The sequence below is a fragment of the Gymnogyps californianus genome, chromosome 5 (assembly GCF_018139145.2).
Source record: "Gymnogyps californianus isolate 813 chromosome 5, ASM1813914v2, whole genome shotgun sequence".
Taxonomy (NCBI): domain Eukaryota; kingdom Metazoa; phylum Chordata; class Aves; order Accipitriformes; family Cathartidae; genus Gymnogyps; species Gymnogyps californianus.
The window spans coordinates 59,911,224-60,054,310 of NC_059475.1; the positions used below are offsets into that span (position 1 = coordinate 59,911,224).

Here is a 143,087-nt window from a genome sequence, read left to right on the forward strand (position 1 = left end):
CTTGGCTATTGACCATCATATTCAATCATGGTCAAGCGCAGTGAAGACAGGCCAGAGGCACTCCTTGGTTTTTCACAGGCAATGCAGCAGGTAAATATGAGTAATTACTGAAGTTCTAATATTATGCAATGTATGCTCATGCTTGGCTTTTTGTGGTCGGGTTTCACACAACTATTTGACTTTTCCTGTTACCACTGGACCCCGCGAGACGTGAAAGCCTGACTTAGTGATGCATAATGGGACTTCCCAAAAGTGCCCAGTGGCTGCCAGCTCTGCTCCCACTGAGGCTGGTGGGCGTGAGATAAATCCACACTGACTTCACACCACCTGCTCCCCCCCAGATATAAGAAATATTTTAGAAGTATCAAGCTTAAGCAGAAGCAATCCTTAGACTTTAGAGAGGTTGCTCACAGGAATGAGGACTATCCCCACGTATCAGTGCTGCTGAAGGGATGGAGAGATTGGAGGCTGCGATTCGAGAAATTACACCAGTGCAATTACTGGTTTGCACATAATGACCTGAATCATGGCTTGTGGGGGGTTTATTTTCATCTCGGCGCAGTGCCGTAGCATGGTGGGTTGTACAATGTGATGCAGTGTGTAGTAAATCTGAAACTGAACTGCACTTGCACTGAATAACTCAGAGCCCACAATCACAGCTTAAGCAGAGAGTGAATTGCATTTCAGAATATGATGTTGAAAAAAAGACAACAAAAGCCCAGAGAAGTTTAATAGGGAAAATTGAAACGGCTTGTTGGTTATATTCTTTCAATCTGATAAAAGTCAATAATATATTAGAAAGAAGTGTTTAATAGGTCAAAGAAAAGGGGATGACTGACATTCTTCTGTAATGTGGTACAAAGATAATCACCACGAGGCCAACCATTTTTCAACATCAGTTTAGCAGATGAAGCCACAGAGAAAATTAAAATGCGGGAGACAAAATGTGCGATAGCCACAGAAGCAATACAAATTTGGCTTCATTGTTTATCCTTTGATTTTTTAGCAGGCTGAGGAAGACATTTGTGTTTGGATTTAAAATGTGATTTATCAGTCCCATTGCTATTTTGCAATCATAGAGAGGGAGGATTTATACACCTTAGTGTCATCTTCTCTTATCCTCATTCTCCCCTTCCAAGAAAAGGTGTCTCAAATGGCTGATTAGAAGACAAAGAATGCGGAAAACTGGAGGAATGTCCTTGGAGTTTTGTTAATTCAAACACATCTATGTTTGCTCTTCTGGGGAATTGCTAGAAATGGCCTAAAATCCAAATTCCTGCATAAGAGAGGGCTGAAGCCTGACTCAGATCAGAGCTGCATGGTTCCAGCATGCCTGCCAGGCACTGCCCCAGGAGGAAGGTGCCAGTCTCCCTTTCGGAGCCTGCTCTGCTTTGCACCAGCAACAAAGCAGTCCCTGGTGCAAGGCTGGGCAGCTGCCTCTGGCTGGGCGACCTTGTATGTATCTAGGTGAGGGTCTGGCTGGCCAAGGTGTGCTTGCATGACAGGGGACACCAAAGAGGACGCCAAGCATCACCTGCCACCTGCTGCCATCCAGTTCTACCCACAGATAGCTGAAAGCAAAATGGGGAGAGGGGCAGGAAAGATCAGGCTGCTGGCCTGGGAAGTCAGGCAAGAGGGAAGCCCCACGGCGTGGCACCAGCCTGCCGTCGGTGCTGCGGCTCCTTCCAGGACTGCCCAGCTACAAGTTGTCCATCCGCGTGGCTGTGGCAGAGCTCTGCAGCGCTGCTCAGCGTGTGGGATGCAGGTTTGAAGTGGCTGGGTGCCAAGGAGGGAGCTGCTGCTTCCCTGCGGGGAGAAAGGAAAAAGTCTCCATCTGGGAAGGGACGGTGCCGACAGCCACCAGGAGCCAGGGCCTCGCGTGGAGCTCCATAGAAACAGGCAGAAAGCTCAGCTCGCTCCCATCTGCTGGCTTCAAAATTGTTTTTTTTTTTTATTATTTCTTTCCTGCAGCAGCAGTGGGAAACCCATCCGGCACCGGTGGCATCGAGAAGCAGCAAGGGTCCTGGGCTGATGTGGGTGCTGTGCCCACAGTGACACGCTCGGCAGGGGCACGGGCACTGCTGCAAACCGAGGGGCTGGCTGCAGGACACAGCTCCCAGATGGAGGGAGCAATGCTTCCTGGAGAGCCCAGGTCCGTGGTGGCACAGCTGAAGAGGGCTGCATAGCCATGGCACTGAGAGCTTCGTCCATCTTCCAGCTTTCCAACTAATGCCAGGCTTTCCAGCACATCCTTAGCTCTACAGAGACAAGTTTGGCTCAGTCCTAGGAGGGATGTGAACTAGAGTTTTCTGCATACCAAGGCTATTCTGTGGCTTGTAGGGCATGTTGTGTCCTCAGATCTGTGTCAATAGTGTTAGGTCAAATTAAACCACATCTGCTGGCGAGAAAGAAGAAAGGTTGGCAAGGTTTGCCCAGCTAGGAGGTCGTGCAGACTGATGTAGGTTGCTCAACCTCAGCCGTGCCGTGGCATGTTTGGTGCTGCACAAACCACACAGATATCGCTCGGAGGAGTTTTCTGTGGGCTCAGGGATGGAGTCATGGCTGTGCTGCCATGACACTTGGCCCCATCTAGGCAGAGAGGGGGACAAAGTGATCCAAGGTGGGCTGCTGGGCTTTGCTCTTGGCAGTCATGTGAGGACCAGGACAGCAGTAGGGTCTGGGCTGGCAGGACACAGGGACCCTGGGGAACATAGCCCTCACATCTCCACTCTGCCCTCTTCTGCCTCTGCAAGTGCTGGATTTCATCCCCTTCCAGCGAGGCAGAGAGAAAATCTGGGTCTTAAGTCTGGTACCATGATTTACTTCCATTCCTGCAAGATTTGCTGGGCAGAGACAGACTGACTTTCAGACCCAGAAGTAGAAGATTTCTCACCAACATGATTCAGAGAGTAAAATAAAAATGATTTTGTGCTTTAATCCTCACCCTGCCAGCACTAGAGCATCGCAGAAGGAAGGAAGCAGACAGAAACACTACCGGAGGGTGAAATGCTCACTGCAAGAGTTCATGTGAAGGGAGATGTGATGGCCTGTGGTCCTTTGCTGTCCCGTACATACATGCACGTGTGTGAATACAACCATCTGCCTATGTAAGCACATGCAGACAGGTTACAACCACAGCATGCATTGGGGTGACGTAGTGGCACGTGGAGGTAAGTAAACACTCAGTAAATCTGAAGCTTTTGTTTCCCAAGTTGGAAGAAAGTCGGTTTTGTCTCCCCAGATCCAACGCTGGAGCAGATTTTTGATGCTGGAGCAGATAGAGGCGATTAAGCAGATCTTTTACTTTCTGGTTTTGGCTCTGGTGCAGCAAGGCTTTTGCTAGAGTGCCTGGGGAGCCTGGGACACCCACGCACCCCAAGAGCAGCTCTGCCCCCCCAGTGGCACAAACCCCACGGCGGAGGGGAGCGCACCGCCAGGCAGCCTCTCCTTGTTTCACCTCCGATAAATCACAGCTTCCCGCTAACACACACACAGAGTCAGCCCCGGCACTGCAGAATTACATCTGCTCCACTTGCCTCCTTTTTTTTTTTTTTCCTTCCCTGCGGAAATGTGATATATAGGCTTTCTTAAAGGGCCACACAGCACATGCAAATATCACCCGTTGGGGTGTGCACCGGAGCCCGATTTTGTGCGACAGCCCCGAAACGCCTGTGGTGTGCATCAGCAGGGGACATCGCTGCCGCTGCACCGTGCCGGCTCCCTGTGCCGGTGGCAGCCCTGACTTGCTGGAGGAAGGACGGGGATGCAGAGGCAGCGGACGGCCGAGCGGTTTGCGGAGCGTTTGCCAATGGAGCGATGCTGGAGGAACTGGGCTGCTGCCGCCCAGTGGGAGGAGATGCGTGGGAGCCCGTGGGCGAAGGGTGGCCAGGGAGGGTGGCCAGGGAGGGCAATGAAAGCAGCTGCGCTCCCCCCAAGCAGCTGGCTCCTGTTTTGCAGCAGGGTGGCCCATGGCCCCAAAAAGCCGGTCCCCATGGGGGTGCCTATACAGGAGTGGGCTTCGCCTGTGCCCCTGCAATTGGGGCTCGGTGGGGCCACAGCGGCCGGCTGGCACTGCCAGCCTCTCCGGCAGGCACATGTGCTGCCATACGCTGCTTTTGCACCCATTTCTGCAAGAGCCACGAGGAGGAGGGGCAACATCCACCAGCGCGTGCGAGCGATTCATTGTGTCCCTGTCAGCACTTTAAATCAAATTACACTCTACAAAAAAGAAAACGGCATTTTTACAGCAGCACCTGTTATGCTACTGCAATTAGGGCTCCATTATAGCACCACACACTAAAAGGTTTCAAAACATGGCTATATAAATCCCCTTGGACTGAAAAAGAAAAAAATTGCCAGTGAACTGGTCTGTTTGGAAGGGGCTGCAGACAAACAGGACTGACAGGCGGCTCTTGGGGCTGAGTGCTTTGGGGATACTCAAATTATACACCCAAGCCGCTCGACTGCACGGGTGATGTTCAGCAGGGGTGTGAGCAAGAGCCGTTCCCACCGACCTCCTCAGCAGCTGCCTGCGCTCCCACTGCTCCGGGGGGGGTTCTGGCACCATTTTCTACTGGTCTCCAGTTTTCCATAGGGATTACGCATTTAATAAAATAAAGGACAAACTCCTAGGACTGGTTTACAATAGCATCATTAAACGGACTCAGGTCAGCCAGAAGAGGTGCCTGGTGTTTTGCAGCAGCAGCAAGGGTTTGCAAACGCTCTGATAACTGGTTAGGAGCGACTGCCTTCAGCAGCTTAATAACCAGCTACGGCTTCACCAGTTCACTCTGAACAAAGCGACATCATGATTTCCATACCGGCCAGATGTGGAGACACCAGAAAGGTCCGACCACCCCACCATCGCTGCACAGAAATGATGCACGACTCGCTGCAAATGACGGGAAAGACTGTGAGGGTCAGATTGATGGATTGCACATGAAATAGTTTGGGGCAAATTAACCGAAGAGAGTGACCGGGCTCTGACGCTTGCCCTGAGCATGGCTCGGTTATAAAATCTTCGGCTGCCTCACGCAGATGAGGCCCCTCTGCCTTTGCCGACCACCCGCCCTTGCAGCGGCGGCTCGTTAAGCGAATTATCTCCACACCGATGAGCCCCTGCAGGCATTCATTGGCACAATAGATTAGAGCAGTTTCAGCAGATTTATAGATTTAGGGTTTATGGAGTCATTGATATGTGAATTAAGCACTGACTGACTGAGACTAACTCTTCAAAAGGAGTCATTATAATCTCTATAGAAATATAATGATTCCAGTGACAACATCTTCAATGAAACTTCAAAAACACCCATTTAAAAAAAAAGTAGTACAGAAATATATATTTAAATAAAGCGCTACTTCTCAGTTTTTCCCAGCCACCAAAGGTAAGGAAAATTCAGCTTTCCAGAGGTTGGACATTCAGGCTTCATCTGGGGAGATGTTCAGTAAAAGCCGCTTCCCCCTTCCCTGGGGCATTGCTGTGGGCACCACAGGTCACACTGGTGTGGGCAATGCAAAGGTGTGATACACGCACCCTCCGGCACTGGGAGAAAGCCATGGACTCTAGTGTTATACAGATAAGAAGAACCAGCCTGCACCTTTCCCCCCTCCATCAAACCAAGCCTGGGATTAAGTTGGAAAAAATTCAGCCAGGAAGAAGAAGAGGCCAAAGAGGTTTCTTACAAGGCTCCACTGGTTTTTCTCAAGGTCCTTGTGCCTAGTATATCCTGCAGCAATGTGGCAAACAACTATTAACCTGGCTTTAGTAAAGTTTTTGTGCACCGTAGACTGGAAATTTTGGTGCAGTAAAGCAAACCCCTGCAATGGAGAAGGACAAGCTCCTGCCGACTGTGACCTCCCCATCCTCTGCAGCAAAGGCAGTGCTGAGCTCCCAGCTCAGTCCTTGGCCTCAATGACACATTTTCAACAGCAGACATCTAGCTGTGGTGACATGCACAGCAGGCAGGTGCCTTTGCTCCAAACCTGGTTTGCTCTTAGCCACCTAATTTAAATGACAGAGTAGTCTAACTTTGCTTGAATTGCTCAGTGGGGCTTGATCCTCACTCACAGGCTGCTGGCCACAGGGGAGCAATCAGCCCTCGGCCACCTCCAAGGAAAAACTCTCCCCGCTAACTGTGATGCCCCATCTCCAGGTGATGGGGCTGGTTATCCCCCCCATGCTGATGGACCTCATCCCACTGAAGCCCGTGGAGTTGCACCTGGTGAAAAGCCATGGCATCAGGCTGGTGTTTTGGCAAAGCATAGGGTGAATTAAGAGCGGAAGCACGATCGTGTAGATAATCTGCGGTCACTGTCATGCACAAAGTACTTCTGCTCTTCGAGGTCTGGTTTGGCAGCTGCTGTGATGAATGGAATGAGAGCACCCTGCTCGGTAGGACAGCATCTTCTTTCTGAAGTCAATGAGCTGTGACATTTCAATCTCGAGGCTGCTCCAAGGGCTGGGGTGACGGACTCCACCCTGGCCTTGCTGATGTTCGCTGCAAACTAATGGGCTACTGAGTGCACAACCTGGACAGCTAGTTTTTTGCATGAAGAGCAAAATCCATCTACTCATCGGCTCACCACTAATGAAAAACAAGCAGCAGGAAACGCTCGGCAGACGGCACCGCAGCATTCCCTGATGCACCAGCTGAGCATCCCCGAGAGCAGAGCTGCTGCCAGGGTGGGGGGGAGCGCACGGGCACTGCGCCCCAGCCCCGGCTGCACCACGCAGCACTGGGGCTTGCGGGGGCCGGTCCGTGCTGTGCTGGCGAAACGTGCTTGTGGAGCTGTTGCAGCGAGCGGTGAGCACAGGATTTGTAGCTCAAAAGGCCAGAACCAGGTGAACGGGGAAGCCTGTCTCCCAGCTACACCATCCCCGTTGGCCTCACGCGAGGTCCGGCACACTTCAGCATAGCTCCTGGCATAGTCCACAGGGCTGGAGGCTTGCTGAAAGTGTTAAACATTTTCATTATACCGAAAAAGAAGAAAACCAGTGTGAGAGATCCTGCTCACATGGGCCTATTTCAGACCTTTTCTGAGAGGAGGGGAGGGAAAACTTTGATGCTTATCCTTCAAAAGCAGCTAGGATGGGCTTCTGCGGCAGCTCTCATGGAAAATCCTCCTGGCCCACCTTTCTGCAATGAAATGAGCACTCGTGTGTTTGTTTCCCAGTGTAATATTTACTAATCCCAGTGGTCTCCTTCCATGGCTGCGCAGAAACAGTGTTGGACCCCGTCACACACCCACCCCTGGGTCTGGAGCACCATTCTCTCCCAGGCAACACTCTTGTGCTTTGCAGAAATGCATCTTCCAAATGCTTCCACTCAGGCCCGGAGGCCAGCATCCCCTCTGCAAAAGCCAGTCTCCAAATCACAACCTGCTTCTTCCCTGCAAATGGACTTTTCAGCTTAAGGCTCAACCCTCCCTCACCTCCCCCTGCACCCTAAAAACAGGAAGAAAAATATTGCAGGTGAAGCAATATATCTCATTTCACTGCAAACCACCCCCCGGGAGGCAATGGCTGCATAGGCACATACAGCCTCTGAGCATGCCTTTGCCTCATCCATCATTGATGATGCTGTTAAAAATATCAGGCCAGCTTCTCTGCTGCAATAAATCACTGCAGCTCCAGGGTCTCCTCCACCCGCATGGGCTGAGATTTTGGCCCCAGCACGGGGTGAGTGAAACCTGCAGAAAGGGAGTGGGTCACAGCACACCCCGCCGAGGCTGTGCCAGTTGGGCTGACGAGGCTGGGAGTGGGGATCTGGCACAGCTTTCTGCAAGTGCTTTGGAGCAGTAGTTCCCCACAGCCTCAGCAATGTGTTTTTCGCCTGGCACTTGGAGCTGATGAAAACCTCGGGGCTGCAGAGCGGTTTGCAGGACCACCCCATGCCACTGTCCCTGCCCCTCACCCCCACCAAGGAGCACAGCACCTCTGGAGCCTTTCACCGTGCTCCATGGGTGTTAGATGCAAGAAAAGAAATAAGCAGGAAGACAATAAATATGAGTAATAACTGCAGAGAAGGAAAGAGGGAGAAAATAGGCCTCAAACCAAGTATTCAGAAGGGTCAGGAGGCAAAGCAGCAGTGTGAAAGCCTCACAGAGGTTAGTGGGTGAAGGGCGTTAGGGAGCTGTTGGCCAGCAACACCCCCACAGATTTGGGCTGTGCATGCCCTTCACACCACGGCCGAGGAAATCAGAAACCCCTTGAAATATTCTCATAGCAAGAGATCAACCAACACATCTCATCTATATGACCCTCTCAAGGAAGGTAACTGGATACCTGCATTTCACAGATGGGGAAACTGAGGCAGAGAGCACAGCAATGTGCTCCAGAGGTTGTCCTGCTTCAGCTGTGTCTGTTAAACCCAGATTAAGCCAAAGCAAGGACAAGACAAGCAAACACAGGGGCCAGGAATGTCTGCGAGCTGCACAAATACCCAGTGGGAAGAGGCCCCCGAGCCCCAGAGGGAGGGAGGGAGGAAGGGAGGGAACAGGGGACTCCATGCCTTCTCTTTGGCCATGGCCAGAGGGGTATCTCCCCATGCACAAGGCAGACAGGACAGGAACCCTGCACCTAAACCGCTGCTCACAGATGCTTGTCCAAATCCATCCTGAAAATCTCAGGTGGTGCCGCTTCAACAGGCAGAAAACCACTGTCCTCTCCCCATTGCAGATAGAAGGCAAGTTATTCTCTTCCTTTTTTCAGCAGTCCTCTCCATAGCTGAAACCTGTTGTGTGGCCTCTCTTAACTTAAACAACCCCAATGCGTTCAATTCCTCTTCACAGCCCTTATCTTCTAGATCTCTGAAAAGCTGATCTGACCCCCTGCATGACTGTGAAATTTTCTGCACTCCCTCCACCTCACCTCTCTCCAGCCCTATTTATACTCACCTACAACTCAACAAAACTCTTTGCAAAAGCCACATGGAGAAGTGTGCGTGAGCATGGGGAGACTCCACTGCTGCAAGACTCAAAGCTCATCAAGGGTAAAAAGAATCACATTAATCCCCCTTTCATAGGGAACACCAACACATGGGAGATTCCTGCGGCTTCAATCAGTCCTTGCTTTCAGCTCGGCAGGTTGCACGGAGATGACCCGACTTCTTGCACTGACCAGACCCTTCTCTTCTAATAAACACCAATGGAAAAACTTTGTTTTGAGGAGCATCAGTTGCATTGTCATTGACGTTTCACCCCAGCTATACCCCTGAGTTCCGATATGAGCTGTGCTGGAAGAAGGGGTAAACCAGCATGTGAGGAGGAGCTGGCTTTGCACCTCAGGATGATTTTAGTGGTTTTTGTTCCTCTGAGTGCTGCTGAGGCAGGGCATGTACTAAGGGCTTTGCTTGCAAGCTGGCGTGCATCGACATGGCGAAGGCTGGTGGGGGTCCTGCCCCATGCAGGCCATGGTGAGCGGTTCTGCAGCAGGATGCAGCGGGGACATCTCCAGATATCTCCTCTGCTGTGGACCAGGCCCGGACCATCCTGTCCCAGGAGGGGGTGGCAATGGTGCGAGAGCATGTGCCATGACCATGGGAACCAGGGAGAAATGTGCTGGACTTGAGGAAGAATTTGCTGCAAGAAGGAAAAAAGAAGAATCCCTTTCCTTGCAAACTGAGCATAATGGATGGGGAATGGGGCTGGGTTGTCGTGGAAAACCACGAGGCCCCGAGGTTGTCACTTTTTGCCACGGTGCAGGGAAAGCCACACGTGTTTGAAAGCCTGTGGGGCAGAAGCCTCCACTCTGCCCCAGTCCTGGCCTGGCTCTCACCCTCTGACAACATTTCCAGAATAATCCAGGTATTTAGAGACACGAAGCTTGTACATCGTTCTCTAATCCTTACCTCATGCCTAGATCTCTCCCAGCACCTCTGCATCCCCATCAGCCTGGCATCTGGACATCAGCAACTCCTTGCCATCAGCATCTATCAGTAATTGGGCTAACCCTAAAAAGATAGAGTGAAAACACTTTGACACAGCTGCATGGTGAAGTATAGTCAGAAAAAGGAGCCAAGGTCACACAGCCAAGCAGCTGAGAACAAGCCTGGTTTTCCATTAAAGCCAGGCTGCAAATTTCTCATTGAATGTAGCCTGCAAAAATTGGCTACTGGATTGCAGCAGCAACTTGCCATGAGATCCCTGACCACAGCTCTGAGGCACTGGTGCTTTCACCTGGATTTGCTAGGTTCTCTCTTACTTGTGATTTCTTAACCGATTTTTGCCTCCTTTTCTGTTTTCTTCTCCCTGGTTGAGTTGTCCTGGTGGGAAGGTCCAAGCTTAGCCTGGTCCGCCAGCCTGCTGCTAGCTCAGGCTGAGAGCATCGATATTCAAACCCCCAGACGGTGATTAATCTGTTCTCACGACTGTGCCCAGAGACCCAAAAGGCAATTAAGCTGGTGCTGCTGGGTGGAAGGTAATTTCACGATGCTTCCTCCAGATGGCCAGATCCTTTCAGGAACATGTGTTCCCGGTGACAGCAGGGCTGAACAACCACACGGAGCACTGCGTGAACAACCGTACGGTGCAGCCAGGATGCTGCGTGGCCGTTGCTGCGTCAGTGGGTGGATTAGCAAAGGCTGAGCAGGAGAAAATCCAAAGCATTGCTGGGGAACAACAGTTGGAGGCCACCTACTGCAAGGATTGGCTTTTCTCTCCAGTTCGCTCGTCCACTTCAAACTAAGACCATGGTTGTAAGTTTAGCATCAGAGGGCTGCGCCTTCCCGGTGGCTGGGAGGGATGGAGGAGCATCGCGGGCCTGCGATGCCTGGCAAGGCTGGCTTGGGTGCCCCACGGCTCGCTGGGGACAGGGTGGCGTCCACATGATGCCCACGGCGCTAAGGACCGTGAGCTTTTTAGTGCAAAGCTCTCTGAACACTCACCAGCTCCACCATGATACTGCTGAGAAAACATACACCTAATACTGCAGGGCTGTTAATGGTGGCACATGAGGGACCAAGACTTCTTGAAGACTTTTCTGTCCAGGGGCTACGGAGAGTAGGAAGGGATAGATGTGTTATAGCATCACCCAGCTTCACCGTTTTATTGAACTTCACCACAATCAGTGTTTTTTTTTCCTTTGAAGCCCCCTCCTGGAGTAAGGAGACCCTTAGGTTTCCTTTTTAAAGAAAATTAACCCTCACAGCTAGCTTGAGGGTTATGACCTTCTAGCAAAATTGAAGGAAAATGGTAAACAACCGCACAACATAGTAGATTTTTAAATTATCATGACCTTCTGGGGCCAGACTCCTGGAATCAGCATTGCCTTGATGGCATTTCCAGGAGCAGGCATGCTCCTTGAGAGCTGGTGCTGGGAGAGAGCACTGGAAAGAGCTGCGGGGAGAGAGGTGACCTAAACTGTGGGGTGCAGAGCTCCCCTGGGGTTGTGTTTATTAGCATCCCAGCAGGCCCTGGTGCTAGCTGTGTTTTGGGGTAGTTGACAGCTCCCAGGGAGGTCCAGATGAGACCCCATCCATGTTGGACCTGCCACCTGCTCTGGCTGCACCCCAGCTGTAGCAAGCCTGTCTGTACAAATCAACACCCATAAATGCCTGGCAGAGGAAGCAATTACTGACTGGGATGGAAAGAGGTTTAGCTGGACTTTGTTTCCGAAGGGGCTTTCCACACCTCAGCATGTGCCTGAGTAAATAGCTCCCTCCCTTTGTCCCTGCTGTCACCCTGCCAGGGTGGCAGAAGCGTTACCCGTTGTGGTTTTTCCCAGCACGGCAGGGCGGTCTCTGGCTTAAACATGGCTTCGAAGAGCCCAAGGACAAAAAGCTCAGCACTGGGCCGCCTGGCTGGGGGAGGCTTCAGGCAGGACTCCCCCTGCACCACGGGGCAGCCCCAAACGATGCTCTGTCCAATCCCATCTCGCCATCAGGGCATCTTCCCACCAGCCCTTGCTGCTGCTCTTCCCTGTTTAGTTGATCATAATTATTCCCACCCCATACACTTCCCATCACCTGGACACACAGCCTCTCCCAGCTGGAGGGAAGTTATGAACCCCTCTGTTCTCCTTTGCACGGCACAAAGTCCAAATGCCGCAGGACTTTATTGCATCAATCCCTCACTAAACCCTCTGATCTCCCCTATCACAGTGACAGCTGACATGCTGGCAGGCTCCTAAAGCAAAGAACTGCATGTTGCCCATGGCACGGTGGGACCTCCCGGTTTACCCCTCTTGCTTTACACTGGGGCCTTGGCCACCTGGGACTGCCTGGTGTGCCCAGCCGGACAGCCTGGTTCCCCTCTTCCAGGCACCACAGGCTCCCCAGGGTTAAATCACTTACACCACGCAGTGACAAGCCATGTGACTGTGTTTAATGTCATTTAAACCTTCCAGACTCCTTTTTTGCTTCTTTGCTTTGAGTTCCCTCCAAGGTGCCTAAATGCTCCGGGAGTGGAGGGATCCAGGGCCAGCATCCCCATGGAAATAAGTGCCCCTGGGGCAAAGTCAGGAGCAGGGAGATGAATATATAAATGTATAACCACGGGACACAGCGCTCCCCGTCCCTCACCCACGCCTGGCAATCATTACTGGGACCAAGCCACCCATGACCTCCGGAAACGGGGCAGAAGGGGGTGAAATGCAGCCATTCTCACGCAGCAGCTCTGGGGCTGCTTTTGAACCCCCACACCCAGACACCGCGGGGCTTCACCCTGCTGGGGCAGGACCGGGTGCCAAAATCCTTCTCCCCCCAGCTGCCCCGGGCAAGCTCAGCCCAGCAGCTCACCCCATTGTGGAGCCTCTGGTCTCACCTCCATCTCCATCTGTAGGGTAAATAATTAACCTTGAATGCTTGGAGTTCATTCGGCATTTCTCCCCCGCCTCTTCCCTTCTTTTAAACACCCAGACATAATGAAAGTGAAACAGTGCCAGAGTCTCTCCCGGGGAACAAACAGGCGAAGGTGCTGGAGGTCTTGGGCAGGTGAAGACAGGCCTTTTTTTCCACTTCCAACAGCCCTTTTCCAGAGGGCAAAGGAAGATGGAGAGAGGCGCCGTGCCCAGAGGGAGCCCCTTGGCCAGCGCGGGTGTGCGGGATGGTGCTCCAGTCAGCTGAGGTGGGCAAGCTCACCCGGACCTCTGCCCCGCAGAGCTGCCCACCCACCACTGCATCTCCCTGGGATTTCCTGCGACACGGAGCTGCTCTCGGTTTCTGTGGATCATGCCTGCGTTATCCCAGCTCGCTGCGGAGAGGATCAGTTCGGTTAGTACCGGGTTCTGTATCCCTTCTCTTTCCTCGCCCATGGGCTCACATCTTATGGTCCTCCTTCCCTGGCTCCCTCCAGCGTACAGCTCATCTTTGATCATTGCTGCTGCTCCGCTCCGGCCACAGAGCCCCCATGCAGGGTTTGAGCTAGGGACTCAGCCCCCGTCCTGTTGAAAGGGCATGATGCAGGGTCTGAGCCCCACCGTGCGAGCAGCTCAGCAAACCCATGGGAAGATGCAGTCCCTGCAGTTTATAGGCTGTGAAATAACCGTGCACAAGGAAGCGAAACTTTGGTCAAACTCGGATCAAGGGAGGATGAGATCTATTTCCAGAGTCCCAACACGTCTGTTCACTGCAATCATATTTCAATCTCTGGCTCCTGTGAGCTGGACAGACCTGAGACAGGCAGTTCCTGGGTGACCTCAAGCAATAGCTGTTTCTAATGATTTAAACTGATTGCTGAGCTGCCTTGAGCCTGCTGTGGGGAAACGTGGCATTTCCCATCCTCAGAGCTCTGCAATGTACAACGTCCCCATGAGCGGGCCCTGTTAGCTGGTGACCTGGTGAGAGCCCTTTGCAAGGGAGAGAAGGCAAAACCTCTCTCTCTTCCCCCTTCCCAAGCACCCGGGCCAGCCCTCAGGGTGGGCAGAGGGGAGCTAGTCTGTCTGCAGCAGGGCAGGAGCTGAGCAAGTGCAGGGGATGTGATTACAGCCCAGTAGCACTGACAGGACCACTTCTGTTGAAATCTGAAATCTCCTGCAGCATGCCCTGCAGCTCACGCAGGGGCTTGCTTGGCCCTCAATATACCCATTCTCGGCATGCCAGGATGCAGTGCTCTGAGGCAGGATGAGTGATGTGAACCGTTACTGCATCGTACAGCCTCCTGCGCTGTAACCATGACGATTCGGAGTGCGGAGATTGCTGTGGGTTTGATGGAAGGGGCTAGAGCAGAGCTCAGCCACCCGCCGGGGACCTCACACCCCCGGGCCGCCTTCCAGCAGTGGCAGGTCAGGGCTTGAGCAGGGCAGAAGCAGCAGCACGACCCAATGTTGCTGTATCCACATAAAAAATTGGCAACACCTCAGTGAGACTCAGGAAGGGTTATCATTCCTACATGACTGGAAATCCACCTAGAAGAATGGAAAGTAAAAACATACCCTGTTACCAACTGAAATGGTATGTTTACACAGATTGCAGCATCTCTGATGTTTAGCGATTCCTTGGCGCTGGAGAAATAGCTGTGACTTACCTGATTTATGGAGTTAAGTAGAGCTTTCCAGAGCTAAAAGCAGGCCAGCACCTGGTGTCTGTGGGTAGAGAGATTGTTTCAGTAGCTACAGGCTAGAACAACTTGCTCTGTCCTTATATTAGGCACAGGAAAGGCATGGGCCAGATTTTCAGTCCAGGACTGACTTTGGAGACACAGTAATACCCTGTTATGAATGTCTCATCTAATTCTGCTGGTTTATGCATTTCAGTGATTACCGTCAACCTGTTTGGAAAACCCCTTGTTGAAAGACAAGATTAATAGAAATATGGAATTAGACCCAAGGAGCATGACCTCAGAACCAGCCTCTGCAATGAACAGTGCAGGGGAGGAAAAGGTGGAGGTTGCTTCCGAACTGAGCAGCCCAACTTTGCAGAGCAGGGACAGCGGGTTCTTTGAAAGAAGTATTAAAACAATGTTAAGCATCCGGAAATCAAAACGAAGTGTGAACAAAGAGAAAGGAAAGGAAGGTACTGGCACTTGGAAAGGAAAACGACTTTCTTTGCGATTCTCCAAGAGCTATGAGGAGAACAAAACCACAATCTGTAATGGCATGGAGGAGATTGGTGAGAAGATAGAAGCAGAGCCCATTCAAGGAAAACCTCTTTCAGGTAAGAAGCAAAACCACCAGTGTAATTTGCTTGGCAGGGTATATGTAACCTTCAAGTAATTTACACTTTGCAAGTCTTGGGCCCAACAGTGGTGCTAAAGAACTAGGCATCCCATTATGGGGCAGAGACAACTGTCACCCCTTGAACAAACTTGTTGGGGTGTTACCTGGCTGTCGTGGTTTAGCCCCAGCCGGCAGCTAAGCACCATACAGTCGCTCCCTCACTGCCCCCCACCCCTGGGATGGGGGAGAGAATCAGGAAAAAAAACCTCCTGAGTTGAGATAAAGACCGTTTAATAGGACAGAAAGGAATGAAAAACAATGATAATGATAATAATAATATGACAATAGTAATACTAAAAGAATTAAACTATACAAAGCAAGTGGTGCACAATGCAATTGCTCACCACTCGTTGACCGATGCCCAGTTAGTTCCCGAGCCGCGATCCCCCCTCCCAGTTAACTCCCCCCAGTTTATATACTGGGCATGATGTCATATGGTATGGAATATCCCTTTGGCCAGTTTGGGTCAGCTGTCCTGATGGTGTCCCCTCCCAGCTTCTTGTGCCCCTCCAGCCTTCTTGCTGGCTGGGCACGAGAAGCTGAAAAATCCTTGACTTAGTATAAACACTACTTAGCAACAACTAAAAACATCAGTGTGTTATCAACATTCTTTTCCTACTAAATCCAAAACACAGCACTACACCAGCTACTAGGAAGAAAATTAACTCTGTCCTAGCTGAAACCAGGACACTGGCCCAGCATGGGCAGGTCGCCTGTCACTGAACAGGCTGCTCTGTGGCCTCCACTGCGTTAGTTTAACCATATCAACAACCTACCTATCAACCTGCCAGCACACGTATCAGCGGACATATCACCCATCATAAATATCAGTCACCAATCTGCTGAGCACAGTTTGGTAACTGCTGGTCTGACAACATCTAGAAGTGCAGTGTGGGCTATTCCTACACTGTTGCCTGCATTGCACTTCTGGACAATTTCTACTCTTCAGCTCTCAGACCGATGGTCCCCAGACTGTACTCTGTAGGTTGCTGCAAAGCCTTGATGGGGAAAAAAGATGGTTTGGATGTGGTCTGGCGTGGCATCTCCACCTTGGTTCCTAATCTTAGAGACTGCCTTGCAAAGAGACATCCACAGATGTCTCCACTTTGCTCTCTTACACTGACTTTCCATCTATTCTGCTCACAACAGTGGTGCTGCAAGTATTTGTTCGGTTTGTTTTCCTCAGGCTGGCTACTCTCATACATTTTGTCAGCATTATATAGATAGGTCTTAGTCAAATTATAATAACTACCTTCAGCATAGCTCTCACCTTTCCCCAAGTGTGGGCAGACTACAATGACTTTGATGTTGGTTTGAGCACCGTTCTCCACCTTCTCAAGGCAGAGGCACTACAATGCATGCACCAGGAGATAGACTGAAGTGGGCCAACATGGCTTGACCTTTCCTCAGCCTAAATTTCTAGAAAGAAATTCTTGGTCTACTGTATAGGATGTCATGGGGATCAGATAGAAGGACTGACAATGTCTCACTGCTATAATGTGCTCTACTGTGCCATGAAGTATTTACTGCTTTGCACTGATACATTGTGAGGTTGGGAAGCTGGATCTGAGCCCATCTCGTAAACTTTGCTAGTCTGTTCTCAAAGGATCATAGATGAGGAGCGACAGGAAATTTTACTATAAGCCCTTTTCATCTCCTGCGATAAACAAGCTGAGGAATTGCACGAATAAGGCCCATCCTGTGCCCAATAACTCGTGATTGGCCTAGACTAGAGCAGCTCTGTCAGAAACACATCCCATCCTGAGATAAATATGGCAAGCGATGGAGACTCCACCATGTGCACCATTAAGCTGCATAATGGTTAATTGCCTTTCAGTTGTCTTCCTTCAACTACCAGCTGGCTGATCTTGTAATGCTAAATTAAAGATCCATTTAGCACCCAATATCACCTCCCTGAATAATTATCCTAGATGGTGATTAAATGGTGTTTTCTCACTTTGATAAACAGAACAGAATGTATTCCTTTAGTCTCTCACTGCAAGCACTTGTGCAAACATAGGTTTTATATTAATTTATCTAGAAGACACTAAGTTAATTGGCACAATCTCCCTCCCCTCTGAGTGCAGAAGCAACTGTAGCTCCGTATAGGCACTCAAAACTCTATGCATTGTATGCTTCATCAATAGTTGGGTTATTTGGTGTATTTCTGTCTTTATACAGATACTTTTACTCTGCACAGATTATTCGGTGCATATGGTATAAAATCTGTGTGCAGACAAGCCCAAGGGCATAAATTATGGGCTATGAACCAGTCCTTCATATCTTCTTTGAGTGCTCCCCAATTTTTCCATATCATTTTATATGTGTATGTCCCAGAAGCAGTGGCCACACATGCCTAAATAATACCCTTTCCCTTCTCCTCTTTAATATTTGCCTTATGCCCAGTATCACAGTGGGATCTCCTGTTCAGATCATCTGTTATGACGCTGGAGACGGCGAGAGCTTCCCAGGGCCTCTCAAAAGCTAACAGTGCTCTTGGATCTCCTCAACACATGGCAAATACTTCTTATATTACTGGCAAATAGGCAGTGGTTCTTGGACCAGCAAGGTTTTGAAAAAGAAATGGGAAACTCAGTAGACCTCAGCCACTTTGGGGGTAACAGTATTTGGTGACTTTCCCCCAGCCTCAGCCAACACCAGCTAGTACTGGTAGTGTGTGCCAAAGGCAAAGGAGGTAGGGAAAACCCACGTGAGACCTGAGCACCAGGAGAAAGCACCCACAGGTTTGGATCCCCCTCCAATGCACACACTTCCCCAAACCATCCAGGGACAGCAGCACTCACCACTTGGAAAACAAATGTCACTGGTGAGAGGCAGTGCTTGGCATCTAACTGTAGGTTTATATACAGGCGGTGAACAGCCAGGTCACCCAACTCTGAACCACCCCAAGCAGGTGAACTTCACATACCTGGCATACTTTGGTGTTTCTCCATTTCCTCCTGCTGGGACCCCGGGACCACCATACCAGAGACTCTCCTCACTCCCCAGCCAAAGGGTTATTGCAGATTGCAATAACCACAGAGCTGAGAAGCTGTGGCTTCTGGTCCTCCAGAAGTCCCTCTTTTTGGTTGAGAGGAGGCTGAGGACCACAAGCATTCACAGAACATCTCCTAAATGTCTGGAACAGGTAAGAGGCATCTTTCAGAGGCCATTTGCTGTGGTAGGCACAGGCTGGAAAGGGTGGCCAGCCACGGATGGGCCAGTCTCTGGCTTGCTACTTCGGTCCCTACATCTCAAGGAGTCCTCATAATGCAAATCACCAGTGACAACCTCTGCAGTTTGCACTAGCATTTTGCTCAGCCCTCAGAAATGCAGGAGCCAGTTTAGCTGTGACATTAATTGGGGATGTGTTTAGGAAAACTTGATAATGCACAAAATCAAGACAGGAGGGGAGTCCGGGGTTTGCCCAAGGTTACACGTGAACTGAGAATGTTCCCCAAAATATATCATCAGGAGCATCCCCAAGCCAGTATCCCGCTCCCTCAGGGCCTTGGTATATCTGAAGGACATGCTGGTGGGTAGGCTGGGGGCAGACATGACCATCTAGTGAGATGTCTGACCCGGGAGCTCAGAAGGCCTGACGGGGTCTGTCCTGCTGTGCTCCCTCCCACCCCTCCAACCAGACCCCTGGGCACTCTCCCTGCCTTCTTGGACAACATGCTGAAACGCCCTTTCAGCCAGAGATGCCAGAGCTGGGCTGCACCGCCATGGCCAATTCAGCAGCAGAGCTGTGCTGAGCACACTGGTATGCTGGGAAACAAGGGTATCTGTGCTAAAGGAAATCCTGCTCGTACGGTACATCCCGAACTGTCCCCGCTGCCAGTCCCACTTCAGCTCCACAGTAACAGAGTGGCAGAGCCAGAGGCAGTTTTATGCAGCGTGAGACCCCAGTGTCCCTCTGTGCAGCCTCATTAGCCGTTGCTTGAGGTTTTCCTGCAGGGCTATAATCAGGTTTTTTGATATTTCCTACCTCTGAAACCAGCAGTTTAGAGATGTGGCTCAATTTGCAGTGATTGCATTTCCACTGCTTTCCTCTCCTATGTTAAACAAGAGCTGGAGAGATTGGGGGGGTCAGTCTCAGGGGCACTGCTGGGACCTGGCTACTCAGAGCAGCCCTGCAAGCCTCTCTGTGGGGCATCTTCCCCTGTTACTAACCTGTCAATCACCTGCTTTGTCCCAACCCCTTCCCCCCTTCTTTCTGCAGTAATGGAAATCAATGAACTCATTCAGAAAAGGCAACTTTTGGAAGCATTTGCAAGCACCAAGTACTTGGAAGATGAGACTATCGCTGAACGGGATGCTGAGAAATACAAAGATAAACCCCAGGAGTTTGTACGGAAATCCAAGGACGTGGATTTGCTTTATAACTCCATCACAAATGCGATCCAATCCATCGTGGTGGGAACACTGGAGCATCCCACCGTAGAGGATACCATGCTGACCTCCCTGGTGACTTTAATTGCCCGTGAAGAAGCAGCTCATCCTAGCACAGGCAACGCTGCTGGTCCTGGGTCGGACTTGCTTGGCACGCCCAGAAAGTGGAGGGAGGAGTGGAGGGAAGCTATCAACGAGAGCGCTAGAAAAAGAGTCCTGAGGGTACCCATGGCATCGAAGGAAGAAGAGAGTTCTTGGCTTGATCTCCACTTAGGTTTCCTCCAGAAATACCTGAGCGAAGACTTACTGAAAATCAAGTTATCAGTAAAAAAGTGCTATCCAGAGGAGTATCAGGTGTGTGAAAAGTATGTGGAGGCTTTTCACAAGGCCATTGCCTCACACTTGCAAGATCTCTCCCAGAGACCACTGGAATTCAACGAGCTCTACACCTTGCTCAACTGGGTGGCCAACACCTACCACAGGTAAGATGCTGTGCTTGCCACACTGCTTCAGCCTCCTCTGGAGAGCCGCAGGGTGCTTCGAAAACACTGAGTTATTTTCAGTTTCCTGAGCAAGCAAGAGACGCAGTCACTTCTACAGTAGAGCCAGATTGCTTATCTGTTAATAGGTGGGGACAAAGGTTTGTGGATAAAACACTTGCTGCTTTTCACAGATCTAAATTACCTCGTTTTCCCCTCCGTCTCCCACTTGCTGTTCTCACATGCCAGGAAGCGCCTCCTTGCAGCTCTGATAAACCTGCTCCCTTTCTGCCAATATTTTGCAAGGTCCAGCAGCTGCTCAGTGACTTTTCCAGGCACAGGGAGGGACCTGTGGGGGAGCCCTGCCTTCTTCCTGTTTAATTAAAACAGTGATGCATTTGGAAACAGGCCACGTTACCCCGCCATGTCCAGGGGTCAGAGTCATCTTGAGGAGGTGCCAAGACGTCACCGTGTGGAATTAGCCACATTAAAACAAAGGCTCTGGCTCAGATGTGTCCACTAGATGAATGGGAGGTCCATGTTTTTTAGGACCTCTTAAAGCTCCCTGTAATTCAGGGGTGACTAAAATATTCTAGGAGCTCCATAGACATATCAAATACCATCCTCAGGGCACTCTCTGTGTGTGGAAATAAAGGCAGGAATTCTTCACAACAACAGTAAAAACTGTGCTGCTGGACATTACCTCCTTTTACAGCCAAAGGAGACATCTAAGATAGGCACCTGTAGAAGGTCCAGGCATTGTGTGTCCTCAGTTGTTCACTGGGCTAGACCACAGCCCATCATCCCAGCCCCAAAGAGCTCCCAGACTAAAACCCAACAGAAATACACAGTGGGGTGGGAAGGAGAAGAGAGGCAACATGCACAGGAGATGGGTCTGGTAGTAAGCATGTAAAAACAGCCATGTCAAAGCAAAATGGTGTTTGCCCCAGTAGCTGGTCTCCAGGAATGGCCTGAACCAGATTCCCAAGGATGGGACAAATGCAAACCAATTGGCATCCCTCAAACAAACAAAAGAGGGAGTGAAGGCAGGAGTATCAACACTGAGTCAAACAGTGGGCAAAAATGGACAGGGAAGGGGCAGTGGTGAAGCAGGGCAAGCAGCAGCAACACTTGCCCAGGGCACTCCTAGCCTGGGGTAGCTTTTGGGTAAGGAACAATTGCACCGCAGATGGTCTTTGTTTTGAACAACCCTCAACAGATTTCTTCTGTGAACTTGTCCAGTTGCTCCTTAAAACCCCATTTACAGTGTGGTGACTGTAATGACATGTGTGTAACCCCCTCAGCATCATGGCACTGGCTGACCGGCGTTATGGCAGGATCACTATGGGAATGACACTTCCACCCATTGCCCTTCTCCCTCACGTGTCCCTGCCGATCTCGTCTGGAGGGAAATTCCTGCATGTCCCCAGCCCCTGGGAACTGTACTGCACCCCAACATTGCAGGAGAGGGGGGAAGAAACAAGCTTCAGCAGCCAGGTTCTGCACCAAAGAAAAGTGCCCCCATCGTATTTCTCTAACTTGCTGTGAAAGAGCTTATTGAGAGCTTGCAGCCGTTTTGGGTGCTGCTTGTGATCAGCTTGCTGGGTTGGGCTGTTTCCATTTGATTTTCCCATTCTAAAAGAACTTCATCCCCTCTTGGGACCCAACCCCAAAAAGAAGAAATTGTCTGACTCAAACTCATTATCGATGCTACAATTCAAACAAATGGAAAAAAAGAAAGAGAGGGGAATAAGCTCCTCGAGTATACATTTGAGCCACTCCTTTCAGTCTTGGCGGAGAGTTTGTATTTAAATCTGTGGTGTCCTTTTAAATGAGCAGCAGACTCCTGCAGCAGCTGGGCTGTGCAATGCTCCACATATGCAGATGTACCTCTCCGGGAAATCTGAACCATGACTGCGGGTACATTGACTCCAGGACACTATCAGCAGGCTGAGCTTTTTTTCTGCTGAGCAGTCACTCTGCACCAGCCTGACCTTGTACAGTATAATGTACACTTGGATCCAAACCTAACTGTGGGCTCGGCGCTGGTTTGGCAATGGGAACCCTTTTCAGTGGTTGGGCAGAGCAGGCTGTGTGTAGGACATTGCAGCTGTGTTCCCTGCTAACCAGGTGACTGCTTGCAACTTACGTCCCACATTCATCAAGTGCATGAATATTTTCTTCTTTTTCCTCTCCACCTTCATCACCCTGAAAAATGCAATGCCTCCACGGTCCACAGCAGATTGCAAGGGTAGCACATTCAATTGCACAGGCTAATAACGGGTTTCTCGCCCCAGAGGGAGAAACACAAGCACTCCCTCCCTTTCCCTGCTGCCCCGCTAATCAGCTGGCCTGATTACACAGCAATCCAGAGGAAAGTGAGTGGTAAAGTCGTGTGTCAGCTGAACACACTTTGGAGTCAGACTCTGTAGCTGCACGTCCACCCACTGCTTCCATCTGCGGAGGAACCGCGGTGCTGCCATGGCCTGTGTCCTGGGCATGGGAGTGCCTTCCAGGGGCTGCCCTGCGCAGAGCAGGACCTGCTCTGCCACCTCCCCTTGCTAGGGATAACGCACAGGGGAAAATAACAGGATGACATAAGCCGTGATGTGACACCGGAGAGGAGCCAGGGAGATCAGCTAACTCCAAAGCAGCACGCTGCTACAGGAATTACCCTGAAAGGCATTTCGCAAGCTCGTAGTCAAATGAATCAGCTTCAGGTTGTTTATTTTAAAAAGTAAATTCTCATAGCTCTTTTCATGTCCAAACAACTCAGAAGTCTCATGATTTCTAAGGTGGGCTGGAACCTTAGATCATTTTGATTTTGAATAATTAGGATTTTGAATAACGAGGAAAGATTTTCTTGTTAAAGCGTGAAAACAAGCATCGCAATTTAAGCTTTAAGTATATTTCTCACGGCTTAATAATTATGTAGCTCATGCCACATGAATATTCCATCAGTTTACTCACACTCTGAGGCAACATAATTTGTTCTTTTGAATCTTTCCAGTGAACTCTTTCTGGGTCACCCCGATCTCAAACCAGAAGTTAAGACAGAAAACCTGTCCCTGCTGTTAACATCAGCTGACTGGGATAAACTGAAAAACGACTACGTTGCTTCTGCAAAGGTGAGAGTTTTGACCTTGTCCCCACATGCCCCCCAGGGAAGGTCTGGGAGCCCCAGCCTCCTGGGCAGAGGTCTTGGATGGCTGTGTCGTGGTTTCTAGCCCCACCAGGTGCTAAGTCCTGCCAGCACCATGCAGAATGGCCTTTAACCAAAAGCAAAAAAGTCCTAAACACCAGTTCAGGGACCGAAGCAGGCCATGGGCCTGAACCTGGATGATCACAGAGCCAAAGGGACTGTACCAGACCCATACAGTATGGCAGAGGCTTACCAAAAGGTGATAGCTGGGCTTCATCAGACTGAACGCATTGCTAGATGTAAAGGCATTTTAGCTGCTACTTTCACAGTGTGTGATCTCCTCCAGCACATCTGAAGTTTGCTATAGGCAAACAACTTTGGGCATGTCCCTGCCAGAGGACCTCCCCATGGTTCAGCTCCTCCTAGGAAGCCCCTTTTGCAGCTCTCTTTCTGCTGTCCTTGGCTGGGACCCTGTGTAAGACTACATGTTTTCCTGGCTCTTTGCTGGGCTCTGACATTTTCTTGCAAACCATTTCTGAAACGGGGCACTGCTCAAGGTGAGCTCAAGGTACCCAGCTGAATAAAATCAGTATTGCTCCATTGTGCTGGTGAAGGATTATTTTGTTTCACTGGCAACAAGACTGATTTATCAGCCAGGACTGAACAGTGCTGCCACTTACTCGAGTGGCTGTACCGCCAGAAAGGACCAGTTTGATCTTTAATCCTGACCTTGTGCATTACACGTGCTGGAGGACTTTGCAATCAAGCAGTCAAACGGCTGACACAGTATTTCCCTGCCAGGACAATGATTCTCCTTTGATTTGGGAGTACCTTGCCCACACACAGCACAGCTCCTGATTTTTCCCGAGATCCTGTGTAGACCGACGGGATGTGGAGCAAGACCTTTGACTCTGCTTACCTTTCCGCGCTGCACGCGTGAGCCTTACACACGTGCCGACAGAGCAAAACACAGCGAGCCACTTTACTCATGCTTGCTTCATTATCCTGAGCTACATGTTTCCTTCCTACGTTTAACATTTAGGGGAAAATCAAAAGCTATTTTGGAAACATCCTGAGACTGGAAGTCACGGAGAAGTGGGAGAAGGAAGTTCATCCAGAAGTGAAGGAAAACCTCTACCACTCCTCGCTCTCCTTTGATATTCAAACGGTATTTAATTAGCTGGGGCAAAGTGTGGGGGGCTGTGTGGCTCCAGGGAAACTGGATCGTTACCTTCTGGGCTGGAGGTACTGCCTCCTGTGATAATTTATGTTAGTCACGCACTGGCAGAATACATTAGAGCAGAAAATACTGTTTATTACAACTTTTAGCTCTCCCGCTTGCCTTCTAGCTGCAAATTAAACCTGCTGTCAATTGTGTCAGCAACATAATAGGCAACTGATTTTAAAGTCCTTAAATCGCTTTGATTAGAAAGAAGAAAGAGAAAGGAAAAAAAAAGTGTAAAGAAAAGGTTTGTTAGAAAAAACCCTTGACTGAAAGAGCGACTTTGTCCCGGGGCTGTGGCAGCCACGGAAAGGCCGTAGGCAGTGACAGCCACTCCAATTTAAACAGTACAAAAAACAAAAGCTCCTACTAGCTTTAGGGACTACAGGGTAATAAATCCAGGAGGGGTTTGGATTCATTCTCCTCACTCAAAGGGTTGAGTCATTTCAATTAAATAATACCAAAAAAAAGAGGAGAGAGAACGGAAGAAAATAAAAGAGTTTTGCCTGCTGCCGTGACTCTTTTTCCATAGAGGAATATTACACATTGTGTGATCACCGGGAAGGCAGGTCTGAGTTGGATTAGCAGATGGGTAGGATGCCTTGGGAAGCACCAGAGCGGGACAGCAGCCTGCCTCACTCCAGAGAGGCAGCCGGGGTTTTGGGAATGGGAATTAGGGAGGAACCCCAGTGCAAGCAAGATTTCAGGCTGATGCCCAACCCTCCGTGTGGCCCCAGTATCACTCCTGAGGAGGGGGCTTGTGTGGGCCCCCAGGGATGGTGCTTATAGCCACCCTCAGCATGGGGACATGGGGACATGGGGACAGCTCAGCTCCCCTTGGGCATTGGGTTGGGGATTGATCCCTCCCGCAAATGCCCCCAAAAGAGGAGGACGGCACCAGGGCAGCTCGGGCCTCCAGTCAACACCGCGTCTAACTCATGCTCAGACAGCAGAAGGACACGGCGCCATTAGGGATGAATGATTATGCTACAGATCAGTTTGTGCCTCTTGGCCCCTCCTGAATTGTTATTTTTAAAACTGCCAGAGAATAATGAAAACCGCCTGGCAACAAGTCGGTTGTTTGCCCCTTTGCTAGGCGAGTCATTTTTATTAACCAAAGCTGCATGAGATCCTTGTGAAGGATGTTTCGCCTGTGCTTGTCCCATTCACTGGAGTTTTTTCATGCCCTTTTCTAGATCATTGGGGAGCACATGAAGATATCTGGAGCGATCAGCAGAAGCCTGGAAACGAAAATGCTTGATCTGTGCCTGGCAGAGCTGCACGAATTCATACCAAGGTCATCGCCGCTCCGGGCAGCACATTCCTTCCAAATGAGTCCCACATTTGTAAAAAAGCAGGGAAAAGGTCCGTGCACTGGGCCAGATGCTGGCACCGAGCAGGCATGGGCCTGCTCCTGGGAGAATTAGAGATCACAATGAGCCCAATAATGAGCAAGCTGCAAAACAACTTGGAGGGAGTCATAAACAGACCCAGATGGGACTCTTGCGAGTCCCAAAATCTGAGGTCAGAGCTCCAGGAAGGAGCTGCTGGCTGGAAAGGGATGGGACCACTGCGGTCCCATCCATCCGGGACCTTTATGGCATTGGATGCTGGTTGCTTGCAGCTGCAGCCACGAGCAAGCAGCAGTTGTGGACCCCTAGACCCAGAGCCTGCTTGCTCAAAACATCATCTAGGTGCTCTGGGGTGAGTCCTGCTGAGAGGGTTTTCTCCTGCATCCCATGGCTATGGGCATAGAAATAGCTGATGGGACCCTCTCTGTTACACCTGGGCAAAACATATAGCTGGGCTGCCTTCTGAGTCTTCTGAGTCTGGGCTAAAATTTAGCCAGTGTCCAAAGGACACAGGACCCTGTATCTTTGCTGAAATAATGTTTTTCTGCTTGGTAGTCCCCAAGTTATGGCCTCAGATCTTACCCCCTGTGACGTGCCTTGGGGATGCTCCAGGGAAGGTTTTGGCTCGCAGAGAGTCCCAGCACAGCGACACGCTGTCCGACCCCTCCGGCAGGGCTGTGTTTTGGGGGGTTCGCGGCCGCTTGCTGGAGCAGCGATCTGCGGAGCAGAAAGGCTGTTTGGCATGAATCAACTCCGAGCGAGACTAAAAATAATTTCGTGTTAACCTTTGAAGTTTCCCACCTCCAGCAGGCGCTGAGTGGGGAGTTTGCTAATAGACGTGTAGCAGGAGTGAGGGTGGGGAGCCCGAGCGCTGCTTTCTCAGATCGTGAACCCAGGGCATGGCAGGTGTCCAAAGTGCACTAAAGGCAACGCTTTCCCTTCTAAACCCTCATCTCTAATAGCCCAGCGACCTACACTTGTCTCCCCTACCCTGAGTGAGCAGGGTAGTTGAAACCAGCTATTTGGCTTTGAAGTCTGCCTGGGTTTTTGAGGAGAAACGCAGTACTGATGTTCCGTTCTTTCTTTTTTCCCCTTTTTTTCCTTTTTTCTTTTTTTTCTCTTTTTTCTTTTTTTCTTTGTTCTTTTTTCCTTATTTTTTGTTCTCTTTTAAAAATCTTTTTCTTTTTTTCCTTTTCTTTTTTTTTCTTCTTTTTTTAAACAAAATTGGTGTAAAATGCAAGCCAGGGCAGCAAGGGCTCCCAGATGAAAGTGTCACTGAAACTTAAGCTTTTTCTTAAACCTGAGATGCAAGCGGCTGAGGCTGGCCTGAGCAGGTTCCTTTACCCTGACAAAGAATGGGACCACCAGGCAAAGCCTGCCTGAGCATGCAGCCTCCTGCCAGCAGTGCGGACCTGGCTGTAAAACAGCTGTCAAAACCATAAAAGCTGTGCTACACAGAAAACAGCTACCTAACACACCATGTTGAGGTTACGGGGGGGAAATGTAGGTGTGCTGCCCCATTCCTATTCACCTTTTATTGTAAAATCAGCCCCGAGGTAAATCCTTTCCTTGTGTGCTTAAGAGGGCACATATTATATTGCCCCAAAAGCCAGAGAAATGAAGGACCAGACTGATGAGCCTGAGTACCATGGCCGCAATTAATCCCTCAGTGTGAGGAAAAGTCAGAGATTTGGCGTGCCGAGATCCCTGGCATCTCTCCAAAAGTGCTGCGTACCCGCTTAGGCAAGCACACCCTAAACCCATAATTATCTGCCATCTATTCCCCTCCACTGCACATGCATGTTGTGACAGCTGGAAAAAACATGTCCGCATACAGAGGGGGCAGGTTGGCCCAGCCATCGGTGTCTCCTGACATCGCCATGTACACAGAAGATGAACCATCCTCGGTCCCCCACCATTAGCGTTACCTGCGTGTCTTCTCCTGCAGGTTCGGGGAGGAGTTCGTGGCGTGGAGCACTGCCCAGGACAGCCCCATCTTTGCACCCTATTTCGCTGCTTACATCAACAGCTTCCACGACCTGGCGTAAGTCTGCTCCCCTCGAGCCAAGCCACCGCGTTGCTGGGGTCCGGGAGGGTGGCAGTGTCTGGAAAGGAAAGACGGAGGTCTCCTTGGGGTGCCCCACTGGGTGCTCAGCCTCCAGCCCTTCCTCATCTCATGGGGTGATGTTCCCCAAGAGATGCAGATAAAAGTCACAAGGGTGAAGAGAAGAAGCGGGGATGGATCCAGTGCTTGCGTGAAAGTTTTAAACTCATTTTCAGCTCATCTTTTTCAGCCTCAGAGGAGGGTTTTTTTTCATTTTTTGTTCTGGAGGTTAGCAGTATAAACCCAGCAACACAGTCTGAAAGCTGCTTTTGGCACTGGGCTGGAGGAAACCCTGTGAAAGCACTCAACCTGCAAATAAACCCTTGCCACTGCTGCTGGCAGCAGGAACTTCTAGGGCTTTGCATGTGTTATGAATTAGTTATTTAAAGCCATGCGTTGAAAAGGCCTCTGATGAACAGGTATGCCCACCAGCTCTGACTATCAAAGAGTGCTTCCAGGAGAGGGGCACTCTCCCCATAAGTAGGACGGTGCCAGTCATTGTGTGTCCTAGGGTCTGGTCCGTCAGCCCAGTGCTGTGGCATGTGATGACCTTGCACATCCCACGCCGCAGCTGCCCACACAGCCTCCGGCGTCAGTGCCACGGGGAACCAGGGCTGTTCGTACAGCACCCACCCCATGGGCACGGTCTGCAGCCACGCGGGGACATGGCCCACCAAGGCCCAGGGGCTCTTCAGCATCTGGGGTCGTCCCCGCCATGCAGATGTGGTGCTTCAGAGGCCAACCCAGCCAACCGACATGGAGCTAACACCTGGGGTCTGGCCACTCAAAAGCTTGGGTTGTTATCTCCAGCCCATGCTGCTGCATTCGCTGCCTGGCACCGCCTGCGGCAGGGATGCTATATGCCAAATATTATTCAGGGGCCGCAGAGGATTTCGCGTTGTGGTGTCTCACAGGAGCCGACAGCTCCAGCCGCAGTGAGCACTACCATCGGGAAGTCTCTAGATGGCATGGTCTCTCCAGCAATGCTAACCTCGCCGAGGAGCTAGCTTTCTCTGCCTCCTCCTGCCCCTGCAGAAAATTGCTCTCCCCTTCCCTGATGGGGACTGGAGAGGTGGTGAAGGGAGAAGCCAGCCCCAGGCAGGGAGCTGGCAGGCGTTTGGGTGGTGGATTGGCTCCACTGGGTTTATTCCCGAGTCGAGTTAAATATTCATCAGCCTGGTGTGATGAGTTGCTGAGCAGAGGTAGATGACCTAACAGCATGATTTTGTGGATGCTGGACCCAGACTTCAGGTGTTCAGCAGGAGTTATGGACCTGAGCTCCCAGCCTGGGGTGGGAGGGATGCTGTTAGGTGTTTTGTAGTCCTGCCTGGGCAGCCTCAGACATATAAACTAGCTACCAGGCAGTGGCAGGAACCCGCCACGCTCTGTGGTCACAGCAGCGGATGTGGCACAGTCAGGGAAGCTTGGGGACCACTAGCATTTTGGTGGTGCTGCCTCAGTTCCCCCCGGAGCATGTTACAGCGGGGCAGCGGTGGAAAGTGAGAAGAAAGCCAGGAGTTCGCAATGCCCCCAAAGCCCTACTGCTGGGGATTTCATTAACCTCTCAGAAGTTGTGTTTTCTTCCTCGTTAGTGTGAAACCTTGCAGAAGTATGCACTGTCCATAGGAAATTCCATAGGTTTCCACCACCATAGTTCCCCATCCCAGCTGCTGCCAATAGACACTCCGTGGCATGAGTCAGCTGGGCTCTGGGTGACACAGGGTTGGCAGCTTTCCCTTCTCTGGCTTTATTATTTCCTTCTCTCTTACCCCATAAGTCCCTCAGTGCTCTCTCAGGTACCTGGAGATCATTTAGCAGAAGTGTTGCTGAAGTGAAAAAGTAACCAGCCTACGCAACTGCTCCGCATGGTTGAACCGTCCCACCTGATGAGGAAATAGGTGGTTTTTTAAGCACAGTTACTTGGCTGTGATTAATTTTCAGCGTATAGGATTGTGCAAAAGAGTCATTACTTTGACCCATTAAGTGTTTCCAAGAGGAAGTACTAGATACACAAATTTATTTTAAAATAATGCCCAAGACGCCAATCTGGATAAAATACTTAGGGCAGTGTAATAGTTTACATTTTAACATTAACCCGTTGGTGGTGTCTCTCTCTCTCTCTAGGTCAGGGTTAGAAACAGTGTTTAAAGTCAACACTGAGGAACTGCAGAAGATTTTGGCAGCTCTGACAAGGAACTTCACAAATATTTTTTTAAATAAATTAAGAACAAAAGCACAGGTAAGAGGATCTTGGCCACATTATTTCCTAAATGTAAGGGGTATGTGCAGGACCACTGCAGCAGCTGAGGGCCATTGCCCTTCCCTTGTCTCGCCGACTAGACCTCATTTTGCAGTGCATGACATTATGGTCCCTCCAAAATGCATCATGCCTAACATTTGTAGAAATCCTCCTTAACCCAAAGTAACACTTCCAGCATCCTGGGAGTTTTTCACTATAAGCAATGGTACATCTGTCAAGCTGTTTACTTTACCAAAAGAACCAAAAGAAAAGGGTATTTACTGGCTTCCAGCATCTCAGGCAAAGCAGCGGGGGGAAACCTTAGCCATAGTGAAGCACCGGGAAAGTCAGCTGGACACCACCAATGGGACATTTTTCCTTCTATCAAAACATTTGGGTTTTTCAGGACTTTGATTTACTCTTACTTATTCGTAGATCTGCCATCACTGTCTGTTATCAACCTCTTCAGACAGGACAGAATTCATTCTGGTAGAGGCAATTTTTCCAGGCTGTTTCCATCGTGAAGAAAGACTGATTCTTTCAGCATGAGGATGCTAAAGTTCTGGTATCAGCTGATAAAGCTCTGATATCAGCTTAACTTGTGTTAAGAGGCCTAAAAAGCAATATGTGCTGCAATGCAGTTTGTGCTTCCCGGGTGCTGTAGATGGGACTTTCTCCTCTCAGCCAGCTGGGGGTCCACTATCCCTTGCTGGTATAACACGAGGGATTGTGGAAATTAAGCCTTTGGTCTCGCCCCTTTTCACTCATCCTAATTCACTTTCTAAATCACCAAGCATAACTTTCAGAAAACAAGACAGCCATGCAACTGCTCCAATCTAAGCCAAGCCTGCCTGGCCAAGGGGACTTTCCAGTGACTGCAGAGCTTGTCTCGGAGCCTAAGGGGCAGGCGAGGAAGGAGTCAAGCCAAGGCATTGAGCAAGAGAGCCAAAATGCCATGAGAACTGAGAGCGGCTGAGGCAAAGCATTTCTAAACAGTCCTCCAGCAGGCTAGGAGCACAGCAGGAGGGCACAAGTGGGGGAAATAATTGGGAAGGAGATTGCCAGGAGTCTAAAGACAGAGATCCCAAGAGCTAAGATGAGAAAAGTACAAAGGGGATGTGTCAGAGAAGGGATATTTTGAATTTGGCCCTTAGGGGAGTCTCTTCCAGGTGCCACCAGAAGCCCTTAGCAGATATTGCTGTGTTTCTATGCGGAGGCACATTAGCTCTAGGGACCCGGCAAGGGAAATAGCCCGCTGGGGACACTTGGTCAGAGCACCTTGTACCCAGGGCACGGTGCCATCACTCCCACGTCATCACTGACCATGAGGCATCAAGCTGGGGATGCTCCCAGCTGCTATTCCCCCACCACCACATCAGAGCAAAGAGCAGAAGGAAAATCCCAGTGAGACTTTGTGCAGACACATGGGTCTGCAGGGAGTACAGACAGCCCCCTGCAAATGCCGTGAGCAAGAAGAACTTGATTTCCTTGTGGAGAAGGCTGGAGGGGTGATGGATTACTGGGCTAATTTCCAACAGATTCACTACCAAGCGACTTGTCATGTCCATAGCTGGTGCAAACCGATGTAACATTAGCACACATGGTTGCACACCACAGCCTGTTCTAGCCGTGCCTGAGTTTCCTCCGATTAACATTCACATCTGTTTTTTCACCACAGTAGGGATACAAATTTATGTACCTAAAGAAATATAGCTGGTGGATTAGAAGGTGGCACAGAGCAAGGAAATGAGGTGTCCCAAGTAAGCCTTCAATGCCAAAGCATCTCCTGTTTGGGGAGTGATGCTTCTCCTGTCTGCACTGGGGTGCCTACCCAGAAAGGGGACATGTAGGTCTGAATTCCCTGAGGTGGAGAGAGAAACCCAGCCTGCTCCGCGCTCCTGGTGCCTAACTCCTGGTGTGTCTTCACGCAGAGCGGTGCGCCGTCGGTGCTCTGTGCTTTTCAGTTCAAGCCCCCCGAGCAGGCATACAGCTGGGTGCCTTCGGCTAGTGCATCAGCTACTCTGAATATTACCAGTGCCACCAGTGAGTTGGTCTTTTTTCAGCCACTCCTTAAGAAAATCCTGACCACGGACTGGATTTTGGCGACGGAAAGGCCGGACTCGCTGGCATCGGCAGTCTCACGGTTCTCCGAGCACCTGCAGTACATGAGGGAGCCCATGGGGCAGGTAGGCGGCTGGTCCCACACCTGGGTGCAGTGATGCTGGGGGGGGTCCCACTGTCATTTGCAGGCTGTGGTCTGACCTGCAGACTCCTCTCCAGCAGCAAGGGCTGTTTATAAACTGTGGGGTCTGCTGATGTGGGGGAGTTCAGCTATTACTGTACTTTCACGTGAGAATAAGCAACATCTTTCCTTTCTCTAGTTCAAATATGGGAACTGATTTCTTTAAAGAGGAACAAAAAGCTTTGGTGAACGTTACCACTGAACATTATAATTCCATGAGTTGCAGGCTTATATGCTCCTTTCACATCTATGCAGTTGTGAAATAAATGGGTAGGTGACAATGGTTCTATATTTAAAATCTGCAAGCACCATCAAAATCTAGTTTTAAAACAATCCTGAATGTCCCCCTTTGCTACTGAGGAGCCAAACTGCCAACACAAAATCATGGGCTATTTCAGAGTGAGGAGTATTTCCATGGCATTCCCTTGGGCACTGCCATCGCTCTGTGCCAGAGCAAGGGGCTGGGAGCTGCCACCTCCCTTCAGCAGGGCTGGCCTGGGCAGCGTGCGCTGACGGTGTGCTGCCTTCGTGTATCTCCTCTATGCCCTTGGCTGCTGCTAAAGACCCAAGGGCTTCCCCTGCCCTCTCTCACTGCTGTGGCCTCGCATGGGAACCACAGAAAAACCATGAGGTTTGCTTTTTTTTTAACCAGGAGCTTCTACATGATGTTCATAAGTATGTGGTGAGGGAATACATCATCCAGGTCATCAAATCCAGACGGAAAATGAACAGGGAGACACGGCAGCAAGTGAGCGAAAAGATGGGCCAGGAAGCCAGAATCCTTAATAATATGTTCATTGATCAGGTATGCGAGTTCCCTCCTGGCATCCCCTGGCTGCCCCGTTCCCGGAGGTGCAATATCCCTGCTTGGCTTCCCGGGGACCAAGGCGGCAGGCTCTCGAGGAGGGCAAGCCTCAAGAAATGTAAAAGTGCTTAAAAGAAAGCAAGCAAGGTGGTTACGGCAGGTTCATGGTGTGGACTTCCAGCCCGGCGGCTGCTCTGCAGTAGTGGCTTGTGCGTGCTCAGCTGGCAGCTCTCCGATTGCAGCGCCTGGTGCACTCCCAGGCACACAGGCACTTTGCGTAGGGCAGTTCATGTGCTGTAGGATCATGCTCATCCCATGGCAACTTCTTCCTGGGCCTGTTCCTTTGGGCCATGGGATGCACCTTGTCTCCGAAGGATCCCTGCCCTGGGTACAGCTCGTGGAGATGAGTCTGTCGAGAAGGTCCATCCAGGCATACAGTCTGCATACAGGAGGGTGATGGGGAGAAAATTGTGGCTGTTTGCGTATTTTGTGACCAGGCAACATCAGTCTGGGATTTTCAGGGAAGCCAAAGTTGAATTCATTGGATTTTGCAGAAAGTCAGGTGTCCGAGGCACTAAATCCCACTGAGGCAGATCCCTCTCAGAGATGAGGCACACGGAACTATTAGGCAGCAGGAGGTGAAGTCTCCGGCATCTGCTGCTGTGCCGGACCACAGCCGCAACGCCCTGCTCAGGGTCTGGCTTGCTGGGGTACTCGTGAGCATCGGGGAGTGCAGAGTCAGGCCCCAGCGGAGCTCCCGGGTGTACCTTGCCATTGCCACCCAGTGCCACCCCGGCCAGCACCCTGCTGCCCCCCAGCAGCACACTGCCTGCCCGAGGGCAGCCTGTCCTGCCTGCAGCAGTACTGCCTTACACCAGTAAAAGCAACCTGCGGCCGTGCTCTGTGCTGCAGGTAAAAAGGCATTTTGTAGGTGCTGTGCTCCCCCCTGACGTCCCTGTATGCCTCCTCGTTCGCAGGGGTCTGACTCCAGCTGGCTCCTTCCCGCCATACACCACATTGCCAATATTATTGGGGAGAAGAAAAAAGACAAGATCAAGGAGTACGTCAAGGAGCTGTGTCAGGATTATCCAGATATCAGGTACATGAAACGGCAGATGCCAGAACTGCTGGGCTCCATCCCAAACAGCGCCAGCTCACCCCATGGTTTGGCCAAGCTCTTCAGTTTCTCTCCTCTGCTGGTAGCCACACGTTAGAGGTCAAGGTGCCAGCAAGAGGGGGAATCCCACCTTATTTTTCTTTCTTTATGGCTGTATCCTTTCTCTTTTTTTGCCCTGTCTGCTGGATCTTATAATGCACACAAATTACCTCAAAAGCCTTTTCATTTTAGAATAGAATAGAATAGAAGAATAGAATATTTCAGTTGGAAAAGGCCTACAACGATCATCTAGTCCAACTGCTTGACCACTTCAGGGCTGATCACAAGTTAAAGCATGTTATTAAGGGCATTGTCCAAATGCCGCTTAAACACTGACAGGCTTGGGGCATCGACCACCTCTCCACCTCTCTAGAAAGCCCGTTCCAGTGTTTGACCACCCTCTCGGTAAACAAATGCTTCCTAATGTCAAGTCTAAAGCTCCCCTGATGCAGCTTTGAACCATTCCCATGCATCCTATCACCGGATACCATTTTATTGCTCCAAATGAACCTTGTTTCACTGTAAAGCTCCAGGTTGCTTTTCAGTTCATCACCAGTATTAGCCCAGCTTGCCAATTTGCAGGCTCCAGCTTTGGAGCAAATAGTTTATCTCCTGTTCCCAGCCTCTGACCTCAAAGCGCAGCAGACTTTGACACAGTTCAGCTGCAGTTTCTGAAAGGGCCTCAACACAACCACTAAATTTTGGAATAAATTACAAATTCTTTCTTTTGTACTTTCCATTTGCTGTTCCGAAGCAGCATCTGCAAAATTTAAGGCTACTGGAAAAGTAAACAAACAAAGTGACTAGCTCTGTGCGTGGCTAAGCAGCTGCATATCAGAAGTTACCTCCTCTTCTACAGCTCTTCTACCAGCCACTGAGAAGGAATATCAGTGGTACAGCTTGCAAAAAAATCTGTCTCATCAGAGTCATTTCAGAAAGACCAAAGGTTTTTGCACTGGGTTACACAGGTCCTGCCGGATAACATTTATACAATCAAAATAAACCATAAATTTAACAAATTGCTCAGAACACTGAAGTGGACCCTCAAATATTCAGAAAAAAATGACATTAAATATATTTTCCTCTCCCCAAAACCAAGGCTCAAAATTTTTCATAAGTATATTTAACTTGAGTGGGTCAGATATGCTTTGGGCTTATCCGTGTGGGGAAATTCAAGACATGGACTTGAAAAAGAATAATTGCTCCTGAGTAATTTCCTAGGTGAACACACTTATCCTACAAAAAAAAAAAAAGCCTTAATCCCAGTGGCCAGACCAAGCTGACGAAGGAGGCAATGTCTGTTCTGGGAAGGATGGGGGAGGTAAATGATGGCTAGTCAGGCTTAGCTATTTGAAAACAATTTTCCAGGCAGAAAAGCCATTTACAAGGCTATGATTTGTGGTACTTTTTCATCATTAGCCTTAGACCCAAGCCAGGTTTTAAGGCTCGTCCTCTTGGTTGATCTATTTCCTGGCTTTCCATTATTGAGTAATAATATTTTTAACAATTAAGTTTGGAAAACGAGGCGGAACCTGCTGGACTTGCATTGCTTCCTGTTCAGGTCTCTGTTAATTCTTCCCCTGAGCTCTCAGAGACATTGCTGAATTTGTATATACTGAGATTACTGGAACAGGATATGTTTCCAAGTTGGCTTTCCTAGCTCTCATCTAATTAGTGCCTGTCAGCTTCCTAAATATTAGCACTTCCATTACTCAACTCAAAATAATCATTAAATAAAAGGTCTGCAGCCTCTCAGGAATACTTGCAAAAGACGTCACGTGGGTGTGGAGATGGAGGAGGAAATTCCCCGAAGCACCAGCAGCAGGAGGGTGTCCCACCAGCGCAGGATGGTTGGAGCTGATGCTCGCTGGCTCAGTACCTCTGGAGGCTGCAGACCCCCGTCCTGGTGGCTCCTCCGGCGTGGTGAGGGGACGTTCCCCGGTGTTTTGCCATGGTCTCACTCTGTCTCCGGCACGGTTGTTGGTTGCTTACCTCTGGGCTGGTTTTGCTCGCCAGGACTGAGTGAGGTCTTGTTTGGTTTCTGCAGGAAGGAGCACGTCCTGGCGGTCCTCGCGCTCCGGGGGCTGGGGCGCACCAGGAGAGCAGCGATTTTTCGGCAAGGCTACCGTGCGCTGAAGAGCCCCCATGGTGGGGAGGGCAGCACGCTCTTTGCTGAAATTGATGCCCCAGTGATCCTCAGCTGCTTCTAAAACAGAACCAAAACAGCAGTCAGCATCCTCCCTCCTCCTACGCTGCCTCTATGGCATGATCCAAAATCTGCTACCCCACCTCGCTCCTCTGCAAATGCAACTTTTTGACTGCCGTGGGAAAAGGAGTAGTTTTCTGAACTTGCTACCCTGAGTTCAGAAACCAAAGACCACAGATGCGCCAAGACATTGACCTCCCGCAAGAGCTCCTGGGCAGCAACTCCAGCCCAGGCGCTGCGTCCACCCTGTATTCAATACAGATTTTATTGCTAGGAGGCTGCTCTGTTGTTTGGTCCAAGATTGAGCCTCTTTTCAGAGAACAGGAGAAAACCAAAAGGAGTTCACTCAGAGCTATATTAAGGCTTGGACTGTGCATTGCATAATTATACAGCAGCAGAGCAAGAGCCTCCTTCATAATTAATGTCCCTGAGCAACCGAGGGGCAGAGCTTGGGCAGGGATGTGGTAGCACCCAAGTCTTATTTCCTCCCCCGTGAACCAGCTGGCCAAGCTGGCATGACACAAGGTCGGTGACGTTGTGACCTAATGCCACAAACCACTGCCTGCCTGAGGAGGAAAACCTTGGAGGGCAACCAAACCCCACAGCTGGGACACACCGTGCATGGACCACTCTGCACTCCAGGATGGACCCCATGGCCCTTCTGGTGTTTCAGCAGATTTTCTTCACTCATGGGCTGCCTTGCAAAACTCCTGTCGGACCAAAGACCTGTTCATGCCATCACAGCCTCTCTGTGTGGGCAGACGTGGCTGGATCAGACGTGCCATGTGGAGGGAGGCTCCGAGTCCTCCTTGCCCCAAGGAAAAGGGCCACCATGCCCCTAGTCCATTGTCTTGTATGTTCAAACATGTTTTAACAAATCTGGTACAATCTGACTGCAGTATAAAACCTAATGTGAGGTGGACAGGCATAGTGCTACAGATCAGATCCTCATCTGGTATAAACAAGCATCACCCCATTGATGGGCATGGAACACCACCCATTTAACTCTGTGAGGGATCCAAAGCATTACATCCAGCATCTGCAGGGGAGACTAAAAGAGATATCCAGCAGCCTACAGCCGTGCAAATCTGATTTCATTTAATCCAATTCATCCTTTAGGTTGCCCTCTGCAGGAATTAATCCAAGACTCTGTACAGAGACATGTTTATGATCTATCAATTCATGTGATAAATGTGGACATATCACAGCCTTGAAAACTAATTTGTCTGCTGCAGAGCTTAGAGCATCAGTAGTGAGCCTCTTTCATTTCCTTTGCTCCGGTTTGCACCAGTACAAATTTCATCCCAGGTGAGCAGCAGGCACTGGTGACAGGCCAAGGGAGCTGTTCTGATGGATAAGAAATGCTGAGTGCACCTTTAATTCACAGTCATCCTATGAAAATTTTTCTAAGGTAGACTTGCTACCCCCACACCCAAGATGAGGTGTTTTTCTAAAGATGGCTTTGAAATATCAGCTATAAATTGAGAGCTTGAGGCAGGAAATCCTGGGAGGAATTTTCTGCCCTGCATCATTCTTCAATAAAGCTCATGACAATTCCAGCAAATCCTCAGCTTGATGACTCTCTGTATTTGTTATGGAGAAGGAAAAGTAAAATATCATCTGCATCTCCTGTTAGGTGTGTGGAGCTCAGGAACACTTTGGAGCTTCCCTTCCCTGTCCTCGGGACATGGTGCAAGCAGGGAGCCCTGGATTACACCCCCCATGGGTGTGTGAGCTACATCCCCCATCCCAGCAGAGGGGAAGGGCGTCAGCGCTGAGAGATTTACATTTGAAGTCAAAAGCATTGACTAAGTGTGGGAGATAAAAAGGGGATTTCAACTTTTGCATCCTCTGTCTGAGATACCTAAGACTGGATTTTCAGAAGAGAGCAGGATTTGAGGCACTAAAGCCTCAGCAGGAGTTTTTGTGCATCAGAAATTTCCCTCTGCCCTGTATGCCTCTGTGATCCAACCACCTCACACAAGGCACCTGCGGCACAGAAATTTTCCCAAGTGCATTAAATGTATACTGGGTTTTCAATCTTAAACAAGTGGAGAGGGAGCTCCAGGGCGGATGGGGAGCAGGGGTGTCCCCCCGGGCAGGAGGATGCTTGGTGGCTGCGAGAGCAGATCCTAGAGACACATAAGCAAGGAGAGAGGAAGGGCTGTGCTCTCCGAAATGAGCTGCTGCTGTCCAGCCATCGTCTGTGAAACATCTGGTGTTCATTAGGAAAATATTTCACATTCCAATTAAAGAGAAGAAAGGCCTCCCAGGGCTTTTATTGTGGAATATGTTGCTCTTGTAGGAAAGTGCCAAGAAGCTACTTATTACCCTGTTAACTCCCCCAGTTTGTTGTTTCCTTGTGGTTTCCACAATCAATCAGCCCTACTCCTACCCCGGCACACAGTTACATTCCCCACCAGGAGACACAGCTCACTTCTACCCTGGAGGGCCCAAGCTACGAAGTGCAGATACATCTTCCCGTGAATAAGGCTTTCTCAAAAGCATCCAACTAAATGGAAGAGCCAAACTCTCTCCAGATTTAGCTTCTCAGGGGTGAATGCTGCATTTTGAGGGGGGGATCTGGCACAGCTCACAGCACTGTGTGGGTGGTGACATATTTTTTTTGTTTCAGAGGTCTCTGCTGTTTCACAATACCGTTTGTTTCTGGTTTGGGGTGAAAAGCAGTGTTTCCAGCATTCTGTCCAAGGGAACAGTGCCTGCAGCCAGGGTGGCCCATGGGCTGAGGTTTGCCATCTGAGACTGGCCTTTGGGTGCCATCGTTTCAGCAATTTCGCTCGGTGAAATTGTCCTTTCCCGGAAGGAAGATACGGAAAACAGGCTCACTCCAAGCAAGAAAAGAACAATACCAAGACTTTACAGCGAAAGCACAGGAGGCTGTCCAAGCTAAGGATCCTAATCAGTCAAAATATTCCAGAAAAAGCTTTTTAGTGCAGCAGCACTATAATGTTCAGCTCCCTGTCGTGTGGTATCTTTCATCAAAGAGCTCTCAATTGGGTTAAAATATTAAGGATGTTGAGCAAGAAGTGGATTGCATTATTACATCCACTTTACCAGCTGGGCAATGTGGCCTGACACCACCCAGCAAACATGGCTGGGAAGAAAAGAGGTGCCAGGACGTTATTATCTCAGGGGTGGTTGAAAAGTAAAGCTGTATTAGTTTTAGGCTTAACTACTTTAGTAATTATACATCACAGTTCTCCAAAGTACCAGTGTTTAGCAAACATTTATCTTCTGTATTTTGCATATTTCTCATGAAATCTTGTTGTGGTTGGATTTACTGCCCCAAAGCCAGTCATTTTCGTTCTCCAGGCACTGGGCTGATACAGGAGTGCTCTGCTCAGCATCACTGTGCCCTTCCATCCCTTAAGGACATTTTTATGTAATACTGCTAATGATGACATAACATTAGCACTGGGATTGGCCCACCTCTCCCATAAAACCCGTGCAAGAGATCAGTCAGATTGCCGGAGCATTTATTGGACATAGCACGTTTAAACTATTTACTATTACTATTACCATAATAAGACATTATTGGGAAAAGGTAAAGGTTGATGTAAATTAATGTGTGGCAAAAGTGGATTAAGATTAACTTTTAAAGAACTACAAGAACTTCCTCTAGTCCCATAGCCACATAACTGCTTGCCTGATGACACTGAGCAAACGTGAACTTTCCCTCCCTGTATTCATCCTTGTCACACAGAGCACTGCAAATAGCCTCTAATACTCTTCTAATGTAGCACTCTCCATTTATATTTGTAAATTCATATCAAGTCATTCAAATACATTATCCCAGAAAAGGAGTAACATGTAAAGCAGAGAAACCTCCAGGAAAAGGCTGTTGTAGTATTTTTGCCATCTTGATGCTACCTGAGACGATTATCAAAATGCCTGTGTAAGGCTTTCTCTGTTATCTGCACAGAGATTATACCTCTTGCTAAATGAGGCAGAAAAAGTGAATGGCAGATCAAAGACAAGCACCTAACTCCCAAGATGTCTGACCAGGCATAGTTTATGTTTGGCCATGCATGAAATTGTGCCTGGCAGCATGAGTAGGTCTGTGGCCCGAGCTCCGTAACAAGCGTGGGGCTGGGGAGCTGCCATGGGCTTCGTTACGGGATGCAGGATTATGCCTTGGTTCCCAGGACTGTGGGGAGACTGGCATCAGGCGAGACAAAACTGCTTTTTTGTGAACAGTGTTACACAAGTACAGAAAAAGCAAATCAAGCCAGAAGGCAGAAAGGGGTGGTTATACAGCTTGCCAAGCCATCCCTCTGCTGCACTCAGCCCCTGAAGGGGCTGGCAAACTGCAGCTGGGAGAAAGATGCTGATAATCAGAAGAAAGCCCAGAAAACAGGAATGATCTCGCAAACTGCATCCACAGAGAAAGAGAGGTTTGCTTAACATTTGTCAGTGCAGAGCAGTGGCCTTCTTCAACTTTTTTCTGTTTATGCACTAAAAAAGTACTTCCAGAGAAGGCACAGAGCACAGACACAATAATCATCTTCTAGTCAGTTAAAAAATTGCTGCAAAAGGGAAGGAATAAGCTCCTCTCCATTTTCTATGGGGGTCAGGCATAGAGAAACAAGCTTCTGCTACAGCAAGTAGATGCAAGTTAGATGCAGCAAAATCGCCGCTAGTGCTGACGGGGCTAAAGCCCTGAGGACAGCATGGCATCCATACCATCAGTGGCATTTAGCAGCAGGCCAGGCAGATGTGCTGGCATGGCTGGGCCGGCTCTGCGATGGGGACAGATGTGCTGAGTCCCTTTCGGCAGTGCTGCGTGACCACACAGACACAGGAGCAGGAGTGCATTGGTGACCCACCACCAGGCTGATAACACACGGTGACACTGATGCTGTGGCTCTCTAGGGCTGTAGTGATGCGAGGGACTATAACCAGCCCCAGGCGGCTGTTTTACTTTCAGATGCTGACCTACAACGAGGACCTGCATCCTCGGTGGCCCACAGTGCCAGCAGCAAGAACAAGACCAGGGAGTTTCTCTTGCTTTCGCATGCATGTATCCAACAGCGCTTTCTGCTAACAGCCATCATGGGTAATCAGAGAACTGAAATTAAAGAAAATCAAAGTAATCATAAAAGTCTAGCATCCTGAGCAAGGCACAAAATGTTGGGGATCATTTCCTGAGTGAGGGAGCTCACAACTTTACAATACTTTTTCCAAAACTCGGGAAAAAATATTTCCTGAAGGAATTGTGCTATGAACAGAAGCTCATTGAGTAGATAAGAGGCAATCATGGAATTAATCATCAGGAGGAGCAAGGCCAAAAAAGCTGGTGGCTTTTGTCTCCAAAAGCATGTCACTTACACACGTGGACCATCATCTTCCCTTTGCAGCCCCGATTACAGCGTAAGAATGCATTACACATGCTTTCATCTTGAGAGCCCTTTAAACGAATGGGCCTTGAGCCCTCCAAAGCACTAGTGAAAGCCCACAGTGCCTCTTTCCCTTGGTAATCTCAAGGCTGAATCCACCCTGCGCGTGTTGTTGCTAAGCAGATGTTAGTCACCTGCCAAAACACAGACCGTTCCCCGGGATGATGCGTGTACTGTCTTCAAGGAGATGCGTGGAGAGAAATAACAACCCAAGGGGCCAGGCTCGATTTACCTGTGGTGAGAAGTCCTCCCAGCAAGCTCAGGGAGGAGCTGTTATTTGGAAGCATGATTGCTTGTGGCTGCTGAAGGATGCACAAGACACCACGTTGGCTCAGGAGACCTTCTTCTGGATCTGATGAACTAGGTCCTGGTGGCATAGGGAGAGGGGCAAAGGGGAGACAGCGGGGTGCAGGGAGGGGAAGCACTGAGAAATAGTTTGTGCTGCTCATTCCATACATCTTCCGCCCCTGACTTAGCCTGCAGCCCAGCCCTCCACCTGCCTCTGCCCAGCAGGAGATGATGGCCCCAGGAAAGGAGACACCCACACAGCTCTGGTCCTGCATCCCCGCCTGTCTCATGAGTGCCTCTGGCCCTAAGAGTGGATATGCAGCCTTGTGGCATCACATGTGAAATGCCTCTCTGCAACGCTGTTTTATCTGAAAAAACAGCTCTTTTTTCCTTTTTTGTTAACCATATGACTTTTGCTCGTTTCTTCACTACTGAACAGCACAAAGCCAAATTCAGCCCCGGCACAAGAAAAAATAGATCCATAGGATTCTACCAAATTGTGGTCTAAATTTCAACCTGATTATTCTGTGCAAGGAAAAAAGCCACCCTTGAGAGGATCCTGCACTGGCAGTGCTGGCCAGGGTCTCAGAGCAGCTGCGGCACTCTGCCAGGCTGGGCATGCCCTTGGCATGGTGGCACTCGGCGTTGGGGTGAAGGCTATGTACGCCACGGCAAGAGACCACCTCCCAGGAGCCCCCATGGTAGAGTCCCACATGCAACGTTTCAGTGCTGCCCATGGGGAGTGGGCTGAATCTGAACACACCATTTCCTCCGCTTTTGGCCCCGACCCTCGGGTCTAGGATTTCTCATTTCCACCAAAATGCCTTTGCAAGTGATTAAATACTCAAATAGCTCAAGGTTGTCTCTTCTGAGTGAAAAAAAAGGATTTGTTTGGCTTGCAACAGGGCAGGAATACTTGAATGGATGCCTCATTTTGCTCTATTAAATATCCAGAGCCGGAGAAAATATTGAGTTAACAAAACTGCCTATAGACAGGCAGCAAAACTCACAGCAATATTGTTCAATTTCCCAGAGTTATTCACAATCCATTGCAAACAAAAACTGCTACGTCTCCACAATCAGTTAACCTTTGGCCTTGGTGTGTGGATTTAGATGCCATTGTTTTAGTCACGACATGAAAAATGAATTGCATTGTTGGTGTTACAGCTCTATTTCTGGGAAAATGCTTGCATGGGGTGTACCAAACAGAATCCTCAAAGGAATACTATTTTCCACAGTTTAAAAAAAACCAAACTTTAATACTATATATAACAGCTCTTTCCACCTCTTATAAGTGAAGCTGCTTCTTCCTAATGCAGGTGGATAGAAGCCTGAAGGAGTTAGAAGTTCACACACAGGGCTTACCTTTAAATACTGCATCCAAAATACTGCCTTTACATAGCATTGCCATATTGGTGTTCATATCCATCACTCATCTTTACTTACTTTAGAGCTATTCCTCTGTGCTATGAAGGCGATGTTAGAAATACTACGACAACCTCATCCGATGCTGGAGTGGTTTAGGAAGGATCCGTGTCTGGCCGCTGCACTATTGGGGCAACTCCCAGGAGAGCACACACGTACAAAGCACCTTACCCAGCCCAGTGGTGCAGACTCTGCCAGGGCAGGGGGAGGCAAAGAAAAATGTTATCATCCTGAAGAGCCAGCAGGATTCCTCAGATGTTTGTTGAGGAAAGAGGAATATTTTATTGCAAGGTCAGTGGGAATTTCAGTCCTCGGGAGATCTGTAAATCTCATTCAAGAACATGCTGCTATTTACGAAGAGATGAAGAGCCTCTCTGTACTGCCAATAAATTTGATAGCAGAAACGCTGTTGATTTCAACAGTGCAGGATAAGTGATGAGTTCCTTACTGAGTCAGAGGGTTTGAAACACAGGTTATTGAGTCCTCCCAGCCACTTGGATTTCCCCTGGAAACTTCCCTCTGTGCCACCCACCAAGCCTGAATTTGCTGGGACACACAAGGATAACCCAGCAGGAGAGAGCCCGGGAACAGCAATGGGCAAATTTGAGGACCCAAAAGGAAGTTCAAAAAAGAAGAACTTCTTGGTGTCTTGCTTTCAAGACCTCAAAAAGAAGTACTGCTTTTGCAGTTTCCCCCGTGCTTTCCCCCCAGTACTTTCCACTGCACAGTGATGGGGAGTTTATGGGCAGCCTTTCCTGCTGGGCAAAAAGAGATGCCCCAAGGCAGCGAGTCCTGGGGCGGGGAAGGTGCCTGGGCTGGGGGAAAACAACTGCAGTGAAAAGACGTCCTGATTAGTCCCATCAGGTCTAAACATGATGCTGCTACTATCATGAGGGCCAGCTGGGATTTGGTCCCATCCAGTGACCTTTGGGATCAGTGTTTCATTCCCTGATCTAAAATTAGGCCTCTTATCCCCTGCACACAAACTGTGTGTCAGCTCAGGCACCGCCATCAGCGTCTGGGGAGGACCCACAAGCTGAGCACTAGTGAGGACAGGCATGCCCCGGCCTTTAAACATGGATGGGCGCATTTCTCCCACACCCGTGGGCAGTAGGTATTCGAGCAGCTCCGCCAACACGGCTGAAGCAGCTCTGGCTGCTGCAGGGTGGTTTTGGCAGTGCCAGGGTTCAGCTGGCAAGGTTTGTTTTGCAGCGACTGTTGAGAATCACTTGACTTACAGGCAGCCCAGTGTAAGTGCTAGTCTCGAGCTTGGTTTTGTATTCAAGACCTGACGCTGCAGAGCAGGCGCATCAGGACCAGGAGATGGGCAACCCAGCCCTGTGCTGTGCAGCACAGCTGTGCTATCACATCTGGGAGCACCGAGCCACATCGCAGAAAGTGTGAATGTCTGATGCTGCCCAGGATGGGGCTTCTTGCACCATTTCTTGTAGCTTAACTGGTGAGGCAGTTCCCACTTGCCTTCCCTCAGCCCCTGGCTGTGCTGACCTCTGAGGGCATCTGAGTCAAAAGTGGCCCCATCTTAGTGACTCCTTTTTAATGCAGGAGCACTGTGAGAAAAACAGCGTGCATCTTGCAAGCACACATACATACGCTTGTCTAGCTTTACAGAGAGCTGGTCCTTGTGTGTTCATGCTGCCCCTGCCAAGGGCATTAGGAAGCTGCAAACAGAGAAGCAGTGTTATATAAAGAAGCAAGAGTAAGCTGGGAAAAATAAAGAAGAACTATGGGGTAGCAAGTGCTGGAGTGCCTTAAAAATAGGGTGATAAAAACAACGGTGCTTTTCTGTCAGAGGATCTCTGAGGCTTCTCCAGAGCAGCAGTGTTTCCCAAAACATCTGTGGTACAGGCAGATGTGACCCCCCCGATCGCCCCAGCCCGGAGCTCTTGCAGGTCCGCTCTGAGCACCTCGTTCAGCCCCGTCCCAGACCCGAGCCCGGTGCTGTGACCCCACAACGTGCCCTCCATTTCCCGACAGGAGCGAGATGGCAGGAAGCGTGAGTCCCCACTCCTCTGGAGTGAGTTGTGCTGAGATGACTGGACTTCCACACCGGGAAAAAGCACTTCCAGTTTCGTTTAGGTGAAGGGGAAAAAGCTACATCCTTCGCTTAACGCCTGCCGCTCCTCCCCAAGTCACCGCGCAGCAGATGTTGAGGATGCCCATCAGTCTGCAAGCAGCTCCAAACACAGGGACAGTATGACTACCTCCATTTCATGGGGGAGGGCTATTTGTCCCAGGCTATGAAGCCGCTCAGCTGAAGGTCCAGGGATAGCAAACTGGGAATGTCCGGCTGCCAGGGCTGTCAGGACAAGGGGACCTCACTTCCAGCACATGTCTCCTGCCTGCTGTGAACGTGTCAGGGACAGCTGGGCCCAGCCAGAAATCTCTGATATGGACCCCTCCTCCAGTCTCCACGTCAGGTGGAGGGTGGCAGAACAACCTCAAAAATGCGCACCTCCCTCGCACACATATCGGGGGAGGGTGCCAGAGCGGCCTCAGAGACGGATGCCTCCTCCACCAGAAATATCATGGCGAAGGTGTCATCAGCCTCAGCTATGGACCACTCCTCAAGCAGAAATATCAGAATGGGGATGCAGACCATGCTTGCATACAAGCCCTTCCTTTGCCAAAGATTTAGGACATTCCTGTCAGATTTGAATTCCTGGTTCATTACTCAGACATGTAGGATTTTTGATGCCAGTAGAAACCAAAATCAGGAAAGCTCTGTATGGTTAGTTCAGTTCAGATGTGGCTGGAGAGGGCAAAACTATCACCATGTGAGGTTTGTACTGCTGGTAGCGAAGTTCTCAAAAGGGATTCACACTTTTGAAGCTACCAAATCACAGCTTTGCTGTTGGTCAAACCTCCAACACCACCCTCCTTTGAATAGACCTGGGTAAAAACATGCATATTCACCATTTGGTGGGGAAGAGAAGGGAGCCAGAACTATGAGAGAAGGATGAAGATACACTGCCGCAGTGGCTGTTGCTGCTGAACATGGTTGGTAAAGGTTGTCCTGCTTGGCTTTCACGTCTAGGTTCAGCAAAGCCTGAGCAGATCAATCTTCTCAGCACAAGGGCAGGCTTTTGCCCGTGGCCACAGGGTCCATGTTGGAAAGGACAAAGGATTTTGCAGGAGGAAGGGAACTTTTTGGATCTGAGAACACCAGTTTGGGTGAGTCCTTCAATACTTAAAAAATATTCCATATTGTTTGGCATTAAGGTGTTGAGTTTAGGTGTTGCTTTTGACCAGTAAGAGACCAGTACTAGAACTGGCCATCTTGATAGTTCCCTTGAATCACAGACGTGAGGGAAGAGTCTGCTCCTCACCTACCACAAAACATAACCTGCACAAGGAGTTCATTAAAGAAGGCCACAAGTAGGCTTCAAAGATAGCAGAAATCTGTCCCTTGGTGTGTTTCTGTGACCATTTTGAAAGCCAAGGGATGTTGTACTTAAAACCATGTAACTTAACACATGTCTACAGACAAAGAATTCATTGCAAATGCATAATTATCAAGGGTTGTGGGGCACAAATGAAAACAAAGTTGGGCCAGGGAAGTAGTTCATGAAATAAGAGGAAAAATGAGAGGTTATATCCTGTCATGTCACAGGAGGTGTCTCAGACTGGCTAGAAACAACAGTCCTGTCAGCCTGAAAGGTTTCAGACTTGTGTCCCAGGAGGTACTCTCCACTCACCCATCGAAGCTGGGCCCTAGGACATCTAGAAGAAGTCCAGTTAGCTGCAACCTAGGAGGTTCTTAGTTCATTGACTCATAGAGAAACTGCAAGAGGAAACAAAACTTCATCCTGGTGATTTTGGGTATTGTCTGGGAGGAGAAGTCCTTTGCTCACCACTACTTATTTATGTCTTTTACATGAAGGAGTCATCACCTGCCATGGGAACTTTTCCCATAGTGGTTAGTACTGCATGACACAATCTGCATGGTGAACTCGGGTCCCCTCACCTCCCATTTCCCATGCGCTGTTCCTGCCGCTCACTACTACCCTGTTCCTATGCTATAAGGCCAATATTTGGGTATATCATCACAGCTCTTCTGAGCCTGGTCGCTGATGGAGAAAAAGAGCTCTTGTTTCCATTACTTGCAGTCATCATGAATACTGGAGAGGAATACACCTCAATCAATCCGAAGTAACATATTTTGGTGAGCACATCATCCAAGCAATCCTTTTAGGACCTGAGCGGTCTGAGTTAAAATGCACAATAGTCTTGAGAGCTGGATTCATCTCCTCTAGACCTCCCACCAGTTACCAGCTGCTTTGCCACAGCTGCTGAGCAGTGACAGTGCCTTTTGAGCCAGCAAGTTCCTCCACAGCTTACTGACCTGCCACGTCCCTCCACTCAGGGAGGGGAGCTGGGGCCCCTCATGACCTAGCTGCCATTGCTCTGGCCTGCAGATCTGAGTCAGTCTTCAGAGTTCAAACTTTCAGCCCTTTCACTGACCCCAAACTTTATAAACTTCTGGAGAGAGCCAGATAAATGTGGCTGGTGTGACCTCTTGGTCTTTTACCCCACAGTTTAATGAGGACCCCAAATTCTCCTCTGTTACCCCTGTTTGCACATGCCCCTACTTCTATCAAAATATTCCACAGTGAGCAGAAATAAAAGAGGTATTTCTGTGCACAGGAGCAGCGAAGCAACCAGCTACGAGCAGCTCAGGGCACAGCAGATGCAGTCCTCATGACGTGCTCCTTCATGTGCCTCCCCCAGCACTGCAGGGAGGTCAGACACCACGGTGGCATCCTTCCCCATCCCCCTCCCCAGGCTGCTGCACACTCCGTTCCCCATCCCATGTGGAAAAGCTGCAGGACGTTACCTGACCCTGGTTTTCCAGTCCAAGTCCACAATGAGAGCATTTTCTGACTCTCTCAAGCTCTACTTGGGCTTGTGTGCCCCACCAGCTCCAGGAGATGGTCCCCAAATCCCCAGCAGAAGGTGACAGGGTGGTGCCTGCTCACCCAGAGGGCTGCTGCCAGCCACCTGCACCCAGGCCTGTTGCTTTTCTATTACTGAAACATGCACTTAGGAGAAATGAGTTAAGCTCATGGAAAATCCCACAGGAAAACTGATAGTTCCCCTGTCTGGTAATAAAGGTGATTAAAACAAGCTTGAACAAAAATCTCAAATTCCATTCAATGAATAAGCATATTGAATTAATGAATTCCAGGAAGAAAACCTTTACCCTCATAATAATCTGCTTCTTGACACACCTTTAGCTGGCAATGAAGGATAACAGCTCTTCGGCATGCTGAAAGAGGAAATTAAAACTTCACTTCAAAAATAATCTCCTTATCAAGACCTCTTGTTTATAGTCTCTTCATTTTTACAGGTAAGACAAATCTTCATTGTCTAGTGCCAAGGATTCACAACTTTTTTTTCAGTAGAGACACTTCCCTTTTGTAGGCTCCTGCCCAGCTACATTTGGATATTAGGACTGCTAGTGAGAAAGTCTTTGATGCTTAATATAGAAGAGGTGAACAATCCCATGCAAGTTCACCGTTCAAATTTAAGGAAGCATCTGCAAAATTAAGTTACAAATTTCTGAAGTACATCTTTTAGCTTTTAAGTGTAGGTTGTAGCTGAGAAATGTATCATTGTTGTGGTTTAACCCCAGTCAGCAACTAAGCACCACGCAGCTGCTTCCCCCTTCTCCTCCCAGTGGGGTGAGGAGGAGGAAAGAGGGAAAAAAAAAAGTAAAACTCGTGGGTTGAGGTAAGAACAGTTTAATAACTAAAGTAAAATATAATACTAACAATAGTAATAATGAAATATAATAATAATAATAGTAATGAAAAGGAATATAACAAAAAAGGAAGGGGGGGAAGGAAAAAAACAGTGATGCACAATGCAATTGCTCACCACCCGCTGACCGATGCCCAGTTAGTTCCCGAGCCACGATCCACACCTCCCGGCCAACTCCCCCCTGTTTATATGCTGGGCATGACGTTCCATGGTATGGAATACCCCTTTGGCTAGTTCAGGTCAGCTGCCCTGGCTGTGCTCCCTCCCAGCTTCTTGCACACCTGCTTGCTGGCAGAGCATGGGAAACTGAGAAGTCCTTGGCTTAAGATAAGCGCTACTTAGCAACAACTAAAACATCAGCGTGTTATCAACATCGTTCTCACACTAAATCCAAAACACAGCACTGTACCAGCTACTAAAAAGAAAGTTAACTCTGTCCCAGCCGAAACCAGGACAATCATGTATATTATGGAAGTTAAGTGTAAAACCCTGGATTTCTCAAAATCACAGACTTAAGATAGCTTCTTAGATAGCATAAACACAGAAAATCAGTGTAGCCCTATGCGATACATTCTGAGTAGTTACAGAGCACAGAAAAATTCCCGTGCAGCACTAGAAGATGCGCAGCCTGGTGTTAGCCACTACCCAATATTGTATAAGTTAATACAAGATGCCTGTCTCAGAAATCAGGCTACATAGACAAGCTGGTGCTTGTGTATCAGCAGGAGGTCAAAGTGCAGTGACAGGTTTGTCTCAGGTAAATAAGGGCACCCGAAGGATGACACCTAAGCTCTAGGTTTTTAATTTAAGACCCGGTCCCAAGATGCTTCTTGTTCCCCTGTCTGCTGGCAGAATTGCCCTGACCCCACTGAAGTTAACTTACAGTAGCTAAAGACGAGGCCCAGCAGCAGATCCCACTATGTGAATCTACTTTGGATCCCACATAAATCATTCTGTACAGACATTTATCCAAGAAAACAACCAAAGATGCCTGCAGATTTGCAGCTACATTTGCTAACACCAGCTGAGCATCAGACTCCCTTGGGCTTTCCCACATCACTTGCTGCAGGAGTCTCCTACAGTCAGGGTGTCCTGTGTTAAGCTGGGGATGAGACACTGGTCTCATAAAACAGTAGCGCTGCTGTTGAGCCAATGCAAAGACCCTCTGAATATTTAAAGAGAGGTTTCAGTGGGTCTGAAACACGTGTCACTGAGCCACTTCCCGCTGCAGATTCACAGCACACCTGGGGACAGACACCCCTGCGTCCTGCAGAGATCACATAACCGAGGACATGAGAAGTGAACCAGCCCCAGGGTCCTCCCTGCATCCAGAACAGCATCCTTTGCTTTCAGACAGCCACAAATGCTGCCTGCCCAGCTGTGCCCAGAGCTACATGTGTGTGTAACCCCCGGGCCACACCAGCCTCCCCGGTGCCTCCCAGGAACCACATCCCTTTGCCTCCTGCACGCCAGGGTCATTGGATGCAGCATCAAGCTTGCCTCCAGCTGTACCGTGCTGCCCCAAAACCAGCTGTAACTGCAGATGGCAAACCTTGCCTCTCCCCTTCACATTGCCGTTGGAGGAAGTGATGAAGCACAGAGAAAGTTAACTGCACTTCAGGGCCAAATCTCACACCATTTCATGTTTCCAGACTGCTGTGGCACCCAGCATTTCTGTCCCATGACGACAGTTGTTTCTTGCCATGGATTGTCAAGCAGCGAGGGGACCCAACCCCGAGGCAATCCCAGAGGGGGACCCTCCGCCCAGCTCAGCTGCAGGCTGGCCTGAGATGAATCAGTGTTTTCCAGAGACCGGAGATCATGGGCTTGCCCATTGGGGCGGCCCCTCCACTTCTGCTTCCTGTTTTGGCAGACATTGTTGGGGGGAGGATTTTTTCCCTGCTGCCATGTTTTTTTTGGGAAGAGAGTCCCAGAGAGGAAAGCAGCAGCCCCGACAGGCAGGATGCCTGCTGAAAGGCACAGACCGGGAGAAGCATCTGCTCTCCAGCACCGTGCCCGCTCAGCTGGGTGCCTCCTTCCAGCACAAACATTGGCCCCAGACCACGTCTGCTGCTGGGGGATGCCCCCATGCTGGGCCTGCATAGCCCCCCCGAAAGTTGTGCAGCCACACAGGCGCTGAGTGCGGGCATCAGCACCACCACAAAAGCTCACGGTTCACAGTCAGCTTTAAGTCTCTGGACCATTTTTTTGCATTTTGCATTACAGCACAGCTATCAGACATAAAAGAGAAATTGTCCCAGGCACAGTAACCAGCCACTGGGACCTGCTGCCTACCCCACTCCCTGCCCCACAGCAGCTTCCCAGGAAAGGAGAGAGGAGGTAGACTCTTCAGGACCACAATACTTTGATTTTCTGCCTGCAGGGCAGCTGCTTCAACCCCGATCTCACCCAGGTGGGTGCAGAAGATGCCCCGCATTGAGGCTATCTAAGCAAGGGACAGCACAGCCCTGGCAGCCTTCACAGACCCTCTGCAATGGCCCCCCACAGCCATTGCTGTCACCCAGCCGTCCCCTGCCGTGGCAGCACACATGCTTCCCCAGTGTAATAATGGGCTCACTACAGTTCCACAGCCAGGGATGCAGGTGCCTAGGAAATCAGGGACAGAAATCAGGAAGGCAAATGTCCCTTCTGCAAGTGGAAGATACAGGTTCAGAGGCTTTGGGGTGAGGAAGGAAGCCTGTGTCTCCGAGTCCCTAGGCAGGGACTCAACCCACTACACTGAAGGTGCTTGATGTTATTAGTGTCTCCTGGGAGCGCCGCGAGCCCTGCTCTGGGGAAGGCACTTCACCTTGGGCACAATGCAGGACCCCGATACAGCAGGCTGTGCTTTCAGGCACGCACATCATCCCTGCCAGCCCACCCGTGCCAATGCCCTGCTCAGGGAGCAGAGCTTTTGGAGGCATCTGCTCCATCCCTAACAACGGGTTTCCAGGCCTGCAATGGGACACATCATATATACCAACCCTCGGGGCAGTGAGGCCAGGGTGCTCCCGTGCCCCATTCACTGGTCCATCAGGACACGACGCTGGGGCTCAGCTTCTCTGCAGGGACCGACCCGGGGCAGACGCCACCGCCACCGGGGCCAGCCATCCTCCCGCCGCGGGGACTTCTTCCCCGTCGGAGGGGATTTCTCTCTTCCCTTTGGCTTGAGCCCACTTTCGGAGGGGAGGCGCAGCCGGAGTTTCCCAGCCACCGGCCTCCCTGCGCAGCCGGGTCTCCGCCTCCGCGCCCTCCCCTTATAGCCGGGCTGCCCCGGGGCTCCGCAGCCGGTGCCGTCCGCCGCCCGCCGCCGCCGCGCAGCCAGCCCGCCCGCCCGGGAGCCGAAGCAGAGTAAGTCCTTCGTGCCGCCTGTCCGTGCTGCGAACCTCGGGGCTTTCCCCTTTCCCGTAGGTCCGGTGTTTCTCCCGCTTCTCCCGCGCCTCTGCCTCCCTCCCGGCTCACTTGTTGCAAAGCTAGCGAGCGCGAAGGCTCTCTGTTGCGTCTGAGAGAGGGGAAAAGTAAGTGGAAGGTGCTAAAGGGTGGATTCCTGGACAGAGAGACAGATTCCAGCCCCCTCTTGTAGTTACCAGAATAGAGAATGAATAGGACTGTTGCGAGAAGGGCAGCAGCTCCAGACACATCCCAGGGCTGGGAACCGCAAGAATATGTGTCTGGCAATTGCATTGCGACAGCTGGGTCTGATTTCTGTTGCTCATGCCCCAGATTTCAGGGCATGAACACAGGCTGCGAGCAGTGACTCCTGTTACCACCACCACCCCCCAAAATCCAGATGTAGGTCTTGGGCACCAAAGCATCCTAAATCCAGATCAGGCACCAGGATCCAGACTCAGCGTGGCACTTCCCACCCCCTCCTCTTTGTCTCTGTTCAGAAGGAAGTGGTTTTCTCCCAAACCACAGGAAAATAGTTGGATTATGATTCACTCAGCCTAGCTGCACTGGAAAAACATCATTTCAGTGCCTGGGTCCTGTATGGTCCCAGGCAGCACCTGTGCCCTGCACCCTGCCAGGATCACTGCACTGAGCTGGCACATTTCTGCATTGCCATGCTCGCCATTTTGTGACTATTTTTTTTCCTAGTCAGGGAAGTCTCACTGCGCCTAGGACCTGCCTTTTCCCAGAGCACTGAAGAGCCTGTCGAAATTCCCTCCTATCCTTGGGCAGCCGCCCCACATCCACCACGTCAGCTCCCCAGGCACAAATTGAGGGGTTCAACCTCAGGGTTAGGATCCTCGGCGTGTTTAAAGTAGGATTTCTTCTTGGAGCTGCTGCAAAGTAAGAAAGATACTTTCTGTGACTGGAGCATATGACTGATGTAGAAGCCATGGTCCCTCGCCATCACACCCAAGTTCAGAGCAGAAAACCTGAAGAAACAGTCATTCTCCAAATCATTCAACTGCCTGCCCCCGCTGAGGGACTTTGAGGCTTGCCAGTTCCGATAGAGCCGATCGAATGGGAGCAGAGAGCTTTGGAAAACTCAAGTTTGGGTTTGCTTCAGTCACCCTCTCTGTAAAAAGAGGCCCAGAAAGCCAAAGAGTCTGAAAGTGCTGGCAGAGGCGAGTGCTCCGGAAGCTCTAGGTCTGGCTCCCGGGGAATTTGTGCATCTTCTCAGTCACTGTTAGCTCTAGCAGTGAACTTTGCAAACTCCAGGCTTGAATGCAGGATTTGGCTTTGGGAATAGTAATATGAAAACAAAGTCCTAGACAGCAGCAGCTGGTTTCTCTTTCAGCGGCAGCAGTTTAAAATGGTACTGCCCAGATTTGAAGCGAGAATAAAAAGGAGCGTATTACACTGCATTTTCTCTGCTTTTTCCCAGTAACAATATCTATGTGTAATCTTCTCTCCTCTTCCACTGTTTGAAAAATTCTCGCTAACAACAAGAAACGCTGGCTTACAGGACCGTTTTCAGTTGTGCTTCAGTAATTTAGGGAAACAAAATTCTCATTTAAAAATGACCAAGGCACTGTGTAGCTCTATCTACGCTGTTCCCCAGACAGGTGATAACATGGTTTAATGCTGGTTTAAAGCAACTCACGCCAAGTGAGATGCCCTGGGATCCTCTGCCTGGTCTGCCACTGCCATTCCTCTAGGTCCCTTGGGTTCCCCATCACCCCCAGCCACATGAGGGTGCCCAGCACTGCTAAGACACATGGATTGGGTCCCCTCGGGGGCTCTGCTCCTGCCTTGACTTCTTTACTGGAGACATAGGTTTTGTTTCCCCTCAGCTTTTGACCCCATTAGGAGCAGAGCTTGGCCACCATCAGGATGGTGCTGGACCACATGGGGTGGTAGGTGTCCTGCAGGGGTCCGCAGACAGGAGCATGGATTTGAGCAGCACAGTAAAATTTCAGGGTTGGGCTGTTGGTAGCCCAGCTCATCTATGGACTGTGATTTCCCAGGCAGAGCCAAGGGGAGCCCCCAGCTTCACGGTGTCTCCATTCAGTACCCAATTCAGCTAACAAAAATTGGTAGGAAAAAAACCACCTCCTACGAGGGCTTCCCAACTTGCAAAGATTGGGGCTGGCATCTCCGTAGACTCTTTGCTTTGATTTATTAGCAGCTTATTTAGGTGTCACCGCATGGTTCGAGGTACACTAAACTCAGACTGGCTGCACTGCTTTACTGCTTCAAAACATGGTTTGACTCGGTGCAATTTTCTTGTGTGAGCAGGGGTGACCCTGCTCGGGGGGGGTGGGGGGAGCGGGTGGGGGGAGAAAAGGCTCATGCAAATGCAGAGAACAAACTTTGCTAAATAACTCTGGATTTCTGAGAGGCTGTGGGAGAGTGGGGGATTTCCACTAAAACGAGACATAAATCCTTGTGACCTAGGATGTCAGCAGGCTGGAGAGGACTGAAAATCCAAACAAATGCTTGTTAATACTGGCAGCAGCTCAGGAAAAAGAAGTCAAGAGAGAGATGAGCAAAAAATTTCAGAATAGGGGTAATTAGTAAATCTCTTCCCCTGAGTGCTCTCTGGCACACCATGAGCCGCTGCTCGCGAACGAGCTCATTCCTAAGCATGTAGCGTGAAAGCTGTTTCCTTTGAGGAGGAAAAGGAGAAAATGGGAAGCGACAGTGCCCAGAGTCCGGGTTGTGTCCTTCTGTGTTGTGGCTCTGCTCCAGGTGTTTCCCTCGCCCTTGCTGCCCACCCTGGAAAAGCTCCAGCCCGGGGGTACACGCCGTGATCAGCACCATGTGGAGAGCTCGCTGGGTCCCTCTCCGGCCATGTCGGCAGTCAACAGCACCGCTGTCCTAATGGTACAGGGCCTCTGTATAGGGTAGCAGAGCATGCTATGCGAGCTGTGCTGCTCTTCTGGTTGGAAACCGTAAGCTGAATATACTATGTCAAAAATAATTGGAGCTAAAGAGTCCCCTGGCACAAACTATAGTGCCACATAATAATAATGATGATGATGATGATAACAGTAAATTAACAGTAAATTAGTAATAATAGTGAGTTGGGATCTATGTCAAGCCTTGACCTTAAATCATTAAATTTCCCAAGACTTGAATTTGAGCTCTGTGCCTGGGAATGATTCAGCATTTCCCAAAGTGTTAACTGCTAAAATAATAAGGAGCCTGCTGGAGTTTTAACAAGCTTTGTTTTGTGAGCAGAACACAGGCGTACAGGAGCAGCCTGTGGCCATCCGAGCCAGAGCCGAGCTCCTGGCATGTCCTGTCTGCTGCAGCGGGCAGGAGCGGGTGCTGGGGGGCGGCACAAGGAGCAGTGCTGGCACAGCATCTCCTGCCTGTGGCCTCCAGCTGTAACCAGTGCTGCCTCCTTTTAGCTGAGTGTTTCTTGTAGAAAGTGGGTTTTTTTCTATAAGAAAGCTTCTTATAGGAAGTTTCTTATAGGCATTTCTTACAGTAAGTGCTTGGCCATTTAGTGATAAAGAGAAGAGATGGAGGGGGAGTTTTTCGTGCCGCTTGCCATAAGCGACTGAGGCTGGATTTTAAGGCAGAGCTGGGAGCTGAGGTTTACTGGTATTTCCTGCTGCAGATACAAACATATGGAAACCAGCAGTGGCAAACTGATAAACGCTGGGTGAGTGTTCAGGCTGGCCAAATGTGAGTAGGCATGGTAGCTATTGCATTGACAGCCTTACTCAGATGCTTAACTCCTTTGGTGTTTATTAGTTCAAGATGAAAAAGCACACCCTGACATGCCAATACTGCCAACAGTTCTCACGCTGCTGATGTGCAGCCCCTGGGCGAAAAAGCTGGAGCTGATTTTGTCTTTCTTCTAATTCAGCTGTGGGACTTTTTTAGGCAGGTCAGGGCATAGGGACGTGCTGCAGACGATGGCTCTGTGCGCTCTGCAGAGGGACCGCAGGAGCTCGCCCAGGCTGCAGCCCCCGGCAGCACATGCCCAGCTACCTGCTTTGCTCCCGGGCATCGCCAGCCCCCGTGCCTGGCCCTTTCAGAGCGTTACCAGGACGAAGGTCTGCCGGACATTAAAAACTAAGCTTTTAACCAGTTTCGTCGTTCCCTTATGGACTCTTATGTGTAGTGTCATTTCGATGGTTTTCAAAGATGCATGACATTCATCTTAGTATTGAAGAAAAAGCAAAACCATTTTGAAATCCACCCTTCTGATCATCATTCATCAAAACAAAAGGCTCTGAAAGTCACCTTTGGCTATAGGAAAGGGAGAGGTACGTACTTTGTTTAGAAACAAAAAAAAAGGAACAAGAAATGCTTTGTTGGAATAACAGGAGAGAGAAAGGACTCGGCTGAGTCTGTGCTTGAACAAACAGGAAGGAAGGGATTTGGCAGGATTACTCTAAACACAGCATCATATTGGGAAATGCAGGCTAGGAAAATAGACCTACAAAAATTAGGAAAGTCCCAAACACTTATCGAGAATTATTGTGTAATGGAAATGTAACAGAAAGGAGCTCTTTTCTACCGTTTTTAGGATTCTAGTAGGTCATCCTGACTAAAGTAGCCAGAGTGAACCATGGGGGGGGTTCCTCCCTCCCTCCCCAGTAAGTGTGCTAGGGGAGGAAGTAGGTGCATAGCTTCAGCCATGACTCACTGCCGCTGGGCAGCTCTGGTGCTCGGGACCCCTTTGCTCGCCCATGCAACCGGCCCCGCAGCCCTGGGGCAGGAGGGCTCCGCTGAGCAGCGACCCGACGCAGTGACCTGATGCCTCTGGCAGCCAGCACGATCCCACTCAGCTGTAGCAGAACCTTAGGTTTAGCTTCGCACTTTGCCCTGGGTCACAGACCACCAGTGTCGCTGAGAGCCAGCCAGATCGTGCACACCTCCCCCCTTCCTCTCCTTCCCGAATGAGTTTTCATCTTCATTGTGTTTTAAAAGCAATAGCATTACTAATCCTGAACATGACCTAGCAGCCAAAGCACAGAGAAGGAAAGCTTCTGGCAATGCCAGGCTCTAACTGCTCTCTATACCACCAGGCTGCTACCACTAACTTGATGCTTCAAAGCTCTCCAAGCTGCCAGGAGCCAGCAGGAGGAATCACAATTAAAACAAAAAGCCACAGTCTTCCAAGCAGTTTGCCCAGAAATAAGTATCACAGTTTGTATCAGCATGATACATATCAACAGTATAAACTTAACAAGGGTATTTGAAGATCATCATATTGTGGCCTTATAACTGAAGCCAAATTCTTCCTTTATGTAAAGCCTAATTCCTCTGCCCTTACGCAGTACAAGTAAGCCAAAACTTGCCTGAGAGTTCTTCATACAGAAGTGCACTGGTCTCCCAGAAAGTTGCTTAAAAAAAAGTGTTGTTAGAACAAGGATTGGAAACTATGAGTCACTTTATTTACAATAAATGTATAATTATAATCGTTATATAAATGAACATAATTATGCAAATAAATCTATAGCAATATATTAAATGATACATGTACATAAATAATTCTAAATATAAATTCTAAAAAGATGTTGTTACAATAACAAATTTCTATCATTAATTATTTGTAGTGCAGGAGTGTTGGTGGTAGAGCAGGACTCTGGCAGGATGATGTCTGTTTAAACAAGGCTAAACCACCCTGATCTTCATGCCTTGTTCCTATTCCCCCTCAGCCAGGCAAGAACTGCTCTGAAGATGCAGCAGCCCTGGTTGCTAGCACCAGTTTCCTTTAGCAGCTCTGGGAAAAGCCCAGTCTGGTTAGTCCCTGCTATCATCAGAACCTTCCCCCCTCCACCACCCCATTTCACTTGCATTTCTTTCTGCACAAGCCACGGCCCGCACTACAGCCCTGCATTTCAGCATAAACAGGTGGGACAACAATTGCTCCTCGGTATTTGAAAACACCCAACAAGTCACACTGAAGTTGCAACAAGCTGCGCTGAAGTTGCCCTGTCTTGGGGTGCCGTAGTCACCCTGGGACCATTTTGAAAATGAGATTATGTAGACTGTGAGTGGATTTGAAGGGTCTGAATGCATCCCTGAGCTTGCGTCTGCCACCATAGGGATGCGGGCAGCACGTAGAGCATTGAAGCCATGCTTCTGACTGGGATTTTTGGGCCTGAAGTGATAAGCCTCATGATGCTCATATCAGGAGATACTTCTGTGCTTCCCACACTCCCATCCTTTTGACCATGTTTTTCACATCCCCAACGTTTCTGAACTCTCAGCCACCTTCTCTGGGAGCTCTCCTCAATAAAGCTAAGAATTTTATTACTGACTTAAATGGGGACACAGTTAAACCAGCAGGACTTTTGCTCAGCAAAGACTGACGCATACCTGGCTTGGTAGGCTCATGTCATTTTCATGCTATGCTTGCAAACTCAGTGTGCAATAAGCTACATGGGTGCTTCCACAAACAGATCTGCAGCCAGATAAGCAGACATCAGCAAAAACAGACCCTGAGGAAGGTGGGAATTGATCCTGATGCCATGTAAAAGTATGGGAGTTCTGTGGTTGCTTTGAATAGGCACAGGACACTTGTCCCACCCACCCACATCATTCATGTGCAGCATCCATGCTCACGTCCATACTCCCACAGCATCCCATGGGAGAGCCGTGCTCTCCTGTATCCAGACAAGATCAAGGTCTCAAATCAGGCCATGTGAATCACCCTTAAAATTACTCATCGATTTTCTCTAAGTTATTTATTAGACAAGAGAGCTGCTTCCATCCTCTCAGTTACTCGAGGTGACGTTGCTCAGGAGCTCTCCTGCAGAGCTGTGCTCATACCAGATGTGTGTAGTGCTCCCCACACCGCCCACACAGGGACAACTCATTCCAGAATTATTTTTTTTTAATGGGAATACACCTTATCACATTGTGCCATGGTAGTTTTTATGCAAACTCTTATAATCTGACCAGTTCTTTCTGAAATTTACAGGCTAGAAGGAAAATGATGAAAATGTTACCTTTTTTCCAAAGTGGTCCTATTGGAATACGCAATGGATCAGAGGGTTGCATTGGTGCAAACAGGCAGCTTGAAAACCCTTCAACATCAGTAGCTGAGCAAGTCCCTGCGTGTCCTGAACCTTCTGGAAACGAGATCTGGTCCAGGGACCAGGAGAAGATGAGTGAAAGGCCAGAGGCAGCCTGCAGACCCTCACGTGCATCTTCCATCACGAGCACTGGGAGCTGCACCTCTGCTGGGGACAGCCCTGAAAAGGGGAAGAAAGGAATAAAGGGAATCCTTACGAGTGCACTTAAGAAAATGAAAAAGATCAAGCCACCCAGTGGTAAGTGCTCCTCCATCCTCCTTGCACCATCTCATAGGCCATAGTTACCTCTAGAGGGGCTGCATGAGGTGAAGAATTGTCCGCTTGAGAAACAAGGGCAACAACAGATTGAAGTGACTTGGCCAAGGAGCCTGGGGAAACATGGGCTGAGGGAGACATGACCTCAGGTCCTAGTCCTTTGGTACCAAGGGCACACTCCTTGAGGAACTGCCAATTAGCAGGTTTTCTGTCCAAAACGAAACTTATTTCTACCTCTAATGGGGGCACAGAGATCTGTGGGTGGGTGAGAAACCAAGGCATACCTCTCTGCTCTGTTCCTCCATGAAACCACCACCCTGTGAAATCTCCTCTTCCCCCAGGGACAGCAGTGAGCAGCACACATAGGTCTTTCCTGAGGCTGATATATGAACATACAGCTCCTCCAGTCACGGGCACTGTCCCTGCAGGGTGCTTAGAGAGGTAGAAAACTACCTGCTCAGAGAAACCCAGAACTGGAGACAAAAGTGCCCCTTGGCACTTCCAAGGCTCACCTGCCACCTCAGGGGACATATCTTGTTACCTGCTTCATAAACTTAGCAAGTTGTACCTTAAAATAAGTTCATTTTTTAGTCCTACCTCCTTTACTGGGGGGCTCTTACAAAGTCTCACTGTTTTGGTACAAATTATCTCATTTTCAGGCAAGCCTTTACCTGGCTAATTGGCATCTCTTTCTCCATGTGTCAAATGTTTTCCCTAACTGGTGGGTTTCCGTCTCGGCCTTCAATTTACTCAGCTAAATGAACTGAGTCTACTGAAAACAGGCCCTTCGTGCCTTTGTTCTTACTGCTGCATTGCCCCATTCCCAACGGTTTTTTTTGAAATAAAGCAACCAGAATTGCAGAATATATTCCAGATGAGATACCACCAATGCCTGGTACAATATGTTACCATTTTCCTATCTCAGCTGGACATTCCTCACTGGATACATCCTGAGGTCATATCTGACATTCGCACCATCATCTCACAGTAATGATTTACTAATTCTCCAGGCGTCTCTCTTCCTCCTCCATCTCAGGCTGATTCACATCCAGCTTGCAGCAGAAAATCCTATTTGTTGCTAAGTAAATTTTGTTCTATTGAATTTGTATCTTATACTTTGTGCTATTAAATTTCAGCCCATTTACTAGTCAAGTTGTCCCATTGTTCCTGTATGATACACCAAGCCCTGAGCTTCAATAATGTCTCTGAACTTTGTGTAATCAGCAGATGCCAATAGGGCACTCCCAGCTTTTGTGCTGCAGTCTCTGAGGAGAATATGAAGTAAGATGAGTTTCATGAATAACGTAAGCTTTCTCCGCCCAGGGATTTCCATACAAATCTTACACACCAAACAAAACTTATTTTGGGATATAACTTCTCCAGTTTAACTAGTAATTTCCAAATTGCACCCTATCAAGTAACTGGCTGTAGTTCAGATAAGATAGTTCAATTGTATTTATCTTGCCCGCTAAATATGTCCTCCAAAAAAATTTCTCAGGTCAGATTGTGCCAACCTATTTCTGGAACACCCATGTGGTATTTCCTCTAGCACATCTTATTTAGCTACATCTTTCCATCTACGTTTTTTCTAAAGCCATGCTTCTGACTTGAGGTCATATTAATGGGAAGGGGGATAATCAATCAATCAATCAATCTCCACAAATCTAAATTTTGGAAAAAATTATAGGTAGCTCATGAATAGCTGTCCATATGTAACACACTGGTGATGGGTATTCAAATTTCCATTGCCCCAGTTAGAGACAAGCTAGAAACAATCTGATCTTTAAATAAACAGAAAGATTTTCTATATGGTGAAGGAGCCTAAGATCTAGCATTACAGAAATATAAACATTTTTTTAAAAAAGTATTCCCAAGCCATCATTTTTTATAAAACAGAAATTTAAATCTTCGCTATTGGGTACAGAAAGTCTGTTCTTTTTCACCAGTCAAACAAGTCATGGATCTCCTTGAAGAGAAGAAGCTTTGTGACGCTGCTCAGCATCTGATTGTCCTGGAGAAGAGCCTGTGTAGCAAAAGTGAGGAGGGACTGAACACCAGCCAGCAAGATGTCGAGTCCGTCTACGAAGTTCTGAAGCACAAAGTCTTCAGCATCTTGAAAGACTCCATACTGCTAGCGAAAACAAACCCAGAACTGCTGCAGCAGGCAGTAGAAGCACTGAAAGAGCAGGAGAAAGAAGATCAGAACTACACGTCAGAGAATCCCCCTGACCAAAACATGCAATTTAGACCTAGAAAATGGAAAGAGCTTTGGATGGCTACAGTAAAGGAGTCGGTAGAGACTCGAATGAAAGACACGAGCCGTACTCCTAGAACTGAGAACCTCTCTACAGTTGGCCAGAACCTCCTGCACATGGGAAAGACAATGAAAGAAGATTTGACAGTAGTTGTAAAGTACATTAAACAGCTTTATCCTCCTGAGTTTAATGTGTTCAGCACATATGCAGAACTCTACCACAATTATTTTGCCTCCCAGGCGAAGAAAAATGCTGAATCTCATCTGGAAGACAAGGATATCTACCTCCTCCTCTCATGGGTGCATAACATTTATCCAAAGTAAGTGAGGCTTTTACACATGTTTATCCCTGGTGATCAACACAGGTTCACTGGCTGCAAAATCAGGCATTTGCTTGATTTATGAATCCGTATCACCGCGATGCAGTCTGGCACCTGGCTAGGTTTTGGTGTCACTGACGTCGTGCTGATGTACACTAGCTGGCCAGGACAGCCGGAAGGGACACACTCCAGGCTGCTAGTCTGTAAACCATGGGCTGACCCCACCATTCAGGCTTCTGGGCAACAGACATACACACAGATGTTTAGGGCTTCACTTGTGGGGTAAATCGGGCAAGTTCATTGCTCTGGTCTCTATTCCAGTTGCAGACCTGAACTCATTCTTGGAAAATTTGGAAATTTCAGCCCTCTGGACCAGAGGGCAGCCAATAAATAGAACAACCTGAGATGCAATTATCCTGGGCATGGAGGATGTTGCTTAGGTGTTACCCACAGTCTATGCTCTCCTCCCAGTTAGGAAACCAAAGTGTGCACCCCTGTGAGAGGACATCATCAGCCAAGGGTTGCCCTTCATCCTCACAAGCCCTGTATGTTATAGAACTGAAAACATTCCTTGTGGTGGCTTATAGTACTGGATAGAGAATTGAGGGCTCTCATTTCTTAGGTGAAAACCAGTAAATACACCAGCAGTGTTTCTTCTGCTGTTCTAAAGCCATTCAACCTTCACCTCCACTTATTCCTTCTCGTGCTTCACTGACGGAGTATAATGAGTCAGTGTTGATCCTGGAAGTTTTCCAGAGCCAGTACTGTGCTCTAGGTCAGGATATTCAGGCCTGAACCAGCGTGCGTTTGGAAACCAGTAGCTGTGAGGAGCAGGGCTCAGCCAGAGCAGCGCAGCCTGGCACTGGGGACAGTGTTGGCCAGGGCAGTGGCTGCTTTGCGAGGTGTTCCCAGAGGGCGCGTCCAGGTGTCTGCTGAGGGACCACAGCTCTCCATGGCAGGCAGCGAAGGGAGCAATGAGGAGGAGGAGGAGGGTTGCACAACAGCCTGGCCCCAGTTTCCAGTGTCATATCAGAAACAGCCCATGTGCAGGAAGCACAGTGGTGTACCCATGTGGAGCTGGGTAATGTACAAACACGGGACTCAGGGGATGTTCAGGGTTATTCTCTGCAGCTCCAGAAGGAGAAGCTGCTTCCAGATCAGCCCCCCCACAAGTGCTGGCCTGAGCCCCCCATGGCTGGCAGGTCTCTTCCCTTGAAGCTGCTCAGGAGCACCCGGCTCAGCCAGCATGTGGTGGGGATGTGACAATGGGGTATGAAACTTCTCGCTCCGTTCCCAACTAGCCACGAAACACCAGCTTTTCATCTGATCACCTCTCTATATTGATGGAGAGAGGTCATGTCCTGGGGCTAGACCCTCCTGCTTGCTTCAGGTCCCCCATCCCTACCAGAGCGCAGTGGCCAGTGCTCAGGAGTTCGGCAGAACGTGACTCCGTTCCCTGGGGTTGCTTGTGGTCCCACCCTCACAGGTCCCACCCCCGGCACAGATTCAGCTCCTCCAGGTCCTGCCTGGACTAAGGACAATGTACATTTCCATCTGTTTTTTCACCCATAGCCTCAAAAAGTGCTAGTGATTTGCATCAACAGCTGTCTTGAATTACACTGCCCTTGGAAAATGTGATTGTTTGGCTTTTTCATTCCAGAGATATGAGAAAAGATCATATTTTAGCAGAGGAGTTGGAAAAAGTTATGCTTGGAAGCCTTTTGCCATCAAGTCTGAGCAAAGAGCTTGAAAAGAAATACCTTGACAGTGAAGAGGTGAGAATCAGTTCAGTCCCTCCTCTTCCCTTTACTGTTCCCATATGACTCCTTGGAGGAGCTCTGACTTGTCCTGCACACACCCTTCTCACCTGTGAGCCACACACCCTTCCAGAGAGAAGCAAAAGCAGGAATGCTTTTGTTTCTTTTTGGGGGACAGGTTGGCTTTCTGCTGGATGGGACTTGCAGAGCAAACTTCTGCTTAGCTCTGGGAGCCATCAGAAAAGAACTGCTCTGTTCTTGGAAACCTTGTGGTAGGAAGGTGGGGGAAAATCCAACAACAAGTCTTTATGGGTAACTTTCCTGTTGTCTGTTAAATCCCCAGAGGGATTTATGCTCCCTCTCACAGATGATGGCTTCATAATTACTTCTGGTCTCTGCAGCAGTGCAAGACCTTGGGTGAGCGCAAAGCATGCAGGTCTGGTCTTGAAAAATCTCTTTCTTTGATGGAGAATCGCCTGGTCTGCATAAAACAACAGTTGGTCTGGATTTTGGATCACTCTTGCCTTAATGGAAACAAGAAGCAACTTTTATAGTACTCCCAGAGCTTAGTGCTTTTGGCATTTTGGGCTGGAATTCCCAGAAAATGAGAAGACAAGTTCCAGATTTAGCTGTAGCCTGTGATGTTTTGCATATGGGAGAGGTGGGTGTGAGGGCTGCAAAGCGCATGAAAAAGGCGCTTGGAGATCAGAAAGACATGCCAGCCACCGTACAGACCATTTCCAAGCCTTGATGCACAGTGTGCACACAAGAGGGCTTGGAGCAGAGAAAACCTGAGAATATTTTGTTTCACTCTCCAGCGTTTGTAAGACATCAGAAGTGCTCATGAAAAAGGATTGCAAAACCAGGCCCAGAGGGTAGCACTGAGTGTGACACACAGGCAACGCGTGGCTGGGGGAATTTGGGCTCTGGCACGTGTAGCTGCCTGCAACCTTCCTACCCACCGCTCCCCTCCCCTGCCCTCCGGATCATCACTGACGTGGCGGGGTGGCAGGCAGGGACATAGATCTTGGTCTTCATTCCTGCCCTGAAATATTCAACTCACTATTGCGCAGGTGGATATTGTGAGGGGGGTTGTCCTTGCTGCCGTGAAGTGGTGGGTAAGGCGTCTCATAATGAAGACCCTTTATTTCTCAGCCAGGGCTCAGGAAAAAGTCTGCTAAGCCAGATGAATAGTGAGTGGGCGAGTACAACCTGCATAAGGCAGGAGCTGCTACATCCACTTTGTGGTAAATGCTGTTGTTCTTCCTTCCCTAAAGGCTACTATCAAAAATTCACTGAGCAAATGTTTAGATAAAGAAATCCAAAGATGGAAAGAAGACAAAGAACCAGAGAAACTAAACGGGCATTTTCAGAGTGAACTACTAGCAATATTTGTTATCCAGGTAATACAGATATATATTAAAAATAAACAATTGCATCCTCCACATATTTAGGATTTGAGACCAACTATGGTCAATGCAGGAAAGCTAAAGGCCAAGTCACTTGGGTAGGGTGTTAGTAGAGGTGGGTGGTACAGGGGAGCCCAAACCCATGGTCTGGCATGGTCCTGGTCTACCATGTGCTGGAGACAAACTCCTCTGTAAGCAAAACGAGCAGGAAAGCTGCCTTCATTTCTCCCTGTGCAGTCTCTTCTGCACCCCCAGCCGACACCAAGCTTTTAGGCGCTGGGTAATGTAATAGCAGAGAGACAAGAGACAGGTTTAGCCGAGCGAGGAAGCAGCACAGTGCTGTTGCCCTGCTTGCTCCCGGGGAGACTGTCACGGGCAGAGCTGCTCCGAGTGCTCACGCCCTTTCCCCACGCTCAACGCTCTCCCTCCTCTGGCTGCAGAGGATTAGTAGAGTTTATTTTTAAAAAATAAACCTTTCATATATTGAGGTGGTTGTGCTTAAATTTTTTTTTTTTAATGCAATCATATGACATTCAGCAAAAAAAGCAAAAAACTCAAGTGTCACTTTCCGCATTTTCTCAGCTATGTTATAGACTTTCTTTAATGCTTCTTTCTTCTTCCGCTCTCTCCCCGTTTGAAAATGGAGTTCAAAATTGGCTTGAACCCACCAAATAAGTATAGCTGCTCTGCACGGTCCCTCGCTCAGTCACAGAGGGGGATGCAGGACAGCTGGGCGCAGTTACCGCAGTTAAGGATCTGTAGCCTTTTTAACCAGCAAACCTGGCCTTTTTGGAGCAGGTGGCATTTAAAATCCATCTTGTTTGTTTGTTTGTTTGTTAGAGTATCTACAGCGGCCAGAAGCGAGCCAAGGACATCAGCGTAGCAGTGGGCGAGGAGCTGTCGCATCGCCTGTCGAAGGAGCTGCCTGCCTTCCTGAAAAGGTGCGGTAAGGCAGCGTCGGGCAGCAGGGCTGGCAGAGCCACCCGGAGCACGCACTCATCTGCCTCTCCTCTTCCCATCTCCCCTCCAGCTACAAGGATGCTTTTGAAGACTTTAAGGAGAAAAGCAAGAAGCACAGATACTACAAGCCTATACTGATTGCAAATATTAACAACTGCTGGAATTTTAGGTAAGGGTTCAAAAGAAAAGGCTTTGCTCCTCCCTCTGCAGGCAACAGATAATAGTGTGATAGAGGGGAGGTACTCCAGAGTGGGCAGAGGGAAGTCCATCTGCCTGCAGAGGAAGGTTTGGATACCTCTGAATGTCTCTCTCTCTCTTTTGAGGACAGATTATTCTGACCTTGCTGATATTTCCTTGCAGAGACTACGCAGAGAAAAACATGGCAGAAAAGGACGACAATAAAGCCAGTATCCTCAGCACCCTCAGCGACATTGAAAACAGTGGCTTTGACGTGCTGCTTCAGCAGCTGTTTGCTCAGCTGAAGGTACCGTATCCACGTCCCACACCCTCCTGCCCCACGGCTCAGCCTGTGCCGGTGCTGGGCATATTCTCCTGCCGTGCTATCGGTTGCCCAAATCTCTGATTCCAATGCAGCAAAGTTCAGAAGGGCTCTGGTCCAGGTCACCTCTCAGCATCTGTCCTAACTCGCATTGCTGCCGGAAAACTCGGACTCACCTCTCCTTGAGCTGGTCCTCAAGCCTGCAGGCAAAATGGGCGCAGCTACGTAGGCGTGACTGTGCAGATGAACATAAAACATGCTGATCACATCTAAGATAACTGCTGCAGGTGGGAGAGTCTCAACCTGCAAGTGTTTACACTCCAAACTGTAGGAAGCAATCACAAATGACATGAACTGCAATTACGCAGCTTTTGGCTTCTTCATAAAGGTGGCCTGAAAGGCACTTTCGGTTTCCTTCTTTTTTCTTTCTTTTTTTCTTTCTTTTTTTTTTATCTATAACACAAGCTTTTTAAGTTAAGCAAGTGTGGTGGAGAGGAAGGCGTAGAAGTCAGGAATGTTTGGCCACAATCTCTCCTGCTTTCTCTGTAGGGCCTTTTGGAAGGCATGACAGAGCAGGGGTGCTTTTTTTATTTTCATATTTATTTACTGTGGCCAAGAAAAATTGTGATTGAAAACGTCTCATAATGATGAATTTTTTTCCCTGATGGTTCCATAATTCTCTAATCAGACAAGCTGGTGTGGACAAAACGTTAAAAATGTGGAAACAAAAAAAGCATCTCCAATATGAGCCTTTCAAGCCCTCAGTCTTCTTCATCATGAGGAACCAAGAAGGGGACACAAAGCCAATACAGCCCGCTCTTTCCCTGCCCCTGTAATTCATCATCATATGAATGCACTGCATGCAGTGCTGTCGCTATGTAGGATACTGTACATATAGAAATGCTAAATACACACGTGCATAGAATTTGTTTGGAGGCAACTAAGCATATTTTCTTTTTTTCAGCCAATTTTTAAGAAGTTTACAGAAAATAAGTGGGACTGCAGCAATGAAATTATGAACGAGATCATTAAAACCACCAGCAAACATATTTCAGACTTCCGGACCCTAAAGGACCCTTTCTACCATGTAAGTCCAAGGGAAATACTGGAGGGATTCTAGGATGCCAAGGCTGCGTTGTCAGCTCTGATCCTCTGCGGCTCAAGTTGCGTTGACCCATGTTAAGCTGGTGAGCTGGCCTGGCATCGAAGAGCCCTCTCAGGCAGGATTTCCATCAGCAAGCAGTTTACCTAGATTAGCTGTAGAAATCTTACTCTTCTCCAACAGAAGCAGACTCTTGTAGCTCTGCTGCAGTGTTTGCAGAGAAAACCACCCCTGTTGTAGAGAAAGTGCTCTAGGGATCACCCAAAATATGGCTTTATTTATGTATGGGTTTGGTTTAGCAACCTTGAAACACGGATGCAATCGCACGGTTCTGTCTCATTGCTCCTTTGATTGCCCTAAGGACCAGAGGAGATGGATGCAACTGGGACAAATGCCAGATAACTGAGCCACAACCGCATTTTCAGTGGTGCTGGAGTATATATGAAACATCACCATATAAAAAAATCTTTGATTTCCTGCCTTTGTCTTTTTAGTAGCTGAAACAAAATTATGATGTTTTGTGTATTAGAGAGAGGAACAGGACAAGCAGCGTGAATTCCTGTTTCTCTGGAGTGCTGCTACTTCTTCTCTAACACGTTAGATCTTTTCTATGCCTTCAACTCTTCCCAGAAGGAAACAATGTTTGGAAATCCCCACACTTCATTAGTTTGAGTACAAAGAAATTCTCGGCATCTAGGATGTCGCGTAACCAGTCATGGGGAGGTTGGCAACCAGCGCCATTCCTCACGTGTGATCATCAGCAGGCATTTGGTGGGGCATGTTTTACAACACCCAAAACATTTTTGTCCTCCATCCGCACACACATGGTTTGTTTTGTCCCCAAGCAAAAGATAGATGGATGATCCCCCCTCTCCTTCCCAACAGGCTATCATGGAGAAGATCCATGCCTGTTTGGTTAAAGAGTACATCGTGAGGCTGCTGAAGAGGAAAGTCGGCCTGAAAACTCCAGTGCAACAGCAAAACCTGGCCCAAAACATCTCCAAGAACGCTGCCGACCTGGAAGCCTTCTGCACCAGCAATGTACGTGAGTGCTCGCTGTGTCCACAACAGCACAGGGCACGGGCACAGTCTAAAACAGGAAAATAAATTTTCTGGGGCCTCTCGTTAACCTTTCCAATTCAGCTTAATTTCCTGGAAGGCAGGACCTTAGGCAGAAAGGTCTCCAAGTGCCTGCGGGCAGGAAGGCTCCCCTGCCACCAGCCTGCCCTCCTCCGGATGGAGAGCCATAATTTCATCCTCCTTTGTCCCATAGGCAGTGGTTTTCTTTTGAAGAGTTCTATTAATAGGGTCAGAAGATTTAGCTATACACTGCACTGCTCTGATTTCAGTACAACTTGTGTGGAGTCTGGGTTTTGACTCTTCTTCCTCACCTTTGATTTCCCTCACTCTGCTGCTTTTAGGTCAGGCAGGGGCTGGAATGGGCAGCGCTGGGTCTCTGGTACACAAGGGTTTCTTCCACCAGAGACCCTTTCTTTTTCTTCATGGCTGAAACACCCCTCTCTGTCCTCTGAGATCACCTCCCTCCTTTCACGCCTCTAAATTTGCCTGCAAAAAAGCTAAGCCAAGCCCTGTCCTCCACCACCCCATGTACATTTGACTGGAGAAGGAACAAGCCTGATGTCGTGGTTTAACCCCAGTCAGCAACTCAGCACCACGCAGCCGCTTCCCCCTTCCCCCTCCCAGTGGGGTGAGGAGGAGGAAAGGAAAAAAAGTAAAACTCGTGGGCTGAGATAAGAACAGTTTAATAACTAGAATAAAATATAATACTAACAGTAGTAATAATGAAATATAATAATAATAGTAATGAAAAGGAATATAACAAAAAAAGGAGGGGGGGAAGGAAAAAAAAACCAGTGATGCACAATGCCATTGCTCATCATCTGCTGACCGATGCCTGAGCAGCGATCCGCCCCTCCCAGCCACCCCACCCCCCCCTGTTTATACACTGGGCATGACGTTCCATGGTATGGAATATCCCTTTGGCTAGTTCAGGTCAGCTGCCCCGGCTGTGCTCCCTCCCAGCTTCTTGCACACCTGCTTGCTGGCAGAGCATGGGAAACTGAAAAGTCCTTGGCTTAGGATAAGCGCTACTTAGCAACAACTAGAACATCAGAGTGTTATCAACTTTATTCTCACACTAAATCCAAAACACAGCACTGTACCAGCTACTAGGAAGAAAATTAACTCTATCCCAGCTGAAACCAGGACACCTGAGCATCACTCGACGTGGGCGGGAGGTCAGGCAGCTGGTGCCTTGGGATATCCAACAGCCAGAAAACAGGTCCAGTTGGGGCTTTTACCTGAGTGGGCAGGGAGAGGATTTTGGCAATGCCTGGAGATGCTAAAGGCAGGGTTGTGTGTGGAGCTGGGAGAGAGCAGCATGTGGCAGTGTGTCCCCTTGCCCACCAGTCCTTGTACACACACCGGGCAGCGTAGAAACCCAAGGAATGGAAAATATGATGCGAGGGAAGAGCGGAGAGAGTCTGTCGAGGTGGATGCGGAAAGCTCAGTCTTATGGCAAGCCCTACACCACTTGTGTAAGATTAAAAACCACCACAAAGCTAATCCAATTTCTCCAAGGCTGGCCCAGGCTAGAAACATCATTGAAAACAATGAGGCACCTAAAATCGCTGCTGTGTCCTTCCCTATCACCAGGAAACAGCCTCAGGAGCTGGCTCGGTGGCACCGCTGGTGAAACACAGCTCCTGGGCTGGGCGGAGGTTTGCACCTCCATGATGCCCTGCTGACCTCTTTCTCTTCTGGCAGGGGTCTCAAGCCACATGGCTGAATTCGGCGCTCCCCAAACTGGCTGAAATAATCCGACTTCAGGATTTAGGTGCTATTAAAATTGAAGTTGCAACACTCGCCACGACATACCCAGATATCCGGTAAGAGATGCTGAAACAGATTTGCAAATACCCATATGGAATTTTAATTGAGCCGCAAACAGTCAAATATGAGTATAGGTGAGGTTCATATAGCCTGGAGTCTATAAAAACAGATGGGGGCTGCCTGCCAGGCTGTGGCAATCCCAGTGCCACTGGACAACAAAATAAACTATTAAAAAAGGTCTATTTATATGTTTCAAATTCTGGTTTGATTTTCTCCTTTGCCTTGGAGATTCCCTACCCTACCCCAGGCCTCCTGGGACAGTGCTGGGTCCCGTGTGGGACTGCCAGATGCTGAGCTGGCGTCCACTGGGGACCTCAGCGCCGCCGCGGGGTGGGGGTCACATCCTGGGGCAAGGGACCCGGCACGCGGAGATCTGCGGGAGGAGATAACACCTGCCCATTTCTCTTCCACAGCAAAAGGCATCTGGAAGCATTCCTGTACATCAAAGCCAATTTGTCACGCAGCGAACTCAAAAGCATCCTGGGCTACTTGGCAGACAGCACAGCATCCACGCCGCCCAGGGCCCCGCTCTTCTCCAACATAAACGTGTCCTAGGCCAAGCACCCCTTGGCACCTGCCTTGTGCCGGACTGTGGGCTAAGCCAGGGATGGAGACCACCCCCTGGAGCGATGCACAGCGCACACTGCCGCCTTTTCCTACGGAAAGTACTTTGTCCTAATCTGGTGCTCAGCATCTCTATGGGAATCACTGTCCTCCACGCACAGCTGGGAAAAGGGGGCACCCATGGGGGGAGCAGTGCTTGCAAGGACCAGGGCTCCTCCTCGCAGCAGTCAGAGACTCCCTCCAAGGTCTCCTAGGTGCCACGACGTTCTCTGCCCGGACACTGCCCTGGTGCTCTGACCTCCGTCTACCTCACAGGGTGCCGCGAAGGCCACGTCACTGACTCCCCAGCTAGCCCAGACTGAGCAGGCACCTCCTGTGTAGCTTTTTGTCTTCTAAGGAAACGAAGGGAAACAAAAACTGAAGCCAAAATTTAGAGATGTTGGAAAAGTCCCACGTGAGCATGCTTGCACCCCATCTGCCTTCCTCTGAGCCGGGCAGGGGCAGCTACATTAGGCTGATGGGAGAGGCACCAGGTTTTGGGTCAGGAGAAGCTGTTGCTCAGCCATGGCAGGACTCTGGCTGTCCTGCTGCGCTGCAGCACCCCCAGACCTGGGGCTTGGAGTGGCCCCGGCTGCACGCTCTGCCCCACGCAGCAGCATTGCCCAGAGGCATCGGGGTTTCCGAACCGGCCCCGGAGAGCCCTGGCTGGCCCCACAGCAGCAGTCCAGTGTGTGCTTCCTTCACCTCCGTGAGGTGGGAGCACCTGACCCCCCCCGGCAGCTGCCAGCCCCTCTGCAGTGGCCCCGTCCAGTGCGTCTGCACTGGAGTGGCACCCTGCTAACGGAGAGTTAGGAGCAAGCTGCCTATTGGAATGGATCATGTGGGCTAAGCCCCGGCATCTAGTAAAGCACTTTGGATGTTGCTTAAGCCTTCCCTATTGAGGCAACGACTTTTCCAGACCCCATTAACATCATGGGCTTTGAATGGGTGGTAGAACTGGTCTCAAATGCCAGTAAAACATGCTGAGCACCCTATATGCATCACCGTTTCCTTGCTCACTCTTTCCCCTCTTGCTGTGAGGTAGACATGATGTGAAAACACAAATGGGTCTGTTGTGAAACCATGCTTTGTTTTAGAGCCCAGGTTTTTGGGAAGTGAATCACTTGCCAAAACAACAATGTGTTTAGTTGAAGACCTTTCCCTTCTGTTTTTCTCTATTGCAACTTCTGCATCAGGCTGTAGAAAGTCAGTCCGGAAGGAAGACGCATAATGACTGTGCAAACCATGTAATGTATTTATATGCATATGCAGTATACCATTGGTGTATTTTTGCATCCAATTTTATTTTTTCTCAGTTAGAGATTTCATTTGCAATGTTTATATTTAAACAGTATTCAAATATGCTAGAAAAGTGACTCATTTATTCTGTCTCTGGCTGTTGTTTACTGTGTTGCCACATGTAGTCCTACGTACTCCTTCAAAGGGACAATTCTTCCATTCCTCCCAGCCTGCTTCGGTGAATGTCACTCACTGGTTCCAGGTAGGGAGGGTCTTGCTGGACTACAGACAAGCTGGAAAAGCAGAGGCACCCTCTGTGCTGTGTATGAGTCCCATAGCCTGGCTTTCCTTGCTCTCTGGAGCAAGGACTGTCGTGTGCACCGTGTTTATGGTATCTGGTATAACAAGGTCCAAAATGTCAGCCTCTAAGCAGTAACGCAGTCTCAATGTTGAATAATAAAAAGATATATATTTGACATACATCTTGTCCTTACTGCTCTGGCATCCCCCTTCCTCCGTCTCTGTTGTCTCCTCCTGTTCATACAAGTGTTTAGCAGATGCAGCCACCAGAATTTGGCCCCAGCTGGCCCCCTTTTACCCTCCTAGCAGCTGCTATTAAACCTGTGGCTTTGCTGTTGTCTGCGGTGAGACAGATGCAGAAGGAGTCCTTGGCCGACAGGTTATGTGACAAAATTGTACACTGGGTGAAAAACAGTGCTTTGGTTTCAGTCTGCTGCCTGGCCCTGGGTAGTGCAAACCTCCCTTTCCTTCCATAAGCACACTCACACTCCCACTGAACTTCATATATCCACATAATTTAAAAACTTATTACACAGCATTTAAACACTTATCCCAGCTACAATTTAAAGCCAAACGCCGAAATGACTTCTGACAGTGCTGAGCACTCATGACAACCGTCGCCTATTGTGCAACATTTTCTTTCCCAATTAGTGAAAGGTCACGTTACTGCTATAAATAATTGCATCTTGATTTAGAGATCTGTTAAAGGCCTACAGAAATGCATCATCCAAGTGATTATGCTGGTCTTTTAAAAAAAAAGATTCCAGCTAAGTGCTCGAAGGAAAATAGTGAATCTATTTATATATCATAATTAGGATGGGTAGGAGAAAATGGTTTTCATACACATTTCATAAGCCATGTGGAACTGCATTGTGCAATTCTCTTCATCCTGCTATAAAACCCCAGCTTTCAGCTCTAATGAGCCCAGGAAACTACTTTATTTATCTTCCTGTATGACTCGACATTTACAATGGCATTTATTTATATGTGGCATATTACACATAGCCAGGTACTTTCACGAGGTTGCACAAATGTCTTCTGATAACAGTGTTAGATTAATACTGATAAATAGCACTCCTATAAACTAACTAAATAAAATTTTCTGAAGTCAGTGTGGCTGGGTTTTCTCTATCAAGCAACCTCACCTGATGTTGATGTCTGCCCCTCCTTGGAGGCACAGCAGATAGCCAAGATGAAAAAAATAAAATCAGCTTTATAAAAGTCAGGAAAGCTGGTTCCTGGGCACAGTTGCTGTGGCATTGCCAGCTTTCCCAGTTGGTTGTCATCAGTGCCACCAGGACATCAGCCTGCAACAGCCACCGCATTGGACACGAACTGAGCTCACACATGCACACACACACTCTCCTGGCTCCCTACCCATCCATCCCACCAGGCACTTCCATCATTTGGCAGAAGACTTGCAATTTGCAGTGCAAAAGACACAGGGACGCAGACCACAGCATACCAGAGGGTGGAACGAGGCATTACTCGCCCCCTCTGCTCCTGCAGGAGCCATCTGCTGCACACCAAGTTCCCGATGACAACTGGAGAACCTCTGCCCTTGCTGCAGGGGAAGCCAAAACCAGCCAGAGAGCTCCTGGACTTCTCCCAAGTGTGAGCATGATGTAAAAAAGCAGAAACCTTCCGTTAGAGCCTGCTGGGAAACTTTGGGGTCTGCAGATCTGGAAATATTAAGAAACCAGAACACCTGCAATTCCTCCCCTTTAAGGCTGGATCTTCTCACCAGGATTCCCTGGAGCCCAGTCCCTGGACTAAAGGCCATAGGATCTATTGATGTGCTGATTTTAAGAGAGACACACTAGACCAAAGTGCTTTGGTAACTGGGCCTTTCTGAATTCAGCCCACATCTCCGGGTGGACACTCCTGGCTTCGTTGACATGCACAGTGACATGCACAGGTGATATAGTTCCTTACCTGCTAATCGATGTAAAGCAGGAAGAGTACATGCAATTACGTACTCGCAAAGTGAGTGGCAGCAATTTGCTGGCCTCCATTTGCAAATCTTGTATTTAGTTTAGCTGGTATGAACTTTAATACGAGAAAACCTGGAAACCCCAATCCAGTGGGAAGAGACCGTGACACCTGGCAATGCATGGAGCATCTCGAAGGAAAGGTGCACCTGCAGTGAGTGGGGACAGCAGAACCTCCTTCCCCAGGGGAATCAGGGCACACAGGCTGCAGGTCCTGCATCTCCCAGCACGGTTTCACATGCTGCCCCGTCACCTGCCTCCGCTTTGCACAGCTTGGGTCAAAAGCTGGTGCTGGGAACCAAATGGGCAGGAGTCGGCATCACTGAGCATTGGGGAGGAAGAATATTTTGGGAACGGGCTAGAGGCTGGTAAGCTTGGGTGTGACACTAGCAAAATCATGCTTTGCCACGCTGTAGATTGAAACTCATGAGAGTAATTGCTGCCTTCCTGCATGACTTAAAAGAGGATGTGGCCACACTACCCACACTGATATCCTTGAAATACAAAATAGCTCTTCTGTAGCCACAATAACAGAGATGGCAGCTAATGTTGGGGGATTTCAAGAATTACTCACCAGTGCAGCAACCACAGATCTCCCCCTTAGCAAAGGTACAACTCCACACTGCTGGGGAGGGTGGCAAATCTCACCTGGCGGGAAACCAGAGGAAATGCGATGGAGCAGATGCACACATCAGGCTGTTCAGGTGCACATTCAGGTGGAAGGTTGATTGCCATTTTTAAGGCTACTGTGAAGTGAATGTTCACACCTGCTGGACACTGTTTCTCCTTGCTACCCAGGGCTTTCTCCTCTAGAAATCAGGTTAAAAAAAATCCTTTTGAACTGACCGGATTGGGGGCTTCCCTACAAACCCATTTTTCATCTCTTCTCTGGATCTTGTCCCCTCAGAGGTTTTCAGTTGCTTCTTTCACCTCTCCACAAGTCTTAGATGTTCACGCCAGCTCCCCTCCCAACACTACTCAGTAGTGCCCTTCGACCATGTTGTCCTAATCCTCCCACTATTCATTCAGCAGATGGGGCACACAAGGGCATGTCATGTACCAGCACCCAGAAAGACCATCATTTGAGGATGAGGAATTCATTGCTATTTACCTAAGTAGTTTTCATCCAAATAGGACAGAGCACTTGAACTGTAATAACTCTCCTAGTGGACTAATAAAAGAGGAAAACATCATTTAGCAGAAAAGCTGAGCTCTCAAAAGTACTCATTAATGTTGGAACGGCTGTGATGGGGAGAGATTAGCTCTGAAAGGGAGGAGATTATAACAAACTCTCGGGTAGAACAATATTGGTCCTGGAGTCTTCAAGAGCTTTTGAGCCCTATCCCAAAGGCTGGAGCCCTATCCCAAAGGCTGGAGGCCAACCCCCAAGTCCCACTGGCAAGAGCAGTGCAGCCTGAGAGCTAAACCAAGGGTACAGATTAGAGAAAATATCAGGATAAAGTTAACAGTGCTATGTCCTAGTTAGTTAACGGAGGGTTGTTTCTGCTCTTTGGTTTCGTTGCACTCCCCTCTACCCTACACCAAGGCTACAAGAAGTGGTGACAGCCATCTGAGCTGTGGGGCAGGGACTGTCATCTTCATGCTCCTGCACAGCAGACCCCTTGTCTTTGGCAAGGTCCCAACCCAACCTTCACATGTTGTGACACAGCCCCTTCGCAATCTGCATGGGGCTATGCAGACCTGAAAAGGTTGGTTGAAGCTACCCACTCCCTCTGTTTAACACGTGGGGAGTGACAAAGGTATTTCCAATGCCCCAAAAGAGGCATTTGACCCAGCAGGATCCTGGCAGCCACCCGCTTGTGACAAGCTTGTGCAGACACTCCTGGACCACACCAGCCTTGAGGTCCCTTGGTCAGCAAGCAGGTGTGAAAGGATTGTCATCTGCAGAGGCCACACTTCATTCAGAGGTGTCATTGCTGTCCTGCCTGGGCACGGGTGGTTTGCAGAAAGCAGCTCTGAGCAGCCTTGTGTCCCTCCCCCAGGATGCTTGGGAAGGGGCATCCCATTCCACCTCCGAGAGATCACAGGGCTTGGGGTAACCCAAGAGAGGCAGGTAGGACCCACAGACCAGTCCTGTGATCTCACAGAGCAAAGAGATCCATAAGAGTTACAGAAAAAGGCGGGCAAACCCAGCCAGGGTAACTCTTGCACACTCTGGGTGGGCTAGACCTGCTCCTGGAGGAACCTTGGCACCTTGCAAAGACCTCACAGGTAACACTGTTAATCCTGGAGCTGGCAAAACACAGCATGAACAGTAATCCAGATAACCTTTACTGTATATCAGTAAGAGAAACATAGGAGGTGCCCTAGAGAAACAAGGCTGCAGAGGTAGAGACTGAGAAGGTGGGAGAGCAGCCTTCGAGTACCTGCCATGCCTCTGGCTGTGCTCAAAAGTTTTTTGTTGGTCTTTGTTTAACTGTCCAGCTCAGCATCCCCTTCTGATCCCTTGAAATATCACAAAGACTAAAGTATTACTGTGGTATGCATGAACTGCCCAAGCTCCCATTTTTGTTTGATTTGATTTCTCTACGAAGCCTCTCTCAAGGAGCTCAGATTGCATTTACTTGGGGAACATTTTGTCAGATCAGCACGTACAGCATGAAATCAATAGCAGCTTTTGAAGAAAGACTAGATTCATCCGTCATCCAGAACAACTTCTTAAGCCAACTTTTCTTGGGTAGAAACCACAGTTAACAAAAGGAAAAGTTTCCACCTTCCTTCAACCTACCTCAAAACCTCACCCTCCATGTCCCCTGTGGGTGAGAGGCAAAAGCCCATCTCTCCGTGTAACACTATTTCTGTACAAAAAACTATTTCTGTACAAAAACAACACTATTTCTATCCAAGTATGACGTTCTTTCCAGTGTAAATTTCTGCTATCTCATATGAACAACTCTATACCACAAGCTTCAGTTTGTTATTCAAAATTATACTAATTGCCCATTTTCATACATTTCAATATAGCTTGACTTGAAAAACAAATTTCTGCTTTCAGTAGTGCATGAGCAATGCTTCCATGTTAATGTGCAAATTATCATTAAGAGAATCAACACACAGCAGATTTCTGCAATCTGTTTACCTCTCTCTATACACAGAAAAAATTCTTCATAGGGGTGCTTTCAAGACAGAAATGGAGGCAATAAAATCTATAGGTTTTTGAGAGCTGATACCTGGAGTTGTAATGGATACTTAGATCACTTCTTAGCCAGAAACTCCTGCATCACACATGTACACAGTGCCCCCACACAGATGCTACTACCACAACAACTGTTTTTCTTACAGGCACTCTGTATCCAGCCTTTTGCCCAGTTCCAGCCCTTCAAAGAACACTGTTTTCTGGAAATTCAACATTTTTTGCCACAGAAAGTGGCTACATCAGGGTATTTTGTTTGGCAAACTCAAACCGTGAAGTCTGGGACCCAAAAGCTGGTTGTGCCGATGTCTGAAACCCCCTTCCTCTTCCCACGCTCTGCCACAGCATGTCTTTAGATGAGTCCCAGCGTGGGTTTTGGTCATTATTCCCTCTGGTAATTTTCTCTTCAAGGAAAGCATCAGAAAATTCAGGCCATGCAAGTTCACAATGCTGTAGGAGCTTTGACATATTATGAAAGAAATACAAATAATGTGCAGAGGACTTCTCTGTCTTCTCCAGGTTTGTGAGCCATCAAGAACCTCAGTGTTTCTGTCATGCAATTCCCACCTAATGTGCAAAATAATTTAATAACCAGAAAACATGTTACAATCTTGCAATCTTACCTCTACTTCCAGTATTCAGGACTGACAAATTGGGAGTCCTGAAATTCTGAATTCTCTGAATTCTGAAGCTTTTGGTAGACAAATATATGCAGGGTATGCCCAAAAGGACGATGGTGGGCATCAGCCCCCAGAGGCTGATGTGACTGGTCTCGGGAGCCAGCGATGAGCTACATGGTTGTTCTGTTTAGGTGTTTCACCTGTGTGTCATCAGGGCAGCCTGTGAGGTGTGGTGAAGGAGGTGTTTCTCTGTAGGACAGGCTGAGAAGTCACCCAGGGGCCGGGAGCAGTGTCACCTCTCCCGGCAGCAAAGAGCCGCTTGTTGGACAGCCACTGCAGGAGGGAAATCTCTGCCTACGTATGTAAGGATGGGAAACAACCATTGCTGTAATTGAGTGGTTGTCTATCTCCTGGATAAGGAGGGAACAGCAAGAGTTCCCAGGAGGAACGTGATACCTGCCTGGATGTCCTGGGATGACGTCAGAGGAGGATGGTTGTGCTGCGGAAGGGGAGGGTGACCTAGCACCAGCACCAGAAAGGGGCACGCAGAGCTCGTCTCTGAGCAAAGCTCTTCAAATACTTCCTCTGTCAGAGGCTCCCAATGGGCACAAGCCAGAGCGCAGGAGCAGGAAGAGGCAGGGAGCCTTGCTGGTGTAGCATTAGTGCAAGCGGCGACACGTGCACGTCTTTCATGTCTTCATTTGCATCTCTCATGAGCATGTGCAATGGTGTTCTCAGGTGGAAGAACAAATTATGAACACCTGGCTGTGCTTGTGCTCTTACTTTAACCTGGTTTGGGTGACTGCAGCGTGAGGTGACTGGGTAGCAATGGGTTATCCTGACAGGCCATGGCATTCCTCCTCCAAAGACATGGCAAAACCACAACCAGGGGCTGAAGCACCATAACGCAGTGTCCCAGCTCCCCCAAATACTCCTAGCCACAGGCATGACATGCGAGGGCAGCAAAGGCGTCTCCTGCAGGCCTGGTGGCTCTCTGCTACACAGCACAAGCTGGGGGCAAGTGCCTGGACATGGGCAGAGCCACGGGAGGGACGTCACAGCTGTGACTGAAAGCCAGAAAGACACAGTCTTCAAGGTCAGATGATGACCAGCTTAGGACATGTGGCTCTATATTTGGCAGTGATGCAATTAGCTAGAAGCAAATACTCATTTTCCATTGATTTGTAGGCAGGGCAACTGTCGCTAAAGGTAACATGAGCACCGTCCGTGATAGATGATACGTTGTCGAGGTTCAGACCATCTGACTCTCCTGTGTTTCCGTGTAGTCAACAGTTCTTAATGTAGTTTCACTTCTCTTGGAAAAAAACAAGTGGAGAACGGATTATTTCCCTCCCGCTATATAGTACCAAGAACGCCAAAGAAATGGTGTGCTATTTCCACAACCCGAGGCAGAGGTTTCCTTTTCCAGCCAGGATTTCTTCGTCAATCTGCAAAGCTTCGGTGCTGTCAGCCACAGCTGTGCTGCACACAGCAGCCAGTCTGAGGCCAAAATGCTTTCAAGGCTGAAGTTTCAGGCAGCAGTGTGTGCCGAGCCAAAATTTAGCTAAACAGCAGGAGGAACCTGGAGGAGGGAGTACCCTGCCGTGCCCTCTCCTGCCCCTCAGCCACAGGAACCACAGCCCTGCAGATTCACCAGTCTGTAAGCAACCACTCCGACAAACGGCACCTTGTCCTAAACTCAACCCTGCCTTCAGCCACAGCATCCAGAAAACAGAGGCCCTTCTTGAGCTGCTTGGCCAGAGCTCTTTCCTAGCCCCAGTTTTAGCTGCTATCTGCCCAGATCAAGGCATTTTCTTTATGGCAGAGGAGTGTGTTGCTCAGCAGATGTCTGCTCTCCCATCGTTGTCTGTCTGTTGTCTGTCCTTCATCCAGCTGAAATCAAGTAATGCCATTAATGAAGGCCATCAAGCATCACTTATCATCTCTTATAGCCAGACTAAAATGTCTAAATGCTGCACATTATGCAGATCAGTTGAGGGGGGAGCAGGAAGGAGGGGGAGACGACCGCAGAATAAGAGAGCGTTCACATGCATCGCACAACGCTGGAGTCATGGGACAGAAGTGCCCCTGACTTACACCAAGCCAGAAATATGCTGAGCTGTGTCTGCTGGGGCCCTGAGGATGCCGCTCCCAGCGGGCATTGATCCTGCTCCAGCAGCTCTGCTGGCCACCGGGCACGTGCAGCACTAGCTGATGGAGTAGTGATCAGCCTTCTCCATCCCCACTTAACCCTGACGGACGCTGTTATCTCACTTTTACCTCTGACAAGAGCCCACCTAAGCCAGGAGGGAAAGGAAACCTAAGGACGAGCTGTGTTTGTGCAGCGTGGGGAGCTGACCATGGGGAGCTCAGAGTGCATCCTGCCAAGGTCTGGGGCGAAGACCGTGGGCTCACTGCAAGAAGAAGTGTGCACCAAGCTGCCTCCTGAAGCCAGGTGTCAGGGACACATGGGGTCGGTCTCAGAGGGGACCTGGTAGCTCTGGAAAGTAGATTGGTCTTTCTCACTTATCACATGGAGGAGACAGGTAATTCAAGGTAATTCATCAGTAGCATGTGAACTTTTGAAGTCCCTGATGTCGCTGCTCAGCTGTGAAGAGGAGGAAAACTCCACGGTCTTAGCCCGGGTAGCAATTGCACCTTTGGCTAAAACTGCTCCTCCGAAGAGCTACCTGGAGAGTTTGTCGTGGGCAAACAGCACAGAGGCACACAAGAAGCCCATGGCGGCTGAGCATCCATCAGACCAGCAGCTGGGCAAGTGCTGTCCTTAGCCTCCCTCCAGCCTCCTCCACGGGACCATGGGTGCTGTGTTTACCCTGCACAGAAGCAAGACAGATGGCGATTTCATCAGCCCAGGAATGCACATGCCCTACGAGTCCTCAGTCTCATGTTTCCTCTGCCCTCTGCTCTCTCACTTTTCTCTCCTGTCCAACACACGCTTTAGCCTGTAGCTCTTTGGAGAAGAGGCTATCGTGTGAGGTTGGCTTGGTGCCTAACCAAACCTGCTTTTCAAATATAAATGGAGCTGTCAGGCATCTCCAGAAGCACAGCAGAGCAGCGCGCACAGACTTCACCATGCCCCAGTCCAGCTGACACAGCCACAACCTGTGTCCTCCAGGTCAGCCCACATCAAGCAAAAAATAAGGACATCAGGCATTATTTTTATTGGCTTTCCTCCACGCAGTTGAATTGTGCTTGCTTCGCTTTGGGTTTGTTTGCTTTAATTTATCCCTTATTACAGGAAAGCCTTGGCAAGAGAACTCTGAGCAATCTCAAGTCTCGTTAAGTTAACAATGGCTGGGACAAATCAAACCCAAACGGCCTGTGTAGTTCAGTCAAAAACCTGTAAATTGAGTTAATGTAATAGAGTCCATATTGCTACACCTATGCTTAGTTTTAACCACACAAGTGATTTTGAGTCATGTGTTTCTGCATAAATTTAAGCCTGTAGATAAACTGGACAGGACTGGGCTTAAAAGCCGTTACTGCAGCGTGCTCTCTGCTTTATATCTGCAGTACAACACACTTGCCTGCTCCCATTGAAACATGCTTCAGTTCACAATGTAAATGGAATCGAGCCAAGCCAAAAAATTCTTAAAGAAATAAACTGCACTTTTTTCAGGGCAGATGCGTAGCAATAACCCTGCAGAAATCACATTATGCTCCGACTGACTCAAACCACACTGCTGTTTCACTGGGAGAAGAGGTATTTGGCCTTGTTCCTCCTTGGAACAGCCATCTATTTAGATGGCCCCTTGTGCCCAGGACCACAGCCCAGTGCCGAGTATTTATTCTCTCTGTGCGCCAGGGAAAAGAGCTGTGCTGCATTTTACAGACCTGGAGATGAAACACAAATGTGACCTGCCCTTGGACACGTCGTGAGCTTGCAGCAGTACACAGACTTGAGCCCAGGCCCAAAGGTCCCCGTGCACCCTTCGGCCACCAGACCAGCTTTGATTTTCAATCAGGCTAAGGCAGCGAGTTTGGAAATGGAGAAGAGTCTCCCACCATCCTCCCTTCTGACATCTGTTATGCAATACTGATGGCACTGCAATGCAAAAGGCGCCAGCAAGAAGATGCAAGCTATGGCTTGGGAAGTCCCTGCGTTGCATGCTGCTGGGGGCTTGATGTGGCAGAGCATTGCTGCAGGCACACCCAGGTCTTGCATTCCTTCCCTGGCCACCACTAATGGCTGTTTTTTGTTTGCAGTGGTGGTTTGCTTTTTTCTTTAACTGTTGCAAAACTTACGTGGCAAGGATAGCAGTGTGCATGAGGAATGGACATCCCATGAATAATATAAACCAGTTTAATCACACACTACATGGATGGTTTCAGCTGTATTGGACTATAGTCATTCCAGGACTTCCATCAGATGATACTGTTACCATATAGTGCCACTGTCCCTGTTTATCTCCTCTCCATCTCCTCCTGTGCCATCCAGAGGGACCTTGACAGGCTTGAGAGGTGGGCCCGTGCAAACCTCATGAAGTTCAACAAGGCCAAGTGCAAGGTCCTGCACATGGGTCGGGGCAATCCCAAGCACAAATACAGGCTGGGCGATGAGTGGATTGAGAGCAGCCCTGCAGAGACGGACTTGGGGGTGCTGGCTGACAAGAAGCTCAACATGAGCCGGCAATGTGCGCTTGCAGCCCGGAAAGCCAATCACATCCTGGGCTGCATCAAAAGAAGCATGACCAGCAGGTCAAGGGAGGTGATTCTACCCCTTTACTCCACTCTTGTGAGACCCTACCTGCAGTACTGCATTCGGCTCTGGGGCACCCAACATAAGAAGGACATGGACCTGTTGGAGCGAGTCCAGAGGAGGGCCATGAAGATGATCAGAGGGCTGGAGCACCTCTCCTATGAAGACAGGCTGAGAGAGTTGGGGTTGTTCAGCCTGCAGAAGAGAAGGCTCCAGGGAGACCTTATAGCAGCCTTCCAGTACCTAAAGGGGGCCTACAAGAAAGCTGGAGAGGGATTTTTTACAAAGGCATGTAGTGATAGGACAAGGGGTAATGGCTTTAAACTGAAAGAGGGTGGATTTAGATTAGATGTAAGGAAGAAGTTCTTCACTGTGAGGGTGGTGAGGCACTGGAACAGGTTGCCCTGAGAGGTTGTGGATGCCCCGTCCCTGGAAGTGTTCAAGGCCAGGCTGGATGGGGCTTTGAGCAACCTGGTCTAGTGGAAGGTGTCCCTGCCCGTGGCAGGGGGGTTGGAACTAGATGATCTTTAAGGTCCCTTCCAACCCAAACCATTCTATGATTCTATGAATCTATGATTCTGTCCTCCCAGCACCTCTGTCATCATCTGTGACCTGATACATGGTGGGGTCTGTGTGCGAAATGGAGAGTCAACCTGAAAGAGCAGTTCCTGCTCCAGCATGGTTAACTACACGCCACCGCCCTTGCAGAAGGAGCTAGATACAATATTTTCCTTCTACACTTGCTGCCCTACACCCCCCTACTGCATACCTGAGGCCTCCCAAAGAGCCAGTCTTCACCCTTAAAAACAGTCATATCCAGGGAATAACAGAAACGATGGTCACGGGAATCAGAGAGCATGTAAAGATCATGCAATCTCTCGTTATCGCAATGAGCCCATAGCTCTGCCACAGCAGCTTACTTCCCCGGCACTTTCCCTGTGTCACTGTGACTGCTCGGTGGGTAACTCTGAGTTTCCCTGTTTGTTGCCATTTCACTTTTTTCACTTCTTTATCTGAAAGCCTCTGACGTCAAGCAAAGCCAGTGAACTAATATCACAGCATTTAACAGCAAGTTTTCTGCTTTCCCTGACCATGTCTGTTCACGTTAAGCCAGGATGGCTGCGACACCCCCTGTGCTGCTGGACATAAGCTGAACCTGCAATGCAATCAACACGGGTTGATGGGCCACAAGAGCCAGGAAACAGGCTTGAGGTGTCTGTGCTGGGAAAGGACCAGGGTGTGGAAGGCCATTAGGTCTTGAAACACTGTCTTTTTCCTCAAAAGGTCAGCTCCAGCCAGCTAGTATGTTTTGGGACAGAATTTTCTTCCTGGAGCAATTTGGTGTATTCCAGCAAGGTGTCAGTTTGGCTGAGGGCTGGGTATCAGAGTCTTACAGGTTTTACTTCATTTGTAAATTATCTTTTGCAGACTGGAACATGCAAGTTTTTAACTACCCCATGGAAAGGAAGGGACAGAGAAAAGTCACTGTGTCCTTGGCCAAGGAGAACGCATCAGCCAAGCCAGGCTGGGCAACATGCGGAGGGAATAACCCAAACTGCACCCCATGCCCCAGGGCAGCTGCCCACCTCCACACCTACCCGGACCCCCGGGACCCACCTGAAGAAACTCTACAGCTTTGGGGCAATTTTGTTTCTAGGGGCTCCTGGAAATCTGACAATTTAAATCACTTTCCTGGATCCAAAGTTGTCTGCATCTTGCTCTGGAGGGTCTCCCTTGAACCCGTGGGCTTTGCACTGCTGTAAGCTAGCAGCAATCAGAGGCCAGCCCCACGTGGGGCACACCGGGAGAGGATGACTGTCACATGAACAGCATCCCCAAACATGTGCACTCTCTCCCACTCACAGCTGGGTCATTTCCCCATCACAACTAAAATGACTGTTTTTACCATTAAGTAACCCCAGAAAAGTATCTGAGTGTTTTCCTTAGTTGCCATCTATGTGTCTCTTCCACAGACACCCTTCCTGTCTGCCACAACGTGTCCCTCACGTATTGATTTTCCAATTTAAAAAAAGGCATCTCCCAACAGGATCTACAGCTGGGGCCCCCTCTCTGTGCTTCCAGCTTTAGCTTCAAATCCTGTTTGCTTGAAACTGAGTGAACAACCTCCAGGGTTATCAGAAGGAAGGAGGAAGGCCATCATCATGGGCGCAGCAGACTCTCCCTACGGGCTGTCCTCCAGACCGTGGCTGGGACACCCCTGGTGTAAGGCAGCAGCCTCACCAGCATGTCCCCATCTGCCTCTCTGCAGTTCTTATGAAACAAAACTCAAAACCTTGGAGACAACAAGGAGGGACCCCTGTGCCCTGAGACACAAAGCTCAAATGTAATGTGGGGATGGAGAAGGGATGGGTGTGTGATATGCTTGGACAGACATATGTAAAAACCTTAGGAAACCTGGCAGATCTGTCTCTTTTTGCAGCAGATTCAAGTGGGAAGGATGCAAAACTGTTGGGTGAGCCTTGGAGAAGCACAAAGCAGCTGTACTCCCTTTGCACGGTGGCCCCATGCCCAGGAAGGGCTCCTCACCGGGGCAAGGATGGGCAGGCTCCCTCTGGCATGGGGTCTGCATGGCAGCAGGCATGGACCCTGCGGCAAGGGCAGCCCTTGGATGTTTCCAAATAACCTGGAAGACACGCACAGAGCCTGGCCCCCTCCCATCAGCTGGCACTGGCACCTGGCAGGAGCCTTTGTCACCTTTCTCACAGTGATGCACCGGGGAAGAGCCAGCCCTGCTCGGCAAGGAGAAATGGCACCTTGCAAACCCACTGGTGTTCTCGGAGAGGGTGAGCAAAGGAGCACAGAGGAGATGTGGTTGCTGTAACCTACTGAGGTTTCCAAAAGGCATTTGACAAGCTGTGGCCAAAGGCTCTGAGAGAAAATGGGAAGCAATAGGATGAGCGAGAAGGTCCTCACAGGGACGAGTAAGAGAACAGAGATGGGAAATACAGAGCAATTTTCATATGGGAGGCATGTCCTTCCATGCAGCGTTGTGCGGAGGTCTCTGCAAGAACCTGGGCAGGGGTGGACAGGCAGGTGACCCTATCATTTGCGAATGATACCAGATTACTTATGGCAGTAAAAGCGACCTTATGAGGCTGAGCAAGCAGGTGTTCAAGTGGCAGAGGAGATCTATGCAAAGGGATGCAAAATCCTTGTTTTACTTAGAAAACAGGGGAGGCCAAATGAGACCCTGGGCAGACAGCGCTGTGGAAATGTTACCTAATGCAAGGAAGTGAGCAGAAATCTCAAATTGAATGCTAGGAGTTACTAAAAGAGGAAAAAGTGAACAGATCAGGAACAAGAAATTATGCCATAACACAAACTCATGGCAGCCCCAGCTCAAGGACTGCACACAGTTTGGGTCCCTCCATCTCAGAGATGTGCCAGCAGAAGTACAGAAGGTCCAGAGCAGAGGTGTGGGGTTAGCAGAGTCATGGAAGAGCTTCTGGGTAAGCAGGACAGGATCCTCCAGGCTGGAAATGGGACAACTGAGGACGGAGGTCTGCAAAATAACAGAGGACTAGAGAGGGTGGAAAGAGGAAAACCGTCTCTTCCTACACAAGACATATCAGATGAAGGTAGTAGGTGCAAGACCCAAAACAAGAAAACTGAAGCTTTTTTCATGCAGTGTGTAATTAGGCTGCAGCAGCTCCTGCTGCAGGATGCTGTGGTTGCTAAAAGCTAAGCTGTATGCAGAAAGCAGCCAGACAGGGACGGAGAGGGGGCAAAAGGAACGAAATAACACCAAAGGCTCTTAAATACAGACACTGCTCTGGCTCAGGAAATGTGTAAGCTGCAAATTGCTGGTGTCTGGGAGAGTACATGGGGGTGGATCATGCTTCTCCCATCCCTTCTGCTTTCCCTGGGCACCTCTTCTGGCCACTGTCAGGGAACGAACACTGTGCTGGGGAGATGTTTGGCTTGACCCATGCAGCTATCCTGCACCCGCTCCCAGACTCCCCAGCTGTTTCAGGCTTGTGGATTGTGTCATTTGGCTCCATACTATCTGAATTTTGTGTTTATTTTAATAATTTTGATGTAGTGCCCAGAGGTTCAGGAGAAGCAGTGAGTGCTTCTATGAAGGGTCACCCACGACTGTGCCAAACCTCAGTCACACTACTTTTCAAGCTCAAAAGCAGTCTGGGAAGTCAGATTGGTAAATCAGTATTCTCACAGTTCTTCCCCAAAAATATCCTCTGTGCACTTTCTTGTCACCCAGCAGAAAAACAAAACAAGGCTGATATCATGTTAAATATAGAAAATGTCTTTACAAAAGACAAACTGCGCTTATAAATTCAAGTCAAATTTATCTCACCAAAAACTCCCAAATCTTTTCACTGTGGAGTTCTGGTTTCATGGGAGTCTGGAACTGTGTCTCACATCCTTGTGTGCAGCTAAAAGACATTTGTTTATGCTCCAGTCATGTCAACAAGAACAAACATCCCAAGCAAGCATCACTTCTTGGTTCGATGCCTTGAGAAAGCAGAGCCTTGTGGGAAATTCCATCCTTGCCACAGGCTCTTGGGAGGCCTCGCTTCCCAGGAAGCAATATGAAAATGTAGGTCCTCGATGCCAACAAGCTTCAGACAGGGAAGGACCATCCAGTGGCAAAGGAAATTCCCGTCCTTCCACTCAGGTCTTATCTGGTCCCTGGCAGGGACCTTGGCTGTCCCATCTGGTTCCATGCTGGTGTGGTGTGTGGTGAAGAAAACAGACTCCTGACTTTGAGGAGATGCAAACCCGTCTAGTCTACTCTTAATTATGTTTTCCGTCTCTTAGTTTGCTGTTTCTCTTAGTACAATAGGTCAGTGTTTAAAAATTACAGAAGGATAAGAGTGTTCTTCACCCTAGCTCTCCGCTCCATCAACCTCCATGTTACACCATGCTTGGGAAAACAACTCTTCAGACAAAGTCCACAGAGCCTTCACCTCCTATTTCTTTTCAGGCGGGTGAGAAGTGATGATCCATTACACATAAGCACTCAGACAAGCTGTAAGTAAGCTTGGCCTGGCCACATGGCTCACAGGATGATGGCACTGCTGGAAGGGGGCTCTGGGGGCCTCCAGTCCACCTTCCCATTCAAAGCAGGACCATCGCCAATACTAGCTCAGGTCAGCCCATGGTTTTGCCTAGCAAAGTCATGAAAACCTCTAAGTGGAGAGTTCATCACCTCTCTGGGCTGCACCAACTCCTAGGGAAGAAGTTTTTCCCTGAGGTAGAACCTGAACTTTCCAAACCACAGCCTGTGCCCATTTCCCCTTGGTGTATCACCTCCTGCTACTGAGAAGAGTTTGACTCTGTCACCGTTGTAACCACCCTTCTTGTAGGTTGCCATCAAATTGTCCTTCATCTTCCCCTTTTCCAGGTCAAGCAAGCTTAGCTTCTGCAACCTCTGTTCATTGGCCACATGGTCTAGACATCTCAGCTGGACCTTCTCACTGACAACATGTCCATACTGGGGCAACTCTCTCCTGCATGTGTTTTCAGATGTGGAAGACTTCGGTGGAGATCCTTCTGGCCAATAACTGTGGTTTTCCAAAACTGGTGGCTGTCAGAGGACAGGCTGCTGCCCCTGTCTCCAAGCCCCCTGATGTCACCTCCCAGCACAGCCCTGGGGGAGATGCTGGAGGTGTCAGCCTAGGCTCAAGGACGGCCTTTGCTGTTGGTGTTTAGGGTCAGCATCTCAGTGGTGCAGCAGTGCTGCCCTGCCTATGCTGGCAGCCCGGCAGCCCCGGAGGAACCGGCCAGCAGAGGAACTTGTCCCCAGCCCTCACTTACGGCCAAGGGGGAGGTACCCAGCTGCATCCTATCTATCATCTGAGGCGAAAGGGGAATTTCGTCAATGCTGAAACCATAGGAGTCCAGCATTGTGCAAAACATTTGAGGCTAACATAAACATCTCTGCATTTATGAAAATGGAAATCAGATGGTGTCTAAGTGAAACCAGAGTGCTGTTCCTTTGGGGCAGCGCTCTGGCATTTCTCCACGGATGGAGGAGCTGCTTCTCTGGAAAGAGCACAGCTTTTCCAGCCAAATGACTCAAGCCATGCTCTACATTCATTGGTAGCTACAGCCTTGCTTTGACACAGTCCTTAAAGCATGCAGAAATATGAGCTTGTGTCATGCCTGGCACCCTTGACCATTTCCAGAGGCTTGGGGAGACACGTGATTTCCCAGAAACTCTGCTTTTCCCGCATCCTTCCAGCTATGCCAGCCCTTAAATACAACCCCAGCACTCTGCTGGGATAGGAGAGGGAAAGCCCTAAACATACACCTTAACCCTGGAGGGTTTGGCAGCTCAACCTCCGCTGAAGGCCAGGACACAGGCGAGCTAGACACCAGCATGGGTTTGCCTGCACGGCCTTGCAGTGAGACAGGACAGACAAACCCCCTGCACGTTCCTTCAGCTGGGACACGCATGACAAAACGTGGCAGGGCATGTAGCAGCAGTGCCGCAGCGCCGCAGCTTTAAAATGGAAACTGAGGCACAGTGTTGCTGTCTGACAGCTCTTCCTAGGGCCATGTGCCAAGGTCTCCCAGGGCATCCTGCAGCCTTTTCAGCCCAAAGCTCAGCTGCAGAAGTGATTTATCTGGAAGTTACCCACTCAGGGTAGTTCCCATTCCCAAAACAGCCCTGTACTGCCCCAGAGGCTGGCAGCATCGGAGGCACCCATGTGCGTGAGGCAGCCTGGCTGCCCTCAGCCTCTGGGCTATCCTCCTTCTCAGACCTCTTATACCTCCCAGTCTGCTATTTTGGAGAGACCTCCTTTTCCTTCCAGGGCCCCCAGCTCTGCTGCCCCCCCCGCCTTCCAGAGAGGCTCGACCTAGCCATACCTGTGGGCTGCCCTGCTTCGACCCCAGGGATGCCTCTTGTGAGCCTGAGCCTCCACAAGTGCCTTGGGAAGTGCTCCTCATCCCTGCACTGAGCATGCAGGGCTCAGCGCTGCTTTTCTGATCCCCTTTTTCATGGGGTGGGAGAAAGGATCCGGCCCTGGGCAGAGGAAGGTAGACACCAGGTATGGGAACACCAGAGAGACGCCAATTCTCAGGACAGGAGGAGCTGGAAAAATGAAGTCAGTGGGGGGCAGGTTGCAGCAGACACAGATGTGACAGGAGAGACCCCGGGGCAGGTCAGTCTAAGGAGAAAGTGAAATTTAGAGGAGCAGGCAGCTCCTCAGGAAATAATATTAAAGGCACGAAGAAATCTCCCAGTGCAGAATGAGGATGTGCAGCATGATGGGAATTCAGCTAAATCATAAATTCCTTAATCCCCTGAAGTTTAAGAAGGAATTACAGAAAGAAAACAAGTTATTCAAATTCCAGGAGATTCATGTAAGACACAGGCACAAGCATCTGGGGAGCAACTGGAAAGCTGAAGCGCAGATGCCGGTACCGAGGGATGAGAATCACCAGGGGAACACAACTGTAAGCGCTGGGAGGTGCATCTGCTCCAGCATCAGCCTTGGCTTAAGCAGCCTCTGTCACTCCCCATCACCGCTGCCCCCCCCCCCAGCCCCCAAGAGCTGCACTAGCACTGGGGGGGGACACATGCAGTGGGGGCTTCTTATGCCAACGATGCTGCCAAAAAATAAATGAAATAAGATAATGCTAACAAACTGTGCGTCCAACTGCAGCCTAAATAAACCGGAGGCTTCCAGAGGCAGATTTCATCCACCCAACTTGTCCCAGCACAGCATGTCTGGAAAATTGGTTGAAGCCATCTCGCAGCCATCCACCATGATGGCCAAAAGGGAGGTGGCTCCCTGGGCAAGGGCAAGCAGTGCTGATCTTAAAAGAGGGGGAGGGATAAGTCCTGGGGTTATTTCCTGGAAAAATATTGGTAGAATTAAAGAGTTTTAAGCATGAGAACGATACCAAGACAACACACCAAGATTGTTTTAATCAAATTTGTTCTGCATAAATCTATTTGCTTTCCCTCCATGGCAGGATTTTCTCCTCCTTGAGAGCAGAGCAGCTGCAGATGTTGGGATTCTTGACTTTAGTAAGGTTTTTGACACCGTCTCAAGTACCATTCATGTAAATAAGCGAGGTAGGGACCATGGTCCCTGCTGGTGCCAAGCGCTGCCCCTGACAGTGGCAGCAGGGACGAGGCAGCGGAGCAGGAGGGGTGTCACTGCTGGCCGTGGCTTGGCGCAGGTCTGGGGAGCACTGCCCATCCCTCTGGGCATACAGACCTCAGGCTGGGGGTCTGCTCTTGCAAAGCTTCGGGGAGGCAGACACAAAACTGGATGGAGATGCATGATCAGAGCAGAATTGCATGGGGTGGTGAGTGTGAGTCCACAGGAGTCTGGTCTGAGCCAGGTTCATTAATGATTTGGATGCTGAAACACAGATGATGCTCACGAGAAATTCAGGGACTGCAAGCGTGGTGGCCAGGGATAGGGGACAGGATCTGATCTTGGAGTTATCTAGGGAAAAAAAAAAAATCAACAGGATGCAATTCAACCAGAACAAGAACAGCATATGGCAATGACACAGAAGTAAACAACTGCACAAATACAGGGAGGAACTTGCCCATTCAGTAATAACTCTGCAAAACCCCAAACACTCTGGAGTAATGACGGGTCATGAACGTGTTGTGTCAACACATTGCTGTGAAAAAAGAAACCTCTAGATGGGACTTGCAAAAAGGAGTGACACCAGGACAACACGGAAGGAAACTCCCCTGCTCCAGCTGTGATCATCAGAGCTCGGCTACTGTACAGTGTCCGCTCTTGGCACTCCAGAGTCCAAAAGACAAGAGAGAGAATGACCGACAGTCCAGAAACGTGACGTCTGAGTAAGCCTTGAAGGAACCAACATAGCTTAATTTAAGAAAGATGGCAGGGCTAGACAAGGTGTTGGCCCTCAAACAGGTAAAAAATGCTTGTAGAAAGAAATCGAATAGGGGGAAAGGAAGGGAAGGGAAGGGAAAGGAAGGGAAGGGAAGGCAAGGCAAGGCAAGGCAAGGCAAGGCAAGGCAAGGCAAGGCAAGGCCGTCTTCAGGGAAATTCAGCTCCATGCTGGCTTTGATACCAAGCCCTGGTTACGTGATGGCAGCTCTTCCCCGATCACTGTCAGGAAACCACTCGCTCAAGGCTTTCTCCTATGTTGCAAATGCACAAGGTTTGCTGGCAGCTCTACGCTCCTCCAGGGCTCTGGTTTTTGAGCGAGCAATAGGGGAAACGGTGCCAGAGCTCTGCCCCTCGAGTTCCCGTCTGCCCCACAGAACATGGGCACTTGACTCCTGCAGTCACTGTCACCTCTCCTCCCTCCCTGCGACAAGTGTCTGATATGCAGAGACATTTCCCCCTGTGCCCACATAGTAATCCTGGCCCGTGTGGCTATCAGGCGGTCTTGGGGAAAATGTCTCGGTTGTGACTGTTTTTAATTATGATCTTGTAGCCTGAGCTCCACCTGCCTGGGCTTGTTTTGTTTAAGAAGGAGCCAAGAAGGACCTGCTGACAGGGCTGGTTATCAATGACCATGCGGGACATAAAACAGAGCAGGAAGCTCCTGTTACATTTCCACCGGCCAGGGACAGCCTCTATAAAGAAATCACCACAGGTTTGGGCTTCGACTTAGTGCACCTTGTGTCTCATGGCGTTTTCCCCCTTGCAATGCAAACTCCAGCTACAGGACCCCACCAGGACTGAAGTGCCAGCAGCAAGTGCTGTGCACTGGGCACGGGCTGAGCTGGCACCAAGGGACAGCCGGGACAGCCAGGACAGCCACAGCCCCGGGATGAGCAAACCCCACCGTGGCAGGGGAGCTTGGCTGCAGGGCTTTCCCCATGGCAGGGAAGGAACAGGCTCCAGCTGGGGAGCCTCTGGGATGAGGTGGGATTTGGCCACAGGGCAGGGCCAGGATGGGGACAGACCTGGCACAGCACTTTTGCCATGGCCCAGGCCACAGGGAGGAAAGACGAGTGAGCTGGTGGGGATTTTACAGGAGACATAAGTGTAAGAACAACAGGAGAAGGAAGCGCATCTGCGGTGGCCCCTCTGCTGTGGTGCAGAGCTGCTCCCGGCGCTCAGCCCCATTCTGCATTACCCTGGCAGGAGAGAGGTGGGGGACCGGGGAGCCCACCCCAGGGCCCGCACTGAGTGTTTGGGTAGGACACAAGTATGTATCGGTCTTGCAGTGCTCCAAACAGGAGGCAGATTTGCCTCTTGCAAGTGAGTCCAGCTCCACTGCCCTGTGTTTTCAAGCTGAAAGACGGTGGGGCTGAGCTCAGGAATATCAGATACCCGTTAGCAATGGGGCGAGAGTCGGGCTGGCACTGGGCACATGTTTGGAAGGTGAAACCCTCCACGTCTTCCACCGCAGACCGTGCCTGGTGTCCCCTGCACGCAGGTGACTGCCTGGGTTAGAGCAGCGGGGCAGGGCGGTACGGCCCCCGCTTATCCCCAGCAGCGAAGGGCAGGTAGGAAAGCGGCCGCAGGTCACGGCGACCCCCAGCATCCCCCCGGGGTGTCGGGCATCCCTCCCACACCGCCCTCCACGGGGCACAGCCCCGGTGCCTCCCCGCAGCCGGGCTCCCGGGAGACCCAGCCCGCGCACGGCCGCTGCCCGCCGCACTGCCGGCCCCACGCGTGAGCTGGGCCCCGCCGCAGCGCGCGGCTCCGGGTGTTCCCGCAGGTTTTACCCCCATCTAGTGGCGGGTCCCAACGTCACACGGGCGCCTCACCAGCAAAGAAAAAGCATCCAAGGGGGGGGGAGGACGGCAGCTTGGCTTCAGGCAGGGGCAATCAGACCTCCTCGCTTTTGGGGGGACGAGGTGACCGCACGCAGGGCTGGGCCTGGGGTCTGCCCTGAGAGCAGGCAGCGGAGAGCAGCCCCTCTGCCAGGGGACCTGCTGGCGCAGGGCTAAGGGGTAAAAACAGACCTTACGAACAGCTGAAATGAATTACAGGGGAGGGGAGGTTGCAGCACCCCCAGCCCAGGGTCGCACCTTGGCAGGGGGAGGTCTCTGTCCTTGCAATTCCCTTCATGCTGCTGCTCCAAAGGAGAACCAGCAGAGCCCATCACCCATGTGTCCTGGCAGCCAGCCCGGGGCCACATCCCAGACACCTGGACAACCTGCAGAAGACGGTTCATCATGAAAGGGTCATGAAACATGGTTACAGTAAGGCCCCTGAGGCCATCACCACGTGAGTTATTGGCTGAGTCTGCTCCAGCCGGGGCTCAGCATCACCAACGCACACTCAAGGGGTACAAACTGTCGGGGAGGTCAGGAGATGTCCAGCTACCCCAGCAGCAATTGCCTGAGTCGTCTCCCAGGACAGGCAGGTTGCAGTACAGAGGAGAGGGGTTGATGCTTTCCCATCCCCTACCCTGCACAAGACCAAACTGCAGACAAGTGCTGCAGTTGTGGCTGTGTCCTGCCCGTTGCAGCGTGTGCTTTAGCCTCGTGCCCAGGCACCATTGCCGCTGCCTCTCCACAGCAGCACCCAGGGCAGGCAGCAGCCCCCAGCCTCCCCAGCTCCACTGACAGACCAGCTCCAAACCGGCCCCTGGCTGCCCCATCCAAACAGCCCTGCCTGGAGCCGCAGCAAGGAGACCTGCGGGTGCGACAAGCAGCTCAGAGCTGGGAGAATCAGAGTGCCCTTGGTGGCCACAGCCCAGAGCTGCACACACAGATGGGTGCTGCCACCCACACCAGGCCACTGCTGGTATGTTGTCACCTGTGCACCAAGGGCGAGGCCACTGACTTATGTGGCAGGATTGCAAAATGCAGTCTTGTGCAATGCCAAAGCTTCCTCCACACTGATCTTTACATGGGTGCTTCACACCAGGCAGAGCACAGCCCTTAGCCTGTGCACAGAAGTGCTCTCCCCCTTCTGCAGAGCTTTTAACGAAGAGCTTGTGTTTAGCGGCTACCCCAGCTCCTTTCTGGGCTGCAACAGCTCAGCGTGGGCTCATCCTTCCCCTTGCCAGACCCAGCTCTCCCTCCCAAGTTTGGTTCGTGCTGGATGAGACCCCGGCAGACATGAGCGAAATGGGCCATGGACCATGTGGCAGCATCAGCAGGAGCCGCAGCTAGTGTCTGGGAATGGAGATTCAGATCTTTCTCAGCACTGGGCAGTCTCGAGGGGAAGAAAATGACATCATTCAGCATAGCACAAGCCCGTTTTGTTAGGCACAAAAGATCAGTGTGGAGAAGTTTGGAGGGTATAATCCAGTGAAGGAAAAAAATTTGATACTCATCTGTGAACCAAGATTTGCTTTACATTTTTTCCAAAACCTTGCAAGGATGTAGGATATAACAAACTGTTCCAGCCAGCATGCTCTTGCAAAAGTCCTTGCAAATACTTTGTCCCAGCCCTGAAACACAGGGATTTTCCCAGCAGCTGTTTTAAACCCAGCCCATTTATTTTAACTGCTGGCAGACTGGCACCCCTTTTCGAATAGCCCAATCTAGGCAATACACAATGGCCCCCGCACAGGCTGTGTGAGCCAGGGCGGGCAGGACAGGCAGGCACAGGCAGCACTGCAGCCCCACGCTCTCCACGATGCTGCAGGCAGCAGCAAACAAACTGCCAGCGAGGGAATGGCTCTGTCTGGCGTGGGCAAGGGGGCAGCGGGCAAAGGGGCAGCTCGGGGAGGGCAGCTGGGAACAGGCTGAAAACCGCAAGCTTTGGCATGGCAACAGGAGACAGGAGAGTTAGCAGGTGTGGAGCTGGCAGCTGGAGCTTGGAGAGAGGTAACTGCCCCAGAGCCCCTGACAAGGAAAGAGGAGAGGCAAACCCATGCAGAACTATTTATTTTGGCTGTTAATTTGCTGTCACAGAAGTGGAGCTGACCCCTAGAGCCAACGCAATGGAGGTGGTGGGGAGGCACCCGGGGGTGAGGGCAGGAACCCATCTTCTGGTGCCAATATGGCCTCAGGTCAGATTAAGCCAACTGAAAGCTTATCCTAAAGCCCTTCACTGCAGCAGGAACCCTGACTACTGCGGAGAGGGAAGAAGTCAGTTCCTTGGGTCCTAGCTCTGCAGCGCAGTCTCTCGACCTCTCCTTTGTGCACTCACAAGCTCCAGCTGTTTTTATAAAGCACAGGACACATCCTGACAATTCTGCTCATCGCTTTCTTTTGCAATCTTCCCACAAAACTGCCAGTTATTTGGCTAGCAGAAATATCTACATGCTCTATGCATCCTACTTTACATCAGAATTCCCAACTTTTTGTTTTCCTGCAAGTCTCACACACCGGTAAGGGGCCCACTCACAGCCCACACAACTGATGTGCCACGCAGGCATATACCCCTGTAATACCCCATAATAATAATAATACAAATAACAAAGAGCCACGGCCCTTTCCGTGTCCCAGTGCCACTAGATGGCACCAGGTGTGCACCCTTCCCAGCCCGGGGTGTCCCCAGGGCCACTGGGGGAAACTGGGGGGACGCAGCCCAGCCCTTGGTGCAGAGCAAGAGACCTCAGCACACGCCGGTGCTTCCTCCTCCTTCCCGCACGGCCATGGGCTGCTGGGGTAAAGGCAGACATTTAAGCCTTAAAATCAAACCTTCAGTGATGTGCTGGGGTGTTTCCCCATGGGGGAATTACCTGTGGTAGCTTTTGTCGTGCTGCCCATCCCACGCACGCACCCATCCCCACCCATGGGTCGGGCATCACTCCCCAGCTGGGTGCTCGCAGAGCCCAAGGCTGGAGAGGAAAGCCTCAAAGGCAGGCGTGAGTTATTCCAGTTAATACTGGGATCAATATATGAGCATTGACAGGCTCCTCTTGGGAGTGGGGAGGAAAGGGAATAAAACACAATTTACTGTATCATTTTGTAATCAGCAAGAGGCTGGCCCTCTCTGAGGTCTCACAGTTTTAGGGGTTGATTCTCCTCGTGCACATTTGCTATCCAACAGAGCTGAGCATGTCCCAAATCCTCAGTGTTACCTGGTTTTTCACCATCAAGCCCTCCATTCACTGTCACACATCCTTGGCAAAGCCACTAAGTAAACCAGGGAAGCTCAGGTGGCACCTCAGCAAAAGTCGGGTCTTTCCTCAGACCTTGCGGCATAATTAAGGAGCGTCTGTTTTCCACTGTCTTCAGCATCGAGCGCTGAAGGTGACTCTTGGAGACGGGAGCTCAAATGACTAGGGTGGCTGGCGAGGCTCTGCTGCACGCAGCACTTCAAAGCGGCCAGCCAAACCCCGGCCCTGAGCAGTGTGGGGAACACAGGTGACAAATCGTTGCTCACCACACAACCCATCGGCCCAGGGCAGAGCTGGAGAGGTGATGGATGGAGAGCAGCTCCCAAAAAAGCCAGAGCATCAAACCACCAGGAGCAACATGTCACTCCTTGCTGCCCATGTCCCTGGGGCTGGCACATCCGGGTGATGGGTGAGCATGGCAGTGGCATGACCCTGGTGCCAAGGGGATCCCCATGAAACCTTGAATGCAGAGGGAGTGGAAGAGGGTCTTTGTGCAGGGAGCCTCTGGGTGCTGAGCTCCGAGCGATCTTGTTTGGCTCGCAGTGGTGGAGCTGCTGGACACGAGGGCAAGTGGGAGATGCTCAGCACAGCTCCATGGTGGCCCTGGCAGGCTGATGGCAGCAGCAGTGCTGCCCCTGCCCACATCCCGAGGCCACGAGATAATCCTGTAGAAGGATCTGAGTGTGACCCTGCTTCCCAGTCCTCCGCAAAGAGCAGCACAAATCCCACCCGAGTGCTTTAACTGCAGCCTACGGTGAAGGCTAGGAAGGAGGAGGCTGGGTCACTTGGGAAGGTCAGGGCACACAGCAGAGTGGGTTAAAATCCCCCCAAACAAGGGAAATCCCTCATCCCCCTTCCCCACAGCCTCCCCTCCCCTCCCTGATCACCCCAGACAGCCCCAGGGAGCGACCCAGCATCCTCCCTGCCACCGCCTCCCCTCCTGGGGAGCCACCAGGAGACTCCCCACACACCATCTGCTCTCCCCAGGCGACTTGCAGGTGGCCGAGGACATCCCTCCCACACCATCTGCCTCCACGCCAGGTGGCCTCTCCTCATCACCCCCCCATGCCCACCCCAGCCAACGTCCCTGGGCCCTCCGGCTCTGGAAAACCTCACGTGTGCCGCCAGCACTAAACCCCATGGACAAATTCAAGTCTTTATTTGCCCTCTCCGTGACTGGCTGCTACACACAGGGTGCAGAAACTTGCTGCTAAGAAACCTCATTGAAAGCGGTGCTTCTCTGCACACACACAGAGCAGAAGGTGCTGCCCGTCCCCTGCCCGCCCAGCACGGACAGGCACAGTGGCAGCCGTGATGGTGCGGGGCTTGTCCTCAGCCGTCTCATCCACAGGGTCGGCAGTGGCAAGCCCAGCATCCACCACGGCTCCCAGACACCGCGTGCAAGCAGAGCATACCCTCGTCTGACTGCGAATGTCAAATGGCAGAGACGTACATAGACATCGACATGTACATGGCAGAAGCCGTCCACGTGCTGTGGGATTATTTTTAGCCTGACCATGATCGAAATGTCAGAGGGGGGTTTATTTATTTTCTCTGGAAGGCTCGTTGCTTGAAATCCCCATCGGCAGAGGCTGACTCTGACCCTGCTGTCGCAGTCGGGTCTGTCATCCCTTCCTGCCCTTGAAAAAAACATGCAACTAGGCAGGAGGGGAGGGTGACTGGCCCAGCGTGCCCGACAGGGCTGGCACCTTTCGGAGGGCAGGTGTCCACCCAGCACCACAGCCTGACTTGCATCCACTTGGCCAGGCTGCAGCTCTGCCAGCTCCCCCAGCCTCCCCACATCCCGGGAAAGGTCTCACCGAAGCTGCAATGGAAAGCTATAAAATTCAAGGGATGCAGGAGCTGGGCCTTTGAAGCAGACGTGCAGTCAGGAAGGGCAGGCAGGCCATGGGACGCTCTCGCTGCCCTTTAATGATGTGAGGGACAGAGTGTAACGATGCTGAGGCCTCGTGGTGCCCCAAAAGCCCACAGAGGACTCCCTGGAGATGGAGCAGCCTGTTCCTTCCCACTTCTCTGCCACTCGCCCCACGCTCAGCGCTGTGCCAGGAGTAAAGCTTATGACAATTATAAACCTGCCCCGGCTCCTGTCAAGCTCACAGGACCCTGTCTGCATGAAGGGCTCTGGGCGGACAAGCTGCCCCTGAGCTGGGACACCCACGTCCCTGGGGTGACAGCACGGCACTGCAGAGCGTGGCAGCACCCACCTGAGTCTGCGCTTTCCCAGGGTCCCAGGGCCTGACACGTCCCCCGCCTCGCACATTGATGGGTTATGCACAAATTTGCCCCTTTTCTTGTTAGGGAAGCAGATTCGAAGGGGAATGGCTGCTCAGAAAAGCACTGGCACGTCTGAGGTAGCAGAGCTTTTTTGCTTGTTTACACGGCCAGAGAGGAGCAGTAATGGCCTATATTAACACAATAGCAAAGGAGGGCCTTGAACCAAATCCAGCTTGGAGATTGTGACCAGTCCATAGATAACTGGGAAGAAAAGTCAGTGTTTTCCCGGCGGAACTGCCTATTTACATCTGAAAACAGCACAGACCTTGCCCGGAGGCTGGGACAAACAGCTCCTTTCACTGCCTGCTTCCCATGAGGCTTTCCCCTCCCTCTCCAAGAGGAAATTTCCAGTAACTGAGGTATAAAAATGAATGCAAGACTCTGCTCCAGAGCCAGCTGTAAAACTCATACGGGAAGAATTCCTCGTCCCACAGCTGGTGTCACGGCAGGTTGCCCCCAAAGCGGGTCGCAGCCTTTGTGTGTGGGGAGCGAGGGAAGAGGCAGCTCTGTCTGCACCCCTCCTGATGCAGGTCAGGCCTCAGGGAGTGGATCCAGGTGCCCAAAACCACAGGCACTGCTGGCACCATGGGCTAGGCAGGATTCCCTAACGGAGGGTCCTGGGTCCCTGGGGGAGGTTGCGATGCCATGTCATCTGCTAGGACACTGTGTGGTGCAGCAGTCCCTGGTTTCGTGTGAGATTGCATGAAACAACGGATGGAAACAGAGAGAAATTTGGCAAGGGGGAACCTTCCTCCTCTTCCACACACCACCACGCCACATCCTGGGAATAACCACCAGGACTCAGCTAAGCAGCCATCTCTAGGAAATTCTGAAGGAATGTCTTTCTGCCATATCTCATTCATCTTCCGACTGGACTTTGCATAGAAGATTAGGATTTGGGCCACGTGTTTATCCTGCAAAAGTGCAGGAATTGTGTCTTCCATAGCTGTCAGGCTTCTCCATGCATCCGGCTGCACGGATCCCTGAAGCTTTCAAGGAGCTGTGATTGCAGATGCTGCCACGTGGGAGCGAGACCTCATGTTTCTCACAGCAGGCCTGAGAGAAAGCAAGAAAAAAGCTGGGTAATTAAATAGCACTCGTCAGAACACGTGCAAGAGTCAAACAGCAAAAACATCCCTCCTATGCACAGACTCTTGCATGAAGCTATATCAACATCTACCTGCTGAAAATCTCCAGTTCCTGGGCTACTCTAACTAACGCAATCCATGGGCCCACAGCCATGGGCAGCATCCCTGCTGCTCCCTGCCCACTCTAGCCAAACCTACTCACTCCTCTTCTGGGAGGTCATTTCATGCTAACATGAAACAACCAAAGTTAACACTTTTCCAAAGTCCTCCCACCTTCGCATACAGGAGGGACAAATATGCGCAACTGTTGTGTTCCTGGCTGGGAGAAAGCAGATGATTCCCAATGTACCTGCAGGTCACACCCCAGAGCATGGCAGCAAAATCGCAGGGCTGGGACGGAAGGAGGAAGGTGACCTTCCTTTGAGCACATCCCATAACTGATTTCACCGTTACTGCTACCCCTGAGCTCGGGTGAGGCTACCAACCTGTGCTACACACATGCTTCCACTGCACTGCAGACTCAGCCAGGTCTTCTGGGATTTGGGAGCCTATTTACCCAGGGGATTTCAGCAAATAGGAGATTAAGTGACTTACAGTGTTTTAAAAACATGTTCCTGAATATCTTTTCTAAAGCGAAGGTGATGCCATGGGTAATTTCTTTAAAGGAGGGTATAAAAGTGGGTGGCTGATAGCCAGTTCATTATATTAGAATCAGTTTTCATTAGGAAGGGAAAGTTTGTGTGCTTATTAATTGTTTCTCTAATTGCTTTCTCTCCCTGCTACCAGGGTAGCCTGCTGTCTGCTTGTGCCTGGAGGTCCCAGGTCAGAGCTCTGCGTAACGCATCCCTGATCTGCTAACATGGGGAACTATAAATAGATGGTGACACCGGAGAGCGGAGAAGGAGGTGGAAAGGGACTGTGCTTCTCAACCTGAGATACTCAGTCTAGTCAGCTTATCCAACAGAAGGTGACTGGTGACAATCTGTAAATATTAACCGAGGGGGACTATTTCTGATAGCCAAGGGCTCTGGCCTGGCAAAGATAAAACAAAATTCTCTGGCTCTGAGCTGGAGCTGGACAAATTTGGACTAAAAAGAAGTTGCAGATTATATAAAGAAGTGAAGCAAACAGCTGCATGTTCTCAACTAAGATGACCTGCTCCAGCTTACCCCCCCCCAAAAAAAATTTGTGACTGCGAAGGAATCCCTTGGGGAACTGAAAGATTGCAGGTGCTCCAAATGAGCCCTAGCAATTCACACCAGGGGATTTAAGACCTTACAGTGACAGTCATCCCTCTGACTTTTATCACTCCTCCCTTCTGCCACCGGCTGCTGCTGCCAGCACAGAGGGAGCACGCTCGCCTCTGGTGCTTGCTTGCCTCTGGTGCTCGCAGCATGGCACAGTCACCTGAACAGGACCAAGCGTGGTTTAGTTAATACAGCTCTCATGGAGGGAGCAGCAGTGGGGCTCACACATCCCTCCCCTCGGCACCAGGGAAGCAGGAGCACCACCGAGGAGAAAATCCATCAGCATGCCCTGCCAGGAGGCAGCAGCGCTTGCCAGGGAGACCCTGCCCATGCACACATGGTAAGAGCTGGGAGGGAAGGGATGCTGCGGAGAGACCTTGCTGCAGGGACACACAGATGGGAGCAAAGGATGGGGAGGAAGAGCCGTATCTTCTCCTTTGTCCCTGCTGTAACCTGAATCATGCATCTAAGAACTCGGTGCCCTGCACTGCCTACAACATGATGCTTCATGATGTGGAAATTTGCAGGCAGAGAGGGAAGTAGAACTGGCATATACAGCAATGAGGACCTCAGGGAGGGGATGCTACAGCCATAGTCGTTCCACCTCCCTGTAAGCAGGAATGCCTATGCCTGTGCAGGTACACGTGTTACACACAAGCACACTCACACACACACCTACCTTTGCTAACAGCAGAGGCAGCCACAGAGTCCACATTTTCTAGGTTTTACTTCTATATCTGCAAAAAGCAAGTTTGCTTCTGTTTCTGATTCCCTGCAATTATCGTGAAATGCCTTCAAGAGAGCAGCTCTATCTTCTCGGCTGAGCGAGTCTTTGATGTCCAGCACAGAACTCAGATGTTCCTGCCTTTCCAAAAGGATAAGAGGGCAGGTCAGTGAACAAGTCAAGGAAAAAAGCATGCTTCCTATCACTCAGTTTTGCTGGACCAGACCAAAGATTGGAAGCTACTGAGCTGCTTTTTGACACCCTCTGGCCACCTAACAAGGAGGAGGCCGCATCACAAGAGCTGTGTGGGATATGGCTGAGCTCATGGGTCCCGAGCCCAGTGCACACAGCATCCCTGTGAAACTGTGGAAATCTTCACCTCAGGTTTCTCCTAGAAAAAGACCTGTATCCACCATAATAGGTTTCGGGTAACTCTGCATTTGACCATTTGGAAGCATTTTTGTTATCTTTTCTCCCCTCAAATGGAGCTACTTCTTGTTCATCTGGAAGGCTATAGGATTTTTGTTCTACATAGCATTGCTTTGCTGAGCGGGGCCACATTGTATTAGTCTGATTAACAAACAGGGCAAATGTATCCAAGCCAAACAGTTGTAAACATACGGGAACCCACTGCAATCAAGAACAGTGCATCTACTCACACCAGAATGACCTCCTCTGAGATCTGGATCAAAATAATATACTTCTGAGTACTTCCTATGCCCACTTCCTATACTATATATATCTCTATATATAGTTATATATATATTACTATTTATATATGTGTGTGTATATATAGTAAGAGAATAAGAATTTGCTATGCTGTATCAGATAAGCAGCTTTTTAGCTCAATAGCATCTTGAAAAGTAGTGAATGCTTAGGAAAAGAATATAGAAACCAGACAAAGCATAACATGATCTCTCTTTGTCTTTTTTTTTTGCTTCTGGCAGTCTGTAGTTTAGGGGCTTCCTTCACTGGGGGTTACATCATGACTGTCACATTGAATAGGTACTGAAATAATTATCTACCACAAATTGTTTGCTCCCCATTTGAAGCTATTCACACTTTTGGTCTTCACAGCATCCTGTGACAGAGAGCTCTACACTGTAATCATGTTAACTTGGAAAAATACAGTCACACACACAACACATCAGAACAAAAGACAGATGTAATAAACCACAGACTTTGGAACAAATGCAGTTAGCTAAGATCTCACCTTCCTAATAAAAGTTGGGTTTCATTTCTGTTAACAGCTTCCTGTGAAAAATGGAAGTGTATATTCTTGCTGAATACACCTAGGATTTTGTGGAAATAGTTATACCTAGAAAAGGATTGGTGAAGTGTTAAAGCCAAAAGCCAAGTGGTTGGAAGTTATGAAATGCCTGAGTTAAGGATGTTCTTGAAACCTACATTTGGCACACATGTGCCTGTAAATTGTCCATTTGGGTAGTATTTTTCCACAGCATTCCTGCTTTGTTGACAGCCATTTCATCCATCCTTCACCTTTACAAAAGGACATCTCAACTCCACTGGTTAATGTCCGGCAAAGTTACAAATCATGTTAACCAGGCAGCACCGAGTGCATTCAAAGGTAAGCATTGCGCCTGGCTCAGCACGCTACAGAAAGTATTGCAGGTCTAATATTGCTGTAGGTCTTCTGGTGGCAAGTAATCATGTAAGAAACTACAGAAGTCAAACCAATAAAAGACCTTACCTTAGTTCAGGAAATTCTTTGAGAATGGGCAGAAGGGCTATTTTCATCCCCTCAGCATCGGAAGTTTGAATAAGTTCTAAAATGGCTTTTATAGGATCCTTGAGGGACCCAGCTGCAGGACCCTGGGGAGAGAAGCAAAGGTGTGTTCAGGGCAAGGGAAGCAGCATACAACGTTAAGAGCTGGACTTGTATCAGACCGGGGATCTCACTGTGTGGGTTAGGGGCTTTGCAGGACTGTCTGTGCCTGTATAGAAGCCTGTTTTCCCTCCAGGGCAGGAGAAAAGAAACTGGGGTGTAGCCACAGACTGCTTCCAGGGCGGCTGGGTGACTACCTTCAGCAGCACAGAATCCCCTCCTGCATTTCCTTTGGCAAAGTAGGCAAACGTACCTCATTTTTCCCTACCTCACCTGTCCTCTCAAGGCCATTTCACCCTTTGGGAAGTGATTTGCTTCCAGAGGTAAGCACAGCCCTGTGCCTATGTGAAAACAAGCTCCGTTGGCCAGACACGATGGCATTTCTGCTGCCCTGGAGCAAGCCCAGGGACAGAAAAGCAACCCTGGGGAGAGGGTGAGGGGAGACCATCCCTGGAAGTGTTCAGGGTCAGGCTGGATGGGGCTTTGAGCAACCCGGTCTAGTGGAAGTTGTCCCTGCCCATGGCAGGGGGGCTGGAATTAGATGGTGTTTAAGGTCCCTTCCAACCCAAACCGTTCTATGATTCTATGATTCTATGGCACAGATCCTCTAACAGAAAAACAGAAAAAATGGGAAGCAGGGCTGGACACTGTAAAGGATATGACATAGCTGGTAGATGCTGCGTATGGTCAGCTCCCTCTAAACTGGAGCACACAGAAGAAGGCCTCATCAAGAAACACACGGCATTTTTAGCAAAGCCAGATGAAGCAGTATGCAGATGAACCGCTAAGAGAGAGCTTCAGGTCTTGCTCACATTTTTCATCAGTGTGGTAATGTGATTAAATTGCTTCCCTGAATTATTGATGCCATCACGTCAACAGAGACTCTGTGACAAAGCAAACCTGGTGAACGGGCTGCCAAACTGGGGCAGGAGAAGCCCAGGTTCCCCTGATCTCCACAGGGCATTAGAAACAGCAGGCCGCATTCTCAGTGCGGCTCACCTCCGCATTGAACATAAATTTAAAATAATAGTAATATTCGAAGACAGCCTTCTCTCTCTTCCTCTGCACTGCAGACACACAGCATGTCTAGCTCTGCACAGTGCACAAGCTGTACGCAGCTCTTAAGGCACCGACACTGTACAGCTTCATACTTGGCAAGCTCACTATTACAAAATGCTAATTAATTTGAAGGTGTCAGATTTAGTTAAGCGCTATATAGACAGTCAAGGTCAGAGGTAAACAACCTGCAATCTACAAGGACAAAAAAGAGGTGTCTTGCCAGCAGTGCTTAAGTGCCTTTGACACGTACTGCTCTTACGAGAGAAGCAAGGTATTTCCTAATGTGTTTTGAGGATGGAGGGGAAGGAAGAGCCTGAAGAGAGAGCAGAGCAGGGCAGGGAGCAGGTGCAGCCTGTGCAGCAATTGCATGATAAATTCAGTCTGCAGCAGAGTACACATTTTGCATGCATAACTGTGTACCTCATTTGACTGAGGATCAGGCTGTTCCCTGCAAATCGCTTGTGCATTTCCTCCCCGAAGTTTTCAGTGCTCTCATATCAAGTAAGAAAGCGAACAGACTGTGGACGCAAGGGAAACAGTGCTAACTAGATGCAGGCTTTTTTCACCCAAGCTGAATGTGGGGTTTTAGTAGATAATTAGATTTCCTGTATCTCTCTTTCCTTGCACATTACACCCAAAGCTGACGCTGAGCACAGCATTACTGGTAAACTTCAGAGTTAAGATTAGAGAATCCTCCTGCTATTCCCAATGGCTCAATTGCTCAACGCATTGACTCGTCTGTGATTGATTGATCACTCCAGGAGAGGTGGGTCTTCAGCTAAAAGCACTGGCAGCTTCCAGCTTTCCACCATGAAACTAATGCATTAATTGTAATGGGTCTGAGAGCTTTTTAGAGGAGCCTACAGACAATCATTGTGATTTCATTTTATTCTTTGGACAAAGTAAGAATTGCTGACAAATGACTTGCAGGGGGACTCGTCTGGGAGAAACCAGATTTCCAGTCCCTAGCACTTAAATTCACAAGTCGTGACAATGACTCAGAGTTTGTGAAATTATTAAAACCAATAAAGCCAAGTTTTTTTACCTGCTCTGTCACATCTGAGTCCTGTTACCAGACTGACTTTGCAACTGTTAACATGATGCTCAGTCCAGCCTCTTATGAAGTGCTATGCCTGGGCACTCTCAGCCTGCATTTGCAAAAGAGCTGTGCCAGGGGACATTGCACAGCGGCAATTCTCTGGCTGGAGTGGCCACAGGAGGGGATGCTGCTGGCATTGCAGTCCTTGCCCTTGGGTAATCAAGGGACCCATGTGACAGCCTGGTGGCAGCCACAGATGCTGCGTGTGGCACTGCCAATTACATCGGATTATGAATTAAGCAAAGAGGCTTTTTTAAGCTTCCAAAGTTGCTTCTGCAAATCAGACCTAGCATTTTTCCACAAGTTTTCTTCAAAGGTGTGGCTCTGCTTTTACACTCAATCTATCTCTTCTGCAATGCATCTTTACCTCCTAACGACGTGAGGTGTTTACCTCTGCAGGAAGACTCGCTCCTCCCTGCAACCGTCACCAACCACAACAGCATCAGCATGTTTCCGCCCCTGAGGAAACGCTGCAGCACAGGGAAATGGCTCACGCAGCCATCAGCCCAGCTCTGAGGGGCTGGGAAGGGCCTGCAGGGAGGGAGGAGGCTGGATGGAGGGGTAACAACACATACCCCATGTCCAGGGAGGAACAGCCATACAGGGCAATCCACGGAGAAGGTGAAGATGTGGAGCAGCTGATTTGGTTCATCACTCCAGAGGCTCAAGGGAATGCACCGGGGGGAACACAGCTCTTCCTCATCTGCACCCCCATGCCATGTACCAAAGGCTTGCCTGGGGGAAGCTGACAGCTTTGGAGCTGTCTCATCAGTTCAGAGGAGCGCGCCTCATTCTTATTTCAGTGGCAGGAGTGCAAAACTTGCCTCCTCTAGTCACACATTTCAGAACTATAAACTAACAGCTTCTGGCAGATCAGAAGGGCTGTCAGCACATCTGATTGTCATTTCTGTGAAGCTGGATACCATTGTGGTAAGACCTCTTAAGCTTTTCTGTTGCTTTCAGAGCCTTTTCCTCTGCTGGTACTGTTCTTGATGACGGAGAGCAAAACTGTAACCATATCAAGTACTTACTAAGCACTCTTTAAAGATGGTCTGCAGCATCCTATGATCTTCTTCTATCTTGCTGACAATCCTCCTCCTCTGCACAGAAGATGGTTTTCTGGAAGTGGTCAGGAGAGCCTGCACATATTCTGTAACAATGATGGCATTGACAGCCTTGACAAGGGCCTGTTCCAGAGCAAAGACACCCAGATTAACTTCCCTGTACTGAGCAAGGACCAGACCATACCTATAGGACTCTGACCAGTGTAGACAGCGGATATAGGGTCCATGCAGATGGCTGTCCCATTTCTTTGCTTAAGTATCCCTTTAAAATGCCTGGTCTAATGCATGGAGTACCTCCAAGCTGTATGTGGATGACATAAACATTGATGATAAGTGTGCAGACATCCAACCAAAAGCAATGGGACCAGTTAGCTGAGCCAGAGGTCACTCACACTCCAGAGAAGCAGTGACACTTGGCTTAGCCCCAAGCTAACAAACACGTCACTTGGGGACAGCTTGGACTACAGATAAAGCCAAATCCAGCCTCTGTGGAGCATCCCCACTAGACAGGTCCCAGGGCCATACCCTTGGGCACACAGTTGTGGCTGGGCACAGAGAAGTCACCTGGGCATCTCTGAGCCACCCACTACCTGCTGAGAAACCTCAGTGCCGAGACCATGGAGTGCCTGAAAGGGGGAGGGAGAGTGAGCGTTTCTAAGGGGAGATGGGCTGCTGTACAGAAACCACATTTTCATTAGCAATTGAAATCAGAGCAGTTTTAGGCCGCAGTCCAAAGGTACAGGAAATCCCCAGCCCTGTCCAAAACAGACAAAGCAAGAGACAGATAGCTCTGGCACAGTGCTCCACCACCGAGCTGCTGCTTGCCCCAGCACTAATGTGACATAATGTCCAGTGACAGGCTCTGAACAACAGCAGAATAGCTCCTAATTTTTTCTGTTCCATTACTTTTCCACATTTCAAAATGTTAATTAAAATTGGCAATGACAAAGAGCCTGCAGACCTGGGAGGGTAAGAGAAAGGGAGTCCAGTGCTTAGGGAACATGTGCGGCACAGGCAGCAGCAGCAAATCCAACCTGCGTGCAAAAGAGGGCACCCCAGGTACCAATCTCATTGCCGAAGAGACAGACTCAAGGGTGTCGTGAGACCCTAGACAAATTGTTTAGGCTACTGTAAAGGTGAAAAAACTTAGGTACTCTGTGAGGTTGTTCTTTGCCAACCCTGGCATATTTAACTCTGCCTGAGAGACTATGTCCTTTGGGGATCTGGACCTTTCACCTCTCCATGTCTCCACTCTCCATCAAAGGGATAAATATTCCTTACAACTAAGGTTGAAGCACATTAGAAGCTGAGAAGATTTCCGATATAATGGTATTGGGGCAACGGTAGGATCAGAGATGGCCCAGTGCTCCCCCTCTGTATTTGGGAGGTACACGCAGTTTCCACATTTCTTCACTTGTTGGTTTCCCTGCTGAGATTACAGAAAGGTCCTAGCTGTCACAGTGAAGAAGATATCCAATTCTGTTGGACAGAGGAACTGGACTGAGACCACTAGATCTTTAGAAGCCCTTTTAACAACAGACAAAACTGTAGTTTGGATTAATGTTCAAATATTGTGCCATCCAGAGGTTCAAGGACTAGTTTTAGTGATTTCCTGAGTAATATCTTGTTCTTACTTTCTTACTTATTTCTTACCTCATACGTATCTGTTTTTTTCTTCCCAAATGCCAAAAAGCTTTGCTTTAAGGATTCAAGGATGTGGTCAAAACCACTGTCACACTTTTTGAAGTGCTCCTTCAGTGTTCCCTGAGGAAAAGGGACAGACAGAGTCAAAGGGTGCACATGTAGAGACACTGCACAGACAACAGACACGGATTATTGTGCTTTTGCTCTTTCTGCTCTCGGAAACAGACTCCTCCACAAGCTGCAGCATCCTGTGCCTTCATTTCAAAGGAAAGCAAACCATGAAAGAAAGAAACAATTCAAACTCAGGAAGGATGTATTAAGTTCTTAAGCCCAAACCTGGAATACCAAAAACTACAAAAAATGGGTGGCAATAGCTCTAATCCGGGGACTATGTAGAACTTGCCCTACGGATGGGGAGTGCAGGAGAAGCCAGCCATTCTGCGCTCTTCTGCTCTGGCATCCTGCTCCCAGCATGGCTGTTGCCTCTTATTCAGTGGGAAAGTATACGGATCATTTAGCAGGCAGGCAGGGGATAAACTCTGTCTTTCATGATTCGAAGCCCATGTCAACACAGCCAGAGAAGGACTGCAAACCTGAGCCCTAGGTCTCCTGTTCCTCCCCAGGGTTGTCCGCACTCCCTGTCAGAACCACCCCCAGCTCCCGTCTCAATGCGTGGGCCCATGGGACAGGCTGGCAATGAGCTCTGGAGACCAAAACTGCACAGTGTGGCCAGGGTTTCTTCTATCATTTTCCTTTTGCTGCCTTCAGCATGCTCGAGGGAGCTGGTGCAATGAGCCTGAAGATGCTCAGGGGAGCTTCCCAAGGAAACGCACACCACCACATGCTATTAGGAGCCTGCAATGGTGTGTTATCTAGACATGGAGCCCAGGATATGAAGGTGGGTGTCTGGGCTAATAGTCTGATATTAGAAAGTGTGAAGGGAGGGGAATTTATCCCAAGGGAGGGGAACTTATCCCAAGGGCGGGATACATTTCTGGTCAGCCTTCTCTACTTCCTGACTGCCCACCACAGCCTTGGGCTTTGTGAGTTATCACTGCCCCCCGAAGATGCCTGGCTGCTGGGGATGAGTAGGTACCAGGTGAAGTTCAACCCTTGGGGTCTGGGTGCCCAGGGGCACCATGGGGTGCCCATTTGTAGCACAACAGCAAATACTACAAAGAGTGGAACTGGGATCCCAAAAACTGGAAAAGTTGAAGCTGTCAATATACAGCTTCAGACAAGGCAGAGGAGGGTACTGGGCCTGAAGATCAAACTATGGTTTCACACTTTCCAAATCAGGACATGAGAGTGAAGCGCGTGCCTGCCCTACAGTCTGAAAATATTCAGTGTTAACGTGGGTCTCCCATACCTTGACTTTAGAAGTGACTGTCTGCAGAAAATGATCCGTAATCGCATCTTCCGTCCTGTCTAGAAATCCATTTACCTTAACATCCTGACCAGTGCTGGCACTGCAAATGTATGTTAGCTTATGCCAGACAGTCCTGATAATAAAAAAAAAAAAAGGGATATGGAAAGTATTGATCAGATCAAATCAGGCTATTCTCTCAGATCAAAACTCTTCCTACAGTAACCAACACAACTGCCTGGATAATTGAATGGACACATGCTCAGGTCCAGGACTAGCTCAGTGACCCACATATGTGCACCCATCTTTTGAATGGCTCTCGTTAAGATACTGCCACAAGGACACAAAAGCTCAATGCACACAAATGCCACTTGTACCCATCACTGGTGAGATTAGATAAGTAAAAATTCTAGTATTTTCAAAAATGAGTAGGCATGAAGTGGCCTTGACAAATGGAGGCTGGGTGAGCATCCTGTGTGCCTCCGACACCCTACAAATACAAGACAAACAATTATCTTTCATCAGAACAGTCTTCAAGTCAGCAAATCCTGGTTAAAATGATTACCAGCTTGAAACCAGACATTTTACTTTCTGGAAAAGCTCAGTGTATAACTTCATTCTCAGTATAACTGTAAAGAATTACATAAAAGAGCCTCATAAGTATTCAGTGTAGGATCTAGCATCAGCAACATGCAAATAAAACAAACAAAACAGCTACCTAGGCTCAACGCAAGGCTCCAATGTCAAGTAAGCACTGTGCATATGCTGGATTTGGGCGTTTTGCTGACTCCAGAGATCCCCAGATAATTTTACACAGGAAGAAAAGAAGCAACCTTGTTTTCTCCATTGCTGCAAGCACTTCTGAAATTAGCTCATAGGTGCAAACAGCCTCCCCCACCCTTCTGTGCTTTATTGCTTCCCTCCTTCCTAGCAACCCCAGGGAAAGCCTGGCATGTTTGACTGGGTTTCATTCAGCAAAGCACTTAAGCTTGGGCTTACCGTGAAGTGTGCTAGCACACGCATCTGAGTGCAATGTTTATGAGGCTTTCCTAATGAAGGAGAATCAGGCCAGGGAAAGGAACCACATCACAACACACGGCAGGGTTGGCCAGGCTAATGTGCCCACATGCAACACGGTGTTGCTGCCTGCCTCCTGCTCAGTCCCATGGGCACTGGGAAGAGCGAGATGGTGGACCACAAGCTATGGCCACTGCACCTGCAGGGCCTGGGAGCAGGCGAGAAGCAGCAGTACAGCACTGCCGACGCAGCAGTCCTGGCCCTGGCCACGGGCACAGCCCCCACCTGAGTCTCTCGCTGGGGCAGCTTAAGGGTTGGTGTGCATGGGGTTGGATGACCAGATCCAGCTGGAGGCAAGGTTGACCCCATAGCAAAGTTAGAAGAAGATCAGACAGCAGAAAATTCATTTCACTTCCCATGCCACTAGGGTCTGGTTTCTAACCTGAGAATGCAGCAGTTCTCCAGGATTCGTAAGCCACTGCAGATCCCTGGGCAGCCATCGAGCTGGAGAAAGCTTCTTACTTCCTTCTCATAGCTAAATTAAAACAGGAGGACATATCTTTAAGCTGGCATGCTCCATAACGCATCTGACAGTGTTAGCCCAGCAGCAAATGGGAGAAATATTCTGTGATTATTCGTCTTTTCAGTGCACACAGTTTCACTCCCCAAGGGGGGATCTAACAGCAGGACAAAGACAGTCTCTGTCCTGCCCAGCTGGCGAGGGAGGAGAGCACAGGAACGGCACAGGGAGAGCCCTCGAGCTGCCTGGGTGCCACTGCTAGGGATCGAGAGGCAGGAGGTTCATTTTACCCTTGCTGTTGCTGCAATACTTGCTTCTGGGAAGCAACTCGGGCTTTGCCGGTAAAGCTGCAGAATAAAGCCTCAGCGTGTATGAATAACCCACAAAGTCCATCGACTGCTTCGTCTCAGCTTCAGTCTCACAAATGGCTCCTGGACAACTCTGTTTTATAGGAACTTCCTTCCTCTCATAATGTGAACGGCCAAGGATCTTAAATCAAACCTCCTTCTGAAATATTCACCTACAACCAGCAGTACTGGCGTTTTCTGCTGCAGGGGATACATAGGGAGGGAGATGCCCAAGGATAAAAAGCAGATGAAGGGAGCCAGAAGAAGTGGTGAGAGGGCAGAAGATGAGAAGACGACATTCATCCTCCTCTGAGAAGCAGGACAGAGCAGAGCTCCTCACCCTCCCAGGGAGCCAGCAGAAAGCACCATGCCTGGGAAGCACAGCCGGGTAGGAAGGGCCAAGCCTGGGCACTGGCCACGTGGCTGCCCCTCTTTCTGCTTGTTTTTAAGGTCTGAGCCTCTTCAGAATAAACATCCCCCATGGCTTAACCTGTCCAGGCAAGTCCGGGTGTACTTTGTTCCCTCAGCTTTAGTCCGACAGCAAATGCTGAGCACATAAACAGCAGCAAAGCGCTGTCTCTCCACTACCAGCTTGATGGGAAACAGCCATCAAACGAAAGAGGGGCAATGGCAGATCCAGCTGAACACAGCATTGCCAGTTGCTTCATCAGGATTTCTTTCTTTTGAGCACTGAAGGCGTGCCAAGGAGGAAAACAGCATCCCTCCTACCTCTCCAGGAACCTCAGGCACTCCTCCAGGCACACAGCTTCCACCTTGTCGCTCAGGCTCTCACTGACATGCCAGGCAGCCTCCATCTTCTCTGTTAGTATCTGTGGATTTCAAGGCGTGAGAGGAGAACAGGCCAAAGTCATTTTTCCCTATGCAGTGAACAGGAATACATCCCATCCCTTGCTCCACTGCAAATCCCTCTGCCTTCTAGGCATCAACTTCTGTTTTGGTTTTGAGAGCCCTTGTGGAAATAAAAGTATTTTTTAGGAGCCTGATTTTAATGCCTGATCCTACACCTTTGCTACCACTGCTTTCATTGCGGTCAACAGGCTGCGCTCGGGGGAAAGCCTGTCCCTACAGAAGTTCTCTGCTAGCAATGTCCAGCCTGGCAGCTCAGCTCATGCAAAGACCTGCCGCCTGCGGGAGCACCTGCACTTCTGCATGATTCACCCTCGCAGATAAATTTGGGTGCAGACACTAAAAAAAAGGTTAGGCAGCTCTGTGTGCTCTGCGCCTCTGCCAGGGTCTCTACCAGGGATGTCTGAAGAAGACAGGTGTCTTCTTCCCAGCCACCACCACTCACGCCTGACACGGCAATGTGTGTTAAACCCCACGGCGCCTGTCTCACCCCACTGACCCCAGTTGGGTGGCCCAGGTGCCTGCAGGAGGTGGGCTGTGCCAGACAGCTAAAAATCCACCCCATATTGGGCAGGCTTGAGCAGGTGGCAACTTAATGCTGCCCATTAGTTGCTCTGTGGAAACAAAAGCTTGCAAGGGGAGGAGAGCCAGATGGATAAAAGGAGACAGATGGACTCATACGCTGTGCTCTCCCAGTGCTCTCGGAAGCGTCAGCCAGAGACAAAGGGTGACTCACATCGTGAATGGGTTTTTCCATTGCTTACAACAGATGTAAAAGTTCACCCAAAGGGACGGGATAAAATATGCCACCCCAAAGTGTCAGGAAACCATGGCTGATGAGTTTCCATGACACCTTGTTCATTTTCTATCTGATCTTTAAGTGTCAGCCTGAGAAAATTGAGGAGGCGGTAATTTCATAAGGCTTGCCTATTTATCCAGGCTTTTCCATCACCAACCCCAGAGCATTCAAACGTGTCAGTTACATACACAACAGAGCAAAACCACTCGTGCTGAAGCATGGCCAGATGTTGCAGATATGAGGCCCACAGTATTCAAACCAGGCTTTGGCCTGGTCCCCGTTAGAAACCTTTGCTCTGTCAGCCAGAAGCAGGGAAAAAGAAAAGCCAGCTCGGTAGCTAAAAGCCACCCTAGCACAGGTACATCACTGAGTACATCACTGCTCCACCACTCCAGCATGCACAGGGCAAAGTGAGGAGGGAGCAGTCCCCTCTGTGAGCTCTGCACTTGGTGCCTGGGTCTGACTTGGGCCAGAAAAGCCAGTTTTTGCCAGCTAAAGCTGTATCCTCACAAGGAAGGCCAGCTGCTGTTGATCTGCAATGCCTACCAATGCCTCCAATGGGGTGCCTGAGGTTGTCTGCCATCCCAAAGGACCATGGGGCTACCTCTCTCTCTCATGACCTGAAACAGGACTGCCACTGGGGTGGTGGCAGCACAGAAGAAAGATACAGTCATGGCAGCCCACGACCTGCCCATGATCTCTAGCATCACTTGAGTCCATATGTAAACTCCAGGATTTATTTTAAGCCTTCTGCGGGTCTTGATCCAAACACCCTCTGGCCACGGTATGTACTGCTCATAAATCAGCAGAGTGTGCTTCTGCGATGCCCTTCGAGCACGCAGCTTCGCTGTGCTCTGAAGTAGTCCCTCGTGCTGCCTAACGCGTCGGGGCAGCAGTCACAGCTGTACCCAGCACATAAGCAGGGAGCAAGCTGCCTGCGTTTGCACTGCCAGATATGAGGACCTGCCATGGCTTGGCAACTCTTGCTGCTTTTATAAAAAGTGCTCTGCAGAACTCATACAGAGCAGACCGGTTAACATACACCATGACTTTCCAAAAGGTTATATGAAAATCCAGGTGCATATATGAAAACGCAACTTCAGCTTGAATCAGCTTATCTCAGGTTCATCCTTTTTTAGTTAGTTTAGTTTTCTTTACATAGGCACAAGAGAAAAACAGGTTTGGGAGCAAACAGATGCAGTTTAAGTATGGCAGCTAACTTGCAAGCTTTTAACACATCGAGCTTAGCCCAAGACATGCAAAACTAGGTCTTGCCAAATACCTACATACTTAGTGTGCAAAAACACGACTGCCCCGAAATAGGAGAGCTTTTCAGTTCCCCCCGGTTTACCTGAATGACTGCAGCATCTGCACAAGGGGGTTTCCCAATATCAAAGGCTTCTTTCAGGGCTTTCCCTACTTCCTTCTAAATATTAAAAGAAAAGAAAAAAGAACAGTTGAGAGAGATACAATGGCATTCATAACGAGTTACATTTCCCAGCCTCTCATTATGCATTTGGACTAGATGAATTTCTGCCTCTATTTTTTTGGCCGTCTCATTTAACCCAAAGCCTGGCTATTTTCCAGCTGACCTAATAACATTGTTCTGTTTTGTTCTAACATTGTTTGTTTGAGTTTAAATGATTTGCAGCTTCCTTTCATTCCAGTGTCAGCTCGGGTTATCTACAGTCTTCCCTAGTTAGCTTAGCTCAAATGAAGGCACCCACACAGCAAAACAACACTTAGACACAACTCTGTGCTGCCAGCTACTGTAGCTGAGATTTTCCACCCTTCCTAGCTCCAACCAGCACCCGCATAAACCAGCCAGCATTAATTAAAAGCGTTCCCTCACTTGAGCCAGGGACTTGTGAGCGCAAAGAGGAGTTGGGTTAGTGTTTAGAGCTACTGTCACGGTGAGATGAGCCCCATGAGGCTTCATGATGGGAAATTTCCCAAGACTTGGCTGGCTTGTATTATTTTGAATGGACTGCAAAAACAAAACTAACACTGCAGAGAAAGGGCTCATTGCTTAAAACATGATCTGACCTTTATAGAAGCTTTAAACTCAAAAGCCTGGCTCATTTATTCCTTCATTTCTGCATCTTCCTCCAAGGAAATAGAAAGAATGTAAAGTCTGATCTTCCATTTTTGTCTTTGTTCTTTTCTGGCTGATGAATTAGGAAATTTGTGGCTGTCACTGAAGAATTTCATCAAAAGTATATTCAAAACAACTGCTCTGCCACACTCATTGAGAAGTGTTAAACAAAACAAATAAGCAGTTGTAAACAACCCAAGAAAAATTCCTTTCCTCCCAAGTGCCATCACCTGACTGTGAGGAATTGTGTGAACATGATGTGCTGAGATAACACATCCCAGCCGAGCTGCACAAACACTTCTAGCCTGCCCCAGTTGCACAGTAAAATGTGTCAGCTTAAGCCAACATGAAGGTCTTGCTCCCCAATGGGACAAAGTATGCGTGTAGTTAGTAACTGCAAGGCAACAACTTGTTGAGCCACTGTTCTTAGCTGCTTTGGATCAGACGATGTGTCTGTATTAGCACGAGTTTGCTCGTTTGTAGCTCTTGTGGTGACACCAGCACCTCAGGCACCAAAGCTCCAATGTGGAGAGGACCAGAATTTCTGCTCTAACAAACAGGCTCATAAATAACCTCCAGTTTCCTCCTTGTCCCTCCCTGTCTGACCAAGACGTGGTACCCCATGCTGTAAAAGCTTCAGATCCGTGGATGGCCAGCCCGCTGGTGCTGACTGCCCAGCCAACCACTTCCTCTTGGAAAATACAAGGGGCTGAGTTATAACTGGGGTCCCTCATCTGTCCAGCTGCTGTTTTAAAACATGCAAGAATTTAACATCCTTGGGACCCATACATCGTTATCAAGCGCAGTCAAAATTGGCTAAGAGGCTCAACATGGGTGGGAGCGTACCACTGACACACCAGCAGGCAGGTGGGCAGAACAACTGCACAGCCTTATTCGTTTGGGTAGCAGCAGGTCCTCAGCCCAAATTCTCCGAAGGACATGAACTTCTCAGTCCTCCTCTTGTCTACTTGAAAAAATAGAGGGAGGGAGGGGGAGGAAAGAAGACACAGACTCAAGTGACCTTTTGCAGGTCAGTCTAAACCCTCCTCAAGCTTTTGTCCAGGTGTGCATGTCTGGTCCTGCCATCTCGGTTTTTGGACAAAGAGCCAGTTTTGAGCTGAGGCTGCAGAAGCAGGGGACAGAAGGTTCATTCTCCACCTCTCAGTATCAGAATGAACCCTGGCATCATGCTGGAAGGTTTGCCTCGCAATCATGTCAAATTCCCCAGGACAGCAAGGGCAGGGGTGATGGATCGACAACCCAATCGATGGCACCATCATTTCCAGTTCACCAACCCTGCAACCTCAAAAGGCGCAAAGCCCTCTTGCCCAGACATGTCCAGGCTGAGGGAACACTGCCTACGGGCAGAGCTGGCCAAGTTCCCCGCAGTGGTGTTTGGAAGTGGTTTTGAACCCCATGTGGCATCTGAGCTCTCAGCACCTTCAGATGTGGTCACAGTTATCATCACTCATTTCTGTTTAAAGTGCTTTTAGGTTACACAGATACCAGGCTGGCACTCCCAGTGACAAGCCAGGTATTCATAGGCAAAGCAGTCCATGGCTTATTCTGGTCAGTCTCTTTTCATTTAGAAAAATTTTGTCATCCATTGAAGTGGCAAAACCTGCACCATGTGATTTACAGTCACAATTATATATTACAATTGCTCAGAGACAACTGACAGGATATTTGCTCAATAGCAGCTTCCTGTATATTTGGAATAATGAAGGGCTGGAGTATCCTGGAAAAAGAAATAGAGGGATAAAGCAGGTTCTTAAGCTATGCCACTGAGCTGAGTGAAGAGACATCTGTAATTTTTCCATATGGAGTCAGCTCATGTCCACTTAAGCTCATTAGCTTGAACCTGGAGCTGGTCCTAAGCTGGCCACGTTTCAAGTGAGCTGGGATGCTGCTGTACCACACTCTCCAGCAATTCCAGCTCTGTTCTCTATGTACAATGTGGCACCATGTAGAGCTGTGACGCTCCCAGATCCAAGGTGGCATGAAAAAATGCAGCCAACTCAGGGCAGCATGGCACAAGAGCTCATAACCACTGCCAGATCTAGGTGAGCCTGCTCAGTGCATGGTGTATCAGGAAAGCAAAAAGCCCATGGTTAAACAAAAGCTTTGTCCAGCCATTACATTAGAGGGAACAAAACAAAAAAAAAAAAAAAAAAAAGAGTTAAATTCTCCATCACTGTTAGTCAGCATCTGTGAGGGTTTGTCGATGACTCAGTGACATGCTCTAAGATAACCTCACTAGCACTACCCTGAGTAAAGCCACTTCCTTCATTGAAATACGTTCTAAAAACAGACCTTAAGAACATGTGGTCTTCCCCAGGGCAATGATTAGAAACAGCCCATAAAGATGCTTAATGTTAAACACTGAAATCAGTAGGTTTTAAGCATATTGACACCAGCTGGCACCTCTACTCCCATGTTTGTGACTACCTTCGTGTTCTCCTTCAGGGAACAGATCTTGAGGAAAACCTCTGCAATTTAGAGTACTTTCCCTGGGGTGATTCAGCAGTTTGCCATGGAGTTTCCCCTCCTCTGCTCCCCGGGGGCTGGTGGAAAGGGAAAGCAAGAGAGATGACTGTGGTAGCTCCTGCATTTCGGCTTTAGCTGAATCTAAAAGGCCCCGCTGAGTTTTCCAAATAGCATGGTTTCCTCTGGAGCTCCCCGTTGCTACAATGCATCTTCCCTGCTTCATTTGTATTCCACACACCGAGACAGCATTCTTCAAAGGGCAAGCTTCGCTGAGAAAAGAAAGAGATCCTGCAGCCCTGGAGCGGAGGTCACCTGTGGGATCGCAAGGCAGGATGCCCTGCTCCGACCTTACAGGAGGGCTGTGCCGGGTGTGCACCAGCTGCACGATTTCTTGTGCTGAGCTCCGGAAATAATCTTTGCTATAACCTCAGCAGTGTCAGTCCAGCAGGCTGGAGAGGGCTGTGTGGGGTCCACATACAGACAAATCCGGCAGCCTCAATATCCTGCACAGCTGAGGCAAAGGGGCTACAAAAAAACCCAACTGTTGCACACTATGGGCTCATTAACAGCTGGAGAGAAGATGAACAGCATCTTGAAACGGCCCTCGATAAGGAAGTGGATTTCACCCATAGCCTCCCTTTCCTCCAGATACATTGGCTTCTGAGCAGAGTAGGTTGCAGCACTATGAAGGTGCAGCAACAGGATGAAGAGATTTGCAAATGTCCCAGCACCTCTTTGCTAAGGAGCAAGGACAGGGCAGCATCCCTTTGGCAGAAAACAGTTATGGATCTTCACACCTGGGCTCTGCAACGAAACTCGGCCAAGATGGAGACCTTGGGGCTCACGCACGCCTGAGCAGAGCTGGCTCAGCTAGCAAGGGAGCAGCTAATTTAACATGGGCATTCCTTATTTTAAAACTGTGGGAATAAAACAGGCAGATAGCAGTAAAACTCCTGAGTTCTTACCCGGGTGACTGCAAGTAACTTTTCCTCAGTCTTCAAAATAATCCACACGAGACACTGTACACCAAGGGAAAGGCTCTGCTGGGGCGTCTGCCTGGGTCTCAGACATGTCTCGCTGCCACTGCATACAGAAACAAGAGTTCAGCCAGAGGGGCAGCTTCCTGCTGGTCCACAGCCCGCCGCCCGCCTGGCACCCCCTCCTTGGCACCACGGCCTCACGCTAAGCAAACAGGGTGCCCTGCAAGCACCCAGCAGTGTTTGCAGTGTAGGGGCAGCCACAACATGGTAGATGATCTTTATCGTGCCCCTTTGCCAGCTATTCTTTTGTGCTGTTTCTTTTCCTTCTTCCTATATTTGCTGCCCAAATTACACCTTTTGCTCGCCATTTCCCTCTCCCCTTCCCTGAGTCCTGCTGCTGAATTCCTTCTTGGGCTTGGGTAGAGTCACCCAAACACACTTCCATGGATGCACAATTTTACAAGTGTCACATATTCTCTCTGAATGGAATAAAAAGCAGCTATATATCAGGACAACTGCATATACACAGGAGCTTTCATTAAGGTTGTAACTGTATTGAAAGAGGAAAATCCAAATAGTCAAGTCTGGCATCTCTGCTCTTCTCATTTCCACTTTCTTCCCCACTTTCTGACCCTAATACAGTCACAGGCAGCTCCTGCTTTTTTTTTTCCTTGAAGGAATTCAGCATTTGCATAACACATTTTTTCCTGTCTTTGAGCTTTTCATTATATATTTACATTACATAATTATTCAACCTCCAATTTCATGTAAGTTTTCAATATTTTATCAATCCATTACTCTTATCTAAAACCAGTGCTTTACCATTTTAAACCCATAAAAGTAGCAGTAGAAGGGATGCATCCTGGCCACATGTCTCCCATGTGTCTGAGGACAGTGTGCACCAGCGTGTACCCACTACCCTGCCTCCCTCCTTCGGGAGCTGGTGAGGGGAAGAGCCCACCTGATGAACTGTTTATGAGCTAATCAAGGGTTTATAAGTGTAATTGATACAAGGAACATAGAAGCTCTAGGCTTGGATGGAAGCAATCAAATAACCCAAAAGGGCTGAAAACTATTAGGACATAAGTAGAATGGAGCTGTCAAGTAGCAAAGTAACCATGGACACATGGAATCAAACACCTCATCTACCACTGTCATACAAAAAGAAATCACAAGAAAGCTTCAGGCTTTGATGACACCCATAGGCCTTGAATTAACATTGGGCCAAAAGGTCCCAGATGTGCCGCTCTTCAGATCATGGGGAAAGCCACATCTGTTTTCCCAAACTTGGGCAGGAATTTAATGATCTGCTATATGCTTTTCCTGTGATCTGAACACTAATGCAGGAAATATGGAAACAACTGGTCAAACTACAAGCCAGATAAAGTAGCAAGAGAACCAAGGAGACAAGAGAAGTCCACAGAGCACCATGCTGACATAAAGGCAACAGAAAATTATTCTGGAATAATCGGAGTATTATGGTCCCAGTGCAATTGCTCACCACCCTGACCAATGCCCGAGCAGTGATCTGCCCCTCCTGGCCAACTGCTCCCAGTTTATATACTGAGCATGACATTCTGTGGTATGGAATATCCCTTTGGCTAGTTTGGGTCAGCTGCCCTGGCTGTGCTCCCTCCCAGCTTCTTGCACACCTGCTTGCTGGCAGAGCATGGGAAACCGAAAAATCCTTAACTTAGGATAAGCACTACTTAGCAACAACTAAAACATCAGTGTGTTATCAACATTACTCTCACACTAAATCCAAAACACTGTACCAGCTACTAAGAAGAAAAATAACTCTATCCCAGCCGAAACCAGGACATGGACCTTGCTAAAAAAGGCTTAATGTGAGAAAAGAAATTGTTCAAGAAAGCAGGACACTGTGCATGTCCAACAGGAATCCAGTGGAGAAACACCTGCCTACCTCAGGTAAGCCCCTGAGCCCAATACTAAGGATTTAGAAAGAGGCAGTACCGCAATGAAAAAAGGCTCTGATTCTGAGAGCACAGAAGATAAAACAGGCAGTGGGCAAGTCTAAACTCAGCAAGAATCCTGAGCATCACTGTGTTAACAGGAAGCAGGGATTGTGCTCAGAACTGAAGAACAGAGACATAGAAAAAATGTAGAGAAAAAGAAGTCCTTCAAACATACCTTTTGTACATTTTAAGGCCCCATTCATAAACTAAAAGGCACTGGCTGAAGCTGAAATGGTTACTGTCAGTAAGCATGGAAATGTGAGAAGACAAAGAGGCATGACAGCAGCGGGTGTAAGTGATGAGCAGTCCTGCTTCCTTGAAGACTCCGCTTCTGTGCTCCAGGCTGGGGAGAAACGTCGTTTCCAGCTGACTCAGATGCTGTTTTAGTGCAGTCTCATCTGTGTTACTAGAGGAACCAAACAGGGGAATCTGGGCTGTCATGTTCTGTATTAGTTTTTCCTCCAGATCCTTCCTCCAGAAGTTTGGACTCCAGGTGGAAACAGACTCCGTCTCTTGGCTGCTGCCAAGCCACTCCGCTTCCTTCTGCTTCTCCCACTTCAGTGATTCCCCCACCGACTGCAATGGCTCCAGGAACATCCTACCACTTGCACTGAGTGCTTCTCCCACCACAGTCCACATTCGTTCAGCCAGTAGCATATAAAGTGATTCAGACTTTTCCCCACCATCGTTCCCAGAATGCTCCAGATCATAAATATGATCACAAGCTTCAAAAAATTTTCCTTGCTCAATGAATTCGCAGATGGTTTCCTCTGCAATAGAGAGAGTAACAAGACAACTTGATGTTTGTTCACTCCTCTGTAGGACCCATCACTTTAATATCTGAGTACTGAAGTATGTAGTTTATATGTATCCCAAAATTCCTCAGGATCTACTCAAGATCACCTCACTTAAGGTCTAGCACTAGCACCTCTCAGTTTCCTCAGGACCAGCACTTTCTTTCCTCTTTCTTTCTTTTGTTCTTTCTCCTCCAGGCTAACTAAGCCTGCAGACTAGTCTTCTGCAGCTTTCTGTCATCATCCCAGTAGACCTCCTCATGTGGGCAATGCAGGTTCCTTAACGACAATCTTTCCTTAAGGAATGTACCTTTTGTCCAGAAGAAAAGCATTAGAGAAAGGACATCTTCTGAAAGAGCCAACAGCTGAAAGTCAAGCCTAGAAGGAATCCTCTGTCTTCTCTACAGAAACCCTGGCAGGACCAAAGTGCTGCAAAGCCTCTTGTAAGGTCCCTCCCATCCGTTCACAGTCTGGCATGGCTACGCAGGGGGTGTCACTCCCGCCAGCGAGCTCTTGTCTTAGGCTGAGACTGCTCAGTGCCGACCAGGGCCCTCTCTTTGCCGGGGCTTTTTAACTAGGCCAAATGACTACGTGTGCTATTTTGCCCAAAGGTGAAAATCAGAAGGTGGGCTACCTATCTGCAGTGTCTTAGCAATGAGGATTCACGTAACTCCCCATGACTTCCACATCTGCAAGAAGCTGTGGTGACTGAGCCACTGCCCTAATCACCAGACACCCTGTCAAGGCAGTTACAAAATCTTTAAAGTTCAGAAGTTGGAAGGACAAGTTTTTCACTGCTGCTTGTTTCCAAAGTATCTTACCCATCACATCCAGCCCACCACTAAGAGTTAAACGTAATCTCACAACAGCCGCACAGAGATGCGGGTTTTTTCCTGTGCATTTTACAGATGACAAAATTGAACAACAAAGGGTTAAGAAGATTTGCCCAAAGGTATCTGGAGCAGAGCCCAGAGGAAACATCAAACTTCATGAGAACCCAGGGAAAGTTAAGCAAGGCCAGAGGCAGTGGGACTCTGCAATCAATTCAGGATACAGCTTTGGTTGTACAGTGAAGAATGAAAGAGTATGAGCTGCCATTATCTTTCACCTGTATCCTAACTTTCCTCTATGAAAACACCTCGTCTGTGTAGTAAGAATTAAATCAATCAGGACTGGAGGGAGGAATGTGACACTAAATGGAGAAGGCTTGATGCAAGGATCTTCAGCAAAGCAATGGGCAAGCTGTTCAGGAGGGGTCTACCAAGCTGCACTCGTCCTGCCTCGATACATGCAACACATAGGAAATGTTTACTTGGTACAATTAGCCCATGTACAACCTACCTCCCCTCCCCATCTGTGGAAGAACAGCACAGTCACACCTGACAGGGTGTCAGTCACACGTACATCGTCTTTCTCACAAGACACATCAGGAGTCTTTGCAGGGATAAAAATAAGAACAGCAAAGAGAAATACTTGTGAGGCAAAGGGAAAGTGAAATACAGAAGTTTCCAGAGGAGCAAATGTACAGTTCAGAAAGGACAAGAACTCAGGTGTAAGATGGGGAGGAGGAAAGTGTAAAGCACCTACTCCAAAAGCTAAGGAAAACAAGAGCCTGCAGGGCTGGGAGAGGCAGAGAAGGTCCAGGACTGGACCCAGAGATAATTGCCAGGTTACCTGCAGGCGTCCCTCCCTCCGCTCCCTTCCTACTGGTTGCCATCTTCAGCAAATTCCCTGCCACATCCTCACTGCCAGCCTTCTCCTCTGCTGCCTCTTTCCCACCAGCCACGGCCTTTAGCAATTTGCCTGCCATGGTTTTCAGTTTCCCTCTCCTCTTTGCTTCCTGCTTCTTCCTCTCCTCATGCGTGGCCTTGGGCAGCATCCTTGCGTTTTCCCCTGCCATCTTCTCCCACTTGCTGCCTCTTCTCGCAAAGGCTCCGCAGGAATACTTCGTCTTCCTCATGATCCAAGCAGATTCAGAGGCTTTCTGTCCAACTGGTAATACTATCAGAAAAAAACATTAGAAACACTTTTATGCAAGGTGATCTTAGCGGCTGCCTCCCAGAGAAGTAATTTCTCCCCAGATTTATTTTTTTTCTGTGCAGTACAGGCTTCAGCTGCCTTCGAAGAAGTCTAACCTGGTTCCTGCCTGTGCTGAGTGAGGACATTTTTATAGGCTGCCAGCCCTCTTATGTAATCTCTCTCTCTCTTCTAGGAAAATAATGTCACAAACCTCATACACAATCTAACCACAAGTACTGGGGGAAAGCCAGCGGGATTTTTGGCATTTTCTAAATGACTAAAACATCCCTGCGTGCTGCCAGTTATTTTGATGACAATCCTATCAGTTTAAGGGAGTTGATTATTAATAGTTTCTATGAAGCACACATCACTTTCCACCCACCCCACGCGCCCCGGCTGCACCCGAGTTGTTCTTTGTCAAGGAGATCGTGCCTGGCTTTGGAGCCAAATTTTTCCCCACCTCCCAGCAAGCCTAGTGTTAGCCAACAGGGAAGTAAAGCCCCGGAGAATGGGTGTTGGTTTTCATGTTTTAGCAGCACCATGCAGAGGAGATAAGAGCGATCTCAGCCTTCTGGATTGTGCAATTTTCCAGCAACTATATATACTATTGTACATTATTTTATATTTATACACACACATACACATATATAAATGGCATAACATTACAGCAATCCACCATAAATGCGTGCATGTCTGTGTGTGTCCATATGTGTATGCACACATATAGGTCTATTCGCCAGCCAACCTCCGCAGTGAAGAGAAAGGAGATGTATGCCCACTCAGTGCAAGGACCGTATTGGCGAGTCCAGGGCTGTTAAAGGTTCTGATCCATAATCCTCAGAACAAATTCCGACACAGAAAATATCATTTAACTCCAGGAGCTCGTGTTTAAAATAGATTTTTAAAAAGTCCCTGCACTGCTGTGAGAAAGACACTACACTTGGAGATAAGCTGAAATGCTGTCCTTACCACGCTCTCTTTGCTAGATAGTTACAAACTGGTTTTTATTTCTCCTTTCCATCATTATAAAAATGAAATCAAGAATTTGAGGATTTTCATCAGCTGAAGAAAGAGTCTTGTATTAGCCATTACAAACTGTATTGATTCAAAACTATACACTATTCAAGAATTATTTTGGGGGGTTATGAATTTAAGGGGCAATTTTTCCACACAGCATCTAGATTAATCCAAATACGTGCATTCATCTTTCTGGGTTTAACGCCTGCAGTTTCTTCCAAGATTTTCTACATTTTCATGACAGTAAAATTCCACTAGTTTCCTACTTGGAAACCAAGTAAATGTTATGTTGTTCTGGCTCTTCTACTCAGTGCTTAATTCCACCAGCATGTTATCACGGAGCTCTTTGATTCATTAGTAACGATAGGGAGGAGGAAATAAATACATTTCATTTGGAAGGACAAACAGAAATTCTAGCAGTGGTCATACATTTGAGCTGTTGCCAATAGGAAATACTGATGTTGCAAAATACAGTGTTTTCCCAGGTTGTGAAAAAAGTTGAAAATTGAGAGGCTTTATGTACTTTCCATTTTGATCTTAATTTTTAATTGGCCAAAGTTAAAATGTTTCCGTTGGAATACTATAGCTGCACTATACATGAATACAAGACAGAGTGAGAGGGTTAGTACTGAAGAGACGCATTGCAGGCAAGCTGAAACCCTTCAGCAATATTTTCCCATGAAAATTCCAACACAATGTGTTTATGTTTCACTTCATCAGCATTTTTCCAACAAGCCCGGCTCTAACAAAAATCATTTCCTCAGACTTCTCTGTGGAAGGAAATTGGATGTCAAAGTGCCAGTCCTGCAGGCAAGATTCTCTGCAGTATACAGATTTTGAACACAGTACAATTGCAGATCGTGCCCTAAACTGGGGCAACATGATGTATGGGAATTGCTGTATTTTCCCAGAAAGCTTCTTTCAAAAGAATACATGAGCCTGTGGAAAGCAGCGAGTGACTGAGCAGAGACGGATAGACTTCCTGAGGCTAGGACCAGCTCTTGCTCCATGGTCCACTCGATCCACTCAATCAAAGCCATAGTAGACACTCCCCAAGATGAGAGTGCCCTCAGGGCACACCCCATCTGAGCACCACAGCACCAACAACCCAAATCTCATCTGTTCTACCTTTAACTGGTTCACAAACCAGAGGCAATATGTTTATAGGCAAAGCAGGCAGTTGCCTAGGGGAGCAGGCAGCTATGAGCACCCTACGAAGGGACAGCAATTTGGGATGGCCTTTCTGACTGTGGGCACCGAGCCCGTCAGCAGCATGAGGTGATGCCCCATGCCTCCTGCTGCAGCAGGAGCAGCAATCCATCGTCACCCACTCTGCATACCTCTGCCCACAATTACTTTCCAATGGCAAGGGTTGAAGGATGGCGTCACTGAGCGGGAATGCACCGTACCAGGAGAGGACATGCCACAAAGGAGCTGCCAAAAGGCCACCAGCAGCCTGCTTTTCTGAGTCTGTGTGCCTTAACAGCACATGCAGGGTGCACAGGTCTCTCCCCTCTGTTTCTAATGCTCTGTTACTGCTCAGGCTAAAGTTCTGCAGCTAAAACATGGGGATAATTTGAATCTCTAGGAATATCTTCTACCACAGTGCTTCCATGAACGGTTTTATGCCTAGACAAGCAAAGTCCCCAGGGAAGCTGCAGAGGAGCTGAAAAGTGTCAAGATCAAACTAGAACAAAGGTATTTCACCAAGTCCTAACATAATGCAAAGGGATTGTTTGCTGCCCAAAGCCATCATTTTGGGCAGGCGAATCGGGGCACTGCTACATTTCACCTGCCCCTTCCATGGGCTCCTGAGCTGCCCACCCGAGGGGAGTCCTTCCAAGCAGAAAGAAGGGCAGCAGGAAACTACAAGGACACAGCACTGTAACAAGCACAGTTCTGCTTCTGAACAATCTCCTTTGTCAGGTGTAGCAAATGACGTTCTTCTTCCTCAAAAGCCACTTCTTGGAAGCCCGCCCCCTCCTTCTTCCTGGTGTTTCAATGCCTCTATTTATCCACGGTGTGACGTTCTCTAGGGGGGTCATTCTCCTTCCTGCCCTGACCCTTGCTATGCTCACTGCGAAAGAGGAGCAATTTGTCTTCTGGGAACATCCCCAGCATTCAGGAGTTTCCCCCGTTGCCTGGAGCTCCTGGAAAAGCCCACAACCTCCCCACATCACTGAAACTCTGTCTTTCTATCTCGGAAAAACTGTAACTCCTTTGTCTTTGGGATCTTTCACTAAACAAGTGAATATCTCAGATAAATTTTTATATTGTTTCTCTGTTGACTTAATTCTTTATCTTGCTGCTTCCCATTTCTTTTGCCTATACAGATAAAATCTCTTCATAATAAGTGGACTGTGTGCCTGACTTGAACAATAGCTGTTTGGTCTGGATGCTAATCGGATGAAGTCAGACTATTAGCACTTCAACTAAATGACTTTGCAAGAGTCCAATTACATTAATATTCCAATTCCAGCAATGCAGTGATGCCCCTGCTTGCTTTGCAGTGACTCCACGTGAACACAGTCAGGCATATACAATGGAAACTTTGTGCTCAGTAGCATCTGTTACATGAAATACACTTGAGTCCTAACAGGCGGGCTGGATCTGCAGCATCTGGAGAGAGAGATCTGGGGGTTTTTCACCTCCTTCTTTGTTTCCAGAACATGCTGGTACTCTCCACCACTTTGAACCAAAGGCATGAAAGATGGCAGAAAGGAATATTAATTATGATGATAAAACATGCAGAGTATGGCACAGAAGAATGGTGGTTCCCTAGGATATAAATGCATGCAAAAGCACTTTGTGAAGCTATGCTGTAGTCTGACAATGTGTTCCTCCACCCACACGCAGCATCTTTGATTTCATCAGCAATCAAAGAACAGCCAGTTTGTATTATAAGCAAGGCAGGCTTTTTGAAGAGCGAGGAAACAAACAAACAAACAAAACAAAAATACTTTCCCCTCTAGTTTGACATTGCAGCTGGCATTGCCATAATGGTCATATGCAAGAGGTGACTTTGTTTATTGTGCAAAATTAGCTGTTTATCATTCTGTGGAAAGCATATATTTATTCTTTTTTCCTAAGGACCACCCCATTTCCTAAAGAAATGAGACAATGCAGCCACAGGTTGCATGCATCTCTGTATTCATCTGATCCCCTGCCCTAATGCACTTGACTGGGTTTTAAGTCAGTTTTAACTAATTTTAAAGCTAGTTTTAACCAAACTGACAGAGGGTGGCTGGCACAAAATAGTACATCCTTACACACTTCATGAAAATACATGGCTGAGGAGAGAGGATAGACTTTCACTGCTCCTGCTGAGGAACAAAACACGGCATGAACTCAGCCTGTATTAGACATCAAAGGCTCCACCCAGCAGCTCAATCTGAAGGTACACGGACATGGTTTCCTTGCCTCTGTTGCTCACCAAATCCCCTGTTTACTCTCCAGCTAACCTGTGCGTGTGCAAGAGTAAATAAAGCAGCACAAATATTTAGTACAAGCAACCCTTCCCATAGCAACAGCTGAAACGAAGCTGCTTCCCTACAGTGCCTCCTCGCCCCAGGCTGCACCCCCTTGCCTCCCCGAGATCTGTGTTACCCCAAACAGGACAAAGAGCTGCAAGTTTGGGGCTAATTTGGAGCTGCCACTGCTGACAACGGCCACAGTTGGAGCAAAAAGGAAAGAAGGAACCTTCTTCCTTTCTCTTACTGAGCGCGTTCGTTCGAGTAGCTCTTCTCTGCTCAGCCACTGATTTTCATTCCATTTTGCAGAAGTTAATCTGACACTTCTCTCCTGCTCCGGCTTTGTCTGAAACTGGAGAAATTCAGTTTATTAGGAGGGGACAGACAGATGGATTGACAGACAGACAGAAGACAGGCTGCATGGTCCCAGCAGTTTCAGAAACCACACTAAAGTCCTAAGAGTAAGTTCCCCAAAGAACTGAATACTGCCCCTTCCCCTGTCCTGAATACTGAAACAAAACACGTTTGGACTTGATATATAATTTGCGCTGCCTCTGCTTTCCTCCTGATTGTGAGGACCCCATTCCAAATTGACCTCAATTTTCACTTAATTAGTAACCTACTTTGCCGTTCCTTTGGAACATTTTTAGCTAATTCCTGGGGATTTTACCTAATTCTGGGTTTTTTTTTCCAAATGAAACAAGCATTGCTTTAAGGAAGATGTTTCCCCTTTTGACAACAACAACAACAATAGTAGTAATAATAAACAAATAAATCACACAACCCCAAAAATTTTAAAGATGAACTGTGGAAAGCCAAGCAATAGGGATGTTCGAAGTGACCGTAAAAATCCCTGCATTAAGAATATCCTTTCCATCTAGTAAGAGAAGAATAAAGTAATACTTCCTGAAGTATATAGTCTTCAGTAAAGAAACTGGGACCAAGCTGGGAATTCCCACTCCCTGATTTTGCCCTGCAGGCCTCCAGCAAGGACTGAGGATACTGTAGTAATTGCAACTTCCTTCTGTTTTCCTTCAGCATCAGTGGAAGAGGGAGAAAAATTTATCCACCAGACAGAGTACATAGCACACAATACAGACTGGTTAAAAAAGAGTTTCTCCCGACCCCAAAAACGAGGTAATAAAATACTTCAAAGCAAACTTGTTAATTTTCACATACTTAATCAACCCCAAGGCCCTGTGTGGAGGTAGGTTATATTTAGCTGTGGGGAGGTGCAGAAATAGCAGCTACCAGGAGGAGCGGGAGGCAGTTTCTGTGCCCCCCCCACTCTGTACAGGGGCCAGCGGCTGGTTTGGCATTACTGGTGTGAAGGGACGGGGGCCGCAGCCCTCAGCATGGCACTGGCACCTGCAGGGGACACGGGGAAAGGAGGGGGCCCACAGACCTGGGTCGGAGAGGGGATGGAGCCTGTCAGCTCCATCCCCTTGCCCCATGCACCCCGGTTTGGTAAAAGCCCCCCACTGCTTGCTACAGCATGGACTGAGCAGGACGTAAAGTTTCTGTAAAGGTTTGAGGGCTATTTCCCAATTTCTCCACAGACAACAAGTTATCAGGGAAAGCAGCTGGCATGAAAAACATCAGGGCTGCAAAGTGAGGCAGGCTGACGAAATCTGTTAGCCCAGGGCCTCCAGAGTCCTGCATGGGCAGCAGGTGAAGAAGAGATACTGTCTGACCTTGTTCTTCTACCATATATAGCTCTATATAAACAATATAGACAATATATACCCCATGCCAAACTGCAAAGTATATTATGCCTAGGAGGGGTTTGAAGGACAGGCGACCTGGCCTCTCTGCCTCAAAAGAGATCAGGAAAACATGAAGGAAAAATATCCCAGAGGTAGTTTTTCACGCCTTTTCTCCTATTACTCAGGGTCCTCTCTCTCATTACTTCAGCGCTCGGAAAGCCCAAGTCCTGAACAGCAGCTGAGGGAAGTGTTCCTGCCACAGAAACCACTGCAATGCTACAGGCTGTCAGTCTGGTCACATCCCTAGAAGAGCAGCCACCCAACAGCTTGGTTTCTAATCCTACAAGCTATCATCTGAAGAGTTATCCAAGGAAGGCTCCAGGGGCAGGTCTGCCAGAGGAAAATTACAACTGAAATGCTACTTCCTATCCTTGGGATGGAAAGAGCTTTTTCAAAAAACAAATTATCAATATTGTTTGCTAGTGTGGTAAAGAATGCATTACCTCAACCACCACCATGTCTCTTTTCAAGACGATCCATGACTTTATCCAGAGGGGTTTTTTTTTGAAAGCTTGTATTATGAATATTCCACCTCCATTTGGACAGACAAGCCTAAAATGATTTTATTCAAGTCTTTTCATTTGGCTTAGATTGACAGGATTCCTCTGTGCATTTTTACATAGATTCTTTCCAGCAGTAAAAACTTTAGGTTCAACTTTGCAGGAAACTTCCTACACACATCTGTGCCCACAGCCCTACACAGAGCAGCATATGCAGAGATTTGGGACTGAAAATCCACATTGCATTATTTGCATGTTTTTCCTGCTGCCACAAGAGGCCAGTGACTGTGTAATTTCCAGTCTCCCGTGTTTCACCCCCACTGCACTGACATGGCTCCACAGGCACATCTGCCAGACACCATCCGGAGGCTAAAAATCATAACTTCAGATTGGCTTCCAGGACATCGTGAGACCTCTCAGATAGGAGCTGGGCACATTTAAATATTAACGCAAGGTCAAAACTCAACCATTTCTCCACTCAACATTCACGGCAAGTATCTCTGGCTACAAACTAAGGCAGGAATGCCCCACGCACCTGCACTGCCAAAGGAGTTGTTATATGGGATGGGATATATTTACAACACAACTCAGGGCCCTTATCCTCATTGCCGAACACTCTGACACGGCAGACAGGTTATTTAGGAGAGGAGGTGAGACAAAAGAGATTGGCTTTTGTATACACTTAAATAAATCGCATTTCAGAAACCCTCAGCACCTAGCATCTCCCATTGTCACTTCTGGATAGTCTGAGTAAGAACTCCATTCCCACCCCACAGTGAGCGGGGAGCTGGTTTAGCCGCTAGCCCTGTAAAGCTCAGGATATCCAAGAAGATGCCATGTCACACTGTAAAAAGGTCAGTTTTAAAAGATTTTGGCAATATCTAAACTGTGGAGCTAGCTAGCTAGCTACGGTGAGGGGTTTGCTACAGCAAGAGGAATCCAAAAGGGTCCTAGGAGAGAGCTAATCACCCTCTGAAACTGTTTCAGAAAAATACCCTGGGGAGGAACTCTGCATGAGCACAAAGAGAAGCATTAAATTTTTATCAGCATGAGTTCAGGCTGAATAAAACAGGCCTTCCAAATACATGGTGATAAAACATTTACACTGCACCACTGTGTTTTCTTCCAAAACCAGAAAAGCATTTAGAGGAGACGTGACACTAGAAAATTCAGCACTGCTACATGATGTGGAAGCTCCCTGAGCTTCAGAAACTCTTCCACAGTTTCTGACCCGTTCTTCTCTTACAGGAATGAAAGAAATACCAGCAAAGCAAGGGGTGGGCAAAACTTGTTGGGGGAAGCATCAGATACAGGCAAGGTAAAGGAAAAGGAAGAGTATTTGTAATGCATTCATCTGCTGCCAGTATCAGGATGTATCTCATCTTTCCGTTGCTTCCCACTTCTCAGCAAAGTGGAGGGAGCGCTATACAAAGATTCAGAGACACTAACCCAGCTCCCGAGAGCTGCACAGCACCGACTGCCAGCACATTGGCAGTGTTCCTCTGCCGCCTTCATCGCAACCACTCTGCCGGCGTTCATCGCTCACAGCAAGTTTTTCCCTGCAAAGGAGAAAGATGTGGTCCTCGAAGAATCAAAATTAGGTAATTTGTAAGGATGTTTCTAAACTATCAGACAAATTAAAAAAGGAACCACAATTTTTTTCCCATCCTGAACAAGCATGCTATCTGTACTGTTATGACCTTAGATCTCCAGCACATGTTATTTACTGGCTGTCAAGAGCCGAGAGTCTTGAAACTCAATTAATAAAAGAGCGTTAAGGCCCCATTCCAACAAAGGATTTAAGTAAGTGACTATTTCCTTTAGTTTCAAAGAAAATATTCAGACTTTTAGCTGTACACAGCTGTTTAGCGGACAGGAAATAGTCATGTGGAGTGGTGTTTGTATGCTCCATGGCTACATGACAACAAATGCCTTGGAGTCAATAACGTCTGAAAATCGCACAAACTGCAAACAAATTTAATATAGCTGATCTTGACACAGCACAGAATTGTTGGATTTTAAGGCAGCTGCCTTGGAGCTTGTTTGTTTGAATGAATGGGGTTTTAATGGTATCTTCTGCACAAGGTTTTAACAGGGGATTCCAAGCCCAATAATGGTTACATGTTCACTGAGGTCTCCTTGGCTGTTACCACACTCTTCACAGTTAAGTATACCTTAGGTGGGCAAAATGGGTAAAATGGCAGCAAAAGATAAGCTTTCATGCTCAAAACCTGTTTTATGTCAGGAAAAAGACTGCACTGATTTTGTTGATGAGGATAAGAAGTTGAACTGGGCACTCCCTAGCCCAGATTCCTACTAACCTTACCCTGGGTAACCATTTAGGTCTATGCAAAGGGAAAGCCGAAGAGCTGTAAAATACCTTCTGAATCAAAATGTCTATGGATCCCACCTTGTACAAGTGGGACCTGAGTCCTTCATGTCTGCAATTGCCTTCCCCCACCCTTTGCATGTGTAAATACAACTGAGAAAAAGCATATTAACATTTTCTTTCCTCTTGCTTCCCAGTCTTGGGGGGCCATCACACACAGATAAATCAGGAACTCCAAGCTGGACTGTAGTCTTACATAAAATATGTAACACAACAGATCTGCCGTGGTACAACTAGTTCCAAGAAGAAGCAGATGTACCTTGTGATATTAATTTATTCTAACATTTTTTGAAGGGAAGAGATGGGGAGAGATATTGATATATATGGCAGGTACTGACTGATATTTAAAACCTTTGGCATTACCATATGCGCCTGGAAATAACTGCCAGTGCTATTAGTTGCTGTCAATGATGACAGCATGTAAATGACTATCTAATCTGCATACACAATTAAATAATTAGGTGCCATATGTAAGAGCAGTTATTTATAGGTGTGGAATCAGAGAATCTTCATAACGTATCATCTCACGAATCAGATCCTCTTGAACATAGGTACAGTTCATTACTGAGTGCTCCATCTTAGGTTAAAAAAAAAATTTAAAAATGACAATTAATATTTCATATTATTGATTTTCTCCTGTGATGCATTCAATCAGTAATGCCTGCATCTAGCCTGCTGGCAGGAAGCTATAGCTGCCATCCACAAAACCCCTGTCAACTTTTGGAGCTCATTATGAACAAAACAAGCCAGAAAAAAACCCCGTCCTGCTGAAGACCCGTCCACTGCGTTCAATGAAGGCTTGATCTGTTCTTACGAACAGCCGACCTAGATTCTCTGCCTGAATGAGAGCATTTCCCAGCATCAAGGCTGTTCAGAGAGTCAGAAATTCATGTCTTGCTTATCATGAGAGAGGGGGAAAAAAAAGAAAGGGAAAGCAATGGCATCCATTAGTCATAAAAAAGCTTTATCCATATCCGCACAAAGCACTCCCCGACACGCTTCTGCTCTCATTTCAGAGTCTGGAAAGGACTGCAGCCCTCATTTCAGCACACGCGGCAGGCCAGGCAGCCACGGCTCCATGGAGAGGCTGAGATGTGCCAAAGCCGTGGAGGAAATGACCACACAGTGGGGTGGCCAGCTTGCCGCTCCAGAGCCACCCGCAGCTTTCCGGCAGCTTGGAGGCAGCTCCTGCCCCTGGGCTGCCGGCAGCAAGGCTGTACTGGATCAAGGACTGCTGGTTCACGTCATGCCAAGAGGAAATGAGCCAGCGAGGTCTGCTGAGCCCTACACTGCCAGGTCGCGATGGGATCCAGCTGCAGACACAGCGCACATCCATCACCCCTGGGAAGCTAGGAAAGCCTTGGCGAGGCAATGCCACGTCCTACTGGTGAACCACATAGGACGCATCTCCATCTGCCAGTTCTCCAAGAGATGGGAAGCGCATCCTGTGGCACTCAATAACGTAATGATGGTGGTACGTGGCTCAGAGGGACAGAAAGGCTGGTCAGCCCTGGAGCAAGGACCTCCTAGTCCTTTTCTTCCTGCCTCTGCTACTGATCCATTTTGTCTACAATCATATTCCTCATCTCCCCAAGATCCTAGTGGGCCCCTCCATAAGCCAGGCCCAGTAACCTTTCATATTAACCAATAATACTGACCAGACCAGTGATCAGGGGACCCTGAGGGTGTCCACTGCTGTGAGGGATGCCAGCTTGATGCTAGCCCGTGATGGCTGCTGTCACTGCTGTCACTGATGCTGAGCTGCCCACAGGGAGCAGCTCCAGGTCCAGGCCAGCACCTGAGCAGCATCCCCTCGGGCGGGATGAGAAGGAGCTGGCAGGCAGGGGCTAGTGCAAGACACTCTCATGTCCCCCAGGGTCAGCTCCTACCCCAGGGCTATGCTGCAGTGCTGGCCGCAGGGACAAGGACAGGAGCACAGACCGAGTCCCTGGGGTGGGCAGGAGCTGGGCAGTCAAGGGAGGTTTCCTTTGATACGAGAATGTTTTGATCTGCCTCACTGATGGAAACAGAAAGCTAAATTCACCTACATAAATTCAGGTCCTCTGATCACAGAGATATTCTGCCCTTTCTCCAGACATGAACATCCCAGACTGAGTCTACAGAAGAGGACTTCTGCTCATGCAGACCCTCACTGACTGCACCACACAGGCGCAACCCAGATGTTCAGCCCACGCAGAAGGCAAACGACTCCTGTGGGCCATGCTGCCAGCGAGCATCCTCCCTTCCCCTCTTCTCTGAAACCTCCAGAGGGGCTGCCGAGAGGAGAATATAAGATCTAATTAACCATCTCTCAATTCAGATCTGGTTCAGCAAATGCAAATACCGCATCAGGCAATTGGGTTTTCCTCACCAACTTATTTTTTGCATGTGGGCAACATGCAAACTAGGTCAGTATTATTCCTATCGAAACACTTGCTATGGGTGTTATTTTTAGAAAACCATGTTGATTGTCTGACTTTTATTTATGAAAGCACAGAAAGATCCACTGTATATTTTCCTGTCTGTCTTGTTTGGGGTGGTTTGTTTTTTTAGTTCTTTGGGTGGGTTACTGAGATCTCGGGCCTCTTTTTAAAAGGCAAAGTCAGACTCAATCAAGAGACCTTGCAGGTTGCATGCCTTGGCGGTCAACGAAAAAAAGCACATGCAGTAGTGAGCAAACCAAACCAGACAAGAGCATGGAGAGGCTACGAAAAGGCAAGACAGTGATGCAGGTAACAAGGGAGAAGGATATAGACCAGAAAAGATGGCAGGGGGTTATGGGAGGTGGGGAATCGGGCAGAGTTTGAAGGATGATAGAAAACACTGCACTTACTTAGATCTTCACAACTCCTGAAAGGGTAAACCCAAGATCTCAGCAGCTAAAGTCAGCAGGAGAGCCGAATTCAGCAACAGAAAACTTGTCCAGAGATTGAAGTTTATTTTCTGAGACCTCTTCTTACCTCCCTGGCACAAACAAAACAACTCGAGGCAACAAAATCCTATACCAGCTTTTCATTCAGCAGGTTAGTGGTCACAACTCTGATGGATATCCATCGGACAACCAAGTCAGGGTGGATCCCCTCAAGGGGGAGAGGGCCCCTATGGCTGGGACCTAGCAGGGACCCTCTGTGTCCAGGTCTCTACCTGCCTGGTTTTCATCATCTGGCCTGTCTGGGGAATCCCGAGTCTTTGCCCAATGCATGAGTTAACAGGTGATTCAAGTTCTGGGGATGCGAATCCTTTTACTAACTTTGCATTGCCACTGTGAAGAAGTCTACATCTCTGCTGATAATCCAGACTGCTTTTATAACCAGAAAAAAGGCACGGGCATAGGCACTGCCCTTCCTCTCAAGCAAGTGCAGTCATCTAAAATAGGTCAGTCAAGCAGCATACCAGCACTGCCTAATTCTCTCCATCAACAACAGAAGGAATTCAGAATGAATTGCTCAGATGTCGATGTATGTATTTCAGACCAGATGAACCACAGCCTAAATTTCCAGAAATTAACCACCACAAAAAGTGTCAGAAACTAGTCTCCAGACCCACAGGTCTTCTGACTTCCCACTCACATGAAAAAATGCAGATGTATATGATCTGCGAGGGCACAGGATCAGCTGTATGGCTGATGAGTCACGTGCCTTTATGGGTTATGCATCTGGCAACGGCCCCAGCAAATGCTGCTTGCTGGGGCAAGTCATCTCAGCAGGAGGGGAGCCCCACATGGGAATCCTTGCCCACCTCCCCAGGACACCACCACTAGCCCAGAGCTTCTGCACGGCTGGGAGACACTGCTGGCTCTTGGCTTCAAAACTGTGCAAGCAACATCAGATTTTGCTGCTGAAAGGATGAAAGCACGGGGACAGGCTGCTCCTGCCATGGGCGAAAGGGAAGGGGTTGAGCTGGCTGGGAGGGCCTGGTGCTTGCTGACACCTTTTCTGTCTCTGCCTCTGCCCAGGAACTGCTGCCCCAGGAACTGGGGCCCTTTTGGGGTCCCAATTGCCTCTTTGGCAATCCACCAACATGCTGCATACACTCAAATTTGGAAAAGCTGTTCTCATCTGTCCTTTGTAATTGGTCTTAAGCCCTGAAGCTCCCATCCCAGGTGGCCTGTCTCCCTGAGCTAACTTCTGGTACCATCTAGGTACCCCTAAAGAAACCCAAAAAGAAACAAGAACTTCAAAACTACCCCCAAAAAGAAACAAGAACTTCAAAGTAAAAACATAGGCAGACACAAAGACAACTGGACCAGATCCAACTCAACTTCCAAACTACAAATAACATTTCTTTCTCCAGCAAAGACCACGCTGCCACAGAGCATTAGGTACGCACTGTAGATAAAGCTACACAAACTACGTCCTCCACACAGGGCAGGCAACTGTAGATTTTCCTGCAAACAGAAACAGCACAGATGAATGGGGAAAGGCTAGGCCCTCTTACATGTGGCACAGTTCTGTGTCTCAGGGGCGGTGGGTGAGAATCATATGCAGCAATGCTCAGGGGTGTTTTAAGAACATGGGACATATCCTGCAAACTTCCTGGAATGGCCTGGGTGATACAGGCTGGCTGGAGGGTTAGCCATGCATCATTCTGTCATCATCTAACACTGCTATGCCACATGATTCTAACAATGCTCCCAGGAAAACCAGCGGTTTGAGATAAACATCATGAAGATGGCTTCTTATACCCCAAACTTATAATTTTTTTTCCATCCCTAACATAAGACTCGCACATGGGTCACTTCTGCTATCACCTGCAACACATCACATGTGATGTTGCACTGAATCTTCTGTAACTATACTTTTTGGGGATCGATTCATACAAAAATAAAATGTACTTTATCAGTCACTGACACATGCATTCTCTATCTTATTGCTAATACCAGCAAACTGCCTTGAAAAAGAACCGAAGGCAGCAATTATTCACTACATTCATTAGTAGCCAAAACTGCCTTCCAGCCATTTCAGTTACCCTCCTGAAATTACGCAGTTAGTTGTTGGTGCCAGATTTCCATTTATCTCAAGAGCCGTTTGCTCAAGCTACAAACAATAGCTTCTTCTTCATTTATCAGGCTTCCCATAAGAGGAAGAACTCATGTTACAAAGGAAGGGCCACATAATCGTGCCTTACTAGCTCAAGGTACATGGGACTTTCACAAGTCCCTTAGAAATTTCAGTATACACAACACCTAGGAGAGTTACGAGCTGCCCAAGGAAAACAGTCTGATCTCGGTAACAGAAGTACTAATGAGTGCAGGACAATAGGCACAGGTGGGCAGGCAAACAAAAAGCAGAAGGAGAAGTGTAATGGGAGCCAGGTTATCAGCTGTCCCGTAACAAGAAGGCTGGTGCACGTCTGCTCTGTTGCCCACCAGCACCATGCACTGTGTCACTGAAGCTCATGGAGCCACCTCAGAAGCTGAAACTCTTGCAGAGCTGAGAAATGCAACTCCTCTGTTTCTGCTCATCAGAAAGCACGAGTCCTCTCCTCCTCTAACTGAAGTGATGTTCCCCTCCCTGCTATGCTTCCTCACGGGCAACGTGCTCGTGTCATTCCAGTGCAAAGTGGCTGTGAGAGCAGATTAAGGGTCGCATCAGACTGGCACACACAAGACAGTCCTGAATTCCCTCATTCTTTAAACATCCTTTCTTTGTGTTTTTTTACAAGCATGAAATGAAGACTTTGTGTCTGTTTCAGGGAGGGTATTGTTTTATTTAAGATGGCCTGCTAGCACCATGAATTTTACATCACAGAAGCTCTATCCCACAACAATTTTAAATCTCTCCTCGTTAGTAAGCAGGGCTCTGATCCTGCAGCCAGGAGACGTGGCATCTCCCCCCTGGAGCCCTGGCATGGGGGCTGACTCACGTTGTTCACAAGCATATCCCTTCTCCGTACTGACCACCACTGAAACACAGCCTGCCCTGAAGCATCGCCTTAGAGACCTTCCCGGGAGACAGATCTGCTGCATCAGCTCCCCCTCCCAATGCTGCCCATAGAAATCCCCCCCCATGCAGGCTGTTTGGAGACAGATACACAGATGTGAGCAGAGGGTGGGCAGGTCTAGCAGAGCATCCTATCTGCTGCAAGGCCTCTGGAGGTCGCAGATAAGCAAACACAGGCAAGGGCAATGCTAAGGGCATAGATATATAAGCAAAACAAGACAGGCAGCAGATTAGACGTACCTTCGCACGATTTTGGGTCTAGTGCAGGACTCTGTTGATGTCTGTGGAGCTATGTCTGGTAATAAGTGTTCAGAAAGGCCAGCTTTTACAGTAAACCAACCATATTCAACTCTCAATTAGCCATGGAAGATTAGCTGGGTTGGGGATTAACCGGACACTTCCTCCCCATAGCAACCATGGCTACACCACCATGCCACCGCACACGTAACACAGGGCACACGAGCCTCTGGGCCATGCCCACTTGGACCCCAGCACGTTAAAGCTGTCCTCGCGCAGCACAGAAACCAGCAGGCTTGTTACAAGCCTTTCACAGGTAGAAGACCTGAATATGTTCTTATCCCCTAAAACATATAGCCTGTACTAGCCAGGATCTGGTTTTATCTAGGTTACCCCATCCCACATTGTCTTCGATGGCTGAAAGCTGACAATATCTAAGTGAACCAGTCAACGCTAAAACAAGAACATGCTGCGTAGCCTGCAAAAGCTGTCCCAAGCGTTAGGCAGCTGGTGTGCTGACATCGTTGCCTATGTGCTGAGTAATGATGTCTCACTGTTTCTTTGTGATCCCTTATCCACCTCTTTCCATCTGTTGTTCCTTGTCTTCCACTTGGATTGTATGCTTTTCAAAGCAGGGCTTTCTGTTAGCACCTATGACACCTAGCACCTGTGACAGGGCACCACAAAATCGGTCTGATCAATTCACGTGAGTAATTAGTGAACTGGAGTCGACGTTGTACAGGGATGTGTGTATGAATGGGTTAAGCATGGTGTGTCTGGATGGAAAACGTGACTCCGAAGTGTTACTAACACTATTCTTTCTCCTGTCCATAAACCTAAGTAAGAAATGGAAGAAAAGGAGTGGGTAGAAAAAGACAGAAAGGCAAAGAGACAGCAGGCTGGCGGGCAAGCATCTCTCAAATACAAATGCACTAAATTACGGGTACACAGATCAGATGCTGAGAAGAGCTCAGCATTTGCAACTCCTACACACATTCTCATTTCTTCTTTTATAGCTATTAACTTTGCATGCTTCTCCATTTTGTTTTTGCTTCATCTTTCACATAGGCAGACCGAGACTTGGATCTTATCTTCGTGTATCCCAGTGACTTACTGGCATATCATGCGCACGCACAGCTACACCCACAGGCCAAGGCATCTCTTTCGCTGCCTTCTGTACATGATGATAATGCAACTACGCTGGTCACCAGGACAACAGTCACAGCCTGTCAAACTGATAAGAAGTTGGTCAGCTGGGTTCATGCTCTGAGAGAGAGCAAGACCCAGGCAATAAATGTAATACACAGCAGTGAACTGCAAATGGCATTTGGTTTTCCCCTTAGGGAGCTGGAATGAGAACGAACATGAGCAACAAAGAAAGAAGAGGGTCTGAAGAGAAGAGGCTTGCTGTTTAACTTTTAAAGCTCCACAGTTAACGGGAAATGGGAAAGATTCAAGTAAGACACAGGATTGGAGCTCAGACGCAGGGCTTATCTCAGCCCTCCCATGCAAAGAGAGCGGTTTTGAGCCCAGATAGTCCCGAATTTCCAAAAGTGACAAAGCTACTGTCATGCCAACAGGCTCAGAGGTTGTCCCTGCTGGACAGCAAAGTAAGGGGCAACTAAAAGAAATAAGCACTACATTCCAGGCATTCTGTGTTGCTAGAATTGCCTCTCGCTAACAGCAGCCAGGACTGCTAAAGGACTGTACTACCTCATGCCAACACCCAAGGTGTCTCCTGGCTGGACCTAAACCCACTGCAAGAGGAGGAAGCTACCTCTTCCCACAAAACAGCCCCACCAAACAGCGCCAAGCTGAATCCAGAATCGGGGCATGCCATTCAAAAAACTATTTTGCCAAACAGGCATTTGGTAGATACAGAGGTCAAGTTGTAAATTCAATCTTTTGAATGCTGCCAAAGTTCAGGGAAACACAGAACTGGTATCTCTCATGTTCAGTCTTACAGCTTCAAGGCCCACAGTCTGACCATTTTGCCAGTGCAGAAATAGATACGAAAGACAGTCGGAAAATAAAAACAGTTGTAACTGGAAGCCAAGTCCATTTTACCATGTTATCTATAGCCTATGGCAGGGGGGATGTTATAGACAGAATTTATCAAAGTGGTAAAGCCTTGTCAGAACAAGAAGGAATTGTGCATATCCAGGTGAAGTCCAAGAACTCTGATAAGACCATTCCTCGTAAAACTGATAAGAAATGCTCTCCTGTCTCTGTGAGGGATACTCATGGACACAGCAGGGCTTCTGCCAGAGCAAGGCTTGCATTAGCTATGTCCAAAATAAGGTCTGGAAATGCAGGTCACACTGGTCAAGCTCTAATCTAAATGGGAACATGGGAGCAATACAAATGCTGTCATGCTGTATGAGATGGGATCAGGCAGACACACGAGCCAGTACTAAAGGGGTAGGTGATGGTTAAAGGTCTCCTCCCCACCTCTGCTCCCCGCTCCTTCCTAGACACAGAGGAAGAACTTCAGTCTCTGTCTCCTGTTTT

At 49.0% G+C, this 143,087-nt stretch overlaps 2 protein-coding genes and 1 long non-coding RNA gene across 3 annotated transcripts; 2 read left to right on the forward strand and 1 right to left on the reverse strand.

Moving 5' to 3' along the window:
- Window positions 1-14,746: 14,746 nt before the first annotated feature.
- On the forward strand, window positions 14,747-36,497 carry EXOC3L4 (exocyst complex component 3 like 4). Its single transcript, XM_050898363.1, has 11 exons — window positions 14,747-15,089; window positions 19,377-20,028; window positions 23,036-23,153; window positions 24,210-24,335; window positions 25,586-25,686; window positions 27,690-27,785; window positions 29,970-30,084; window positions 32,148-32,270; window positions 32,979-33,131; window positions 34,109-34,230; window positions 36,335-36,497. Exons 1-11 carry the CDS (start codon window positions 14,747-14,749, stop codon window positions 36,495-36,497), a joined length of 2,112 nt encoding a protein of 703 aa, XP_050754320.1.
- A 16,239-nt stretch (window positions 36,498-52,736) lies between these two features.
- TNFAIP2 (TNF alpha induced protein 2) lies at window positions 52,737-73,314 on the forward strand. Its single transcript, XM_050897376.1, has 12 exons — window positions 52,737-52,755; window positions 59,744-60,095; window positions 62,060-62,687; window positions 64,348-64,462; window positions 65,722-65,847; window positions 66,694-66,794; window positions 66,884-66,982; window positions 67,174-67,297; window positions 68,277-68,399; window positions 69,300-69,455; window positions 71,202-71,323; window positions 71,741-73,314. The coding sequence occupies exons 2-12, from the start codon at window positions 59,756-59,758 to the stop codon at window positions 71,880-71,882; spliced, it is 2,076 nt and encodes a 691-aa protein (XP_050753333.1). The 5' UTR covers window positions 52,737-52,755; window positions 59,744-59,755; the 3' UTR covers window positions 71,883-73,314.
- Window positions 73,315-101,035: 27,721 nt separating this feature from the next.
- Window positions 101,036-108,350, reverse strand: LOC127017299 (uncharacterized). Its single transcript, XR_007766562.1, has 4 exons — window positions 108,312-108,350; window positions 104,988-105,109; window positions 103,232-103,417; window positions 101,036-101,273 (listed from the first exon to the last, which is right to left on the reverse strand). It is a non-coding gene; the product is annotated as an uncharacterized LOC127017299 (long non-coding RNA).
- Window positions 108,351-143,087: the final 34,737 nt, after the last annotated feature.

What these genes read in the sequence shown, in the direction of transcription:
- TNFAIP2 (XM_050897376.1), top strand. Translation starts at nt 59,756, where the DNA reads ATGATGAAAATGTTACCTTTTTTCCAAAGTGGTCCTATTGGAATACGC. An exon ending in AAAGATCAAGCCACCCAGTG is followed by an intron (nt 60,096 to 62,059) that starts GTAAGTGCTCCT and finishes CTTTTTCACCAG; the next exon opens with TCAAACAAGTCATGGATCTC. An exon ending in AATACCTTGACAGTGAAGAG is followed by an intron (nt 64,463 to 65,721) that starts GTGAGAATCAGT and finishes CCTTCCCTAAAG; the next exon opens with GCTACTATCAAAAATTCACT.
- EXOC3L4 (XM_050898363.1), top strand. Translation starts at nt 14,747, where the DNA reads ATGGAATTAGACCCAAGGAGCATGACCTCAGAACCAGCCTCTGCAATG. An exon ending in ACTACGTTGCTTCTGCAAAG is followed by an intron (nt 23,154 to 24,209) that starts GTGAGAGTTTTG and finishes TTTAACATTTAG; the next exon opens with GGGAAAATCAAAAGCTATTT. An exon ending in TCTCCTTTGATATTCAAACG is followed by an intron (nt 24,336 to 25,585) that starts GTATTTAATTAG and finishes GCCCTTTTCTAG; the next exon opens with ATCATTGGGGAGCACATGAA.